The 119,056-nt window shown below is 63.3% G+C and overlaps 13 protein-coding genes across 19 annotated transcripts in view; 5 read left to right on the forward strand and 8 right to left on the reverse strand.

The window, feature by feature from the left end:
• Positions 1-6,621, reverse strand: part of LIF (LIF interleukin 6 family cytokine) — a 7,365-nt gene extending 744 nt beyond the window's left edge. The window contains exons 1-3 of the mRNA XM_054219797.1: positions 6,580-6,621; positions 5,638-5,774; positions 5,292-5,507 (exon numbers count right to left, since the gene is read on the reverse strand). Of these exons, the coding sequence (XP_054075772.1) occupies positions 5,292-5,507; positions 5,638-5,774; positions 6,580-6,616 (390 nt within the window). The 5' untranslated portion in view covers positions 6,617-6,621. The remainder of the gene's footprint in view (positions 1-5,291; positions 5,508-5,637; positions 5,775-6,579) is intronic.
• Positions 6,622-10,827: 4,206 nt separating this feature from the next.
• On the reverse strand, positions 10,828-16,844 carry CASTOR1 (cytosolic arginine sensor for mTORC1 subunit 1). Of its 2 annotated transcripts, XM_054220041.1 has the most exons (9): positions 16,653-16,844; positions 16,437-16,507; positions 13,686-13,879; positions 13,411-13,543; positions 12,296-12,419; positions 11,512-11,625; positions 11,323-11,405; positions 11,080-11,174; positions 10,828-10,993 (listed from the first exon to the last, which is right to left on the reverse strand). In XM_054220041.1, the coding sequence occupies exons 1-9, from the start codon at positions 16,763-16,765 to the stop codon at positions 10,928-10,930; spliced, it is 993 nt and encodes a 330-aa protein (XP_054076016.1). In that variant the 5' UTR covers positions 16,766-16,844; the 3' UTR covers positions 10,828-10,927. The 2 variants fall into 2 exon arrangements, with proteins under 2 accessions (XP_054076016.1, XP_054076015.1); XM_054220040.1 differs by lacking the exons at positions 16,437-16,507; positions 16,653-16,844 and having other exon boundaries at positions 13,686-16,412.
• Positions 16,845-19,927: 3,083 nt separating this feature from the next.
• TBC1D10A (TBC1 domain family member 10A) lies at positions 19,928-29,461 on the reverse strand. 2 transcript variants are annotated; one of them, XM_054219871.1, is made up of 9 exons: positions 29,206-29,461; positions 26,224-26,323; positions 23,123-23,230; positions 22,739-22,845; positions 21,948-22,062; positions 21,652-21,717; positions 21,144-21,333; positions 20,671-20,825; positions 19,929-20,448 (listed from the first exon to the last, which is right to left on the reverse strand). In XM_054219871.1, exons 1-9 carry the CDS (start codon positions 29,409-29,411, stop codon positions 20,056-20,058), a joined length of 1,440 nt encoding a protein of 479 aa, XP_054075846.1. In that variant the 5' UTR covers positions 29,412-29,461; the 3' UTR covers positions 19,929-20,055. The 2 variants fall into 2 exon arrangements, with proteins under 2 accessions (XP_054075847.1, XP_054075846.1); XM_054219872.1 differs by lacking the exons at positions 26,224-26,323; positions 29,206-29,461 and adding an exon at positions 23,486-26,178 and having other exon boundaries at positions 19,928-20,448.
• Positions 29,462-31,972: 2,511 nt separating this feature from the next.
• SF3A1 (splicing factor 3a subunit 1) lies at positions 31,973-45,787 on the reverse strand. Its single transcript, XM_054219718.1, has 16 exons — positions 45,581-45,787; positions 43,771-43,883; positions 41,768-41,972; positions 40,680-40,937; positions 40,172-40,246; positions 39,279-39,429; positions 38,605-38,798; positions 37,836-37,953; positions 37,535-37,720; positions 37,051-37,172; positions 36,606-36,848; positions 35,696-35,906; positions 34,761-34,915; positions 33,846-33,947; positions 33,551-33,622; positions 31,973-32,706 (listed from the first exon to the last, which is right to left on the reverse strand). The coding sequence occupies exons 1-16, from the start codon at positions 45,644-45,646 to the stop codon at positions 32,605-32,607; spliced, it is 2,373 nt and encodes a 790-aa protein (XP_054075693.1). The 5' UTR covers positions 45,647-45,787; the 3' UTR covers positions 31,973-32,604.
• A 176-nt stretch (positions 45,788-45,963) lies between these two features.
• On the forward strand, positions 45,964-53,682 carry CCDC157 (coiled-coil domain containing 157). Of its 4 annotated transcripts, none has more exons than XM_054219888.1 (10): positions 45,964-46,480; positions 47,315-47,486; positions 48,444-49,152; positions 49,475-49,552; positions 49,962-50,152; positions 50,293-50,460; positions 50,717-50,885; positions 51,329-51,468; positions 51,950-52,023; positions 52,100-53,682. In XM_054219888.1, the coding sequence occupies exons 1-10, from the start codon at positions 46,233-46,235 to the stop codon at positions 52,335-52,337; spliced, it is 2,187 nt and encodes a 728-aa protein (XP_054075863.1). In that variant the 5' UTR covers positions 45,964-46,232; the 3' UTR covers positions 52,338-53,682. The 4 variants fall into 4 exon arrangements, with proteins under 4 accessions (XP_054075863.1, XP_054075865.1, XP_054075864.1 ...); XM_054219890.1 differs by having other exon boundaries at positions 51,329-51,435; XM_054219889.1 differs by having other exon boundaries at positions 48,447-49,152.
• On the reverse strand, positions 53,248-57,898 carry RNF215 (ring finger protein 215). The gene is made up of 11 exons (XM_054219892.1): positions 57,647-57,898; positions 56,591-56,719; positions 56,222-56,293; positions 56,059-56,144; positions 55,325-55,379; positions 54,968-55,072; positions 54,706-54,822; positions 54,493-54,630; positions 54,135-54,237; positions 53,840-54,037; positions 53,248-53,429 (listed from the first exon to the last, which is right to left on the reverse strand). Exons 1-10 carry the CDS (start codon positions 57,896-57,898, stop codon positions 54,015-54,017), a joined length of 1,080 nt encoding a protein of 359 aa, XP_054075867.1. The 3' UTR covers positions 53,248-53,429; positions 53,840-54,014.
• Positions 57,899-64,085: 6,187 nt separating this feature from the next.
• SEC14L2 (SEC14 like lipid binding 2) lies at positions 64,086-69,005 on the forward strand. The gene is made up of 12 exons (XM_054220048.1): positions 64,086-64,220; positions 65,553-65,628; positions 65,729-65,772; positions 66,020-66,079; positions 66,198-66,386; positions 67,044-67,139; positions 67,386-67,446; positions 67,542-67,625; positions 67,821-67,927; positions 68,031-68,170; positions 68,259-68,428; positions 68,539-69,005. The coding sequence occupies exons 1-12, from the start codon at positions 64,167-64,169 to the stop codon at positions 68,688-68,690; spliced, it is 1,233 nt and encodes a 410-aa protein (XP_054076023.1). The 5' UTR covers positions 64,086-64,166; the 3' UTR covers positions 68,691-69,005.
• A 754-nt stretch (positions 69,006-69,759) lies between these two features.
• MTFP1 (mitochondrial fission process 1) lies at positions 69,760-72,171 on the forward strand. Its single transcript, XM_054219603.1, has 4 exons — positions 69,760-69,877; positions 70,807-70,934; positions 71,006-71,238; positions 71,961-72,171. Exons 1-4 carry the CDS (start codon positions 69,826-69,828, stop codon positions 72,034-72,036), a joined length of 489 nt encoding a protein of 162 aa, XP_054075578.1. The 5' UTR covers positions 69,760-69,825; the 3' UTR covers positions 72,037-72,171.
• Positions 72,172-77,703: 5,532 nt separating this feature from the next.
• On the reverse strand, positions 77,704-83,466 carry GAL3ST1 (galactose-3-O-sulfotransferase 1). Of its 2 annotated transcripts, none has more exons than XM_054219612.1 (3): positions 83,393-83,466; positions 81,477-81,610; positions 77,704-79,946 (listed from the first exon to the last, which is right to left on the reverse strand). In XM_054219612.1, exons 2-3 carry the CDS (start codon positions 81,599-81,601, stop codon positions 78,797-78,799), a joined length of 1,275 nt encoding a protein of 424 aa, XP_054075587.1. In that variant the 5' UTR covers positions 81,602-81,610; positions 83,393-83,466; the 3' UTR covers positions 77,704-78,796. The 2 variants fall into 2 exon arrangements, with proteins under 2 accessions (XP_054075587.1, XP_054075586.1); XM_054219611.1 differs by lacking the exon at positions 83,393-83,466 and adding an exon at positions 82,871-83,189.
• A 6,827-nt stretch (positions 83,467-90,293) lies between these two features.
• PES1 (pescadillo ribosomal biogenesis factor 1) lies at positions 90,294-98,759 on the reverse strand. The gene is made up of 15 exons (XM_054219735.1): positions 98,663-98,759; positions 98,083-98,162; positions 97,333-97,486; positions 97,125-97,234; positions 95,963-96,134; positions 95,636-95,725; positions 94,587-94,703; positions 93,644-93,721; positions 93,139-93,228; positions 92,802-92,932; positions 92,540-92,665; positions 92,183-92,367; positions 91,915-92,060; positions 91,450-91,617; positions 90,294-90,988 (listed from the first exon to the last, which is right to left on the reverse strand). The coding sequence occupies exons 1-15, from the start codon at positions 98,684-98,686 to the stop codon at positions 90,902-90,904; spliced, it is 1,758 nt and encodes a 585-aa protein (XP_054075710.1). The 5' UTR covers positions 98,687-98,759; the 3' UTR covers positions 90,294-90,901.
• Positions 98,760-100,238: 1,479 nt separating this feature from the next.
• Positions 100,239-103,796, forward strand: TCN2 (transcobalamin 2). The gene is made up of 10 exons (XM_054219736.1): positions 100,239-100,842; positions 101,475-101,664; positions 101,767-101,835; positions 101,948-102,090; positions 102,198-102,359; positions 102,441-102,616; positions 102,832-103,006; positions 103,116-103,308; positions 103,485-103,606; positions 103,689-103,796. Exons 1-10 carry the CDS (start codon positions 100,788-100,790, stop codon positions 103,748-103,750), a joined length of 1,347 nt encoding a protein of 448 aa, XP_054075711.1. The 5' UTR covers positions 100,239-100,787; the 3' UTR covers positions 103,751-103,796.
• A 136-nt stretch (positions 103,797-103,932) lies between these two features.
• SLC35E4 (solute carrier family 35 member E4) lies at positions 103,933-107,522 on the forward strand. The gene is made up of 2 exons (XM_054219737.1): positions 103,933-105,469; positions 107,082-107,522. Exons 1-2 carry the CDS (start codon positions 104,851-104,853, stop codon positions 107,507-107,509), a joined length of 1,047 nt encoding a protein of 348 aa, XP_054075712.1. The 5' UTR covers positions 103,933-104,850; the 3' UTR covers positions 107,510-107,522.
• Positions 107,523-117,057: 9,535 nt separating this feature from the next.
• DUSP18 (dual specificity phosphatase 18) lies at positions 117,058-118,296 on the reverse strand. Its single transcript, XM_054219798.1, has 3 exons — positions 118,276-118,296; positions 117,446-117,653; positions 117,058-117,326 (listed from the first exon to the last, which is right to left on the reverse strand). Exons 1-3 carry the CDS (start codon positions 118,294-118,296, stop codon positions 117,121-117,123), a joined length of 435 nt encoding a protein of 144 aa, XP_054075773.1. The 3' UTR covers positions 117,058-117,120.
• Between the last annotated feature and the right edge of the window lie 760 nt (positions 118,297-119,056).

Below are 119,056 nucleotides of genomic sequence, written 5' to 3' on the forward strand. Positions count from 1 at the left end.
GGCGCAGGGAGAGTGCAGGCAGGGCGCAGGCAGGGCACAGGGAGAGTGCAGGCAGGGTGCAGGCAGGGCGCAGGCAGGGTGCAGGCAGGGTGCAGGCAGGGCGCAGGGAGAGTGCAGGCAGGGTGCAGGCAGGGCGCAGGCAGGGCGCAGGCAGGGCGCGGGCAGGAGGGTGCCGGGCTGGTTGACAAGGTGCTCAAGGCCAGTGTGGGAGCGACCAGCCCAGCCAGGGATCAGCCCCTCCCGTGGGACTGGGATGCTGCGGGGCCGTTTGCCAGATTTGGGTGAAAAACAAGTTAAAGAGTGCTTTTGGGGTTTTTTTTTGTTGTTTTTCTTGTATATATATATATATTTTTTTTTTTTTTCTCACCGGGGGCACGGCCGGGCTGAAACTTTTAATCAGGTTTAACGAGTTTGTGCCCTGGCAGCGTGAACCCGCTGGGGTGACAGTCGAGGACCGGTGACGCAAGAGCCACCATGACCCCGGCTGTCCCCCCCGACACATCGACGAGGGGGACACGAGGACCCCCTGCGCTGGGGTGGAGGGCGTGGGGGGGGGGGGCGGTCATGTAGCCGCTGCCTGCCTCAGTTTCCCCATGTGGGAACCAACCTGGTTTGCCCGGTGGCATTGACGCCCCGGTGGCCAAAACCCATTTCAGCCCAGTCCGGCCTTACTGGGATGCCGGGGCAGTGAGTGGGGCTGGGGCTGGTGGCGGGGGGGGCGAAGGGGTGGGAAAAGCCGGGGGAGGACGAACCCCATTTCAGCCCTTGCTTTTAGTGGGGTGCAGTGACCCCAGGGGTATTAGATGGCACTTAATTATCTGAGGAATTGGTGTTTCTTAATTAACAGCACTAAGGAACCGCCCCGGGGGGATGGGGGGGGGGGGAATTGTGTGCAGGGATTCTGTGGGTTTGCCATTTTTTTTTCTCCCCTTTCCCTGAATTTTCCGGCAGTGACTCAGGGCCAGGCCGGTGTCCCGGAGCAGGGTTTGAGGGGGGGGGGGTTTGCGGGGGGGGAGGATGTTAATTTGTAATAGATTTTTCTAGGGGAGGATGGGAAGGGGGAATGGAAAGGTGTGTGTTGGGGAGGGGGGGGAATGTTTGTCCCCTCTGCAGGAGAGGATGCTCCAGCAAGGAAAACCTTAATCCCTGCTCCGGGCAGGCTGGATGGGGGGAGATTTTTCCAATGATGCCCAGGAAAAATGGCCTTTCCCAAGCGCTTGGGTAGCAGGAATGTCGTGTCCTCCCCCGTCCCCGTCCCCGTCCCCCCCCCCAGCCCCATGAATGCTGCGCGGATGCCCCGTGGGGACGGGCAGCAGGAAAGGTGTGACAGGAGCGTGGCGAGAGGGTGACACGGGGAGGGGGGGGGGGGGGGGGGGGTGTCCCGGTGGGTGCCAAGGAGGGACTGGGAGGTGATGGGGTGTCCCCGGTTTGGGGACCCCAGGAGCGGAGCTGGGGGCAGGTTGGGCAGGGGGCAGTGGCCCTGCCTGGACACACGCTGCTGCCTGCTGTCCCCGCTGTCCCCGCTGTCCCCGCTGCCAGCCTGGCCGGGGACATGGGGACAAGCCCAGGGCGCCCCAAAGCCACCACTGCCATGCTCCCCCCCACGGCTGCCCCCTGCCCCACATCCGTCCCCATCCTGGGAACTGCCCCCCCCCCCCCGCCCCATCCCCATCCCATCCCTGTCCCCCCCGCCCCATCCCTGTCCCCATGCTGCCCCCTGCTGCCCCAGCCCAGAACTAGCCACTCCCCAGCCCATAATTGCCCCCCCCCTCGCCCCGTCCCCACCGTAGAACTGCCCCCCCACCCCGTCCCAGAATTGCCCCCCCGCCCCATCCCCATCCCAGACCTGGCCCCTCCCCACCCCAGAACTGCCCCCTCCTGCCCCATCCCATCATTGTCGCCCCCCCACCCCCACCCCATCCCCCCCCCCCCCAGAACTGCCCCATCCCATAATTTCCCTCCCCCCGCCCCATCCCCATCCCAGAGTCCCCTCTGGATCCCCGTCCCCTGCTGTCCCCATGCGGGGGGGGGATGACACCGAGATTTCAGCTGTCACCGCAGCCCCCGGGGGGGGGAGGGGGTCCCGCAGGTTTGGGGTCGGGGGTGGCTGTGCCGGGGGGGGGTGAGGAAGGGGGGGGACAAGGTCGGTGCCCCCGTGCCCTCACCCCGGGGAAACCCGGGGCTGAATAAGTGACTGAATTCCCCTTTGACTCACCATATTTCCCTGCCCGGGGCTGGCCCCCGCCCCGTCCTCTGTGTCCCACCCCACCGGTGTCACCCCACTGGTATCACCCCACTGGTGCCACCCTGCTGCTTTCCATCCCAGCCAGGCAGGAGGACCCCCGTGGGGACCCTGGCCAAGGGACATCCCTGCCCCGGGGTGGCTTTTCCTGGGGGCGGGGGCATGGGGTGGGCAGTGGCGTCCCCCCGGGTGGCCCTGCAAGGAGGGACCCCAGCCCTGCAGGGACACGGGGGCTGCCAGCATCCCTCCGGTGACACTCAGCCCAGGTGCACCCCCTGTTTGGTGTCCCCACCACCACCCCTCCACACCGGTCCCAAGGGGGGGGTCACGTACCTGTGCCCTCCCCTCCGCAGCCCATGCACGCTGCCTCCTCTCCGCAGCCGGGCGGGTGGCGTGGCAGGGGACAACCAGCCGACAGCAGTGTCAGGGTCACGGTCACCCACGGCAAAGCAAGCCGGCCCGGGCTTCTTCATGGTGACATCGTCCCCACCCCGAGTGTCCCCAAATGGCAGCGGGTGCCAGCCTGTGGGGTGGCCGTGGCCGGCGGCGGTGGCCGTCCCGGCGGTGGTGCTCCCCGTGACTGACTCAGGCGACGGTGCCGGCGGCAGTGCCGGGCAGCGCGGCGGGCACCGGCACACGGCGAGGAACGAGTGACTCCGCGGTGCCACATGACCGGGTCTTAGGATTTTTGACTCAGCGAGAGCAGTGGCAGCGGGGTGGCCTGGTCCCCGCGGTGGCCCTGGCCAGACGGCAGGGACACGGTGTTCTGGCGTGGCTGCCGTGATGGCCCAGCCTGTGCCGGGCTGCTTGCCACGCAGGGGCTGTGCCACGTGGCGCCATGCGGTGTGTTGTGCCACTTCGTGGCATGGCACATGCCTGGCCGGCGCCAGGCCGTGCCGTAGGATGCCGTGTGCCACACTGCGCCATGTGCCACACTGTGCCATGTGCTACACCGTGCCCTGCCATGTGCCGCATCCCGTCATGTGCCGTGCGCCACATCCCACGCCGCGCCACACCATGTGCCGCACCAGGCCAGCTCCCGTCCCACCCCGTGCTGCCACCCCACGCCGTGCCACGTGCCCTGGCGAGGACAACGGGCACAGCCTGGCCACCGGGATACAGCCCCTCTCCACCCACAGACACTGGGACATGGGGACACGGGGACACGAGGACACAGGGATGACACCACCGCTCAGCGGCCCATGGGCCGAGGTCGACGCTTTATTTCCTTCCGCCGTTATACAAAAATACGGGGGTGCCACGAGCCCACGGCGGGCACCATGTTTCTCACAGTACCAAAAAAAATAGTGATATTCATAAATAAAACCTCGTTACATTCATAGTTTAACGCGATACAAAAAAAAAAAAAAAAAAAAGTTATCATAAAAATAGATATTTATATATTAAAAACGTGTCCTTAAATATTTCTTCCCACTGCAGGGGACGTATTAAATTAACCCCAAGATTCAATAAATACGATAAGCACACAAATAGTAACGTATAAATTAGTGGGGAGGGGGTGGGTGCCGCCACCCACCGTCACAGTGCGGTGGCCACAGCCGAGCCGGAGGGGCTTGGGGACACTGAGGGTACAGGGACGCTGAGGCGGGAGCATGGGGTCCCTGAGGACACAGGGGTGCTGGGAGCACGGGGACACCAAGCACGTGGGGTTCACCAACCACGCCAGGGTGGAGCACAGGGGGACACCGAGAACACAGGGACGCTGAGGGCTTGGGGACACCGAGCGTGCAGGGGCGAGGGCAGGGATGGGCACAGGGACACTGAGCTTGTAGGGACACCAAGGACACAGGGACACGGAGCTCGCGGGGACACGGAGCTCGCGGGGACACGGAGCTCAGAGGATTCCACCCAGACACTCCCTGGGGTCAGCAAACGCCGCGCAGGGGCGGGCGGGCGGGGGGTGACAGTCGGTGGCAGTCGTGGGTGCCAGCCGGGGCCGCAGCCTGCCGGCAGCGCGGCGGGTGCTGGGCGAGCGGCTCTTAGTCAGGCTGGGTCACCGGACCCATTGAATCACTGGAAAATCCGGCAGGGCTCGGTGACAAGGGACGGCTCCATCCCGCGGCGCTGGGCACCTGGGGGACACCCACGCACGCCTGAGGTGCCCGCGGCACCGGGGCTGCCGAAAAGTGGGGCAGGATGGGGCGGGGGGGGCGCTGCCGGGAGCGGAGCGGGGCTGTCCTGCAGCCGAGCAGTGGCACGGGGACGGCGTGGTCCCCACGGCAAGCCAAAGTGATGGGAGCTGCTTGGAGCACGCCTGTGTCCTCACCCGTGAGAGCTTGGAGGGTCTCCATGGTGCGTGCCAGCCAGTCAGAGAGTCTCCATCCCAGGGATGGGGATGGGGATGGGATGGAGATGGAGATGGGATGGAGATGATGGAGATGGAGATGATGGAGATGGAGATGGGGATGGAGATGGAGATAGAGATGATGGAGATAGAGATGATGGAGATAGAGATGATGGAGATAGAGATGGAGATGGAGATGATGGCGATGGAGATGATGGCGATGGAGATGGGGATGGAGATGGAGATGGAGATGATGGAGATGAAGATGATGGAGATGGAGATGGGGATGGGATGGAGAAGAGTTCGGAGATGGGGTTGGAGATGAGGATGGAGATGGAGATGAGGATGGAGATGGGGATGGAGATGGAGATGAGGATGGAGATAGGGATGTGATGGAGAAGAGGATGGAGATAGAGATGTGATGGGGAAGAGGAAGGAGATGAGGACGGAGCTGGAGCTGGAGACAAGGACAACTCCGTTGATGGCGGGGCTACACTAGGAGCATGCGGGCAGGCGTGAGCCCCTGCGCGACCTCTGCTTCTCCCGTCGTGCTCGGCGGCTCCTGGCCTCCAGCTGGGCGTTGAGCTTGGCCATGAAGCGAGCGTAGCTCCAGAGGATCCGGCACCCCTCCAGCTTCTGCCGGAAGACCTTGGTGGGTGCTGTGGGGCCGGGCGGGGGTCGGCGGCCAGGGCGGGGGCTGGGGGCCGGGTAGAGCCCCTCCAGGTTGTTGAGGAGCCCTCGCACCTTCAGGTGGGTGCTGGCCAAGCGGCGTAGGATTTCTGCGCCGGGGGGGTTGAGGTCACGCTGGTGCTGGATGATGTCCTGCAGCGCCTGGGACATGCGGGCCATGGTCCCCCGCAGCCCCCGCAGCCCTCCGGACCCCGCCACCGGTCCCCGCAGCCACTCGGGTGGGTGGTTGGTGTGACAGAGGTTGTTGATGGCCAAGCGCTGGTTCTCCTCCTGCCCGGGGATGGATGGGAAAGGTCAGGGACATGGGATGGGAGCAGCATGGGGGCAACCCCCCCGCCAGCCCCGTGTCCCCCCATGGAGGGGACAGGAACGGCCCTTCACCAGGGGGAAGGGGACTTACATAAAAGGTGAAAAGCTCCTGCGCGTCCTCGGCCATGTGCCTCACCAGCGCCTGGATCTGCTGCAGGGTGGGGGGCTGCAGGGGCCGTGCCCCCTGGCCCGGCACCGCCCAGAGGATGAAGAGTCCTTTGGTGACAGCTGGGGAGGAAGAGGAGGAAGATGAGGGACACTGGGGCACCGCTGGGTACAGGGAGGCAGCCCCCTCTCCACGACAGAAAGGCTCAAGCTCACTGGCCCCCATGTGGCCCCCCCCGTGCCAAAAGCCCTCCGGGGACCCGGCGAGGAGGAGGAGGAGGATGAAGATGCCATTGAGCAGCCAGGGAGCGCAGCCCGGCTGCAGCGGTTGCCCCAGCAGCTCCCTCTGTCAGCACAGGCCACAAAAGAGGGGACAGAGGTGACGTTCTTGGATCTGGCCCCTTGGCTCTGGCTGGATGTTGTCCCGGCCCTGCTGTCACCCATGGCCATGTGCCGGCAGTGACTTCGCATGCGGCGCTGGACCGACACGCAGCATGCAGCCCTGCCGCGCGGGGGGTTGAAGGGTTTGGGCAGGGTCTGTGCCAGCAAGCTGCCCCCTGACCCTCTGCCATCGGTCCCCAAATTGACCCCAAAGCGTGTCCCCTCCTGCCCTCCCCCTCCCAGCACCTCTTCTCCCCCGGGGGTGAAGGCAGCCGCCGCGCGCGTGTCCATCCCCCATGCTCCCCGTCCCATGTGCCACGAGCGTGACTGTCCCCGACCCCCACCGGCGCCCTTGGGAGGTGACACCGCCGCGGCGCAGGGAGGGACAGCCTCGGCGACACCATCTGCCGTGGCACGCCGACTCAACCCCCACGCGGCCCTGCCGCCGCCGCCGCCGTCACCGTGCTCCCTCCCGCGGCTCCTGGCCGGCCTGGCACCGCCGGCGCGCGGGTGAGAGGGCAGTTGCGGGACGCCGGCAGACACCTACCTGCCAGCACGCCCAGGGGCCGCCCGTCGCACCGCATGGCCGGGGCAGGGTGTTTCGGCGCGGGGCTGCCGGAGGCGCGAGCGACTTCCTTACTGCTCGGCGATGGGGAAGCTCGCCTTTTAAAGTGCACCCATTCGCCCCCACCTCCGAAGGAGGCACCCGGACCCAACGGAAAGCCAGCGAGAAGTGAAGCCGTGCCCCGGGGGCCAATGAGCGGGGTGAGCCGCCCCGGCGGGAGGAAATGATGCCGGCCGGCCGATGGGGTTGTTCTTCGATTCAGTTCCTCGAGGGAGTCCCGGCGGGTCCAGCCTGGGGTGTCCGCGGTCCCACTGCTCCTCCCGGATCCGGCCGTGCCAGTGCCGCTGAACCCCTGCCACCCGGCTTCTTGGGAAAGGGCCGCTTTGAGTCACCTTGGTTTCGTGCTCGGCACCCAATGGGCTGGTTGAACCGAAAACGGCCCCGGCTGCCCCGAAACTCAAATGCAAAAGAGGGCAGGGCAGTGGCAGCAGGGAGGCTGGCACCCGGGGACGGGGACATCAAGCCATGTGGGGTCACCAGCGGGCCGTCACGAGGGGGGGTTCGCGTCCCCAGGCCAGCCGCGGGAGCTGAAAATCCAGCCTGGGAAGGAGGGAGGGGGAAGCCTGGAAGCATGGAGCATCCTGTCACGGCTGGGGACGGTGCCTGGCCACCTCCCTCGGTGATGCTCCGGAGGATCCTCTGTCCGTCCGCCCACACTCACCCGCCCCTCCGGGTGACAAATTTAGGTGCTGACCACGTTGGGGGCGCAGCTCAGCCCCTCTGCCCAGCAGGACCCGGGGTGACCCAGGGAAGGGAACGCAACCGCCCGGTGCCAAAGGGCCGCGCCGGGACCCGCGCGGGGCCCTGGGAGTTGCCCAAGGGCTCGGGGGCCGAGGGCAGCGGAAGCCGGGGCGGGCAGCGGTGCCCTCTGCCACGTCAGCCTTATGCAATACACGGCGGGACGGCCCGGCTCGCACAGCGCCGGCTGGCATTGCCCTGGGACAGCCCAGCACGGCCTCGGCGCTGCCGGCAGCAGTCGGTGCAAACCCCCTTGCACCCCTCAGCTCCCCTTTCCCAGCGGATGGAGCCCGGCAAGAGCCCGGCATCCACGGCGACTTCTTCCAGCTCGTAAAAATGCATATATTTTATCGGCTTTTTGAGATTCGTTGCAATCTGCTTGATTTTGGTGACCTTCAAAAGTTGCCGGCAGGAGCAGAGGGAGCCACCCCACGCCGGATTTGCACATTCAGAGGGTTCGGTGGCAGTGTGGAGAAACAACCCAGAAATAACATCTCCTCCAGGGCAGAAGAACATGGCCACGACTTCCTTCCTTCCTTCCAGAAGAAGAAATACTTTCTTTTCCCAAAATTTCCCCTCCCCAGCCGCCCCGTGACCTCCAGGACTCCTTGCTGCGGGAGCAGGGCCAGTGCTGCTTCCTCCGCCAGCTGCCTCCTCCTCCTCGGTTGTCGCCTGACAGAGGTGGCGTTGGGCTGGGTTCGGTGGGACCGGGGTGGGCAGGGCTGTGCCCAGGGCAGCCCTGGAGGGGTGGAGGAGACTGGACAACGTCCTTCTCTCTCCACATCTGTTTGAAGTAGTTCATCCAATCCATATGTCTAGACAGTCTGATGGCCATCTGGCCATATGTCTACCTGTCTGTCCATCCGTCCATCCACCCTCTGCCCACCTACCCATACATCCCTCCACCTGCCCACCTATCCATCAACCTGTCTATCCACCTATCTATCATCCTTACAATGAACCAACCATCCATCCATCCGTACATCCATCCACTCATCTATCCACCAACCTGTCCGTACATAGGTCCATCCACCTGTCTGTCCGTCCATTCATCCATCCACCCGCCTCTCCGGCCATCCACTTGTCCATACAGCCACCTGTCCGTCCACCCACCCACCCAGAGGAACTTTCGTCCGTCCGTCCATCCATCCATTCATCCATCCATCCATCCATCCGTTCACCCACCCACCTCTCTGTCCACCCACTTGTCCATACAGCCACCTGTCCACCCACCCACCCACCCAGAGGAACTTCTGTCCATCCATCCATCCATCCGCCCATCTGTCCATCCGTCCATCCAGAGGAACATTCATCCATCCGTCCATCCATCTGTGCATCTGTCCATCCACGTGTACATCCATCCTTCCATCAATCCATCCACACATCCATCCACACCTCTGTCCCTCCATCTGTCCATCCACACATCCGTCCACCTGTCCGTCCGTCCGTCCATCCATCCACCTCTCCATCCACCCACTTGTCCATACAGCCACCTGTCCATCCACCCACCCACCCAGAGGAACGTCTGTCCATCCCTCCATCCGTCCATCCCTCCCTCCATCCATAGGAACATCCATCCATCCATCCGTGCATCCGTCCATCCACTTGTACATCCATTCTTCCATCAATCCATCCACACGTCCATCCGCCCATCCATCCCTCCCTCCCTCCCTCCCTCCCTCCATCCACCCTTCCATCCATCCATCCATCCATCCATCCATCCATCCATCCATCCATCCCTCCCTCCCTCCTTCCCTCCCTGACCCTGTGGGCCCTCAGGCATGTGTGATGCCATGGCAGGACCCCCGGGCACCCAGGCTGGACAAGCAGGACCACGTGGGCAGAGCGCACCCACCTTCAGATCCCCACATCCACAGGCAGCCCTGGCCCCTCCGCATGGCACCGTCACCTCCCAGGGCTCCCCACGGGGTCCCTGGCGGACCGGGCAGGGAGGAAGCCACCATGGTGGCCGCCCCGCCGGAAGAAAACGGGTGGCAGAGGACTGTGCAATACCCAAGGGGAACAAAAATAGCGGCGGTGACCGCATGGGCTGGCTGCAATTTCTTCATCACTTCGGCGCGCGTCACCAGCATCTCATGACTCTGGACAAGAGAGCGAGACAGGAAAGAAAGCGCCTGGAGAGGATGCAAGAACCTGACGGCTTGCAAACGTACGGGAGCTGACGCAGGGAAGACGCAGTGGGGACATGGGCACGGTCCCGCTTGGTTCATGGGAGAGCACGGCCCGGTTTTTGGGGACAGGAGGGGAGCAGAGCTGCATTCGCCCACCGGCCCGAGCCCCACTGAGCCACCCCTCCTGGGCAAAAAGACCCCGAAGAGGTTTCCACCGCACTCGCGCTCCCGCCGAGTCTCGCTCGTCGACCAGGCGCAGGCCCTGGGGGGCAACCAGGGACTTGGGGGCCCGTCCGCATGGCCACCACCGCACAGCCCTGGCCACCAAAGGGGTCACAGCACCCCCCAGGCGCCCCAGGAGGGGACAGTCCCCACCCTGTGCACCCCGCTTTGTCGGGGGGGGGGGGGGGGGGGGGGCATTCTGCTGGCAATGAGAGAAGACGAGGGGGGTGCTGTGACCCCCTTGGGTGCTCAGTTTCCCCAGGGCCGGTGACTTGCTGGGGGCTGCAGCCTTTGCCCCTTTTGCACCCGAAATGAAAAGTGGAGCTGCCCCCGTCCTGGTCACCTCACGGCGGGGACATGGGGAGTGCCACGTCCTCCTGTCACTTCCCAGCTGCTCCCATCCCACCCAGTGCCACCTCCCTCCCCACGAGGCCACGGGGAAATAAAAATAATAGGGCTTTTATTGACTTTTTATAAAAACTATGTGAAAATAGAGCTTGGGAGGAGTTGGGGGGGGGTCACTGTCGTCCCCCCCACGATACGCAACAGCCCAGGCAGGAGCACGGGGCCACCCCGGAGGGGACACAGGGCTGGGGCTGAACTGCAGCCCCCCCATCTCTGCCTTGGAGCTTTTTGGGGTGCGGGAGGGAATCCCGGCTCCGGGGATGCTTTCCCCCGCCGTGGGGCTGGTCCGGGGGTGCCCCACAGCATCACAGCTGCCCCCGCCATGGGGACGCACACAGGGCGTGGGGCCACGTCCTGCCAGCCCCAGGCTGTCACCCCCCAGCACCGCGGTGCCGCATCCCCCCTCGCTGGCATGTCCCCTCCCATGTCCCCTCCTCCAGCAGGTCCCTGGGGACACCTGCTCCCCTCCCGAGCCCCCCAACCCGGGGGCAGAGAATGGCACAGTGCTGCCCTTCGGCCTCACCCGCGGGGTGGCACGGTGGGGACCGCTCCCCCCACCACGGGACACTGTCCCACCGCCACGAGGCCACCAAATCCCTGAAGCCACCATGTCCCCACATCCCCAGCAGGCAGGGAGTGATGCTGCACCCGGCTCTGCCCCGCACTGGGCGGGGGGGGGGAGCCTTAAAAATAAAAAAATAACAAAGATGGGGGGGAAGGCGGAGGCCATCGTGCCACCGCGCTGGGCCACCCGGCGTGGGGACAGCCGGCCGCTATCTGCCGCTCTCCTGGCGCTGCTGCAGCAGCTGGATGACTTCGGCGATGCCCTCCTCGGGGACCTGCCGGGAGGGGGGGGACACAGAGAGGGTGTCAGCCCCGGGGACACCCCCAGCACGGCGGGTCCCCGGGGAGGGCAGGGGCTCACCAAGGCGTGATCGAAGTTGAAGGTGCTGATGTAATACGCCGATATGTCGGCGGCGGCCAGCGGCTCGGCGATCTGGGCCACGATGCCACACTCGTCTGGGGAGGGCAAGGGAAGCCGGGGTGAGCGGTGGCCCCGGTGGCACAGCCATAGGGACACGCCGGGAGAGCATCACCCCCAGGCACAAGGAGGACGGGTGGCGTTGGGCACGGGGAGGGGGGACATGGCCACCGCGGCCACGCTCACCGAAGCCGAGGGGCTGCCCGCCGATCCGCACCATCCGCCACAGCTCCCCCGTCGAGCTGGTCAGCAGCAGGTCACTGGGGAACCTGAAAGAAGGTGCGGGGGGGGGGGGGGGGGGGGAGGAATGAGTGTAACCCCCCTCTCCCTGAGCCCCCAGCCCCGGGGACAGACGGCCATGCAGATGTCACCTACCGCTTCTGGGTTTCGGCGTCCATCACGATGGAGATGTAGCCCTCGATGAGGGAGAAGGCGAAGAAGGTGATGGAGTCGAGGTCCTGGCCGTCAGCGCCAGCCTCCCTCGGTGGGCTGCGGAGCGGGGTGGCGGCGGGGGGGGGGGGAAGAGAGCCGCAGGGAAGGGTCACCACCCCCGAAATTGGGAGGAGAAAGGCTCGGTGGTGGCACGGGGTGTCCTTGAGCATCACGGTGGGATGCCACGGGTTGAGACGGCGGGTGGGGAGGAGGTAGGGGGGACAGGAGTGGGTGCTACCCGCGGCGGGGTGTGCGGCCCGTACAGCCGCTGGGCTGGGGGGCGGCGAGTGTCGGTCACACACAGGACAGGGGCGACACCAGTGACACGCATTCCCAAAGCGCCATGATGCCTCCGGAGCAGGAAGGTCCCACCAGAAGGGACCTCATCCCAGGGGACACGGGACGCCCCAGCCAGGAGCATCCCCGTGCCGTTCCCACTGGCCTTTTGCAACCCGCTCTCTCCTGTCTTGCAATCCCTTCCCCGGCTTTGCTGCAACGGGGGCTCGTCCCCTGCGTCACCTCGGGGCTCCCATGTCCACGGTGGCAGCGGGACCCGTGGCACCCACATGGCTGCAGCCCCCCGGCACGCTCGGGAGGGCAAAACCCGTTTGTTAAAGACACCCAGAGCTTGAAAAGCCACTGGGAGCAAGGGGGGGGTGACATGTCACCCTGGTTCAGGTGGCTCCGGGTGAGGGGCCACCACCACGTCCCCGAACCTGAGACCCACCTGTGGGAGTAGAAGAGGACGTCGATGAGCATGGTGGCGATGGCGGGCAGCGTGTCGGGGGCCACGGTCAGGACGCAGAAGCGGGTCTGGGGGCTCTGCACGGGGTGCAGCGTGGGGCTGGCGGCTGGCAGGGGGAGAGCCACCCATCAGGCGTGGGGACAGTTTAGGGACAGTGCCGCAGTGCCACCCCGTGGCCACCGCAGCCACAGCCCGGCATCCCTCAGGGTGCAGAGGGGTGGCCCTGGAGGTCCCCCTGGGACGTGGGTACCACCAGCGGGAGCTGGAGCATCTCAGTGGGGACCGGGTGGCCCTGGAGGTCTCCCCGGGACGTGGGTACCACCGGGAGGAGCTGGAGCATCTCAGAGGGGATTGGGTGGCCCTGGAGGTCCCCCTGGGACGTGGGTACCACCAGCGGGAGCTGGAGCATCTCAGTGGGGACCAGGTGGCCCTGGAGGTCTCCCTGCGACGTGGGTACCACCGGGAGGAGCTGGAGCATCTCAGTGGGGACCGGGTGGCCCTGGAGGTCTCCCCGGGACGTGGGTACCACCGGGAGGAGCTGGAGCATCTCAGCGGGGACCAGGTGACCTCGAAGGTCCCCCAAGGATGTGGGTACCACCAGCGGGAGCTGGAGCATCTCAGCAGGGACTGGGTGGTCGTGGAGGTCTCTCAAGGATGTGGGTACCACTGGGAGGAGCTGGAGCATCTCAGCAGGGACTGGGTGGCCCTGGAGGTCCCCCAGGGACGTGGATACCAGTGGCGGGAGCTGGAGCATCTCAGTGGGGACTGGGTGACCTCGAAGGTCCCCCAAGGATGTGGGTACCACTGGGAGGAGCTGGATCATCTCAGCGGTGACTGGGTGGCCCTGGAGGTCCCCCCAGGACATGGGTACCACCGGGAGGAGCTGGAGCATCTCAGTGGGGACCGGGTGACCTCGGAGGTCCCTCAAGCATGTGGGTACCACCAGGAGGAGCTGGAGCATCTCAGCAGGGATTGGCAGCCCTGGAGGTCACCCAATTTTGTGGGTACCATTGGCAAGAGCTGGAGCATCTTGGCAGGGACTGGGTGGTCCTGGGGACGGGGTGGCCCCAGGAGACGTGGGACTTGGCATCACTCACCCGGCTTGGGCTTGAGGAAGCCGTTGCTCACGTCATCGCAGGTGACGGGGACGCACTCGCCGCTCTCCTCCTTGTAGATGTCGAACTCCCCCGCCAGCGTGTGGATCACCACTGGCAGGTCCCGCTCCCGCACCTGCCCGGGGGTGCAGGATCAGGACCACCCCTCCCCGCAGCCGGCCAGGTACTGGGGGGACCCTGAGGTCCCCCACCCAGCTGGGAAGCCAGCACCCTGCTGGGACCAGGTGCCGCCATCCCCATCCTCGCCCAGCACTCACCAGGATGAAGTCGGTCTGGTAGGTGGAGAGCATCAGCACCGAGACGTGGTGCTCGGCCAGCGGCGCGATGACCGACCTGGCGATCTTGGTGACGCCGGTGGCCTGGCAGCCGGAGGGCGCCCGGCCGTTGGAGACGACGCTGAGCACCAGCCACGTCGAATCCGCCACCTGCATGAACTCGGAGGGCGGCAGCTCTGCGAGGGGCAAGGGGAAACTGAGGCACGGGGCTCCCTGGGGCTTGGCACAGCCGAATGGCACCCGATGCCACGTGCCCCAGGGCTCGCACCGGCTCAGGCACCGCGTGTCACACTGTCCCTCGGGAGACGAGCTGGCCCAGCGGAGCCAGGACAGGATCAGCCCCAGGCGTGGGCTGCAGATGCTGGTTTGGGGACACAGACCAGCCCCTTCCACAGGCGGAACGAGCCAGACAGGGCTCAGCTGCTCCAGGCGCTGAGACGGCGCCTGATTTTGGCTGCAGGGATGAGCGGGGCCAAGGCTACGACCCCCACCCCCCACAAGCCCAGGGTGCATCTCTCCTCCCTGCACCAGCACCCCGGGCTGGGTGCGAGGGGGTGTCGGGGTGCGCTGCACCCCAAAACCAGCACCACCAGGGCCTTGGGGCTGCCCGGCTCATCCCCTGCCCCCCGGGAGCCCCCAGCCCGGCATCCTGCACCAGGGATGCTCGGGGAGGGGGGGGGACACATGGCACTGGAGGGGACAAGGGAAGGGCCACCCCGCTGTCCCGGGGGTGGCAGCCGGACGGGTAGAGGCCGAGCCCAGGCTGGCCGGGGGCCAGGGCTGCCTCCCAAAAAGCTGCTTTTCTTGGCAGGGCGGGCGGGCGCGCGCTGGCTGGGCCCTTCCTGCCCCGGGATGGGATGGGGGGGGCTGCGCTCACTTGTCCCACGTCCCCCCCCATTGCTCCCACCCTCCTGCCCGGGAGAGGGCCTGGCGCTGCCGGGGTGTCCCAGGACTCACCCAGGGAACGCCCCCCCACTCCTGTCACCCCTTTCCCACCCCACAGCGCTCCCTGGGAGGAACAGGGAGGTGACAGGGTTGGGGGGGGGGGGGGGGGGGGGGTGTCCCAAGGGATCTCCAAACCGCTCCCCGCCTCCCGGCGAAGGTGGGAAGCAGCACCCATGGGAGACAGCCCCGCACCCGGCATCCCAGCCGGGCTGAGAAGGCAAACTCATCACACCAGTGGCGGAGGAGAGGTCGCCCCGGGGAGGGGTCCCGCATCCACGGTGCGGGGGGGGGTGGGGGGGCAGGCTCCGCACCCCGCTCCCAATCCACGGCTGGGGCAGGGCAGGAGCGGGGCCGGATCCGGGGGCCTCGGCGGGTGTTTCCAGCGCCTGTTCCTGCGCAGGAAGCGGCAGAACGGCCTCAGCTCCGGCCCAGGGCTGAGCCTCGGGACTTGAGGGGGGGACACTCGGGGACATGGGGACCCGTCCCAGCGCTCGCCGCTTAATTGCTTTTCAACACCACCCTGGGCGAGGCCGTGAGAGCGCGGGGGGGACCCCGCTGTCCCCGTGGTGCCCACCCCGGAGGTTAACCTGGGTCCCCAAGGGAAGAGAGGGGCTGCAGCTCTCCTCTGCCAGGGTCCCCGTCCCGTCCCCACAGTGGGGGGACGCTGGCAGCCCCCCAGCCCCGGGGGGGTACAGGCGGCGCAGCGGGGCTGCCGGCTCGCAGGACCATTGTTCGCCACTTCCCGCCCTCCCCTCGGGATTGAGGAATATTTGTCCGCAGGCCCCGAAATAAAACAATACGTGGGGAACGGCTCCAGCTCTGGGGAGGTGGGGGGGGAAGGGGAGCCCGGCCCCACGGCCCCTTCCCCGAGCTAAGGGCTGGGGAGAAAGGTGGGAGCTGGGTCCGGCGGCGAGCACCCCCCGGCCGGAGCGCTGACCCTTGCTCCTTGGGGCACGGCCAAGGTGACAAGCTGCGGCCGGCTCCCCGCGGCCTGGGCAGGAAGGTTTGGGCGTGGAAAGGCAGGACAGGATCCGGCCCCTCCGGCACAGCCCGTTGGGCCGGTAGCCCCGGCAGGACCGGCGGTGAGGCCGATGCACGGCACGCGCTGGGTCACCGGCGGTGGGGACGCCACTGGGTGACACCTCCTGGGGAGGGGGGACAGGCCTGGAAGGGTTCGATGCCTCCCAGGACACCCCAAAATCTGGTCCCTGCTGCCAGGCAGCACTCCCAGGCAGGGCTCACCCCCAGGCGTGGAATGGGTCCCGCTCTGCCGAAGTGCCGGGCAGGGGGACGGGATGAAAGCAGCCAAGGGAATGATGGCAGGGGGCCTGGCAGCAGCAGCCGCAGCAGGCAGGGAGCTGGGGTGCTGCCCGCTGGCAGCCCGGGGGGTGCCTGCCCCCCGCCCGGAGCAGCCAGGCTTTCGGCTGGCACCGGGCTCCCCGCAGACCGTCCCCACCAGTTTCCAAGCCCGGTCCCATAAGGTGGCGGAGACACGGCTCTGCCTGGGAGGGGGTTATTAGGGCGAAGGCAGCCGCGCCGGGAGAGCCTCGGCCGGGCAAGCTGGTACATCCCCAGCGCAGGCGCCAGGAGCTCCGTGGCCAGGAGCCCCGGGGATGGGCACGTACCGAAGGAACCACGCTACAAGCCGGGACTCGTTCCCTGCGGCCCAGGCCCGGAACGTCGCTACGCTCGGTTGGGCTGAGAACGTGCACAACTCGCGCCTGCGGTGCCAGCCCACCCCGCGTGGGACGGGGTGGCCGCAGAAGCCCCCCCCCACCCCCCCGGTACCTTTGAAGCCCTCCTCGTCCAGCATGATGGTGTAGTCCTCGGGGGTCTCCGTCAGGCTGAAGAACTTGCACCTGGAGGAGAAACCAGCGCTGCCGAACCGGGGAAGGAGGCGGGGGCGGGGGGGGGGGGGGGGGGAGAGGGGGTTGCTGGAGCGGTGCCGGGCACCGGAGGAGGAGGAGGAGGAGTTGGGGGGAGGGGGGGGATGAAGGCCGGTACCGGCAGCGCTGGGGCAGGAAGAGCAGCTTGAGCAGCGGGTGGGTGTAGAGCCAGAGCCCGCGGCGGGCCAGGCTCAGCACCCGCACCCGGTGCTCCAGGATGTGCAGGTCCATGAGTCGGCCGCACCGGCACCGGCCCCGGCTCCAACCCCCGTCCCGGTCCCGGTCCCCGCCGCCACCGCTACGAACGCTGCCCCGGGCCCGCCCCGCGCCGCGGGAGGGGCAACAGCCCGCCCCGCCCTCGCCCCGCCCCGCCCGGGGCCTGCGGCGACTGAGCCGGACCCGACCCGTAGCCCCCGGGGGGGGGGGGTTCGTTACCGGAGCCGATCCGCAGCCCCGGGATGCCTGTGCCGGACCCGACCCGGCCCGCAGCCAGTGCCGGGGTGCTTGGGCCAACCCCGTCCCGGAGCTCCGGGGCAACCAAACCAGCCCCGACCCACAGCCCCGGGATGCCCGGAGCGGCTCCAACCCACAGCCCCGGAATGCCCAACCCAGCCCCGGCCTGGAGCGTCCACACCAGACCCGACCCAGCCCGGAGCCCCGGGGTGCCTGGTCCAGCCCCGGTTTGGAGGCCCCGGGCACCCAAACCAGCCCCAGTTGAGAGCCCCGAGGTGCCCACACCGGACCCAAACTGACCCAGAGCCCCGGGGTGCCTGGCCAGGACCCGACCCGGAGCCCTGCGGCACCCAAACCATCCCCAATTGAGAGCCCCTGGATGCCCACACTGGACCCAAACTGACCCAGAGCCCCGGGGTGCCTGGCCAGGACCTGACCCGGAGCCCTGCGGCACCCAAACCAGCCCTGACCCACAGCCCCGGGGTGCCCGGAGCAGCTCCAACCCACAGTCCTGGGATGCCCAACCTGGCCCCGACCTGGAGCACCTACACCAGACCCGACCCAGCCCGGAGCCCCGGGGTGCCTGGTCCAGCCCCGGTTTGGAGGCCCCGGGCACCCAAACCAGCCCCAGTTGAGAGCCCCGAGGTGCCCACACCGGACCCAAACTGACCCAGAGCCCCAGGGTGCCTGGGCAAGACCCGACCCGGAGACCCAGGGCACCCAAACCAGCCCTGGCCCGGAGCCCCGGGGTTCCCAGGGTGCCTGAAGCTCCAACCCGTGGCCTCGGGGTGCCCACGCCAGACCCTGCCTGCCCTGGGGTGCCTGCGCAGGACCTGACCCAGAACCTCGGGGTGCCTGGAAAAGCTCCAGGGGGCCTAGACAGGACCTGACCCCGAGCCCTGGGGCACCCAAACCAACCCCGACCCGGAGCCCCAGGGTTGCTGCCCTGGACCCAACCCGAGAGTGTCAGGGTGCCTGGTCCAACCCCAACCTACAGCCCTGGGATTGGCCAACCCAGTCCTGACCTGAATCCTCGGGATGCCCAACCCGGACCCGACCCGGGGTACCCGAACCCAGCCCCAACTCAGAGCCCTGGCGTGCCCGACCTGGGGTCTCAACCCTCCAGCTCCCAGTCCTGCCCCCACCAGCACAAGTCAGGCCAGGACTGGACCCACTGGGAGCCCAAACACCAACCCCACCATACCCTTTCCACCCCGGCCAGGCTCACCCCGGCATCCAGCAGCTTCTCCAGCCTCGGCCCCAGCCCCAAATCCAAGGACAAGCCCCATAAGCCGGCCCGGCAGCAGGGATTTACCAAAACCAGGGCAGCAGCCCCAGAGCCGAGGTTCCCAGGGGCAGGGGGGAACCCAGCACCGCAAATAGGCACCATCCTTCAGATGATCCCTGGGAAAAGAGAGCTTTGGGGGGAAGGAATGGAAGTTTGGGCAGAATTCCCGCCTGCGGGAAGCAGAGGGAGGGAGGCAGAGAGGGCCTGGGCACCAGTTTGTGCGTGGAAAGCTGAGCTCTGGGGTGCCACGGGATAAATTAGGATCTCCCGGTTCTATTTGGCCGCAGGAGCTGTGACGCTGCGTGTGTGTGGGGGGGCAGGTCTGGGGGGCTGGAAGGGCTATCACCCCATGGCAGCCCCCCCCCAAGAGCCCCCCAGGGCCTGGCAGCAGCCACGGCTGTCACAAGCTGGGGCAGGTCTCAGCGTCCTGCCATTTACACTTCAAAGGGGGGGAGCCCCAGGGCTGGGCGAGACAGCAGGGGGGGGGGGGCCGGGCTCAGTCACCCCGGGGTGGCTGCGCTGGGGCAGTGACAGGGGGGTGACGGCAGCAGGACCCTCCCCAGCACCGGGGACACAGGTGCTGGGTGTCCCCCTTCACCCAGGGGACAGGGTGACTCCCCAAAGCTGACGTTGGTGCAGGAGGAGGTAGGAGGCGAGGGGGAACACCCACACCCCCCATCCTGCGCCCCCCCCTTTACCCCATCCCCAACGGGCGACGGGAAGAGACGGGGGGGGGAGCCACAGGCGCTGCGCCTTTACACAATCCTTGCTTTATTTACCCCTTTGTACAAAACCGTTTTTTCCCCGCTTTATTTTACAAAGCCACCCCCGGCCCTTGGGGAGGGCGGGGGGGGGGGCACAGGAGAGAGGGGACCCCGCAACGGGGGAGCACCCGGCCCTTCGCCCACCCCCTCTCACCTCCGCCGGGGACGGGGTGGTGGTAGGGGGTGGCAGCAGTGGGAACGGCCCCGGCAGGGTGAACGCTCCCCGCCTCGAGCCGTGGGGAGCCCGGGGAGGGGGGTAATGGGGGGGGGGGGGGGGGGGGGGGTGGGGGGCTTTAGCCCCCCGGGTCGTGGTCTGGCATCACATCCCGCTGCTTCCGGCGCGTCCTGCCTGCAGCTCCCAGCCTGGGTCCCTGTCCTGCGACGGTTACTGCCACGGAGGAATAATAAATAGGCTCAGTGAGTAGGTAAATTCGGTACTACATATAGGGCTACAGCTTGATATATCCTCGCTAGATAAAGAGGAGGTGGGGGGGGGGGGGGGGCCCGGCTCCTCACGTACCCCCAGTCCCCCCGCACCACTGGGTCTGCCCAGCCAGCGCAGGGTGGGAATGGGGAGGGGGGGGGAAGAAGGCGGGCATGGGAGGGAGCCTGGGGGCAGCAGGTCGAGGGGCCGTGGGACAGAGAGAGAAGGGCCTGTGGGGCAGCCCGGATGCCCCCCCGGGGTGCGGGGAGGGAGCTCGGGTGGCTCAGCCACCCCCTGCCAGGGCTCCCACCGCTCGCGGCGCCAGCACCCTGCCGGGGTGGGCACCCAGCGCAGACCCAATGCGTCCCCACTTCGGTCACCGCACCTCGCCAACCTCCCGGGGTTGTGCCCCCTCCCCCCCCCCAACCCCACCCCAGCTTCGAGCCACAAGGGCCATGGTGTCCCCCATCCCGTTCCCCCAACAGCGCCCCGGGTCCCCGCACAGCCCCCAGCAGCGTCCTTGAGCCCGGGTCCGTGCGCAGCCCAGCTGAGCCCGGCTGCCCCGGGGTGCGGACCCAGCACCGCACCGGCCCTACAAGTACGTGTCCTCGCTCTCCCGGGAGCTCAGGCTCTCCTTGGACTGGTGGTGGGGGGAGACCTGGGGGTGCAGCAGCTCCCGGGCGGAGCCGGGCGCCCCGTTGCCCTCAGCCCCGGGGCCGTTGGCAGGGCTGGCCGGGCCCTTTTCTCTGCTCTTCTCCTTGCTCTTGCGGGCCTTGGGCACGGGAGCTGGCCCGGGGGGGACGATGATGGAGGGGACGGGCTCCAGCGCCTTGCGGGTGGGGGGCTCGGCCTCGCTGATGGCCTTGGCGCCGTGCAGGCGCGGGGGGGACTTGCACTGCAGCTCCCCGTGCGTCTCCCGCCACTTCTTCAGCTGGATCAGGTGCTCCCGCTCGATCTGACGCTCCGTCACCGGCAGCTCGATGACCTGCGGGGACAGGCTCGTGCCATCAGCATCTCCCCTGACAGTGACGATGCCACCCGGGGCCAGCTCTGCACCCCAGCCACTGTGGCAGGGTCACCCCCAAACCCAAGCCTTTTGGGGACCGTCCCCGTGCTGCGCCAGCTCTGCCCACCCATGGGCAGCCCAGTCCAGCAGCGTGGCCAACTGGGGGGCACTGGGGCTCCCAGACTCTGCCCAGCACCTCACCTCCTGCACCAGGAAGGTCTCCTGCATGATCTTGGGGCTGAGGGCCCTCAGCCGCTCCATGGTCTCGTACTGGCCCTGGCAGGACTTGAGCTTGTCCGAGGAGCCCAGGGTGTGTTTGAGCAGCACGAGGCCCACCCGGAAGATGATCTTCACGCCTGCACGGAGAGAGGCGAGGCAGCGAGTGCCAGGCAGGACGGGGTGACGCTGCCACCACGTCCCTCAGATGGCGTGGGGCACCAGCTCTCAGTCCTGCTAGCGGGTCAGGGTGGATTTGGGATGCACGTGCCCCCTAACCCCCAGGAAAACAGCCCAGTCTCGGGGCTGCCCCAAACCTGCCCTACAAGGGCTCCCATGTGCCAGGCACAGGCAAGCAGCCACGGCAGCGCTCCTGCTGCAGCCCCGAGTGCCGTCCATACGCCACAGGGGCTGCAGCCGGTCACCCCAGGAGGAAGAGGATGGTGGGGAGCTTCTACCTTCACAGAAGAACATGTCCCAGACACGCAGGACGGAGCTCCAGGGCAGCGTGCGGGAGAAGGCGCACATGAACCACTCCGTCATGTAGAGGATGGGGTCAATCTTCTGCTTGCTCAGGTGCTTGTAGGCCACGGGCGAGACCTTGTGCAGCAGCGAGAAGAGGATCTGCCCGTCCAGCTGAATGGCCTCCTGCAGGGAGAGCGTCAAGAAGCCCCGGTGAGCCCTGGGATCAGCTTCCCAGTGCCCGGCCCCAGCGGAGGAGCAGCCTACCCTCCGTCCAGACCCGGCTATGGGAGCAGAGCTGTCCCCCACGGACGCCAGCAGCAAAGCTGAGCACCCCCATCCCTGACTGCAGGATGCTCCGGGGCACCCTGGTACAACAGGGAGACTGTGGGAGCACCCAGGATCTCTCTTCTTTCTCCAGGCTGAGGAGCTGGGGGAGCTTTAGGCCTGGGAGACATCGCAGGTCCCTGCCACTGCTGAAGGCACCGCGGACCCTTTACTCACCAGCTTCTCGCTGTAGTAGCCGGGGAGGTACTTCTCACAGATCTGCACCAGGCACCAGAACGCTTGCTGCAAGCCAAGGACAGGGGGTGAGCACCCAGGTGACCCCGGGGGACGTCCCTGCAGCCCCCACCCTGCTCCCAGGGACCGAGGGAGTGGGCTGGGGCGAAGGGCTCCTCCCTGCACCAGCCAAGATTGGGCATAAACAGGTGCTGGGAGCCCAGCACCACCCCGAAGCCACCCACACCCTCCCACTGGTCCCAGCTCTCGGGCCACCGGGTCTCCCTGCGTGCTCATACCTCGGCCGGCATGTGCATGAGCAGGACGGCGGCGATGGGGGCCTGGGCCTGGCAGTAGCCCTCCTCCGGGCGGTACAGCGTGTACGCCTTCAGTACCCGAAACAGGTCCTGCTGCCTGCGGAGACAGCCCGGGGAGGGAGAGGTGGAGAGAGAGCACGGGCGCAGCCCAGCAGCCTCCCCTGCGGATCAAACCGGCACTTGGCACTGTCCGGTGACCCAGCACCGCAGGCCGGCCACTGGCCACCACTCTGCCCCCATAAGCCTGAGTCAGTCCCTGGCTGGGATCCTTCTTCCACACAAACCCAGAGCTCCAGGACACGATAATCACGGCTCTGCTCGCTCTGGGAAGCTCTGCCCACCGAGGCCCCATCCTGCCTGGATCCGAGAGGCGAGACAGGGAACTGCGGGCACCGACCATCTCCCAGGGATGCTGGCTCAGGGTGAGCTGCGGCCAGGCAGGGACCCGGCTGCAAGCACAGGGGCACAGACACTCCCTGGCACACGGGGAATGGCATTTCCTTGCCGGGAACGGCATTTCCCTGGTGAAATGGAGGCCACGGCCGGCCACCTCATCCCTCCTGCCATGGCAATTCCCACCCCGCTGGGTGCTGGAGCACTGAGCTCCTGGGAAGCCGTCCTGTTTTCAGCCAGCGTGAGCTGGGGGGCATAAGGACAGCAGGGGACACTGCAGGGGGACGAGTGTGACTGAGCTGGGATAGTCTGTGCCTACCCCATGGTGCTGGTCCAGCCCGGTGGCTGCCGAGGACCAGACAGGCAGCAGCTCCGCTTACCCGTGACCTCCGCGTGAGACGAACATCTCATGGAAGGGGAACTGCCGATGGAGATCGCGCTCGATCACGTCCAGCCACTTCGGGTCCCCTGGGAGGAGATCCAGTTCCTGGGGAGCAGAGGGTTGGGGTGAGCAACCGCTCTGACACGTGGGACCTGCAGTGAGCTGCCGGAGCAGCCATGGGGCTGGACCTGGCTCTGCCCCGAACATGAGCCCCATCAGGTCATGGGTCAGCCCCCGCAGGCTGGGATGCTAGCCTCCTTCACCCCCGCACAGCGGGAACAAGCAGCGTCTGGGACCCCAACAGACACCCCAGCCCTGGAGGGAGCAGGAGCCATCCCAGCACCGCCCCCTCCACCAGCACCCTGGCCCCGGCAGCACTCACGTCAAACTTGCCGATGTTCTGCTCCAGCTTGACCTTGCTCCCGGAGAGGTATTGCCAGGCTCGGCCCCGCAGCGAGGGCGGGATCCCCTTCTGGCACCGCAGCCGGATCTGTGGGGAGAGACACAGCCGTCACGGGGGGAATACGGGAGAGCAGCGGCGAGCGGAGAGGCTCCTGGGGCAAGACGGGAGCCAAGCCCAGCACCACTGGTCCCTTGCTGCCTCCCCGTACAAGGGCATGTGTCTCTAGTCCCCTGGGGACAGGATGCCCAGCCACATGTCCCCTGATGGTGGCTGGCATCGCACGGACCTACAGGATAGCGTGGGGAGCTGCATCCCTGAGGATCTCAGGAGGGTTCTGCTCACCCCTTGCTCCCCAACATTGCTCTTAACATGCCAGGCAGAGCTACGCCAGCACGAGGGAGCTGCGGACGGCTGCCAGGAGCCCGGCCAAGGCTTTGTGGCTTCCAAACAGCTCCAAACAAGCCCGGCTCTGCTTGAAAGCAGGATCCTGCTGGGAGCTGGAAAGGCAAACACTGGAGCTAAGGCGGGGTGCGGGTGGCTCCCTCCCATCCCGCCACGGCCATAGGCAGCACTGGGGACGCAGGGGAGGGCTCTCTGGCCCCCAGGCCAGCCCTCCTGCTCACCCATGGGTCCATCGAGAGCATGGAGTTGCACCCTGCCGAGCGGCTCAGCCTTCCTGCCCGCTCACCCCAGGCAGAACAGCAGCTCCACGCAAGGCCGGCTCTGGAGGCTGGCTCCGTGCCCACAGTTGGCCCCCAGTTTCCTTGGCACGGGGTACCAGCCAAGACCAAAGTCCAGGCGAGGCAGTGACCGCAGGTACCCACCCCGCAGCAGGGAGCTGAGCCGGCTTAACCCTGCCGCTGCCAGCGCCCCACGGGGACCACAACCAGAGACCCCCCCCCGCACGTCCCTCCCCGGCTCCTGGGGAAGCAGCGGCACCATCTCCCCACGGTCCTCAGCCAGGGCATGCGAGACCGGGGTTTTCGGCACAGTTACCCCACATAAAGCCCTGCAAAAACCCAGCAAGGCCCCCACGCCTCATTGCCCCACTTGGGGGCCACATGCCAAGTGCCAGAGACGTGCCAGGGCTCTGCAAGCCGCAGCCGACAGCTCCCTGGGCCTCCCCAGAGCTCCTTTTCCGTGTTTGCCGGCATAACTCGGGAGCAGGGGGTTGTGCTTCCAAGCAGCCCAACCCAGCGTGGTGGCAACGCCGCGTCCCCGGGAGGGTTTGCTGCTCCCTCGCCGCAGCGCTGGTTGTTTACCCGGGCAGGTCCCGAGCCCTGCGAGGCTTTTGTGCTCGCAGGAAACGCGGCGGGCGATGCCCAGGGCGGCTGCGGGCAGCTCTGCCGCTGCTGACAGCTCCCTTTTCGAGCCGGCTCCCCTTCCTGCTGGCTAAGCTGCCAGGAAGGAAGCCGTCTTGCTGGGTTTCAGTTCGGCAGCCCCTCCAGCTGTCCAGGCTCAGCACGGCCGGGGCCAAGCGGCTGAGCATCTCATCCCCTTGGCTCTGCACGGGGTCCTGCCATCGCCCCCATGGCTGGGGGTACCCGTCTCCCAGGATCCCACCGTGCCCTTCCAGGGATAGGGAGCACATCTGGGTCGAGGGATGCTGAAAGCAAAGAGGAGCCGAAGTGCTGCCCATCCCTGGAGAGCAGCGGGAGCTGCCCACGCGTCTGCCCTCCTTCGGTCTGGCTGGAAAGGGCAAGGACCGGCACGCAGCGATGGCACGGCCCAGCGCCACGAAGGACGTGGGGCTGCGCTGGGATCCGAGCCAGGCGGGCGAGGGAGGGACTGTTTCAGGATCCTGGAGAGGTGCAGGTGTGAGTGAGCCTGGCAGGAGCCGGCCCAAGAGATCCCCGGGCCATCAGCCAACCCCGGCGAGGCAGCCAGAAAAGTACCGGGGTTTTTCAGCTGCACGGGAAGCTCCTCCGAAGCAGCAGGGCCTGAGCCACGCGGCGTGGCCCCGTACCAAAGCAGCCAGACTCCTGCCAGAGCCGGGATGGTCGACAGCATCCGAGGCCAGCCCTGGCACCCTTCCCCACACAGCCCCGGGGCTCTGGGCACGGAGCAGCTCTCTGAAGCAGACCTCAGAAGCTCCGGGCACGGAGCTTTTGCTGCAGGACAGACTATACAGCAGCACTATACCAAGCACGAGGGAGCTCCTCTGCCAGCCGTATGGCTGCCGGAGCATTCACCCGAGCCCGGATGCCACGCTGCAGCATGGCCGGAGAGCAGCGGAAACCACCCGCAGAACAAAGAGCCCGCCTGCCGCGTCCCAGAGAGCTCTCCCAAATCCTTTGCGAGCGGCCAAGAAACAGATGAGGGATTCCTGCGTCGTTCAGCAGGCAGCGAGCGGGGACGGCGCTCCGGGAGCACAGCACACGGAGCGGTGCCAGGAGGCTCTGCCAGCTGGGTGGAGGAGGAGGCGGCAGCCCTTCGGCCACTCTCAGGCACCGCTGACCCTTGCCAGCAGCCTCACCGCTTCCAGCGGACACACAGCAGCAAGCCGGGACTAGCTGCATCCCGTCCCTGCCTCGTTCGCAGGCTCAGGAGGTCAGGGAGCACCAACGGACCAAGCCACGGAGCCACCCAGCACACACCACCGCGAGTCTCCTGGGGACCCCAGCTTGCAGACCAGTGTCGCGCACATCAGGCTCAAACGTTTCCTACCCGGAGCTTTTTTTGGTCTACGAGATGCTCAGAACAGAAGTTTCCATGACCGAACAATTCCCATGGCTGCCTGCAGGCAGCCAAAGAAGCCCTAGGAAGGCTCCAGCCCGGCGGGGAGCAGACGGGGGGCAGGAGCGGGCTGGCTGGGGGACCGCAGGCTCAGCCCCCCCCATCCCTCCAAGCTCCAGCTTCCCTCCTGCAAGGAGAAGCGTCTCAGGGAGGGAACAGCCCATTCAAGCCACCAACGTCATCCAAAGGACACCATGTCTGTCTGCGGGGACCGGGTGACACGCAGGCTGCCTCAGAGCCTCAAGGGGACACGGCTGCACCCGGCTGTCCCTCCCTGCTGCCCCCCCCTCCTCGCCTGTACAGCTGTCCTGGGGGCAGCCCCAGGGGACAAGGCTGTCACTTACCTTCTTGTGTTTTTTGGCCATCCACTTGTCCCAGTTGTTGAGCATGTCCAGCCACTTGGACTCCCGCTGCCGTAGCACCTCCAAGGGCACCTCCTCCAGCCTGCGGGACGGAGGGTGTGGGGGGGAGAGCCCAGTCAGGGTGGTGCCGAGCCCTCCTTGTATCGCAGAGCCCCCCCCCCCGCTGTCCCGTCCAGCATCCCGGGTGCCCTCCACGGCTGGCTGGTGGCCCCTGCTGCCGGCTGGTGGCCCCCACTGCCAGCACAGAGCCCAGCTGGGACACGCTCGAGAGCACCAGCATTTTTGGCAGCTGCTCGGCGCTGCCGGAAGCGCTCACCACCAGCGAAATCGCCGCGACAGCACAGCCCCAACTCCCCCCAGCCGTTCAAAACCTCTGGGGAGCAGCCTGCACTGCACCCACCGTGTGACCCGAGCGTCCCCGGGGACCTGTGCCCCGAGAGGAGGGCACGCCAGCAAGGCGAGGAACCGGGGAGCCCAGCCAGAACCATGAGCTGAGCAAGGTCTGATCCCCCCACCCCCTGCCCCGCAGGGGCTGGCTGCAGACGGAGAAAGCCGAGGCCATAAGCATCATGTCATCTGCATGGCCCCAAAGCATGCTCGCACCCCAAAAGCCTGGCGCTGCTCCAGGCCCGGCGCCGAGCCCGGCCGAGGGTCCCTCAGGAGGGAGGGGAGTGTTTTCCAGCAGCGGCTCAGCCTAGCCGGGGAATCTGATTTAACCCTGCCTTGCCGCGACGCCATCGCCGGCAAGGGGGAAGCCGGCACCGTGGCCTCCAACCCCCTTGGGCAACCTCTGCCTTTCATCAGCGAGGAGACAAGGGTGACAGACAGCTTGGCCAGGCCCTGGGTGTGCGCGTCCCAGGGGGAGCAGAAGCTCCTTCAAGCCTTCAGCGAAGGAGGACCAACTCCAGCAGATCCGATGCCTTCCCAGGTTCAGCTCTGCACTGCCCCGTGGCCATGCCAATCCCAGGAGTGGCCACATCCTTTCCGAGGACAGTGGTCCAGGCGCCAAGCATCCCTCAGGGGGGTGCAGAGCGCCCAGCGCCGCCGCAGGACACACAGGCCCTGCCTCCTCCCAGATCTCTCCCCGTTAGGAGCCGGAAAACAAGCGGCACGGAGAGCCCATGGCCGCATCCAGCTGGCAGCGCCGCCCTGCTCCCTGCCCAGCCCTTCCCCGCCGCCTCCAACCCACCACAGCGGGTCAGACGGGGCCGAGCGCGATTGTTTCGGAGAGCAAACCCTCTCCAAAGGGATCCGCTTTGCTCGGTGCAGCCACCCCACCCTCCCAAGCGCGGGTTGGGCACGGCTGGCAGCTCCCTGGCCGGCATGGCATGGGGACGGAGGGAACGCAGCCCGGCACGGGGACGGAGGGAGCGCTGGCCCCGAGCCGGGGAGCCCGGGCTGCCGGAGGAGCTGGGGCTCTCGGAGGCGTGGGAAGCTCGGGAGCGCTGGACGTTGGATACAGGCGTTGGCCATGGGCCTGCTGGAGCCCGGCCAGCCCAGACTGGAAGCTGTTACCAGCTGATGGCTGCTTGGCAGCGGGCACAGACCGAGGACCGGAGGCATTTCAGATGGCTGAGGCGGGGAGGACCGGGTGGGGGCACCCCAGGCCAGGAGGCAGTGAGATGCTCCTCCGCACCCACGCTGCGGGTGACAGCCCCACAGCTCGGCCCTTCCTGGTGCCCCCAGACCCTCCGCAGATGCTGGGACACCCCACTGGCCCTCCCCAGGTTTCCCTAAAACCCAGAAGGACCCCAACTCTGCTAGCCATGGAGGGAGGCCATGCTATCCGCTCAGGCCGTTTATCCACTCCTGGACAGATGGAGAGCGGATAAAAGCCCCGGAGAAAAGCAGGATCGGGCCCCAGTGCATCTGCAGGGCACGGGAGGAAGGCTCAGTCCCTGGCGACTGCAGCCACCACGCTGTCAGCACCTGCCTCCGGTACCAGGAGCTCCGGCCAGGGGAGTCTCTGCCTGCTGAGCCCCGGGGACAGGGACATCCATAGGGACAACAGTGAAGTGTCCCCAAAACGCGGCGTGCGGCCGGGGCAGGGTGCAGCACCCCGGGCAGGAGAGGCCACCCCGCTCCTCTGATGCCGAGCTGCGAGCTCGGCGGTTTATCACCCAGAGCGATGCACCTTGCTCAGCAATCAAACCTCCGGAGGCTTCTGTTCCCCGCAGCGCAGCCGAGTGACGCCCGCGGGCTTACAAGGGGTGAACTCTGGGCTCCTCGTGGACGGGGAAACTGAGGCACGGAGCCCAACTGACAGCAGAGCACGCAGGGGAACCCACTCCAGGCAACGTCCCAGCCAGAGCGGAGCGGGCTGCCACCCACCGTCCCCCGCTGCCTTCTCCGGGCGTCACTGCCAAACCACGGCCAGGAAGGCAAACACCAAACACGCTGTCGAACCAGCTCGCCCGCAGCGCATTCCTGGGTGCCGGCACCACCCCGGGGCCCAGCACCTCGGGCAGGCCTGGCCGTGGGGTGGCCCCCGTGGCCGTGGGGTGGCCCTGCTTCCTCCCAGGCCTTCCTCCACCGAGGGCGGCGGGCCTGCGCCTCCTCGCCAACGGCTACCGGTTCCCTCAACCAAGCCACCGAGCAATGGCTTGGCCTCCCCCGTTCGACGGCGGCCAAAACCCCGCCGGAATGCCGCGCCGGGAGCAGAGGCCCGGAGGCAGCCAGACCCCAGCGGGGGCGAGGAGGCCTCGCTCCTGGGCGCCCCTCCCGCTGCCCACGGAGACGGGGAGGAGCTGGAACGCCTTTCGGGGCTCTCCCTCGCAGGGGGACCGGCGCTGAAGGCGGGGGCCCGGCCACCCGCACCCGCCCGGGGCCCCGGCGCCGGGCCCGCTGCAGGACTCCCCCCCCCCCCCACACTGGGGCGGGATGAGGCGCTCCCAGCCCCGGAGGCGCGGCGGGCGGCCTCCCCCGGGCGGCTCCCCAGCCCCCTCCCCCGGCGGCCCCACTCACGGCCCCTCGGCGCTGCGGCTGCCCACGATGAAGCCGAACTTGTCGACGCGCCGTTCCTCAGGGCCGCCGCCGTTCACCTCGGAGTCGGAGCCGAGGGAACTGAGCTCATCGCCGCCCGGCTCGGCCAGGCTTTCGCGGGTGCCGGCTAGGCTGTGGTGGCGGCCGCCGGGCGAGCCGGGCCCGCCGCCCCCGCGGCTCTTGGCCATGGCGGCGGCGCGGCTCAGCGGCGGCCCGGCCGCTCCTCCATGCCGCGGCCACGGCGGCGGCCACGCCCCCCCGGCCGGCCACGCCCACGCGCCGCCACGCTATTGGGCGGGAGAGGGCCTGTCGCCAATCAGACGCGCGGATGGCGGCGCGGAACCCGCCCAGCACGGGAGGGGATTGGTCAAACCGTCGGGAGGGAGCTGTCCGTCAGGGATTGTCCCCGCCCGCAGCTGTGCCAGCGAGGGGGCGGGGCGACGTGAGCAGAGGGGCGGGGCCAGGGCTGGGAGCAGGCTGAGCCCGCAGCGGGCTGCGCTGGGGCTGGACTGGGACGGCACGGGGACCATACTGGGATGGCACTGGGACAGCCTAAGACTGTACTGGGACAACCCTGAGACGGCACTGAGTCTGTACTGGGATGGCACTGGGACAGCCCTGAGACTGGACTGGGACAGCACTGGGACTGCACCGGGACAGCCTGAGACTGGACTGGGACAGCCCAGGGACCATACTGGGATGGCACTGGGACAGCCTAAGACTGTACTGGGACGCCCTGAAATGGCACTGAGTTTGTACTGGGATGGCATTGGGGCTGCACTGGGACAACCCTGAGACGGCACTGAGTCTGTACTGGGATGGCACTGGGACAGCCCTGAGATGGCACTGGGACAGCAGTGGGACTCCAGAGGGGCCGGATGCACGCATACTGGCACTATGAGAGGGCAGGGCTGGGGCTGAGCTGGGCACACACTGGGAGGGGGCAGCAGGAAGACCCGTTTGCCCCTGGGGGACACTCGGTAGCCAAGGGCACGCACCTTGTCCCTTGGCAAGCACAGTGCACCCCAAACTAGCCCCAGCCCCGGGATCCTGGGTCCCCGAACACTCCGTGTCACCAGGTCCCTGCCCAGCTGTCAGCCCAGACTGGTCCAACTTGTCCCGCTCTCATAAAAACCAAGTGCAGAAGGATGGACGAGGTGCTGGGTGACAGCGCCAGCTCCGGGACCTGCCGGGACCTGTCCGGGGTGAGTCCCGCTGGGCCCCATCCAACCTCTGCCCACTCCCCATCCCCTCCCGCCCGGGTCAGCTGCCGGGTACCCAAGGACCCAAAACTCACTCCAATTCAGCAAAAACTCAACCCATTTCCAGATTTTTACGGCCGCCCCAGCCCTGCGGGTCCCCCCCGCTGCAGGGGAAAGCCGGGATAGCGGCTGTTTTGTTCGGGATACACAAGGTACAAGAGTCATCCCCGATATTTAGATGGAAAGGGGCTGGCGAGGCTCCTCCCCACAGGCTGTTTCTAGAGGGGTTTCCTGGGGGAATGCCCGAACCTCAGCCCTGCCCGGCTGGAAACGGCACCCAGGGCTCGGCCAGGGATTGAAGGGACACTGGTGGGACCGGTGCAGGGGTTGCTCCCCCCACTGAGCACAGCTGGAGGAGAACAGCTGGCTGACCTTAAGCCCAGCCCAGCCCCGGATGCAAAAACAGGACTTCTCTATTTCAGAGTTTGTTTTTTTTTCTTTAAAAATCGGCTCTGGAAACCACCACTCGCTGCCCGGTTTTGTTTTCTCCAAGGCTGTAGAATCACAGACGGGTTTGGGTGGGAAGGGACCGTTAAAGGTCACCTAGTGCCACCCCCCTGCCAGCCAGGAGCAGGGACATCTCCAGCGAGATCCCGTTGTACCAATCCTCTAGTTTTTAAAAGCAAAAGGGAAGCGTCGTTATCGTACCTTCCTGCGGGTCCCAAACCCCCTGCCCACGCCACAGCAAGGACGGGAGCGGGCTGCCTTTGAGGGACACGTGTGCATCTGGCAGAGGCAGCAGCTGGTCACTGCTGGCCACCTGGGCTGGGCCAGCGCCAGCCACCTTCACTGCAGCAGCAAGGCTCCCTCCGCCACAAGGGAGGCAGGAGGAGGCCTGCTCTTCCCTCCCGCTCCATCCCTCTCTCCGTAAACAGGATGTTCCTGTAATGCCTGACCACCGCTAAAAAAAAAAAAAAATAAATAAATGGTATTAATAAACCCAGGGCTTTGGGTTGCCCCAAAAGAGCAGAGCAGAGACCCAAATCACGGACACCCGCCTCTTCCTCAGCGCCTAAATCGCTCTCTGGCGCCTGGCTCTGCTCTGTGTTACGTTTCCATCAAACCACAACGCAGGAATAATCTGATTTCCCGACCCATACGCTCTCCAGAACCAGGAGAAGCCAGCCGCGCGATATACAGTGCAAAACACGTTTTTCCCAATAAAACTCTCACCGAATTCAAAGTAGTCTTTCTCCCCCCCTGCCCCCGCCGTAAACATTCATACATAAATGCTTTATCTTCAGGAATAACTGCACAGCACTAGGGAAATTTTAACAAAACCCTTTTCTTGCAGCCTTTCCTAGAAAAGAAAAGGATTTCCTACAGTAAAGGGCTTAATCACAAAACCCCGCTGTATCTCCCTGCCACCCATCCGAGTGCTCTGAAACCACGTACATCTCCATCTAAAAAAAAAAAAACAAAACAAAACAAAAAAACCCAAAACAACAACACTAAAACGCAAGGAAGGGGAGCCGCGGCAGACAGAATCCCGCACGGAGCTGCGTGTTTATTTAACAAATCTCAGGCTGTACAGAAGCAGCACGAAGCTGTTCAGCGCAGAGACCCACATCTCCTTTATCGCAGGGAACAGCCGCGTAACGCTCATGCCGGGGGAGGACAAATTTCCACGTCAGGGTCAGCGCGAAGAGGCTCTTGCGGATAGACCAGGGACGGAGAAAGAGCAAAGGGCTTAATCAGCATGTTGAGAAGGGAGAAGTTTTCAATTAGAAAAAGGTTAAATGAAGCAGCAAGCGCTGTAGCCAGACGATGTTCTTGGTCAGTGTAAATCCCTCAAAGATGGCTCTAGACTAAACTGGGCACGACCTCGGTGTCGCTTCCCGAGGGAGCTGGAGAGAGAGCCAGCACTCGAGCAAAGCATCGATCGCTAACAGGCTGCTGCGGTTACGTACTAGCACACTACATTTACACACTGCAGGGCTCTACCAACTTCCCCCCGCCCCGCTCCCACCAGCCACCCAAACACGGGGTGCGGAGTCTCCCTCATCAAACCGGAGCTGGCAGGCAGTGGCAGTAGCCCCTAAAATGGTTGGAGGATTCGAAGGGTTGGGGTCACACAAGCGGCAACGCAGCCACGTCGTGCCTGGGGGCTCCCTGGCTCCTACTTCTTTCTGCCTCCTCTTTCTTTGAGCGCCAGGTGAATCAGGGAGCCGCTTGTCATGTTGTAATAAGCCAGGGAGTTCGAGTCCTTGATGAAGATGCCCTGAGGGGAGGGGAAAAATTAAAAAACCCGACAGTCAGAGCAGAAATCTGAATGCTCCCTTCCCACAGACCCCATCAGACGGAGCCCTTCTGGCCCTGCTCGCAGAACAGGGGAGCAACAGAATGCTGCTGGCATTGAAAAACCCCGGAGAGATCCCCGCGTCCCAGAAGGTGGGCACTGGAGGAGCTGGGTAATTTTTTTTCCCTTAAAAAAAAAAAAATAATAATCAGTTAAGCTTCCTTTCTCGCTAAGGGTTAACACATTATCTGCCCACAGAAGAACTCCGAGGAGGTAAGCGCGCAAAGTCCACTGCTTAGGCAGCAGGTTGTGCCTGTGCACATGCATGACTGGAAACAAGTTATTAAAAAGGAACGGTGCCTTTCTGACAGCTCCGGTCTCGCGAGGAAGAGAGAGAGAGAGAGAGAGAGTGTGAGAAATCTCTTCCGTTCTGTGTTTTGAAGCAAGTCTTTTCAGAGCTGCCAGGGATTCAAGGTACCCACCTTCCAGAGCACACATAAACACATCAGCAGGAGCACACTGCTGCGTTTAGATGTCAAAACCCGCTCGTAAAATAATAGTCTGATTTCAGAGAAAGGCGTCAAGCTTAGAGGACTCATCTGCAGCAGCAACAATGTGAAGATCCACTGATGCCGCCTATTAAAGGCCTGCCCTGCTGTAACGGCGTGCAGTTCTGTACCCAAGTGTGCCCTACAGACAGGAAAAACATTCCCCCTGCTCCTCCCAGTATCTCAGCAGGTACCTCACAACTTCTCCTTGGAAAACGGCAGTTTGGGTGTGAGAAAGCACTGAAGCAACAAAAAGGATCTGAAGGGCTTATACCCACCTCGTACTGCAGCTTCTGTTTCCCAGCTGGCATCCCCGTGGCCTCGTGGATCTTAACCTTTATAACAGACACCTAGGGAGAACCAAAGAGCTCGCTCAGGGTTTTTTTTCCCTCTGCTGTAGGGATGGGCAGCACTGCTCCCCCAGCCACCCAACCCCGCCGGGCAAGAGGCCGCAGCGTGGGGGACATGCAGAGTTTTACAGCTCCTGCCACGCAGGTAAACTGTTATTCGCAAAGCAAAGGAACTCGGCAGCAAAACAAGAAGGGGTAGCGGGCAGGTTAATAAGCTACGTGCCTGGTCTGAGAGTGGCAGGGTGAACACCAACACTTGGCCGTTCAGCTTCCATTCCGTCTTGTCCTGCATGTTGGGAACTTGGACTTTGACCGTGACCGGACCCTAGAGGAAACAAAGATAACGTCTCTTACAGGCAAGGAGACTCAGGACTACGATAAGAGAGTGGAGACAAATTATTTATAAACACACTGCGGCAGACAAATTATCTATTTCCAAAACAAGCCACGTATCTCAACTTCTCAGTGAACACACCGAGATGTATTTGCCTCAACGCTGAGAAAGTTACTTCACCGCTACCAAAACAAAACATTTAGCTGGCTTTCTCTCATTAGTCCCTCCTTCTGCGTGCCGTTCACCAAGCACCACACGCACTCACAGTACTACAGAATGAGCGTAGGAAGCATTAGACGGGAGACAGCTCTGCGCGGATGTCCAGGAAAACCGCATAGCCTTCTTAAAGGACTGAAAACTCAACCCACGACGACGGCACTCCTCCGGAAGGAATTCAGTCTAACACTTAGTACACAGGTTGTTACGGAACATACCACATCACCACACCACCACGCTGACACTGATACATTAAATCTCCTTGCCTCTGCAGCTTAGCGGTCCTCTGCTTAAAAGCTTATTAGCAGCATTAGTTCTTCTTTACATTACTACAAACCTACCTCACTACGAGTCTAGTGTGTAGCGCTGCATTGCTCTTCCCAGTAAAACACAAAGCAGTTCAGTTAGCTCAGGAATGAGAGTAGGAAGAGTCTGAGTCATCTGAGAGAGTGACCCCCTTGCAAAGTTCTCCTGCCCATCAGCTCCCCTTTGGGCAGCGAGCCGGCATTACCGGGCAGAGGAGGCCTGACAGCCCAACGGCGTCAGGACCCTGGCGCTTCTCAACAAGCGGCCAGCCCCCACGGGTACCTTGTTCCTGCGCAGAAACTCCTCCTCCGGAATCAGGCTGTCTTCGCTCTTCAGTTTCTTTGAGACCGGCTCATCCTCCATGGGTGGCGGGGGGTGAACAGGAGGCATGGGTGCTGGGGAAGGAACCGGAGCCACGGGAGGCGCAGGAACAAACGCTGAAACGGGATGGGGAGACACAACACAACCTGCAGTCACGCACCGAGTATACAGCAGACACTCCCTTACACAAAAACTCTTTCAGCAGACCAGTAAAGGCTGAAAATAAACGCCACAATGCATGGAGGAAGTTAACACAACCAACAGCAACATGCAAACTTCAAACGTTAGGACGGCTTTCATATTGGGAAACAGTCCAGGAAAAGACAACAAGCGGCACAAGAGCTTCCTGCAGATCTTGCAAAAAAAGAAAGCGCTCTCAGTTTGGCATGTGGCGGTGCCAGCCCCTCGATTTAAAAAGAGAAAAAGAAAAGGAAGAATTGTTTTTCACATCGTGCTTTTCAACTTAGAAGCACCAAATGCTATGAAGCCGCTATGAAAAAAGGGGCCAGACAACAGTTTTTCCTCCCACAACAGCAACTTCTGTAACAAGCTGTAACACCCAGTGAGGCGCTGGCAGTTCCTCTTTGCTCTGGTTCCTCTTGGAAAGCAGCGTGGATTCTTAATCTTCACCTGGGCAGGCTCCCGGGGTGATGTAACATGGGTGAGACAGAATTCTCTGTATTTCACACTGCAGGAGTCTCGAGCGCAAAAGCACTACTTACAGCACTACTCTAAGCCGTATCAAACACCCCAAAATTCTTAACGATGGGACTTAGGGTCTGCAATCCCAATCACACACCGTTATCAGAGGCACAGAAGGAAAAGAGAATCAAAGCTCAAGCGCACATTATATAGGAATTAGCTGACAATTAACAAGAAACAGTGAAGTTACTGACCTGTCGGTACTATCATGGGAGGCGGGCGGGGGCTCATGATGGGGGGAGCAGAGGGCGGCATGGGGACCACATTGATGCGCGGGGTATGGATAATTGGTGGCATGGGGGTGGCTATGACGGATCCCGGAGGCAAACGGACCACGGAAGTCATCGGGGGACGAGGCATGACTGGAACTGCAGAAACAACAGCGGCGCGAACGGGAGGGGGCATCTGGAGAGAGAAGATAGTTTTTCTCAGCAGGTACATGGGGCAATGCTCGGCGCTGCTCCCAATCCTCATTAAAATAACCAGGGAAAGACACCACGGACTTCTGCTGGCCAAAGACTCACCGGGAACCTTGGCGAGCCCACCGTATGGCCAGCCCAAGCTGCCTGTAGACAGGCACAGAAGCCTCATTAACAGATTAAAGGGCTCTTCCTTCCCTCCCCACTGGGCTATCAGAGCGCCAGGCATTTAGCAATCTTTAAAAAGGTTATTTCAGAGCCAGGCAGCAGAACCCCCGGGGCAGGAACACTGGGCGGTGGGTGAGTCACCTGTGAACGTTTCTTACCTGCAGCTACTTTTGCTCTGCATCACGCGTTTTTACACCTAATAAAAGGCCCCCACCCATTCCTTTGTCAGCCGTATCTTCCTCCAAGATCTCACTGCCCAGGTTCCTCCTCTGCCCAGCTGACCAAGTCTTTTTGATATCTCTAAGGATAAAAAACTCCACTTATCTTATTTTCCCTTTTTAACGGCAGGTTCAATAGAGTTCCTCTGATGTTTCCAAATGACTCTCAAAACCATGAACTTCATGCAAAATCTGCTTCTAGGCCAGCGCCCTGCTGCTATAACCCTTGACCTTCGTCAGGGCTCCCTTCTTATTAACTACAGCCACAGTAATTTGCTTTTGGAAGCCCAAACACTCACTGTGGGTGGACGAGGCACGGATGTGATAGGCTGAGCGCTTGCTGGGGGATTTGATGCCGAGGAAGGAGGGGGTGGTTGGGGCATTTCATTGGGTTTGCTGGGACCGATCTTCTCCTTGCTGTCATCTTCTGGCACCAGTCCCTTGGCCTTATGGATAGCTTCAATTTGCTCTTGGAGAGTAATATTGGCCTGAGCAGCCTGTTGTGTGCGGGCCATGCTGCCTGAGTGGCCATCCCAGGTCACCTGACAGGATAAAATAAATCAGAATAACGGCGGCCTGTCCAGAATGCAATGCGAGCTGCAACTAAATCAAGAGAGCAGCTTGACAGCTAGAAGAGAGTTCAAAAGACTCCCATCTCTCTGAGCATTCATAATACCACAGGAACCTGTTAATAAAAAACAAAACAAAACAAAAAAAAACAAACAACCACAGCTTCCACTCTACCTTTTCCTCTGGTTTCTGGATTTCTTCTTCACCAATCTTTTTACCAATGGCAGTTTCTTCTACACCAAAGATATCAGTACGGCGCTCTGCCAGCTGCTTCAAGCTGCTTTCGATATCCAAACCTGCAAGCAAAAAGAGAAATTCTCATCTCAAGTGATATAATCGAAAGTCAAACATGATGAAGCCCCTGTTAACGATCTTTTAAACTGTATTATACCTAATGGCCGAGTGCTGCTCTTTCTAAAAAGAGACTGCAACTGATGGCTGGTCAGCAGCAGATAAAGCTCTTTAACTTTCTAGAAAGGCTTCAATGTACTAATGACAAGAGTATCCACACAATCGGCACACTAAGGACATCGTACAGAAAACTACATTTAAGATGGTCCTTATCGGTGCGACCTGGGGGAGCGAGGGGGCATGCAGGAGTTCACAGAACTCATCTAGCAACTGGGTTTTCCAAGCTATGTCGGACACGCGAGCTGACCTGGGGCATAGACCTCATCATCACTCTGCTTTTCACGGATGGATCGATCACGCTGCTCCAGCCATCGAGGATCCAGGAGACCAATTCGCATGTGTTCTTGCATTTTACTGGCAGGAATTTTCTCTCCAGTGATGGGGGAAACAAGATACTCATCTGGAGCTGGGGCGGGTGGTAATGGTTTTGAGGCTAGAAAAACAAAACCACACTTGTTAAAAACACACCAGAGGATGCAGCCTAGAAACAAATGCTCTTAGTGATTATTCAGGAAGAAATAAAGATTTTCTTCACCAGCTTGATTTACCTTTGGGATCGTAATCTTTCCGCACAATGACCTGATCTGGTGTGGGAGGAAGAGGTGGTGGCATTGGGGTTTCTGGAGGAGGAGGAACCTTCTGACCTTCATCTTCATCATCTGAGCCCTTATTAAAAAAAGATATTAAATAATACAATAATCATAGCCAAATTCCTGTAGTCAAATACCCACACGTAAGATTTGAGAAAGGCATAAAAGTCCTATGCAGCGCTGGAAGAACTGATTACGCAGCTTCAAAGCAACAGAGCTACTTTGCCTCTGGACATGTGTAATACAGTGGTTCCTCTGGATGATTACGATTCAGAAATTCAGCGGACCCAGAAGAGGAAGCAAGTACTCCTCAGCTTCCACATTACCACAGCACCGCAAGCAGGGGCTTACGGTTAACCATGCTCTTGTTCCTCGTTATCAGAAAAATAGCTTACATACAGCGGGTAGAGGAAGAGTCTAAAATGAGTCATCTTTTACAGCGTTCATGACTCTGTGCAGAGGAAAGTCCAAAAGGCTTGATCAGAGGAATATAAAATCCACACCATTAGGTGACAAAATTCCTGGATTTCTCTCTTGGAAATTGTATCGTCATGGAGAACACTAAAAATACCATATTCCAGAAGAAAGAGGTTGTTTTGAAATTCCATCAGAAGGAAATCTCATTTCCTCAAGCAACTGACGAACTTCTTACAGTGAAAATGAAGAGCATCACAAACCACACAAACTTTATGGGACAAAAGCAACGCTGATTGTATTGGCTTATTACCTCATCCATATCCTGCACTTGTGTGTCTTGATCCAGCTGGGCTGGGGGCTCATCTGTCTTCTCTTGCTTTTCATCTTCCTCGTCTGACTCCACCTCCATCTCTACCTCCTCACTCTCCCCAAACTTCTCGTAACGCTCCTGGATCAGGATTCGAGCTCCCAACTCTTCTGGAGTGGTAGGAGGAGGGAAATTCCCTGCAACGCAGAAAAGAGAGCTTCTGTTTCTCTATCCCATTTTGTTGTTCAGTGCACAAACAGAAATATCAGTTTCTTGACTGAAAAGCAGTTTCTTTACAAAGCAGCGGCATCAAAATCTCTGGGAGCCAAGGTATATAAAAGGGAATGGATGGAATCTATACAGACCAACACCAGCATGACACCTGAAGATGAAGGTAGTTATGGATGAAAGCACCACTAGAAAGTGGGACAAGTTCTGCTGCTCTGGCAGAAGTGGAAATGTGGACGCTAGTGCAGTCACGGACTTTGTGCAAGGAGAACATTACTAACTCCAGAAAAAAAGCAGCCCTGCACACTGTCACTGGGAGGCTTTCTCCTTCATCTTTGAAGGATATGCAGCTGTAAAACCCAGGGTCTGTCAAAAATGGCATTTGAGGACACAGTCTCTACTCAAAGGGAACAGAGTTTCATAGAGGTTACAAGGCTTAACTTCAGTACCTTGCTCATTGGGCTGAAAGTCAACTGTTTCCACGACCACAAAGTCATGCCAATCAATCTGGGCGTAAGCAACACGCTCCTTTTCCTTCTCCTCCTCTTCCTTCTTTCTCTCTCGCTCCTGGAACTTTGCCCACTCCACTCTGTAATACACCTGCACAAGCAGACATGAAGCAAGCACCAAATGTCAGTCAAGAAACACACCAGAGCCATCTCTACAGCGTCTGGAAGTTCACCCTACCAGCCCTTTCAGGGCAGTTACACAAGATCTACTTCAGAGGCCTGGCATGACAAAGAAATATTTGTATTTCATTTACAAACTGATTGACTTTACTACTTCAAAACGAAGTAACGTTGAGTAATGTACTGCACCGGCTTTGTAAACTGGTGCTCTAAAGCTGGACCTGCAGACTTCTTGAGCCAAGACCAAGCCATCCGCGTATGTCACAACTCTGAAGATTCACAGCCAGCAAAGAATTCACGGACACTTTTTAGAGCCTTGTAATGCGTAACGTCACCTTTCCATAGCAAAGGCAGTCTTTGTGACAACCAGGAGTCAAAGTGATAAAGAACATCCCGGAAGGACTGTAAGTGACTGAGATGTCACAGAAAAGTTGTCTGAGAGGGAAACACTCTACTTTGCAAAGCGCTTGGAAAGCGTATTGTGCGGTATCTACGCCTCTCCGCTGCCACAAGCAAACTGTCCCAATATAAACACCAGCTGGTGGTTTAAAGGCAAGCGTGGGTACCCTGTATTCAAGTTACTCCAGGGGACACATCCATTTTATTCTCTGTATACTGGTATTTGCTGTCAGCAAGTCAGAAACACGTAAAGAGAAAAAATTCAAAACATAACTGAAATGCTTCGGCAATTTTGCAAGTTTTTCATGTAATACCTGATCTAGGACTTCCTTGGGATTTTCGGCCTCTTTCTTGAGTTTGAGGAGCAAGCCTTTCGGTGGGATCAAGATCTGAAACACATTTCGCATGAGAGTTGGTGACACTTTTTTTTGCCAAAGACCTCTTAAAAGCAATTGTTCTCTTTCCACACTGATAAAAATATCAGCAGACCCCAGGGGCTACGATCCATTTATTCTATTGCAACCCTTATCACTTATTGCTCATACTTGCGTTTTAAAAATATTCACTCTTCGCCTTCCAACTACCCTCCGTATTTAAAAAAAAACCCCACAACTTTTGCTTGTATTACAATACTGCCTGGTACATTTAAGTAACAGCCCACAGAGTTCAGTGCTGCACATTGCCAACAATGTATGAGATATCCGCTTTACTTAAAGAGGGAGATTTAAAGGACGGACTCCTGGACCTGCGCGTATTTCTAGTCTGGCAGTTTTGCAGGGTTTCAGTTGTCTTCAAAAAATCAATACTTGAGACGTAAAGTACCTTCGTGTACTGCTCAACCAGCTTAGTGAAGTAGTTGAAGAGACTGTGCTGGGGGCGAAGGAAGTCAAACTGGTAGTTCCTCTGCTCTTTCTGCATCAGCTGAGTCAAGAACTGCCGCCCGTTCCGAGCCACGAACTGCGCCGTGAGCTTCACCACATCCAAGTCAAAGGCCGAGATTGAGGGAGGATCCGCAATGAACTCAAACTCCGGAGGTGGCTCTTTTGGAACCACTGTCTCCTGGATCACCTGGGCCTGCACCTGTGGAGCAGAACGGAGATGGCTCAGTGACCAAAAAAAGAAATTGTTACCAAACACTTGGGAGAGTCCATTTTTCCTTCAGCTGCTGCGGGAAAACAGCATCAGTCTAGATATTTTGGCAGCTGCGAGGATGAGAAAAAAATAATACCACAGGGTATATCTGGACATCTGTATTTAGGCCTACTATAAAAAAAATTGTTGCTCCAACAGCTAACAAAACTGGAATCTATCAGGACTTTGGTATAATCCTCCAGGATAGTCAATACCGCACAGCACGACCGTTGGCCGTGCAAAGCATGTAAAAGACTCCAATTCAGTCAGTGCCCTTTTTCCATCCAGTATGTATATAAGGCACAACTAAACAAGATTAGCAACATTTTGTACTCCACATTTTAAGGGGAAGTTGATCCTTCCGGCAGAAAAAACGGAAGTGTTTCTACAAAACAGTGCATGCAACAAGCCCAAACTGAACTCCAAGGGATTCTAAAGGCTTGCAGCAATCTTTAGAGCCCTAAGCTGATACGGTCCGAGCCATCACTAGCATAAGCACCATATCAGTCAATGCACAATTAAATGTAATTGAACCAGATCAAATAGAACAATATATTGACTCTTCCACACACAACTTTTGAGTTACCAGCAACTGAGGGATGCACATCTGCATCAAAACAAAGTCCCAGATGCTAAACTCCAAGCCTCTCAGTGCTGCCTTTTTTGCAAACGTGTAACTCCTTCATTTGCCTTGTCTTTCAGACCTCCTGCTTAACATCAGGATGTGACACAACCAGTTAGAAGCCAAGTTTTCGAGCAGAGGGAAAAGGAACACTTACCTTCTGCGGAAGCTGCTGCTGAGCACTTTGCTGCTGTTGCATGACCTTGGGAATAGCAGCCGAGGGCTCCTGTGCTTTACCCTCTTTGAACTCGCTGACTTTGTGCCGGTAGTACGCATGGTAAGGATCGTTGGGATTCAAGAAATTGAACTTAGGGTTATTTATTTCATTCTGACGAATTCGAGCTTCAAATTCTGGACCATTTCTGGGGAAGGAAAAGATAAATTCTTTAGATGACGAGGCATCAAGTCAAGTGTAAATGTCTGTTTATTTCACAGTAATATGTGTTGATGCATCAGCTCCTCAGAAGAAAATTTTCTCTCCCACGTGGAAGGAGTTTACCTCTCTCTAAGTAACTCACACCCAAGGCAGCAGCCAGCTGTACCCAGACAAGTTAAAGGCATTTGTCCTAATTTAGTCTGTAACGCTTCCCAGTGAGTATTTAAGACAGTTAAAAACTCACGCTCACAAGCATTTCACAATTTCATTTGGCTACATGCAAACACAAGATGATTCGCTGGATTAGACAACTTATTGGATGAAGCTTACAAGTTACTTACTAGCCCAATTTTATTTGCTCTATTAACAAGCTTTTAAGCTTTTTTCCAGAAAGTTTATATAGGGAAAAAAACAGGCAACCATCAGCCTGCGCTGGGATTGACCACACCGAGCATTTAAGAGAGCCCTAAATTTTAGCTCAGGTAACATCCATTCCTCTCACGCAAAGTGCACAACCATTTATTTCAGGGTAGTTTGAGAAACTTAAAGCTGCCGTAGGATGTTTCTCATCGTATTCTCTGGATGCCTCCAAGTCTTGTTTGGACACTCCACCTCTTCCAAAAGGAGGTCTTTACAATGCCAAAGGATAAACACAGCCCCTTCCTTATCCTCAAAGGAAGCCAATGCTCCTTGGCAGCGTTTTAGAGATCAGTTACACAATAAGTGTCTTTGACTAGACCAGCATTTAGCAATTGTCTTAAACTCACAGCAACAACCATCCCTGTTTCAGTGAGGTGAAAGCACATAGCGTTCAGCCTATCTGGATGCCATGAAGGTGAAGAATTTGCACGGCCAGCAGAGGGGTATTTACCTTCTGTGCTACTTGTACGCTGCAGGAAGACGAGGATTTGGTCCCCTGAGACCTCACGTAGAGATAAGACAGCCAGAAATACTTAAGCATTAAAAAAACGACAGAGAAAGATGGCCTATGCAGCACTAGCAGCTTACACTTGCAGAATGATGACATTAGGAAAATGGAGGAAGTCCAAATGAGTAAAATTTATTCAACTTTTAGACTCCTGCCCTAAATTTGACATTTGTACTCACGCTAATCAATCTGCTACAGTCAAGAGGGGAAAAAAATCCCATACACATCACGGGCAGCTCATCTATGCTAAGAGAGGCTCAGACTGCTCTCTGGAGGAACGCACTTCTCTCCATCTGGCTGGCAAGGGGGAGAGAGAGAGGTCGGAGGCTTGGAGGAACACACATCCCAGCCGCTGGTGTGGCTCACCAAGCTGTGCACAAACAGGGATGGGATTTACCCTCAGGGCCTAACAAGCAAGCCAGCACCCTTGCACTGGGAAGTTCATCACCTACCACGTGCCTACAGACTAAAACACAGACATGACTCCTCTTAGCTTCATCACTCGATGGAGCACCTCTAACAAGGCTCCCTTTCTACCTGGAATTTTGTTACCCCTTCAGATCATTCACAACAGGAACTGTCACCTGGTTATTGCAGTACACGCTTTACGTTTTGCCAAGGACTTTATTTTACTTACTACCACAGTTTTTCTAGCAAAGTGTGTCTTACACCTCTGAAGTAGAATACCATGATTTCTTTTGCACAGTCTCACTGGTATAGACTCAATCCTGAAAATCCTGCATGTAAAGTCACGCGCTGTGACCTGCTTCAGTTTCTGGAGCTGCATAGATATCAGCACTGCAGACAAGAAGTGTGAAAATGCCCAGAAACATGAGACGACACCAGTGTCATTTACCTGGCTACGAAGCTGGCAGTCTTGTCCACAATATTCCTGACCTCCGGAGGAGGATAAATAATTCCTACCACTGGCTTGGCTGGTGCCGCTTCCTCTTTTGGTTCCTCTTCTGGCTGTAATAAAAATAAATATATACACATATATACAGTCCTCTGTACTGCTGCCTCACAACTATAGCAACTATTCGAAAGGTGAAGAGGTGGTGGCGCAGGAAGACATCTTTCATTGTGGTGTTTGCAATCAGTCAAGATACTAAATTCAAACAGCCCAAATCAAAGCTGAAAAAAAGAGAAGGAACTTCAAATAATATTGAGTAACATACTGTACACCAGCATCAGGGGGTGAAAAACAGCCTGGCAGGATGCAAACCCAGACGAGGTTTATTTTCAGGTGGTTGAATAGGAAAATTCATCTCGCTTCTCTCTCAACTTCCTCATCTACGTTGGGAGTAACAGTCCTAACACACCTTAACAAATTGTTGTGCAATTCTGTGCTTAATGAATGCCATGTAAGAACTAAGTATTCCGAACAGCAATCCAAATGGCACACAGGACCGTCTACCCTCCTCCTCAGCTCGCAATTCACTGAATTTTTCCTGACACAAAGATCTGGTTTAACAATCTGAATCACCCGTCCCACAAACGAATTCCATGGCTTCTCAGGGTGGGAGACAATGTTTGTCGCCTTGTCAAGGGCACTCGCTGCAGGGGTGGGCACAGCAAGGCAACGAGGAAGGTCCCTCCATGGGAACCAAAACAAGTCCTCCCGGCATTTTTACTATCTCGGCCTTGAGTCCGAGTAGGTTTATAAACACCGAGCCAAGAGGCAGCATAGGGGAATGGCTGTAACAACACATCTAGAAATAACTCTACATTGCGCAACAGGCTGGGAAGTTATGAACGTTCCTCGAGGCCTGTGGGACTGCAAGAAGGGAGAATCTGAATGGAATTCCACATTGAATAAAACATAGCGTTTAATCCCACTGCGGTTGCATCAAAAGCTGTTTTGTAGAGAAAAGCTCTGCAGGGCATTTTTCTCACTGATATTATAAGAGGATCCAAACTAAAGTCCCGGAACCCTCCCTGCAGATGGCTCTGTCTTCCAGTCAGCCCAGAAGCTGCTCTTTGCATGACACTAAAGATGTCGCTCCTCTTTCCTCACCACGTAACTTTGAAAAGAAAAGCTATTCAAAAGAGAACCGGTCTACAGGAAACGTTTATAATCTTAACAGGGACAGTCAGGAAAATTTGAAAATACCAGCACCGCTACTAGCTCTGCAAAATCCATGGGGGCTCCAAGGCAGAAAACATTCTCGAGTCAAATCCAATCTTAATAAAGTGTGTTGAGGAGCATCATAAATATTTTTAGTTCTCATTCCCACTCCCTCTGAACAACATCATCTCGATGAACTGAAGGATAAGGCAACACCATGCTTGAGAGATGTTTTTATTTAACCGTGGTCCTGAGTTGCCTTCTGAACTTCTGTGCATAAGAGTCATTGGGATTTTTTGGAGAGAACCACGGTTTTCCTCCTAATTGTGCCAGCTACACAAAATCACCCAAGACTGTCAATCAGACCAGCTTCCTACACCCGTAAGTGTGTGAAGCTGAAGGTGCGGTCAGAGCAGCAGCTCCAGCTATGCTGGAGCGATATTCCCACTTCGGGAAGAGGCTCCTACAGAGGGGAATACGTCCGAGAGCAAAGAGAACCAGGGAGGGAAGCGTAAGAAGGCAGAGACCGAAATAGCCCCAGTGAGCCCTGCTTCCCCGCCCCCCCAGCGCGGCCTCCCCCCCTCAGCGCGGCCCGCACCGGTTTGCTCTCCGCGGGGGGCGCTGGCTGCGCCGGAGGCATGGCTTGCACGGGTCCGGCCGGCATGGTGCTCCCTGGGTACGGGCGGGGAGCGCTTCCCCGCCGCTGCCGCCGCTGCTGCCGCCGCCGAGCCGAGCCGAGCGAGGGCCGGAGAAGGCCGTCACCGCCACCGACGAAATGGCGGCCGCACGCCAGGCGCTGCGCACGCGCGCCGGAAGTGACGTCAGCACGCCACCAGCAGGCGCAGGTCCGGCGGAGGTGGTTGGGGCAGGGCGCATGCGCAGTGGGAAGTGCCATTAGCGCAGCGCACGGGGGGGGGGATCCCTAAAGGAGGGGGCGGAGCAGGAGGAGCGTACCATTGTACCATTGTGGCGGGGGGCGTGGCCTGCGCCGTTGCCATAGCAGCGGGCGGCGGCGCGGGTAGGCGCGTCCCTGTCGGCGCGACCCCGAACAGGCCTCGGCCCGGCCCCTCCTCGCCCCGGGACTCCCTGGAGCACCCCCCGGGGGTCCCCAGCGCCGGCAGCCACTGTGCTGGCCCAGCCACCTGTCCCCTGTAGGGCTATCCCTCCGGCCCTGGCCCTGTCGCAGCCCGCGGGCCTTGTTGCAGCCTGCAGGCCCTTGCCCACAGGCCCGGTGCCGCCACCTCAGCAACATGGCGCACCTCCTGGGCCACCCCGGCTGCATGGAGAGCCTGCGGGCCGACCTGAGGGACCTGCAGGCAGCCATCGCCGACGTCTCCTCCCGGGCCGGGGCCGTGCGTTTCCCCTCCTGGAAATTCCCCGATAAAGTGTCCTGCGAGCTGGACCTGGCGGCGCTGCTGGAGCGGTACAGCTACGCCGAGAACGATCCCGAATTCACCCAGCACTCCCACGTGGTGCTGCTGGAGCTGGTGATCGACAGGTGAGAAGGCAAAGCCAGCCCCAGCCACCCCTCTTAAAAGAAGCTTGGCTGGCAGAGTGGTGCCTTACCCCCACAGGGAAGGGGACAGTTGTGTGTCCAGCCTGTCGAATGCAGCTGAGTGTTTTGGATGCTTTTTTCCCCTGCATGTTTCCATGATGAGCAGTGGGCCAGCACCTCGGCCTCGTGTTCTGCGGCTCTACACTGAGTTTTAAACCTCCACTTCTTTCCCTGCTGAGAGCTCAGAGCTACCAGCACAAATGCTGGCCACAAAGGAGCAGAGCAAGCCACCGCTCTGCATGGGAGCCGGGGGCACGTGGGCAGATGGGGGCAGGCTCATTAAATTGCCCCCTGAAATCTTGGGAACACTCAGACACAGCTGCACTTACAGGCCTGGGAGGCAAAGGTGCCTTCTGCAATCTGGGTGAAATAGATACGACTCCGTTTTAAAAGATGAGCCATTCCCACGCAGCTGTTGGCCCTGACAATTAGGGTTTGAGATCGGCAGCGTGGGTGCCCCAAATCTTTTGGTAGAGGCTAACTGGAAGTGACTGGCTGCAAGCAGCGCATGCAGCCTGTGTCCCGGCAGCCACAGGAGGATTTTCATCCCACTAAACCCTGCTCCGTGGAGTGATTCAGGCCAGGGAGGGGTCACAGGCACGCTGATATCCACCCTCCTTTGCCAAAATCACTCTCTCCCAGGGATGGGGAGGGGTGACAACCTCACTTGCCTTGGCACTGGCCCTTCAGGCTCATTGCACTCTTAAACGCTAAGGGCCCATTCTCCATTACGAATACTCTGTTGCTCTAAGCTGCGTTTTGTTTCTGTTGAAAAAGGTTGCTGCTGCTGCTTCAGAGCTTCACGGGCTACGCAGAAAACCTGCTCAGCGAGCAAGCCGTCCCCCCGGCGCAGGCAGTGGGACCCTGCATGTCCGCGGGGCTGACGGCGAGGAGGTACTGGTGCAGCATGCTGAAACTGGGGGCCTTCTACCAGCAGCTCCTGGCCGAGGTGGGACATCTGGGGGCCCTGAGTGTTGTGGGGCCCCATGTGCTGAGTGCAGGGCTCATGGAAATGTCCCAAATGATTTGGACTGTGCTGAGATCACGATCCTTCTTGGGGATGCCCTGTGACACACGCGGTGGCCATGCCAGATGTGCTTCTGGCTCATTACCCTCCGAGTGCTGACCTGTGTGTCAGACAGGACGCATCTGTCCTGCACTGTCCCCTCCCGGCCTGAGTCCCTTCCCTCCTCTCACCACTGCTCCCAGCCATGCCGCTGGATCCATTCTCCTCCACCAGGATCTCAGGATGGGCGAGCCTGGCTGTCCTTATTGCTTGGAAAAATATTCTCCTGCCAATTTACTGCCCCTGCAGCTCTGCCCACCCCACTGTTTGTAGGCTGAGCTGGCTCAAATCACTGAAATAATGTGTGGTGAAAACACTACACCACTCCCTTGCATTTTTTGCCCCCCAAAATGATCCCTTTTGTGGCAAAGTCTCACAATAATTCATCTGGCGTAACCAGGAGACAGCACAGGAGGTAGGAAAGAAGGGACAGTCACAAGAAGGGGAGGCGGGGAGCAGGTTTCACTGCTGAGGCTTCCCATCGTGAAACCACAGCTCCGGTGGTGGTGGCTGGAAAGCTGCCTGGCAGCTTGTAAAAATTCAGTTCCCCTGTACCCGGCATCAGGGAGTGGGAAGCTAATTAATTTTGCTTGTTGGCCACAAGCTTTGGTTGTAATGGAGCATAGTGAACGTGGAATCTGAGCGCTTGGTAGCTGCCCTCCTCCAAGCTCTAGGAACTCCTCTCCTCCCAAGAGAAGGGCTCGCTGCCCTCGTCGTTCCTTGGCTGCACTGGTGTCCTGTCCCCATGCTTCACGCCTCTGTATTTGGGCTCTTATGGATCATTTGCAGCTGACTCTGTTTAATCTGAGCCCGGGTTTTGTTCTGTGCTCTCTCCACCAGAAGAAGGCTTGCAGGAAGGAGAACCCCACACTGCAATCCACCCCCAAGGCTGAGAAACCGAAGAAGGAGAGCCTGAAACGCTGCTCGCCTGCTGCTTTGGAGTTAAGAACTTCCACAGAAGTTGCCCGGTCTGCCTCTCCGTGCCTGTCATCGGGTGTCTGTGTACCAGATGGCAATGCCTTGCGCAGCTCCCTGCCCAGGGCTGCCTGCAGCACGGCCGAGAGCAGCCACAGCATCCCCTCACAGATGACTGGGTCATCTCTGGGCCCCTGCGCCACCTGCGCCAGCGCCCAGGCCAGCCTCCGCGAGGTCGGCAAAACCATCACCAGCATCTGCCGGAGCCAGAACATCCCCTCGGCTTTGAGCAGGTTCCAGGAGATGGTGGAGGAGCCCACAGGGAGAAGGACCCTCTCTGCAACGGATGTGAGCTACTGGGCCTCGGAGCAGAGCAAGGACCTCTCCCGGATCAGCAAACACCTCCAGCTGCTGCTGCAGCAGGTCAACCCTCTGAAGTCTGAGCTGGAAGAGTCGCAGAAACAGAAGGACAAGCTGCAGAAACAGGTTGAGGACTTTTCCCGGTTGCTTCAGGCGGAGAAGGAGACCCAAGCGCAGCAGAGGAAAGAGGCTGAGCAGAGCCTGGAAGTAAAGCACAAAGAGTATTTACAGGCTGTAGCCAGGCTGGAGCGGGACAAGGATGACTTACGGAGAGGTACAGTGCTGTTCCCAGCATCCCCTCCCAGATCCGTGGGTATTTGCAGGAGAAGCATGGAGTCTGTGGTCAAATCTTGATCCCGCCACCGTGAGCAGGGCTTTTGCCACTGATTTTGGTAGGTGCCGGGGCTGTTCCCTGCTGTGAGTAACCGCAGACAGCGGGAGCTGGTTGTCCACATCCTCTTGCTGCCTCCTCCCTGCTGAAGCACAGCACAATACAGTCACGGGATGAAAAATGCTTTGGCGTAGCCGTTTGCTGCCTCCTTTTAGTTCCTTTGAGGAGCTGTTTAATGTTTAGTAGTGGTTTTGTGCTGATTTAGGAGCTGCTTTGCTGGAAGAGCGACTCTCTGCCTTAAAGGAGGAGCTGGCTGCGAAGCAGGCTGCTGTGCAGGAGCTGGGTAAGGACCCCTGGGGCTCACCCGGCTGGTGCATCACTCCCCCTGCCTTGCTCTCATCTCACGAGCGTTTTACACCCATGTAACGCCTGGCTCCCCCAGAATTGGTCGGGTATAGCACTGGTGGGAACCAGGGGGAGGATGAGCCTCCTTCGTTGCAGTGCCCAGACGTCACCCAGCCGGTGGGAATGGCGGGGAGGACAAGCCTCCTTCATTACAATGCCCAAACATTACCCAGCACCAGAGTGGGCTTGCGTTGGTGGAAATTCAGGGGGATGCAGCCCTCCCGTCAGACCTGCCTCCCCCTCGCCAGGGCCTGTGGAGGGTTTAGGGCCCCCTCGGGAACACCTTATCTGGGAGCTTCTTCCCCTCCTGCCCAGCCTGGCCAAAGGTGCTCTGTGTCTCTCCCCAGAGGTGACCAAGACGACCTTGCTGGAGGAGATGAGGACGACAATGGTGGCCAAGAGCCGGCTGCTGGAGCTGGAGGAGAAGGTGCAGCTGCTCACCGAGCAGCGGGAGAGCCTGGGCCAGGAGCTGAGCACCACCACCACCCAGCTGGAGAAGGAGAAGGCCAAAGTGGAGAGCATGCTGAAGCACGAGGAGGTATGGCCGGGCTCGCTCTCCCCTGCTCTGGAGCTGCTCTGCAGCCCCACAGCGTGCCGTGGGAGTGGGCTGAGCTTGTGTGAGGGTGGTGGTGAGCGGGTGCAGCAGCAGCCCCATGCGGGCTCCCCTGCCCTGTACAGTCCCTGCAGGCCAAGCAGAGGGCCCTGCTGCAGCAGCTCGACAGCCTGGACCAGGAGCGTGAGGAACTGCAAGCCAGCCTGGGAGAGGCCGAGGAGGACAAGGCCAGGCTGGCAGAGCAGCTGGAGGAGCACCGGGAGCAGAGCGGGCAACAGCTACGGGCGCAGCAGGTCAGTGCTGGCAGCCAGCATGCGTCTGGGGGGGCTGTGGGAGCGGGGCTCCCTGGGGAGCTGCTGGTGTGGGACATAGGGGTGTCAGGAGCCACCCGCTGCCCCGTCCCCCACCCATCGACAAGAGTTTTCCCAGGAGGGGGACTCTGATGTGACATTGCCACGTGGCCATCTCCTCCCGGGACCCCCTGGGGGAAGACCCCTCTCCCCCCTGGGCACACTGCAAACCTCAGCGCCTCTCTGCTGTGTCCCGCAGGAGCTGCTGGATGCCCTGCGGCGGGAGAAGCTGAACCTGGAGCAGACTGTCTCCGAGCTGCAGGCGAACATGTCCAGGCTGGAGGAGCAGGCGCGGGAGCTGAAGGAGCGGGAGAGGCTCCTGGTGTTCTTCCCCGAGCTCCACGTCCCCGTCGAGACGCAGTTTGAGAGTAAGGGAGAGGGCCGCAGCGCCCGCTTTCCCCGCAGTGCCCTTGTGGTCTCCCAGGGGATCCCGCCAGCCCCAGATGCACCAGCATTATTTGTACAACACCATTTCTCCCACTAACAGCCAGGAAGGACTCAGGCCCTGGGCTGTGCTAAGCTGCTGCCGTCTTTACACGCCTCCCTACATGGCTGCTGTTCATCCCACCTCTGGGCCAGGAAGCAAAGCAGGGCCAGGACACGGGCAGAGCTTGCTTTGCCCTCATGGCTTCAGCTGGCATGGTTTTGGGATCCAGTTGCCGCCTCCCAGGCTGTGCTGATGCTCCCCAGTTGGGACAAGCTCCTTTCCAGCGGGCAGCCACCCAGGGCTGCTGCCAACACCTCTGAGCAGGCAGGGAGCAGCGGGCTGAGCTCCAGCTCCTGTTGCGAGAACCTCGTATTTTGTTTGCAGGCACCGGGAGCTTGACCGAGGACATGGAGAAGCAGCTGCAGGCCAACAGCATCCGGATCAGCGTGCTGGAGCAGGAGAACGCGCGGCTGAGGTCGGCGCTAGCCAAGGTGAAGTCAGCTGCTGAGCACGGCGTGCTAAAGGTGAGGCCACGCTCAAGCAAGGGCGGGCTGGGTGCCGCCAGGGAGAGGGGCGCACACGCCAGCGGGGTGGTGTGTACCCCGACACCACCCCGTGGCCCCTGCCGCTGTCCCACATCCTCCAGGGACCTGTTCCCTGTTTAGGTACCCTTGTGAGAAGGCTGCGAGGAGCAAAAGGCTGCGGGGCTCCTCACACAACGTCCCCTGCGACTCAGCAGCTGCTTTCCCCAGCCTGCACGGGGCTGAGCTCCAGGGCCTGGGCACAGGAGCTACTGGGACATCGGTCTGGGTTAACTGGTGTTGGCAGGGAAAGCTGCCTGGCTGAGGTGCCCGGGACTGGTTTCCAGCTCCTTTACATCAGCCCCATTGTGGCTGTTGTGCCACCGCCACCGGCTCAGGGGTGACGGCTGCCCAGGCCAGAGGGGCTGTGACTGGAGCTGAGCACGGGCTGGCAATTTCACCCCCCCCCTCTTCTCGTCCCCAGCTCGTCCCGCAGACCCAGCTGTGGTCTCAGCTCAGCAGCCAGCGCGGCGGGGAGGGCGGCGGGCAGGACGCAGGGTGAGTCGGAACCCAGAGGAAGGGGCTGGGACCGTCCCTCTTCTTCCTCCCCTCTGACCGCTCCCATCGCCCGCAGGCGGCCCGGCAGCCGAGGCAGCAGGGACAGCACCGGGACGAACGGACGCGCCGGTGAAGCCCGGCAGCGAGCTCCCAGCAGCCAGCGGTCAAAGCCGCTCTCAGCAGAGCCCACCTGCAAGGCCGGACCCTGCCTCTCGCTGCCAGCTGAGGGCCTGGTGCTCAGCCCCCCCGAGCCAAGGAGGAGAGGCAGAATGCTGCCCCTCGCCTCTCGCCGCACCGGCGGCCACCGCAAATAAACGCTCGTGAGACTGAAGCAGAAATGAAGAGCTTGACAAGCAGCCACCTGCCCTGCCCCGTGGGACCTCGTTACCCGTTCTTTGTGCACCATGAAGGCGCCTTCCCTTGGGAAACCCGGGCTCTCTGCCGGTCCCATCAAGCCCACACGCAGCAGGCGTAGGAAGCCCAGGGAGATGGTCGACACAGCGGCTTTGCCCCGGCTCAGCCACCAGCCGGCCTCCGGCTGTTGCTTCACTTTGTTTTTTGCAGGACTGCGGCTCCGAACGGGTCCGTGCAGTTTCCCCTGTTGTCCCTCTCCGTTGGGCAAGGCTGTGGCTTGTGGTAAAAGCGAGGGTGAGGGCGCAGGGGGCTGGGCTGGTGCGTCCCCTTCTCTTCTCTCTCAGCACGGCAGTCCCGGGAGTAGCCCCTGCTGCAGGGACCAGGCTGGGGCTGCCTTTCCCTGGCCGGCAGCCATGGGACGGACCCACACCAGGCGAGGAGCCCCCGGGGAGGGGGAAACGCTCCCTGGGCGTGCGGAGCTGCCCCTGCACACTCAGCCAAGCGGGGCCAGGGACATTCCAGGGCGCTGGAGCTCTGTCACCCACGGCTAAGCTGCTGCTGGAGTCCCCAGCACAGCTCCGACCGTGCCGTCAGCCGGACAATGCCTGGGCACAGCACGTCTTTGCGCATGCCAAGAAACATTCCCAGGAGGTGACGGGGATGTGGCCACGTTGCTTTGAAGAGGAAGGCAGAGCTGGGCTGGGGCTGAGGAGTCCGAGCTGCCCTTGGCTCACCGGCACAGCCGCAGCCTGGGAAAGCGGCTCTCCCTGTTCTGCCGGCAGCCACCAACACCCAGAGGGGCCAGGGACCACGGAGCCACCCGTGCAGGCTGGCCCTGAACCCCCAAACAACGTCGCAACAGGACACGGCAGCCTGTCCTTGCTCTGTATTTAATAGAGACGGACACGCGCGATGCTGCAGCCCAGCAGACTCTGTCCGCCGCGTGAAACAGGAGCCGCTCAGGGCTCACGGCGAGTCCCCGGCCACCGCGGCACACGTTTGGTCAAACAAGCCCCGTGTTCGGTCTCTGCAGCTGACTCGTGCCATCCTTTCTAATAAGTTAGTATAAATAAAGCGTTCAACTCCCCCTGCCCTCCCGCGGCGATGCGACAGGTCGCCCGGCAGCCCTGCCACCCCCGTCCCCGGCAGATCTGCCACCCAAGGCACCCGTGGGGCAGAGGGGCTCACGCCGGGTGCAAGATGGCCCCAAGCCGGGCTCAGCCCACCCTGTCACAGCCATCAGAAAATAGATTTAAAAAAAAAAAAAACCCACCCAACAAACCCACAAAAAAAGACTTAGAAAAATTACTACAAGCAGGGAAGGAGTGCAGCCAGGCCAGGGCTCTGCGTGCCCCAACCCATTACACCCATGGGTGCCCCCCCCCGTAGTGTCCTTTCCCAGCACCCGCTCCCACAGCCCCCTGGCACTGGCCGTCTGGACCCCCCCCACCCCTCTACTCACGCCCAGCAGGGAGAGCCCCGAGATCCTTCACTCTCCAAATGGCCGGGCGCTGCGACGGGCACAGCCGTGCCGAAGCCGCTCCGGCAGCGAGCGCCGCTTACTGAGCACCCCTTGCCCCCCTCCCTCTCCCCGGAGCGGCGATGGGTTTGTCCCCGGAGCGCGTCCATCGGGCCAGCTAGCTCTCGGTGCAGCAGTTCCCTGGAAGGGAGAAGGATGGAAGGCCATCACACGGAGAGCCTGGGGGGGGGGGGTCCGGTTGCTCGCCAGCCCTCAGCCCGGTCCCTGCGGCTCTCACCCAGGATGTTGCGCTTGCAGAGAGGGCAGGTCTGCTGCAGGAGGAGCCAGGGATCCACGCAGTCCCGGTGGAACTCGTGGGAGCAGGGCAGCACCCGCAGCCACTGCGGGGAGGGAAGCGGATGGCAGACGTGAGCCCGACCGGGTGGGGGTACGGGGATGGCAGCGGCTGGGTCGCAACCCTGCCACCATCCCGCTGCCCGGGGAGGGGGATGATCCTCTGCCATGTGGCTTCCTGGCAGGGACACCCCGGCCCCAGTCCGGGCAGCAAAGGGACGGCTCGAGCACAGGTGGTCCCAAGCGGTGACCAGGACAGGCTCCAGGCCTCCCAGCGCAGCACCAGCCCCCCCAGTACGTACCTGACTCTTGTGGAACTGGTCCAAGCAGACGGCGCAGCTATCGATCTCGCAGCCCCGGCTCTGGAGCGGTTTGCCAGGATGGTACCGCCGCGTTTTCAGTGCCGACAGCCGCCGCCGAATGTGCTGCTTCAGGTCCAGCTGCGAAGGCAGAGCAGAGGCTCAGACCCTGGCTGCCAGCGTCCCCGGCGAGGAGCAGAGCAGAGATGTTCCCACCTCGGCATCCTGCTCCGATGGCTCTTGCCGCGACTGCCGCTGGGCCTGCACGATGACCCCGGTGCAGAGGAGCAGGGCGATCAGCAGGATGGTGTTCCACAGCTGCTGGAGGTACTTCTGCAGGAACAGCGCCGGCGGGCGGTCAGGGACTGGGGTGGGGGGCGAACCAGAGACCCCCCCACTCCACTCCCAGCCCTGCCATTGCCGCTGCCCCCACGCCAGGAACCCCGGCTGCATGAGGAGCCCTCGCCGGCGCACATACCTGGACCTGCGAGCTGTTCTCCCCCGTGCAGATGACCCCCTGCCACTCGCCGTAGAGACCCCCTCGGGAGAGGCCGCAGGTCGACCACAGGGTGAGGGTCACTCCCTGCGAGGCAGGAGACGGCATTGCCGATGGCCGCGAGGGCTCGCGGCGCTGCCCAAGGCTGGGGGACCCGCCGCGCTGGCTGGGTCACACGTGTCGAGGGGAGGAGGAACCGCCGGTGGCTGCCAGCTGCCCCGCTCCCACGGAGCGAGCCTCTGGGGAAACCGAGGCACCGGCAGCTTCAACAGCCTTCGTGGATCTGGCTCCTACGGCCATGCCCCTGCCCTCCCACCAGGAGGAGGAGGACCTACGTACCAGGTTCTCCAGCAGCACCGCCTGGTACGTGATCTTCGCCGTTGCCCGAAGCCCCCTGGTGAGCACAAGGCAAGAGCGTCAATGCCGTGGGCACAGCAGGACCCGTCCCGCAGCGCCCCAGTGCCAGGGAGCTCCCCGTTCCCCGCAGGGACTGCCAGCCCACACTGAGCCGCCCCTGAGGGGGACCACCGGGGACAGAGGAACACGCAGGGGAGGTGACAACGAGAATCCCCCTTCCCAGCCATGCCCAGTCCTCTGGGCGACTTTGAACAGGTCTCTCCCTCCCATCACTGTGCCTCAGTTTCCCCATCCGCGACACCAATTTACCACGTGTAAGAAGGACCGAGGGGGGGCCTAAAACTGTAGGCGGTGGGAATAAACGCCACCAAAGGAGGTGGAGATGCCGGTGCCGTGCTGATAACCAGACAGCTTGGCTAAATTTGTATTGAGACTCCTAAAAATCTTGGCCGAGGCGGCTGCCGGCCCCTGCCACCGCATGGGGACCCATGGAAGGGCTCAAGCCCTGCGGAAGGGCTGGATCTGACTCAAACCCTCCCTGGAAACACGTCTCGGCCCCACCTGGCACAGGGACAGCTCGTCACCAGCCCTGCAAACGCGATGCGTTGTGAGAGAGACACCCCTCCCAGGGCAGCCCCTGGCTGTCACAGCCAGGCAGGGGACCAGGCGCAGAGCCACGGCTCTCGCCCAGCCTCTCCCGCTGCCCCAGCCCGTACCGCAGCAGCGCTCCCAGCAGCTTGGTAACGTTGTCCGAGGACTGGATCACGATCACAGGCTTGGCAAGAAGCTGGGAAACATCCAGCTGCATCGGAAAGGAAAGCAAGAGCCGTCAGCGGGGCACGAGACCGGCTCGGGGACCCGCCGCCGGGACTCTCCTACCTCCCGGATGGCGTTCTGGTTCAGCGCCAGGATGAGCAGGGCTGAAGCCCCCAGCACCAGGGCTCGCTTCATCTGCGGAGGCAGAGGGCACAGGCTCAGAGGGCAGGACAGGCAGGGGGACGGGCAGCTGGGCTGTGCCCTCCCTCGGCTCCCGTCCCGCTGCCTCTTTGCCCTGGCTGAAGGGCCCAAGGGACCCAAGAGGGGCTGGCACTGCCCGGGAGCCCCGTCGAGGACCCACCTGTCACCAAGCACAGGGCAGGACCCCCCCCCCCCCCCCGCCCCCAATCTGGTGAGGAGCCCCCACAGGAGGTGCCCTGCGGGATTGTGACCAGCAAACGCCACGGCGGTCCCTGGGCCAGCAGGAGTCACCTTGCTGACAACGGCGGCGGTGAAGGACTCCTCCTTGGCGCCCCGGGGGACCTCGGCCGGCTCCTCGCCCACGGGCACCACGCCAATCCAGCTGTCGGCAGCGCCCAGCTCGGGCTCCGCGTCTCCCACCTGGGGGGGACATGGCAGCGTCAGCCGGGGTGAGAGCCAGGGGGGACGCCCGAGGCTCAGGGCACCCCCAAAGCACCTCCGCATCCCCAGGGTGCCCTGGGGAGCCGGGCATTGCACGGGGACGGGGACAGCAGCTGGGGTGACAGAGAGGATGAGATCTGGTCCCCATTGCCCCCCACCCCTGCCTGCACCTCCCCTCTGCCGCCGGGCACCCCCGGCCAGCAGCACCCCCCGGCTGCCTGCCCCACTGCCTCCCCATACCCATGGCCTCCCCACCAACCCCCAGTGCCCACTGCACCCCCAATGCCCACAGCCCCCCCCCAGTGCTACCCAGTTCCCACTGCTCCCCCTCCCCAGTGCCCAAAGCCTCCTCCCAGTGTCCCCTGTGCCCCACACTTCCCACTGCTCCTCCCCATTCCCCCCCAGTGCCCGCAGCCCCCCCCCCCCAGTGCCTCCCAGTTCCCACTGCTCCCCCCACCACTCCCCCCGGTGCCCACTGGCTCCCCCTCCAGTGTCTCCCAATGCCCCCCCAGTTCCCACTGCTCCCCCCATCCTTCCCCCCCACTGTCCGGTGCCCATTGCCCCCCTCCAGCGTCTCCCAGTGCCCCCAGTTCCCACTGCTCCCCCCTCCCCCATTCCCTCCCCTGTGCCCAAAACCCCCTCAGCTCCCGGTGCCCGGCCTCTCCGGTACCCGCTTCCCTCCGATGCCTGGTTCCCCCCGGTGCCGGCTCTCCCCGATGCCCGTTCCCCCCGGTCCCACCCCCGGTGTCGGCTCCCCTCGGTGCCTGGTTCCCCACGGCGCCCCCCTCCCTCCGGTGCCTGGTTCCCCCCGGTGCCCGGTTCCCCGCGGTCCCATCCCCGGTGCCGGCTCCCCCCGGTGCCCCTCCCGGTGTCCCCCCCGGTGCCGGTGCCGGTGCCGGTGCTCACCAGCAGCAGGCGGCCGCGGATCTCCTCCTCCTCCTCCCGCGGAGCCCCTCGGCCGGGCCCGCCGCGGCCGCCCAGCACGGCCCCACGCAGCGTGTAGGAGCCGCCGGCCGCCGCCCCGCTCCCGGCCCCATCCCCGTCCCCCGGCCCGGGCCCGGTCACCGCCACCTCGACGCGAGCGGCGGGCGCAGGCCCCGGCCCGGCCCGGCAGAGCGCCAGCAGCGGCGCCAGCAGCGCGGCCCGCACCGCCGCCATCGCCCGCCCGCCCCGTCCCGCAGCGCCCCACAGCGCCCCCTGCCGCCGCGGAGGAACCGCCCCGCGCCCGCCGCCGCCAGGGGGCGCCAGAGAGTCCGCAGTGGGACGGGACGGGGACGGGGAGACAGGGACAGGGAGAGGGAGCGGGACAGGGACAGGGACGGGGACCGGGATGGGGACAGGGAGCGGGACAGTGACGGGGACAGGGAGCGGAACAGTGACAGTGACAGGGACGGGGACGGGGACAGGGACAGGAACAGTGACAGGGACGGGGACCGGGATGGGGACAGGGACAGGGACGGGGATGGGGACCGGGATGGGGACAGTGACAGTGACAGGGACGGGGATGGGGACAGGCACCGGGATGGGGACGGGGAGAGGGACAGGGATGGGGATAGGGACAGGCACCAGGACAGAGACAGGGACGGGGATGGGGACAGGGAGCAGGACAGGGATGGGGACAGGGACGGGGACTGGAATGGGGACAGGCGCCGGGACAGGGACAGGGAACAGGACAGGGACAGGGATGGGAACGGGGTCAGGGAGAGGGAGAGGGACAGGGAGTGGGACAGGGACAGGGAGTGGGACCGTGACAGTGACAGGGATGGGGACAGGGACAGGGAACGAGACAGGGACAAGAGCCAGGACCAGGACAGAGACAGGGATGAGGACAGGGAGCGGGACAGCAACAGGGACAGGGATGGGGTCAGGGACAGGGACAGGGACAGGGAGGGGAACGGGGACGGGGACAGGGAGTGGGACAGGGACAGGGATGGTGATGGGGACAGGCACTGGAACAGGGACAGGGAGTGGGACACGGACAGGGCCGGGACTGGGACAGGAACCAGCACCAGGACAGGGAGAGTGATGGGGACAGGCACCAGGACCGGGTTGGGGATGGGGACAGGGACGGGGACTGGGATGAGGATGGGGACTGGAAGAGGCACCGAGGAAAGGGACAGGGAGCAGGAACTGGGATGGGGACAGGGACCGGGACAGGGAGTGAGAGCAGGACAGGGACAGTGGCCAGGACCAAGACAGGGATGGGGACAGGGTTAGGGGCAGAGATAGGGACAGGGATAGGGATAGGGGCAGGGACCAGGACAAGGACCAGGATCAGGATGGGAACAGGGACCATGAGAGGCACCGGGAGAGGGACAGGGAGCAGGTACCAGGACAGGGACAAGGGTTGGGACAGGGACCAGGGCTAAGACAGGGACTGGGACCAGGACAGGAACCAGCACTGGGACTGACAGCAGGACAGGGACAGGGACAGGGACCAGGACACAGACCAGCCTCGGGATAGGGACAGGCAGCAGGACAAGGACCAGCACCAGCACTGAGACAGAGATTGGGACTGGGACAGGGACCGGGACAGGAAGAGGGACTGGGAGAGGGCCTGGGAAATGGCTGGGCACTGGGACAGGGACTGCACACCCGGACCCATAAAGGGACTGGTGCCAGGGCGGGGACAGTGCCAGCGCCAGGCATGGGGACATGGCCCGCCACGGCACCCCACGGCACCCCACGGCACCCCACGGCACCCCACAGCCCCGCTTCCCCGTGGATGCAGGGCCATGCAGGGGTACCACGGGGACACGTGCGCACATGGGGACACGGCCATGGGGACACGCGCGGCCCTGCACACACGGCCACCCCCATCCGCACACCCCACGGCCACGGCAAACGCCTGGGTGACACGGGCACACGCCAACACTCGGGTACCCCCAAATCCAACTGCCCCCCCACCCTGCCCCCCCCCACTGACACTCCTCCACCGTCCCCGTCCCAGTGGGTGCCAGGCAGCCCCGCTGGTGCCACCGTCCCAGCCCCGCTCCGGCCACGTGTGCCCGGCACGTGTGCCCGGGGGGGTGGATTTGCCGGGAGGATTAGCCGCCGCACGGGCCCCGGCGCTGACCTGCTTTTGGCAGGGGCCACGGTGGGGACGGGGACTCGGTGGCAGCGCAGGACGGGTCTGGGTGTGTCTCCAGTGTCTCCCGTGTCCCAGGCGTGTTGTAACCGTGGGGTTACATCGCAGGGCGGGCAGGGCCCCTCCGCCCACGGCCGGCGACCGGAGCCGGTTTAACCGCATGGCAAAGCATCCTTGTTCCCATAAGCAATAACCTGGAAAACCATCCGGCTCCGGGGCCGGGCCGGGAATGGCGGTCACCGATATGGGTCCTGTGTGGCTTCGGTGGAGAACACCAAAATGGGAGCCTGGGGGGGCTGTCGCCGTAAGCGCTGCCCCACAGAGGGGACAGGAAGGTGGGACCTGCATCATGGGACACGCACGGGATGTCAGTGGCTCTGTGGGACAGGGGATACGGATGGCTCCATGAGACACGGATGGCTCCGTGGGACAGCCGTAGGGCCATGGGGACACAGATGGCTGTGTGGGACGTGTATGACTTCATGGGACATCCATGGCTTCAAGGGACACGTATGGCTCCATGGCACGCTGATGGTTCCATGGGACATCCATAGGTCCATGGGACATGGGTGGCTCCGTGGGATGTGGACAACTCCATGGGACATCCACTGGGCCATGGGACACGTATGGCTTCATGGGACATCCATGTTCCGTGGGATATACACATCTCCATGGGACATGCGTGGCTTCAGGGGACATCCACTGGGCCATGGGCCACAAATGGCTCCATGGGACATCCATGGCTCCATGGGACACAGGTGGCTTCCTGGAACATCCATGGATTCGGGGGGGACACATGGCTCCCTGGGACACGCAGAGCTCCATGGGACGTCCATGGCTCCATGGGACATGCACAGCCCCACAGGCCACACACGGCACTCCTGGGAGGGGACAATGGGGACAGGGGACCGCGGCTGGAGCAGGTCTGTGGGTGGCAGGGCCGGGGCTGTGGGACCCCTGCAGGGACCCCTCCTCCTGGCCAGGACCCCCTCCCCGGCTGGCGTCCCCCTCTCAGGGAGGTCCCCTCTCCTCGGGGAGCGAGGGCCACCATACGTGAAGTGGCAGTGGGAGGGTGAGCCCGGTGTCCCCGCTGCCTCTGCCCTGTCCCCTGCCCCTGTCCCCTGCCCCTGTCCCTTACCTCCGTCCTCCAGCCCCCCCCCCCTCCCCGTGCCTGAGCCGTCCCTGTCCCCATCTCTGTCCCCACCCCCCCCGCCCATCCCCGCTCCCACGTCTGTCCCCTGCCCCCATCTCCCATCCCTGTCGCTGTCCCCATCACCGTCCCCTCCCCCTGCTGCCTGCCCCCCTGTCGTCGTTTCCCACCCCTGCCCCATGGCCCCACACACCCCATACCCCCCGCGTCCCCCCATATCCCCATACCCTCCTGTACCCTCTGCGCCCCCCATAGCCCCACGCCCCTCAATACCCCCCATGCCCTCCTGTACCCCCCCACCTCCCATACCCCTCCATACCCCCCACACCCCCTCACGCCCCCCATTACCCTCCTGTGCCCCCCATACCCGCCCACAATCCCCACGCCCCTCCATGTCCCCCATACTCCCCCCATACTGCCCCCATACCCGCCAATCCCCCCATACCCCCTGTAGCCCTCATACTCCCTCATGGCCCCTGTACTCCCCCATAGCCCCCCATGCCCCCTATAGCCCCCGTAGCCCCCCTGCCCTCCGTACTCCCCCATAGCCCCCATGTCCTCCCATGCCCCCTACAGCCCCATAGCCGACTGTACCCACCCCATAGCCCCCAAGTCCCCCCATGACCCCCCTAGCCCCCCTGTCCCCCATACTCCTCCATAGCCCCCATGGCCTCCCATGTCCCCTATAGCCCCATAGCCCACCGTACCCCCCCCATAGCCCCTAGTCCCCCCATGACCCCCCATAACCCCCATATCCCCTATAGCCCCCCTAGCCCCTATGTCCCCCATACTCCTCTGTAGTCCCCATGTCCTCCCATGCCCCCTACAGCCCCATAGCCCACCGTACCCCCCCATAGCCCCCCGGTCTCCCCATGACCCCCATAGCCTCCATACTCCCTATAGACCCCATAGCCCCCATGTGCCCCCATGTCCCCCATACTACCCCATAGCTCCCATGTGCCCCCATGCCCCCTATAGATCCCATATCCTCTATAGCCCCCATAGTCCCCGTGCCCACCATACTCCCCCATAGCCCCCATGTCCTCCCATGCCCCCTACAGCCCCATAGCCCACCGTACCCCCCCATAGCCCCCCGGTCTCCCCATGGCCCCCATAGCCTCCATACCACCTATAGACCCCATAGCCCCCATGTCCCCCATACTCCCCTATAGCTCCCATGTGTCCCCTATAGGCCCCACACCCCGCCATGTCCCCCGTACTCCTCCATAGCCCCCATGTGCCCCCATGCCCCCTATAGCCCCCATAGTCCCCTTGCCCTCCATACTCCCCCATAGCCCCCATGTCCTCCCATGCCCCCTACAGCCCCATAGCCGACTGTACCCCCCCCAATAGCCCCCAAGTCCCCCCATGCCCCCCCTAGCCCCCCTGTCCCCCATACTCCTCCATAGCCCCCATGGCCTCCCATGTCCCCTATAGCCCCATAGCCCACCGTACCCCCCCCCATAGCCCCTAGTCCCCCCATGACCCCCCATAACCCCCATATCCCCTATAGCCCCCCTAGCCCCTATGTCCCCCATACTCCTCTGTAGTCCCCATGTCCTCCCATGCCCCCTACAGCCCCATAGCCCACCGTACCCCCCCATAGCCCCCCGGTCTCCCCATGACCCCCATAGCCTCCATACTCCCTATAGACCCCATAGCCCCCATGTGCCCCCATGCCCCCTATAGCTCCCATATCCCCTATAGCCCCCATAGTCCCCGTGCCCACCATACTCCCCCATAGCCCCCATGTCCTCCCATGCCCCCTACAGCCCCATAGCCCACCGTACCCCCCCATAGCCCCCCGGTCTCCCCATGGCCCCCATAGCCTCCATACCACCTATAGACCCCATAGCCCCCATGTCCCCCATACTCCCCTATAGCTCCCATGTGTCCCCTATAGGCCCCACACCCCGCCATGTCCCCCGTACTCCTCCATAGCCCCCATGTGCCCCCATGCCCCCTATAGCCCCCATAGTCCCCTTGCCCTCCATACTCCCCCATAGCCCCCATGTCCTCCCATGCCCCCTACAGCCCCATAGCCGACTGTACCCCCCCCAATAGCCCCCAAGTCCCCCCATGCCCCCCCTAGCCCCCCTGTCCCCCATACTCCTCCATAGCCCCCATGGCCTCCCATGTCCCCTATAGCCCCATAGCCCACCGTACCCCCCCCCATAGCCCCTAGTCCCCCCATGACCCCCCATAACCCCCATATCCCCTATAGCCCCCCTAGCCCCTATGTCCCCCATACTCCTCTGTAGTCCCCATGTCCTCCCATGCCCCCTACAGCCCCATAGCCCACCGTACCCCCCCATAGCCCCCCGGTCTCCCCATGACCCCCATAGCCTCCATACTCCCTATAGACCCCATAGCCCCCATGTGCCCCCATGCCCCCTATAGCTCCCATATCCCCTATAGCCCCCATAGTCCCCGTGCCCACCATACTCCCCCATAGCCCCCATGTCCTCCCATGCCCCCTACAGCCCCATAGCCCACCGTACCCCCCCATAGCCCCCCGGTCTCCCCATGGCCCCCATAGCCTCCATACCACCTATAGACCCCATAGCCCCCATGTCCCCCATACTCCCCTATAGCTCCCATGTGTCCCCTATAGGCCCCACACCCCGCCATGTCCCCCGTACTCCTCCATAGCCCCCATGTGCCCCCATGCCCCCTATAGCCCCCATAGTCCCCTTGCCCTCCATACTCCCCCATAGCCCCCATGTCCTCCCATGCCCCCTACAGCCCCATAGCCGACTGTACCCACCCCATAGCCCCCCGGTCTCCCCATGACCCCCATAGCCTCTATACCCCCTACAGACCCCATAGCCCCCACGTGCCCCCATACCCCCTATAGCTCCCACACCCCGCCATGTCCCCCGCACTCCCCCATAGCCCCCATGTCCTCCCGTGCCCCCTGCAGCCCCACAGCCTCCCAGTCCCCCGTGACCCCCACAGCCCCCGTACCCCGGTGCCCCCGCCTCGCCGGAGCGGGGGGCGGGCCGGGCGCTGACCGTGCGGGCAGGGGGCGCGGGCAGGGTCCAAGGCCGGGGTGGGGCGGGCCGGGCGGGCGGGGCGGACCCGGGGAAGCGGGGCGGAGGGGGGGGCGGTGCTCCGGGGCTCCGCAACCTGCCGCCGCCCCGGCGGCCCGGCAGAGGCGGCGCATCCCCCGCCGGGCCCGGGGCGCCATGAGCGGCCGCGTCGGGGACCTGAGCCCGCGGCAGGCGGAGGCGCTGGCCCAGGTGAGGCCGTACCGGGGAGCCGGGGGGGGTGGGTGGAACGGGGCCGGGCCCACGGGGCCGCCCCGCTGTGCTCCGGCATCCGCGGCCATGGGCATCCCTCCCCCTCCCCCCCGCTGCCGGCCCCGCCGCCTCCAGCCCCACACCGGGGCCGAGCCCCCCCAACCCCCCCCCCCTCCAGCCCTTACCCCCCGGGAAGGATCCTCCCGGCTGGGTCCCGGGGGGGTCTCGCCAGCTGGGACATCCCGCCGGTGACACCCCGGGAGCGGGCACCGGTGACCCCCCCCGGTCCCCCCCGCACTGCTCCCACCGGTGGTTGGGAAACCTCCCGCCCCACCGAGGGTCTGCCGGGACCGGGGATGCCCATCCCGGCCGGCAGTAGCCACCAGCACCGCCACGGTGGCCACGCCACCCATTCCCGACGCCTTGGCCGGCACCTGCCCCGGGGTGCCAGGCTTTATCCCCGGTGCGTTCCACCTCCAGCAGCAAAGGGGTGGAATCCCACCCCATCGCCTTTATCTTATCGTTGCCCTTCCGACCTGGCCGAGCCCCGTGGGGCGGGCGATGCCCCACAGGCCGGGGGACAGGAGCACCCAAACCCTCCCGCGGCGGCGGTGGTGGCAGGTGGGCGAGGAAGGCGAGTTGCCAAACCCGTCCGCCAGCACCTTGTTTTTCTCAGGATGAAGAAGCTAATCCCGGGTTTAATTACACCTAAATTCAGCGGGAGAGAATCTAATCAGCTTCATTAAGGGGAGGTCCCGGGCTGGTACGGAGATTTGGGCCGTAGCCTGGCCAGGGTGAGCGGGGACACGTGGCCAGGGGTGCCCCGTGCCTCCAAACACCCCCCCCCAGTTCTGCACCCTGCCACCCTCCTGCCCACGCCGGGTGTCACTGGAGCAGGGGGACGTGCGGTGACCGGCCAGTGACCAGCTCCATCCCAAATGATGCCACCAGTGATGGCGGAGAAGGGGACTGATCCGCCTGCTCCCTGTGGGGCGAGGGTGGCCGGCGGGACCCTCCCTGGGGGCAGCCGGGCGGGTGACAGCCCCCACTTGCGCAAGGGGACCAGCCTGGGGACAGCCAGTGCTTGGTGGCCGTCCTGGGGACAGTCCCCTGCCAGGGAGGAGAGCCGAGACCGGCCGCTCATCACGGCTGCACGCGGTGGCAGGGACAGGGCGCAGGGTGACACTCCTCTTCTGGGATGGTCCCAGTCCTGGCTGGAAGGGTTTTTTTTTTGGGGGGGGGGGACAACAGGGAGGGGACAAACCTCCAGCCCTGGGGCTTTTGTGGTGGGAGCGGGGACACCTCCGCCAACAGCCCCTCTTCTCCCCGCAGTTTCGGGAGAACCTGCAGGACGTGCTGCCCTCCCTGCCCTCCCAGGACGACTATTTCCTCCTGAAATGGCTCCGAGGTAACCCCGGCGTGGGGGGGGGGGGGGGGGGGCGGTTGGAAGACCCCACGGTGGGGCCGGGGGCGCTGGCGTCGGGGCTGAGCTCTCTGCTCTCTTGCAGCACGCTGCTTCGACCTGCCCAAGTCGGAGGCGATGCTCCGCAAGGTGAGAGGGCACCCTGCTTTTTTTTTTGGGGGGGGGGACGGGGACGGACACACCTCCCAGATACCGCCACCAAGCTCCCGGTTGCCACCTGGGATGGGACAGCGTGCCGTGGGCCACCAGCCCAACCCTTCTCTCCCAGCAATGGGGACTTGCCCACGGGGTGCACCCCATCCCATGGCGGGGGGGGGGGTGTCTGTCTGTCCCCAAATCCCCTCACCTCGGCTCGCTCTGCCCCCCCCCCCCGCAGCACATTGAGGTCCGCAAGCACATGGACGCTGACAACATCATCTCCTGGGAGGCCCCCGAGGTGGGTGTCCCCAGCCCCAGGATGGGTGTCCCTGGAGGGGACTGTCCCCATCCCACCTCCCTACAGGGCCGGGGCGGGGGGGTGCACGGTCCCCCTGACCCCCCCCCCTTCCCCGCAGGTGATCAGGAAGTACATGTCGGGGGGGATGTGCGGCTACGACCGGGAGGGCAGCCCCATCTGGTACGAGATCATCGGGCCGCTGGACGCCAAGGGGCTGCTCTTCTCCGCCTCCAAGCAGGACCTGCTCAAGAACAAGTTCCGCGACTGCGAGGTGCTGCAGCGCGAGTGCGAGAAGCAGAGCCAGAAGGTGGGCGCCCGCCCGGCCCTGCCAGCCCCACCGGCCCGTCCCCCCGCTGTCCCCACCAGCCCACTTCTCCCCCAACCCCACAAGACCACGTCCTGGCCGTCCCCACCAGCCCCTCTCCCTGCCAGCCCCATAAGTCCACGTCTGGCCCATCTCCGCAACCCAATGTTCTCCCCAGCCCTGTCTGTAAGTCCACATCCAGTCTGTCCCCACCAGCCCGTGTCACTGCTGGTCCCTCAGGTCCCTGTCCATTCCGTCACCCGCAGGCCCACGTCCCTGCTGTCCCCACCAGCCCATGTCCCTGCCAGCCCCGTATGTCTACGTCCTGTCCATCCCACCACAGACCATGTCCCCGCCAGCCCCATAAGTCCATATCTGGTCCATCCCCACCACCCAATGTCCTCCCCAGCCCCATAAGTCCACATCCAGCCCACCCCCTAGCCCATGTCCCTGCTGTCCCCAGCCCGTGTCCCTGTCCCAGCAGCCACACTGGCCCGCGACACCCCTTCTCCCCACACCAACACTCGGGAGGAGGCTCTGGCTGGGGGGGACCACCCACTCGTGGACCACCCCATCGCTGGGGCTGGCCAGGAACCCCCTCCTATGGGTCCCCGTGGGGGCCAGGCACGACCTGAGCCCCCTCCCATCCTCGCATCCCAGCTGGGCAAGAAGATCGAGATGGTGCTGATGGTGTATGACTGCGAGGGCCTGGGCTTGAAGCACCTCTGGAAGCCGGCCGTGGAGACGTACGGGGAGGTGAGGGGCTCCCTGTCTGACCCCCCCGTCCCCACAGGGACTGTGGCTGGGCTGCGGCGGCGACGCGGTGACGGGGCTGACTCATGGCCCCGAGGGATGACGCAAGAGCAGGTCCCCGCCGGTGCCCCACACCCCCCCCGCAGCATTTTGGGGTGGGGGTCCCGGCCCGTGCCCTGCCACGCTCCCCCCATGCCCTGGTGGGTACGTGGGACAGGAGGATGACCTGAGGCTCCCCCCGTCCCGCAGCTCCTGTCCATGTTCGAGGAGAATTACCCCGAGTCCCTCAAGCGTCTGTTTATCGTGAAGGGTGAGTTCAGCCCCGGGGTCCCGCTCACGTTCCCCCCCCGCCCCCGGCCGGGTGCTGACCCCCACCCTAACGCCTCCCCCCCATCCACCCTCCAGCCCCCAAGATCTTCCCCGTGGCCTACAACCTCGTCAAGCACTTCCTGAGCGAGGACACCCGCAAGAAGGTCGTGGTCCTGGGATGTGAGTCCTGACCCCCCCCATCCCCAGGGCGTCCCCAGCTGAGAACGGGATGCCACAGTCCCCTCGGGCTTTGTCCCACCCAGGGATGAGACCCCAGCCCTGGGAGGGGGGTCCCTGGCTGGGCTGGGGCTCCCCGCATGGGTCACGGCCAGCGTCCCCCCCCCAGCCAAAACCCGCTGTCCTCCACCCCCCCAGCCAACTGGAAGGAGGTCCTGCAGAAGTACATTGACCCCGAGCAGATCCCGGTGGAGTACGGGGGCACCCTGACGGACCCCGACGGGAACCCCAAGTGCCTGAGCAAGGTAGGAGAAGCGCCCCCCCTCCCCCCTCCCCGGGGTTCCTCATGGGTGCAGGGGTGGTCTCCCTCCCCCCCCCATCCCCACGGCCATCTCCATCCCCTTCCAGATCAACTACGGGGGGGACGTGCCCCAGCACTACTACGTGCGGGACCAGCTGGCGCAGCAGTACGAGCACACGGTGGTGGTCAACCGCGGCTCGTCCCACCAGGTCGAGTACGAGATCCTCTTCCCCGGCTGCGTCCTCAGGTGAGGTGGGACCTCCAGGCCCCGGGGAAGAGGGGGGGGACGCGCAGCGGCGGGCGCGTGTCCCACGCATCTCCTCTCTCCCACCCAGGTGGCAGTTCAGGTCGGAGGGAGCCGACGTGGGTTTCGGGGTGTACCTGAAGACCAAGATCGGGGAGCGGCAGCGGGCGGGCGAGATGACCGAGGTCTACCCCAACCAACGCTACAACTCCCACCTGGTGCCCGAGGACGGCTCCCTCACCTGCTCCACGCCCGGCATCTGTGAGTGCCTCCCTCCATCCCTGGAGGGGGGGGGGGGGGGGTCCCCCACATCCCGGAGGACCCCCGTGTCCCTGACACCCACCCACCCGCCCCGGTTTCCCCTCCCGCAGACGTCCTGCGCTTCGACAACACCTACAGCTACCTCCACGCCAAGAAGGTGAGCTACAGCGTGGAGGTGCTGCGGCCCGACGCCGCCTCCGCCCAGCAGATCCAGAAGCTGGGGGACAAGCTCAGCGAGGTGGCCCTCAACCACAGCCCCTAGCCAGTGTCCCCCGCACCGCGGGGGGGGACCTCCAGGCCCCACGGACGGGCAGGTGGCTGCTCTGCGCCACCCCCCCAACACACCCCGGCGACGGCCGGGTGCCCCCCTCCAGAACGGCAGCCGGAAGGATGGATGGAGGAAGGGGGCTGAGCCCCTGGAGCTGACGGAGCCGGGCCGGGGACTGAGTGGGGCCCGAGGGGGCCGGAGCGCCCGGGGTCATCCCCCCCCCCCTCCCTCTGTGCCTTATGTGGGTCCCGCGCCCAGCCGCTGCTGCGTGGGGTGGGGGGAGTAAAGGGATGGACCGAGCTGGGTCTCCTCTGGTCTTTGTCCCTCAGTCCCAGAACTGGCCCTGCTGCCCCCCTTCAGACCCATAACTGGGCCCTGCTGCCCCTCTCTAGCCCCATAAGCAGCCCCTGCTGCCCCTCTCCGGACCCATGACCAGCCCTGCTGCCCCCTTCAGCCCCATGACCAGCCCCTGCTGCCCTTTCCAGCCCCATAAGTGACCCCTGCTGTCCCTCTCCAGCTGCGTAACTAGCCCTGCTGCCCCTCTCCAGCCCCATAACCAGCCCTGATGCCCTTCCTCAGACCCACAACCGGGCCCTGCTGCCCCTCTCCAGCCCCATAACTGCAGCTTGCTGCCCCCTTGGCCCCATAATGAGCCCTGATGTCCCCCTCTGACCCATAACCAGGCCCTGCTGCCCCTCTCCAGCCCCATAACTGCACCTTGCTGCCCCCTTGGCCCCATAATCAGCCCTGAAGTCCCCCTCTGACCCATAACCAAGCCTGCTGCCCCCCTGAGCCCCACAACCCGGCCCTGCCGCCCCTCTCCAGCCCCATAACCAGCCCTGTTACCCCCTGAGCCCCACAACCCGGCCCTGCCGCCCCTCTCCAGCCCCACAACCGCCCCTCCCAGCCCCGCCGCCCCGTCCCGCCCACGTGACCCGGGGTGACGCGGGCGAGGTGACGCTCGCGGCCAGGCCCCGCCCCCCCCGCCCCCCCCCCCCCCCCGCCATCTCGCGGCCGCGCCGAGCCGTTCCCGCCCTGCGCCGGCGCGTGCGGCGGGGCGGGGCCTGGTGACGCGCGCTCGGGGGCGGGGCGGGCTCGTGCGGCGGCGGCGGCGGCGGGAGCGCGCGCCATGGGGACGGCGGAGCCCGACCTCTACCGGGACACGTGGGTCCGGTACCTGGGTGAGCGCCGCACCGGGCACTGACACCGGGTACAGGGCATCGGGCACTGACACGGGGCACCGGACACTGCGTTGGGCACTGACACCGGGTACCGGGCACCGACACGGGCACTGACACTGGGCACCGGGTACCAGGCACCGACACCGGGCACTGACACCATGTACCGGGCACCGGGTACCAGGCACTGTGTCGGGCACTGACACCGGGCACTGCACCGGTTACCAGGCACTGACACCGGGTACTGGGCACCGCATCAGGCATTGCACTGGGCACCAACACCGGGCACTGACACTGGGTACCAGGCGCTGACACGTGTCACCGGGCACCAGTACCAGGCACTGCATTGGGTACCGGGCACTGCACCGGTTACCGGGCACTGACACTGGCCACTGCACCGGTTACCGGGCACTGACACCGGTTACCGGACACTGATACCGGGTACCGGGCACTGCATCAGGCATTGCACCAGGCACTGCCACCAACGCTGGGCACCGGCACTGGGTACCAGGCACCGACACATTGGACACCGACACCGGGTACCAGGCACCGACACGCGTCACCGGGCACCGACACCGGGCACTGCATCACGTACCGGGCACGAGCACCGGGCAGGGCACCGGGTACTGGTACCAGCTACCAGCACCGCACACCGGGCAGGGGTGCTGCACAGCAGGCACCGGTACCGCCCCCGGCACCTCGCAGCGGGCGCTGACACGGGGCTGTGTCACCGGGCGCTGACACCGGCACCGGTTATGGGGCACAGACACTGGGTGCCAGCACTGGGCACTGGCACCGGTAGCCCAGCCGTACCGGTGTCAGCGGGGTCCAAGGTGACCCCCCACCTCCGTGCAGGATCCTCCCCTGCTCCTGGTGGCACAGGGACACCCGGGGGGACACAGCTGGCCCTGCTGACCCCCCCTGCCCCCCAGGTTACGCCAACGAGGTGGGCGAGTCCTTCCGCCCGCTGGTGCCGGTGCCGGTGGTGTGGGCCAGCTACGGCGTGGCCACCGCCTATGTGACCGCCGACGCCATCGACAAGGGCCGGAGAGCCGCCACCGTGAGTGTCACCCCCTCCCCGCCCCCCCCAGCCGCCGCCGCCACCCGCTGACCCCCCCGCTGTCCCCACAGGCCCACGCGCAGGACCCCGCGAAGGCCACGCGGGTGGGGGTGGCCGTGGTGGACACCTTCGTCTGGCAGAGCCTGGCCTCGGTGGCCATCCCCGGCTTCACCATCAACCGCCTCTGTGCCGCCTCGCTGGCCCTGCTGGGAGCCCTCACCCGCTGGCCACCGCCCCTGCGCCGCTGGGCCACCACCGCCCTGGGGCTGGCCGCCATCCCCCTCATCATCACCCCCATCGACAGGTACAGGGGGGACAAGGGGACGAGCGGGTGCCACCACCCCATCCCCATATGGGGGGGGGGGGGAGACATGGGGACAGCCCCTTGGGCACACATAGGTGTCATCACCATATGGGGGGGGGACACATAGGGCCACCCCCTTGGGGACAAGTGGGTGCCACCAACCCACTCCCATTTGGGGGGGACATGGGGACACCCCCTTGGGCACACATGGGTGCCACCACCCCATCCCCATATGGAGGGGGACATGGGGACACCCCCTTGGGGACACACAGGTGCCATCACCATTGGGGGGGGACACAGGGACAGCCCCTTGGGGACACACAGGTGTCATCACCATCTGGGGGGCACACGGGGACGCCACCCTGGGGACAAGCAGGTGCCACCACCCCCTCCCCACGGCAAAGGGACAGAGCTCTCCTCCTCCTCCCAGGGGAACTGGTCCCGGGTATGGGCTCGGGAGGGGACGTGGGGTGACAGCAGGGGAGGTCCCCACCCCAAAGGGGCTTTGCCAGGGTCTGGCCAGGCCACGGCCCCACGGGGACAGGGATTAGCAGGAGCTGAGCCGGGGATTAGCAGGGTGAGGCCCGTTTTGGCGGGGCTGGGGCCCTGGTGACACGAGGGACAGGGTGCCTGGGGCCGAGGGGGGGGAGGGGGACAGCCCCAGCCACCCCCCCGCCTTGTCACATCCCCCGGCTTCCCACTGACCCCCTGTTCCACCACAGGAGCGTGGATTTCCTGATGGACTCCAGCCTCCGCAAGCTCTACGGGGCGCCGGGAGAGCCCCCGGCCCCACACTGACCCCCCCGCGCTGGGGACACCAAGATGCGCTGCTGCTGTTGGGGTGCTGTGACCCATCGACTGTGAACCCTCGCCCCGGGGACAGCCCCGGCGCGGCCACCCTGCCCCATGGCTGGTCCTAATAAAACATTTCAAGCCTGACCCCGCGTCGGGTGGTGCTTGGGTACCGTGACAGAGCCGGTGGGGACCCATTGCCACGTCCCCTCCATGGGTCAAGCTGGGTCCCAGCGCCTGGGGGATCTCCATCCTGGGATGGGGGCAGGGGGGGGTGTCTTTGCACACTCAGAGCCACCCTGGTCACCCCCCCAGCTCCGAGCTGGGACCCCTCCATCCCTCCACAGCCGCTACCAGCCTCGGGGACCACCCCCAAGGGGCTGCCACCACGCCCAAGATCTTCAGTGGTGCCTTCTGACCCGCGTTCCCCACCCCAGGTGCCACCACCTCCAGCACCACGGGCTGCAGACACACCTCCACACCTGGTACTGCTGGCAGGTACCACCACCGGGAGATGTGGCTTCCGGGTGCGGTGGCAGGTCCCCAGCCTGTGGTGGCATCTACGTGGTACCACCGGGAAAAGCTTTAGAGAAAAAGCAAAGCGTCTTTTATTGGGGAAGCGGGGGGTCACCGCCTCACACCGAGCTCTGCGCCAGGCTGCGGCGGGGGGGACCCACCTCGCCCCTTTTCTTCGTCTCCCTGGGGCCCAAAGCCCCCACCACGGTCTGCAGCTCGGCCTGGAAGGGACACTGCCGCCTCCTCCGCCGTTGTCCCCGCCGGCGCCTGCCCAGGCGCCACACAGCCAAGGCCAGCCCCAGCAGACCCCCCACCAGGGTGGCTGCCACCAGGGCGCTGCCCAGTAGGGCCAGCCCGGCCAGCAGGAACCTCTTCACCGCGCGGCACGGCTCTGGGGCCAGCAAAAAAAAAAAGAGAGAGAGACAAACCAGGGGGTTCAGAGGTGGCTTTGGCACCTGGGATGGTGGGTTTGGGGCCATGGGTGACGTTTAGGGGTTGTTCCGCTCACCTTCGTACCATGGCACCTTCTCCTTCTGCACCAGCAAGGGTCCAACTGTCTCCCAGTGAAGTGTCCCCTCTCCCAGGAGCCCTGCGGGAGGACATGGCCCATACAGCCGGTCCCAGCCCCAGGATCCACCCCCCCCAGCCCCGAGACCCCAAAACCACGTGGTGGGGCCATCACATCCCAGTGCCGGTACCTGGCAGCTCTCTGGGGAGGGTGTCATCAGGGGGACAGCCGGTGTCACAGCAGTGGCACATGGCGTTCCGGGAAGGGTCCTCTGCATTCTGCCAGCTGGGAGGAGAGGACAGAGCTTGGGGGTCTAGGGCTCCCCAGCTTCCACCCCAAGACCCACATGGTGCCATGCCAGCAGGTCCCTCCAGCCCTTGGCCACCCTGCTCTTGTCTCCCACCAGCACGTCCCCAATTCATCGGCACCCGGAGGGACCCCCCCCCCCAGACCTGGGACATGCAGCAACGCTACCCAGCTACCAGGGGGAAGGGGTGGCACCTAGACCACGGTGGGGTGGCTTTGTCACCCAGGTGGGTCCCCTTGCCCAGTGGCTTCTGCTCCCAAAGCAGCCACAGGTGGTCAGGTCCTGGGGCACCACCAGGGAGCTGAGCTTACCTGTCCGTGGCTTGGCTGTAGAAGCAGGACCTGGCACCGCGTCCCCGTGTGCCCCACGCCGTCAGCAGGCAGTGCACGTAGACCTGCCGAGACATCATGCCACCACCATGCCCTTCCTCAAGGGCCCTACTCTCCTCCCACCCAACCCCCGTGGGGCTGAGACCACCCCAGCAAGGAGCAGGATGGCCCAGTAGGACTCCATCCCACCGCCAAGGACATCACCCCGAGCTCACCTCCTCCTCCTCGGTCTCATCCTCCAGGAGCGGGGCCGGGATGGTGAGCTGGAGGGCAGACACCCCTCTCCGGTGCTGGATGGACACGGTCCCCAGCTTCTGCCCGTGCAGGCACCTGAGCCAGGAAAGCAACACAGGGACAGTCCCAAGCCGTCTCCAGGCCCTGGACTTCCCTCCCCATAAGGACATCTCACAGGACCTCGGGGTGCCTGCAGCAGCAGTCCCCGCCTCCCGCCCCATGGGCACTGACCCCTGGCTGTTCACCACCATGAAGATCCTCCTGGAGCGTCCCAGCTGCTCCGAGCTGGTCCCGTGGCACTGGTCCACAGAGATCTTCAGGGAGACGCCAGGACTGAAGTCAACCCTGGCCTCCAGGCGGATGGCGGAGCCTGGGCTGAGCACCAGCGGCTTCTTCACGGCACTGGGGTCCCCTGAAGGAGAAGGGAGGGTGGGCTCAGTGCGACATCCCCAAGCCTGTCCCACCGCAGATAGGGACATCAGACACATGCTGGACCACCACCCCGTGTCTTTGCCTGCACCCCCGTGAGACAGGTGCCTCCCTGCGGCTCCCCAACCTCAGAGCCCACCCCACTTCCCTGGAAGCCAAGAGCTACCCTGGCTCTGTCACCCCAGCCTGGCTTCCCTGCCTGCTCTCCAGAGCTACAGCACCTTCCTGGTCCCTGCCATGGAGCTGAGAAGGACCACGTCACCCATCAGAATGGCAAGGGGCATCTGACCCCCAAAAAGCTGATCATGGACTCAAGTGCAGGATGGGGAGCATCTCAAAGCACCACCAAAGCCCTACACCCCCTGCAAGACTGGGAGGGAGGGTTCTGCAGGGATGGCCACCTTCTCCTGGTGGGCCCTAGAGCTGAGGCCACTCATGAGAAAGCACTGGGCTCTGATGGTCAAGCCCCGGGGTTTTGGCTGGACCCATCCTGTGGTGTCATCCCCCAAAGCTGGCACCCAACACAAGACCCAGAGCACTCACCATCCAGGAGCCTCAAGGTGAAGTTCATGCTGGGCTCCTCGGAGCGTGGGTGAGCATGAGCCCCACCAGGCACGGTGGCAGCAGCAAGCACTGGGGCTGCAGTCCTTGTCCCCATGCCTGAGGACACCACTGAGGCCACCACCGTGTGATCGGAGGATGCTGGAGTGGCTGGAGCCATGGTGGTCCCTGCAGCAAGGGGAAGGTTTAGCCAGTGGGGCTGAGCGTGCAGCAGCTGGAGGAGCATGTTCCAGGCATAGCGTGGACATGCAGGTCCTCAGATGTCCCTGGGACTCGTGGAGGGCAGGTGGCAGCAGCACAAAGTTGGGGAGAGCACCCAGGATCTCGCAGGGTTTAGGCACAGCAGGGTGCTCCTCTACCCCCAGATCCACCAGCCAGGGCATCCCTCGTCTTGGTGGCCAGGCCCTGGCACGGGAGCGCTGTCGTTGCTGTGGTGGTGGGTGCTGGAGGAGGTGGTGCTCCACCAAGGGTCTCCACAACCTTCCCAAAATGCCAGGTTAAGCATTCCCCGGCCACCTCAGCACCAGGCACGCCTGGGAGCGGATGGGCTGCACCATGAGCGTTCCCCGGTACCATGACCCTGGCCAAGGCTGGGGACAGACCAGGAGCTGCTCATGGGATGGGAGACCATCGCCAGCAGCCACGTACCCCACCAGTGGCTCTAGTCCCCCCTGCTTCCCGCCCCAAACCAGGTCCTTACAGATCTGCTGGGCACAGGGAGCTCCTAGCAAGCCCCCTTGCACCAACCCCACATCTCCAGAGCTCAGGGCCATTTTAGGACGGGTCCTCACCACCAAGAGAGTCTGCATCAGCAGGTCCAAGGAGGGCACCAGGAACCAGCACCAAGGTGCACCCACCACCCTCCTGCACCCAGACATCATGGCCCCCCACCCACCTCCCCCAGTAGAGCCAGTGGGGGGACTGAGGGGAGCAGCCAGGGGGTCCCAGCCCCACTCACCTGCCACCCCCAGCACAGCCCCACACACCAGCACCCACCAGCACAGCTCCATCCCCAGCAAGCAGCAGCCCCAGCCCCACCACCTGGGGGCCTTTAAAGACCAGGGCTGGTGGCCAATGAGCCCCAGCTGGTGCTGCCGGGTTTGGGGGATTTGGTTGATCAGCAATCAGCAGTCCCGGCGTGGGGCTGGCCCCACTCACCATCCCAGCCCCATCCCAGGGGTCCGCACCCGCTGCTCAGTCCCCGTTCCATCACACAGTCTCAGTCCCACCACTCAGTCTGGTCCTGCATGCCGTCCTGGTCCCCAGCAACGTCCAAGTCCCACTGCATGGTCCCATATCCACCAGTTAGTCCTGGTCCCATGCAGGGTGCTGGTCCCACCATGTAGTTTTGGTCCTGATCCCACCAGTTTGCCCTGGTCCCAGTTGCACCACATGGTCTCGTCCCACCACTCAGTCTTGGTCCCATGGATGTTTCTGGCCTCACCTCATGGTATGGTCCCACCTCATGATCCTAGGCCCACCACAGTTTTGATCCCACCATTCAGTCATGATCCTGGTCCGCAGCGCACCGTCCTTGTCCCATTATGGTCCTGCTTGCAGCCCCAACCCCAGTCCCGGTCCCACCACACAGCCCTGGACCCATAGTCCCAGCGTGGTCCCGTTTATTGAGAAAAAAAGCCCGTAGGAGGAGGCTGCTGGGTGCTGGGACAGGGGACGTCAGCAGGAGGACTTTCCTTCCACCCTTCAGCCCCAGGCAAGTGCAGAGCTGCTGCTCCCCACCCCGGGGCTCGCTGCTGGCTGCTCTCCAGGGCAGGTGGCCCTGGGGACACAGGTAGCCTGGTTGGGGACAGCAGTTTGGTCACAGCCAGGACAGAGACCTGGTGAAGCGCACGTGTCTGTGGTTCCTGCCCATCTCGGATGGCCCCGAACCCCATCACAACCCTCTCTGAGTGGGTTGACCTGGTGACCTGGGCACAGAGGGACATGGGGCATGTCCCCACAGGGGTGTCATCCCAGGTGGGTTGTGCAGCCAACCACCTGCCTTGGAAGGGACATTTCCACCCTTCCATCTGCAGAGGGAGCCGGTGGCCGAGGTGAGATTTGGCACCTGCTCCCAGCAGGAGACCTCAGCATGTCACGGGAGACACCTGTGGACCTCAGGGAGGTGCTGCAGGCTCCGTGTCCCCAGCGCCCATCCCAGTGTCCATGGGCAGCCTCATGCGCAGTTGAGTTGGTGGCCCCAGCGGTGGCTCCAGACTGGCCACCAGGGCTTGCGTCCATCCCAGCTTTGGCTGGAGAAGCACTGGTGCAAATCCCAGGGCCACCCTTGAAAACGGGGGGCACCCGCCAGCAGCAGAGCTGGGATCTGGTGACATAAGTGAGTTGTGTCCCCTGTCGTGGCTGTCCCATGGGTCTGGCCTCCCTGAGAAACCAGCAGACTTTCCCGCTGGCGTCTGCACACCGTGGAAGTCCCAGGCCAGCACCCGGCAGCGCAGGCGGCTCTGCGGGGACAGCGGGGACGGATCCAGGCGCCCCACTTGCGCTGGGGGGGGTCTCGTTCCTCAGCGCTGCCCAGGGGACACGGGGGTCCCCACACCCAGGACTGACGGGCAGAGCAGAGCCAGGACCCCCAGGGGCTGCCGCGCCATCCCCGCGGGCAGGGCAGGATCCGACCCCCAGGAGGAGCGGGGAGCGGGGTCCTTGTACCCCCCACCCCCTGGAGAAGGAGACAGGCGGAGACCAGCCCGACCGTCCTTATACTAAAAACTGCCAAATGTACGGTTGTTTTACAAAAGTAGAATTGCTTTTTTTTTATTTCTGGTCTTTACAAAGGGAGCAGAACACGGGCTGGGGGGGCCGGTGGGGGGTCCCTCTGCCGCGGGGGAGGCTCGGCCGTGGGTGCCACCTCTGTGCCCGGCCAGGGCCGCTCTCAGCAGGACGGGTGTCATCCAGCCCGGCCGGGACGCCTGAGGGCTGTCCCCGCCACGGCAGGGGGGACACAGACCTCGTCCTTAGCATCCCCCCCATGCCTGGGGGATGGCGTCACCGGGATGGCGGCCACCGGACCCCGCTCCCCACTTTCTCCCCACGCCAGTTCTCACCAGACCCCGTGGGCCTCCTGGGATGTCCCCTGTAGGGACTGGGGCCCTGGGGCCCTCTAACCGGGACGATGGGGGGCCGGGAGGGGACCTGCTGCATGGAGACCCTTTGCCCATGGGGACCATGAGCCTGTTGATGAACGTCGGGGTTTTTGGGGTGGGTTTTCCACTCTTCACATGGCTCCGAGTGGCTCCGGGTGGCAGCCTGCCACGGACCGACGGCTGTGGGTGGGCTGAGAATGTGCTGCACTCATCACACCCACGGGCTGGAATCCGCTGGAGTGGTGCAGCAGGCTCCGACCTGCAGCCCCAGAACCAGGGCTGGAGGGAAAAGGGGTCATTCGAGGAGCTCCTCGGGGTTCGGGTCCCCCCTGTTCACCCCGGGCAAGGAGAACTCCCTGCCGCCACCAGCCGGGCATGTCCCCACCTGCACTGTCCTTGCCTCCAGCCACGTGGCGATGGATGTCCCGCTCCCACTGTGACAAGGCCACGTCCTTCACGAACATGTCCTCTGGCCTTTCCGTGGGGAAGGAAGAAGTGGATCCTGCTGGAAAAAACCCACCCCCAAACCACCAATCCTTGACTGTTCGGAGGCAGGGGGGGAGGCAGAGGCTCCGCTCTCCCTGCCGGTGGGTGACAGCGGCGTCCCCGCAGGCTCCTGCCCACGTGGAGGCTCGGCATGATGGTGACGGAGAGTCCTCCAGCGTTCCTGGGTGCCGGAGCCTCTGGCCGGTTCTGCTCACGTCCAACAAAAGACACCATGAAGTAAGAAAAAGGAAAGCACCTGGTTCTTCCCCGGTGGAAACGGGGCACCCGCTGTCCCCTACCACTTCAGGAAGTCCCGCACGCGGCTCCACAGCTTGGTGATCCAGAGGTTGACCCCCAGGTCGGTCAGGTACTGGATTTCGGGCGTCAGCATCTTGCGGCACAGCTTCTGGTGCTTCTTGTTGATCTTCTTCTTCAAGTTGTAGCCCAGGATGGACTTCTCCCCCAGTGGCTGCCAGGGTTGCATGGAAGACTCTTGGATGGCGCTGGCGTCCACGGGGTGTCCCCCGTCGATGCAGATACTCTTCATCTTCTCATTCTCCCGCTGCAGCTCCGCCACGTCCTTGGCCATCCGCTCCCTCCCGTAGGCCTCCACTTTACGCCAGAAGGTGGCATTAAAATAGCGGTAGAGCTTGGCGTCGATGAGGTTCCAGGAGGTGGCCTTCTCATACAGCTCAGGTGTCAGCCGGGAGACGGTGGAGCCCTTCCGGGCGTTGAGCTTGAAGTAGAGGACATCCTCCAGCTGCCAGCACAGCAGGTCCTTCAGCAGCACCAGGGACTCGTCAAAGTACTCGAGCAACATGACGAGGTGGAAACGGCGATCTATCTCCTGGATGTGCTCCTCCACCAGCGGGCTGTTGGCGTTCATGTTGTTGTCGTAGCCCAAGTCAAAGAAGAGGAGGTTTTGGAGGTAGTGAGCGTTGAACCCGTTGGGGTCATAGTAGTGCCAGGGGTCCCGGAGGAACTCTGCCAGCTTGTCCTCCCCCGTCAGCTTCCAGGTGAGGGGGATGACACGCCCAAAGTAGTGGAAAGAGGACTCGAAGAGGTAGGCAGGGTCCCGCAGCACCGTCACGAAGGTGGCGTCTGCCGGCAGGAGCTTGCGCACCTCCTCGTAGTGGAAGCGCATGTGGTTGCAGATGATGTTGAAGCAGGTGCCCGGCCGGTAGCTCTGCACCTGGCTGCGCTCGAAGTAGGAGGGGTAGTAGAAGTCATTGCGGCCATTGGGGAACGCAAATTTCAAGCGGTGCTTCTCCCCGAAGCGGAAGAGGATGTTGAGGATGGTGCTGCTGGCCGTCTTGTGCGTCTTCATGAACATGATGTTCAGCTTGGGCAGGCAGCTCCGTCCCGAAGGGCTGTCCGTGCCGTTGGCTGCTGCCAGCGCCTTGCCAGGGGTTGGGTAGGAGGAGCAGGAGGAGGGGACGGGGATCCTGGTGGGGGGAAGAGACAGGACGCCACGGTGAGGGCAGCTCAGCCAACAGGGCCCAGCCACCAGGAAGGCTCAGCCATTTTCTTTTCTGGAGGAGCTGGACCTGGGCATGGATGTTGGACCTGGGGACGGGTGCTGGACTTGGGGATGGGTTCTGGACCTGGGAATGGGTGCTGGACCTGGGGATGGGTGCTCACCCTAGGGATGGGTGCTCACCCTGGGGATGGGCGCTCACCCTGGGGACAGGCGCTGGACCTGGGGATGGGTTCTGGACCTGGGGATGGGGGCTCGCACCCCGCAGGCTCCCTGGCAGAGAGAAGCCCAGCTTCGAGCAGAGCCCCCTGTGCCCTCTGCCAATGTTCCCGGCAGAACCAGGGCACACAGCTGGCAGGGCAGAGCCCACCACCCCCATAAGTCCCCCGACGTCAGGTGCACCTCTGAGCCACCAAATCAAGCTCATTCGCCCCTTGGACAATCCCTGCCACCAAGGATGCACTGCTACAGGGGTCTTCGCGGTGGCCAGCCCCCATCAGCACCGGCACAGCCTGGGCGGGGGGTCCCCATCCCTCCCCACAGGCACGGCCGCGGTGGCCCTGGTGCAGGTGACGTTGGGACATGCGTTGAGATGAGCTCTCCATGGCCGTAACTCCACATACAGGAGCTGACAACATTCTCGCAAGGTCTGGAAGCTCTCAACCCCTTGTAGGAGTCGTGAAAGATCCGGCACCCAAGCGAAGAGGGACGTAATTCTAGAGCACGGCCCCACAGATGAGCTCGCGGGCCCTCGGTGAGCACCGAGAATAACCTGGGTGTTATCTGAGCTGCCCGGAGCAAGGAACAGAGGCCACAGTGTCAAGTGACTTTGGACACCATTAATGAAGTTGCAAAGATGATCCTTGATAATGTTCCCATCCGGCAGCTCGGGGGAGCATGGGTTGGCACGTGGCTTACGAAACACCCGCAGGTGGATCTCTTTCATAAGCCGAGAGATAAATTTAATGCCAGGAGGGACGGCCTTACTGAGCACCCGCTTTTGCCCTGATGGGTGGCACAGAGCTTTGAACCTACCCGTGCCCACCTCTGTGGGTGAGCATTTACACGTGGCAGCGCCCTGGTTACTCGGGAAGGACAAGCCCTTGATAAAGAGCGCCCAAATAACTGCCTCGGCTCTGCCCGCGGCTGCCAGGGAACCTCTCCCGCGGTGCTTTTCCTTCTCCCAGGAGACATGGAGCTGCAGTGGGCTCCTGCTCCTCCTCTTCCCCTCCATCACCCAGGAGCTGAGCGCTGGCTGCCATTGTGCAGCAGCCCCCCACAGGGTGAACATCCCCAGCCCCCTGGGGAGTTGGGGTTCCCCCTTCCCTCTCACCCATGGGATGGGCACAGTCTCCAGCAGGAGGCTGTAGGAAGGGGACATCTCGGTGTGAAACCACCAGAGCCTGGAAAGCCCCAGGACCACCTCCGGCTGGGGGTGCCCGGTGTGAAACGGGGTGCTCGAGCTGCCAGGGGACACACGTGGGGACCCCACACTCACTCTGTCATGCTGACTTGCAGCGGGGGGACGGCGTAGGAGTAGAGCAGCAGCATGAAGCTGGTCAGGAGGGTCCCCAGGACGAGCCCCTTGCACATAGACCTCCAGTGCTTCCCATTGTGCAGCATCCTGGTCACCTGTGGCCGGCAGAGAGGAGAGCCGTTAGTGACAGGGGACAGGGAAGCGGGGACCAGGGAACACGGTGTGACTCACATGAGAAATAAGTAAGCCATGGGGACATCCCCCATCTTTCCATGGGCATGGAAAGTCCCAGAAAAACATCTCACTGGGCTTTTTGGCACTGGCACAGCCAGGAGAGAGGCGAGCTGGTGCCAGGTGTGTCCGCAACCATGGGCACAACGGACGCGTGGCCAAAGAGCAGTGTCCCTGCCCGCCCCGCGCAGCCTTTGCCCGCCTCAAGAAAACCCGAAGTGACTCCCTGCCCCAGCGCGAGAGCAGTCGAGGAGGCCGTGGGGCTGGAAATGGTGGGGAGAAAGGAGTTGTGCCACGGGACAGCCTGGCTGCAGAGCGGGCAACCTCTGCCAGGCAGCACCGAAAAAATCACCGGCACAGGCAAGCACTTCCCAAGGGCGCTGGAATCCTGTTTCCCAAGAAAAATCTCCATGCTCCTGGATGAGGAGCTGGGGAAGCTCGGGATGTATCGGGTATGGTGACGCGTGCCCAGTGCAGCTTTGCCCATGTCTCCTGGCCCCAGCAGCATGGGGGGCTCGGCTCCCCTCCGGCCACCCTTGGGTGGCTCAGGGTGGGGGCAGAGGGGATGCAGACCTGCGGGGGAAGGGGGTCTGGCGCAGGATGACACCCCCCCACATACACACACACACGTACAAATGCACATACCCACGTATATATGTGCGTGCACAACTGCACACATGCATGCACACGCACGTGCGTGCACGCAGCCAGAGGGCACACGCACGCACACGCACACAAACATCCACGCACATGCGTACACACACGTGCACGGCCACATCGGTATACGCACGTCAGGCACACCCCGGCACGCACGCACACATGCGGGGCCGCGGGGCCGCATCTCTGCGTGTTCCCGGGCGCACGCTTCTGTGCGTGTCACGCATCCACACGCGTGCATGGCGACACACACACACACACACACGTATGCACTCACGCGTTCCCCCCGCCCCAAGGACACAGACACAAACGCCCGCCCGCCCCTGCGCACAGACACACACGTGCACGCACCTGTGCGTCTTCATGCATGCACACGCGTGCACGAGGACACAGACACACGCGCACGCCTCACGCTCATGCATCCACACGCGTGCACACACGCATGCACACAGCCACGCAGACCCTGCAGCAGCCTCCCCCTCCCCGGTGCCGCTCTCCCCCCGCAGCCCCCGGCCCCCCAACAGCACCTGCCCAGCCGCCGCTGCTCGCTGGGGCCACCGGCAGCTCCGGCACGCCGGCCACCGCATTGCAGCAGGGCTGTCCTCTACGGCAGGTCACGGGGACGCCGCCACCCGTGACCGCGCCACCCACTCTCGGGGGGCTGAGAGCAGAGCCCTGTGGCCAGGAGCGCCCCCCGAGCCAGAGGGCGAAGCCCTGGGTGCACCCCCCAGCCTTGAATCCCGGTTTAGCGGCTGCCGGCGGAGCATCGTCTCCTGCTCGCTCCGGCTGCTCCGGCACCGCTCTGGCAGCCAGGCATCCTTCGGCCAAGGCTGGTTGTGCTCCCGGCTGCCCGCTGAATAACCACCCTGATAAATGACCCCCCAGCTCCCCACGCCATCACCCCCTTAAAGCCTCATAGCTCCAGAAAATAATTCAGAGAGCGCAAATCCCAGCTGGGAGAGCCGTGGTTTACACCCAGCCGTATTTTAGACCCCACGTAGTGAAGACCCCCTGGGATTTCTACACCAAACCCCAAGCAGAAAGGTTACCCGGCCGCTGCGAAGGCTGCCCGGGCACGGCGAGCTCAGCCCGCTGCTCCCGCCTGCCTCCCGCTTCTCTCCAGTGCCCCCCCTCCTCCGGCTCGCCTCCTGCCGCTGAGATTTCCAGCTCGATGAATAATGAATGGAAAATGCAACCGGAGCCCAAGGCTGCGGCCGGGCGCTGGGCACAGCTCGTCCTGGCACCCAGCGCAGCAGCCGGGGGATGCTGATGGGGTGGGTGCACCCCACAAATGCGCCCAAGCTGGCCCCAAGTGCTCCCCCCACTACCCTGCAGCGGGGACCACCCGGTCAGGCAGGGCTGGCCGCATCCAGCCTGTTCCAGGACAGTTTTCCGAGCTGCTGGCAAGTGTGGCAGGAACAGCAGGGATACGGGGGTGTCCGGCATAACCGCGGGGGGAGCGGGTGCCTCTGACCCTAAATCCCAGCACGGGCGTGAAGCCCAGTGGGTTTTGCAAGCCCGGGAACAGCCAGGGTTTGGCCTTACACCGCGGCCGTGATGGCACCACCATCACCATCCGCGGTGCCGGCGTCGGCATCACCTGGAAAAGCCTCTTGGGCAGTGCTGGAGGGGTCACCCGCCTGCGCGGGTGCTGCGTCCCCCCAGTCCGCAGGCTGTCCTTGCCACCGCCCCACGGCACTGCCGGCACTGGCACCCACGCCGCCAAAGCCAGCGAGTCGGTGCCGGTAACCCCCCTCTCGGCTGTTGGCCTGGCGGGGGTCCCTGCCATCCCCCGGGGGCGGCACAGCACCCTGGCCCCACGGATGCCAAGGGGATGTCTCGTTCCACCCAGGCTGGCTCCCCTGGGGTGGATCTGGCAAACAGCTCCCAACCCAGTCACTCTATTGACTTTGCCTTAAATGAGTGGCTTAATTATTAATAGCTCACCAGGAGAAATGAGGCGATCGAGGTGTTTTTTCCTGGGGCTCCCATCGGTGCGGGGCAGCCGCGGCGCCAGCTCTCAGCGGCCGCTTGAAATTCCCAGCCGGAGGACGCGGCTACACCGGCCATTTCCCCATGGGCCAACCCCCGGGATGGTCTCCGCAGCACCATCCTCATGTCCCAGCAGCTCCCCTGGTCCCTGGGGACATCCCCGAGTCTTCTTTTGGGTTTTTCCCTATAGGAGCCATTCCCTTCACGGCCAAACCCCTACAGCCACTGTACACGAGGTGCATCTACCTGCTGCGTGCTGCTCTTACCCCTACAAGCCCACGGCCACGCTCTTTTTACCCCGTGTGCCCAATTTCACATCGGCACGGTGCTTCCTACCCCCCTGTCCCCCTCGCATAGCCCCCATGGGTGCAAGCACCCATCCCCACGTGCCACCCTGCCCCATAGAGCTGCCCCCCTAAGCATCCCGCTGACCCCAAGCATCACCTTTTCCTTTGCTTAAGCTGCTCTCGGCGAGCCGTCCCTCTCCTCTCCTGGGCTGGCCGGGGCGCAGGGGGAGCGGGTGGTAAGGGGCGGGGGTGCCGATGCTGCTCCGACATGGAATAAGCTCGTCCTGCGCAGCTCCCCGCAAATGCCGTCTTTTCCGAATCCTCCCTACCAGCTGCGGTCCTTATGGCATCACCGGGGTCCCAGCCCCGTACCGCTGGCCTGGGGAGAGGGGAAAAAGAGAGAGAGAATTGAGAGGTGCTGCCGAGCGGGGTGCGGGGCTGCGGCCGGGCTCTGCCCGGCTCCCCCGGGACAGCCGGGCCAGGTCCTGGGTGCCCGCTGCCACCCGGAGCCTCCCGTCTCCCCACCCACTCCCGGCGGCACAGAGGAGGCATTCAGCCCTCTGCCTGCTCGCTGCCTGCTCGCTGCCTGCCAGCACCGAAAACAAGGGGGCCGTTTGTCTCCATCTGCGGCGCCAGCCTCAACGGGGACATTGTCACCGTGGGCCCCGTGCCCGGCCCCTGCACCGCCATGCCACTGCCAGCCCCCAGCCCGGCATGGTGGGGTGCCGCCGGCTGAGCGGGTGACAATGGCTGTCCCTCGGTGGTGGCACCCAGCTCCTCTCCTCCCCGCGGGGCCAGCTCTCACCAGCCATCCTTGTCCTCCTCCCATGGCGACAGCTGGTGTCACCTCCCGTAGCCGGAGCTCACCTTGGATTGGGGAGCGCTGCAGCCCTGCACCCCCAACCTGGCAGTGTGCTCCTCGGGGTGACCTGGCGTCGCTCTGCTGGCTCCTCTCCATCCTTCCCGCAGCCTCCCCCAGCTCTCCTGCTCTGCCCGTTGGATCTAAACAGCTTTTATGGCCTTAATGGCAGCAATATTTGTGCTCCCCCACCCTCCACCTGATAACCATAAAGCCGCCACAATACTACTGGCCTTTCACCCTTTTCACGGTCTCACTGGCTTCGCCGGGACTTTGGGTGCCCCCGGGCACCCTACCCGCGGGATGCTGCCGCCCTTGGGGTCCCATCCTGCCACCACGGGGCTGTTCCCAGGGGGGCGAGCGAATGCTGCGGCCGCACCGGGGAGAGCTTGTCACCATCCGTCACCTTGCTCGCGCATCACCCCGCAGCAGGGCAGAAAAGGGGCCATTGTGTGCCCGGATCCGGTGCTGGCACTTCCCACCGCCCTCAAAGCCGGCTCGCTGCTGCTAAAGGCGGTGACAGCCCGGCGCGCTTGCTCGGGCAGCCAAGCGAGCGGCGGCCACGCCGGCATCCAGCGCCCCGGGGCTCGGCTGGTGGCGTAACCGCAGGGCACCCTGGCCATGCCTGGTACCCACTGGAGTCTCCGTCCATGCTGGAGAGGTTTGGGGTTCGGGGCTCATCCCCATGGGGCTTGGGGTCACCCTGGCGAGCCCTGGGCGGGCTGGCAGCTATTGCCCCATCGTGGGTGGCTGCCACATCCTGCTCTGCCTCGGCAGGACCGGTTCTCATGCCGGGGTTAACCTGCCAACCCCCGGGCAGCCCCCGCCGGCACCGGGGGACAAGAAAAGCCAGAATATCCTCTGTAATCGCAAGGAGAGGGACGAGGAGCTGCCACCTCCCTGCAGGTGCTGGCCCTGCTGGCATGTCCCCGCTCGCCTGGCACGGGCACGTTCCCAGTCCCGGACGAGGGATCTCATCCAGCTCCTCGAAACTAAATCCCGAGCGCGTGCGAGCCACGCACGGGAGCAGCGGAGAGGAACGGGCACCTCTGGGAAGCGGAGAGGAGCAAGCAAGCATGCAAGCGAGCACAAGCGTGCCCTCCCCAAAAATCAACGCCAGGATGTGCCCAGCAGAGGCTGCTGCCGGGATGGGGACGGGAGACTCATCCCTACTCAGAGGCAACGTTATCACCCGAGCCCCGGCTGGGGTCACCCCTGGGATTTTTCGCCCGTCTCTTCCCCCTGCCCCCCCACCCCGGCTTGTTTGTCACGGGTAATGGCTGCTACGTGAAATAACCACGACACCGAGTTGTATAACACCCCTGGCGCTGCCGCCTGCTCCTGGCGCTCGCCTTTCCATCCCCTTACCTGGCTTCACCCTAGAAACAGCGGCACGGGGGCGAGGAGCCGTCCCACCCCCTCTCCACAGGCTGCCTCTCCGAATGCCAGTTTTTCCCCTTGTTTTTTGGGCTGGCGTTGCAAAGGGTCTCCAGCGGGAAGAGGACTGTGGCGGCTGGGTTGCAGCAGCTCAAGGAAGGGATGTCGGCAGCCTCGGGATGCGACATGAATGAGCTGGGGAGCCGTGACGCCCCGTCTCCTGCATCCCACGGGGTGCAAACCACCCCCAGGAAGGCTCCACCACGATGTCCCCCACCCGATGTTCACCATCCGCCCACTTGGGAGTGGGCAGAGCGAATCCTCCGGTATTTGGAGGTAAAAACGAAGGACTTACGCTGAAAACTGTGACCGCCGAGGAAGCACACGCTGAATCTGGGGATCAAGAGGAGTTTGGTGAGGAGCACGAGCGGCTGGTCGGAGGGGCAGGCAGCAGCAGCACCGCGGTGGCACACCCCATCCCGGACTTGGCCCCGTCGGACACTCATCTGCCAAACGCGGTGTCAGGCGCCTTTATCGTGTGGAAAAGCTGTCATTAGCGCTGGCGAAAGAGGGGGAACCGGTGGCCATCAGGGTGGCGCAACTGGTTTGTGGTCGCCCTGCTGGGCAGTGGGGCTGCTGCCTGCGGCCGGCTCGGACTGCCGGTCACACCGCCTGCTCCTTATCTGCCACCTGGCACGGGGACATCACCACCCTGCAGCCTCGCTGGGCTGCGGTGCCACCGGTGCCTGGGAGCGTGTGTCCAGCAGCCCCGGGGGAGTGGGAAGATGCATTTGGGGTCTCCTACCCCGTGGTGGAAGCCCGGCTCTGGGTGCAGCCCCAGGAGCTCCCCAGTCGTCCAGTGCCTTTCTTGGCCAAGAGCTGAATTCAAGGAAGGGAAAAAAAAAAAAGGCAAAAAAAAAAAAAAAAGGCAAAAATCCTCCCAACTGCCCAAAGGAAAAGAAAAAAAAAAAAGGGAGAAAAAAGTAGGGGAAAAAGAAGAGGGGAAAAAAAAGAGGGGAAAAAGAAGAGGGGGGAGAAAAAGGAAAAAAAAAAAAAGAGGGAGAAAAAGAAAAAAATAAAAAGAGAAAAGGAGAAAAAGAGGAAAAAAGAGTAAAAAAGAGTAAAATATAAAACAGAAAATAAAAAGAAAAAAGAAAAGGGGAAAGAAAAAAAAAGGAAATAGAGAAAGCACGACAGGCCGTTAACCAGTTCCTTGTCCGTGCCGTTGCCCGCTCACTGCTGGGGGCTGCCGACCCCCTCGGGCTGGCGGCGCTCACACGAGTTCACGGGCCACAGCTGTGTCCCCACAGGGTGCACAGCCTTCACCTTGGCTGGGCTGGGAAAGAGGGTGTCCTCCAAAAATCCCACAGGATGACGCAGCCTTCACCACAGCCACGGAGAAGGTGTCCCCATAAAAGGCCCCATGAGATACCGCAGCCTTCACCACAGCCAGGGACAAGGTGTCCCCATAAAAGCCCCATGAGATACCACAGCCCTCACCACAGCTGGAGAAAAGGTGTCCCCACAAAAGCCTCATGAGATACCACAGTCTTCACCACAGCCAGGGACAAGGTGCCCCCATAAAAGGCCCCATAAGATGGCTCAACCGTCACCACGGCCACAGACAAGTCATCCCCCTAGAAATCCCACAAGATGACGCAGCCTTCCCTACAGCTGAGGAGAAGTGTGTTCCCAGAAAAGCCCCCTGAAACAACACGGCCTTCACCATGGTGACAAGATGTCCCCATAAAAGGCCCCGTGAGGTGACACAGCCTTCACCAGAGCTGGGAACAAGGTGTCCCCATAAAAGCCCCATGAGATACCACAGCCTTCACCACAGCTGGGAACAAGGTGTCCCCAGCCAAGCGCCACGAGATATCACAGCCTTCACCACGGTCAGGGACAATGGCGTCCCCATCAGCCTCATGAGATGATACAACCTTCACGCCCCCAACGAGGCCACGTTCACCAAAACCCCGCAAAACCCCCCCAGCGAGCCATCTCACCCTGCAACACCCCTTCCCAACCCCCAAAATGAACCAGAAAAAGGAAAAAAAAGCCCCGTAAATACTGCACAAAACCAAGCATTACCCTCCTCCTCTTCCTAGGAGGATGGCCATAAACCGGCCTGAAGGCCGCACGTAGGCCCTGGTGAGGAAACGTGTGTGGGGGTGGCTGTTTTAGGGGAAAAAGATGGGATTTAGGGAAAAGGTGGGGGGGATAATGCTGCCGATGCCAGGGCCACTGATCCTCCAGACGCACAGAGCGCATCTGAGGTGTCGGTGGCACCGGCATCAGCCAGGGCAGCCCTAGTTTCTCCATGCATTGCTTTATCTCAGCCAAGAGTCCCACAATAACCGCTCCTTCACCCCCCAAAAAATTGCCCCCCCAGTCTCTTGCTGGAGGATGGTGGGAGACGGACAGCAAGGACCAAAAATCTTTGCCTCACGCCTTTGCAGGCAACCCAACAGCGTCCCAGTGGGGCCCGAGGTATCTCTGAAAGTCCCCTGGTTCAACCTCCCTGGTCATGATATCCGCATGGACGGAGACCCCACTGCCTCTCTGGGCAACCTTGCGCCAGCGCTTGGTCACCTTGATGGTGAAGAAGTGTTTCTCGATGTTCAGAACCTCCTGGGTCTCAGTTTGTGGCCATTGCTTTGTGCCCTGGTGCTGGGCACCACTGAGAAGAACATGGCTCCACCCTCCCTTCAGGTATTTATACCCCTTGATAAGATCCCCCCTGAACCTTGTCTTCTTCAGTCCCACCTCTCACCGCCTTTCCTCCTAGGTGACACGCTCCAGTCCCTGCATCATCTTGGTGGCCCTTCACTGGGCTTGCACCAATATATCCACATCCCTCTTGCACTGGGGAGCCCATTGCTGGACACAGCACTCTACGAGCGGCCTCACCAGCGCCCAGGGGCAGGACCACCTCCTCCAACACTCTTCATGCAGCACCATTAGCCCTCCTTGCCCCAAGGGCACATTGGTGGCTTATGGTCATGTTGGTGGCCAACAGGACCTCCAGGTCCTTTCCTACAGAGCTGCTTTCCAGGCCAGTAGCCCCCAGCACGTCCTGGTGCCTGGGGCTGCTCCTCTCCAGGTTGAACAAAATGGACTCAAGAGTTGGCTCTCAGCACCCAGGCGGGATGGAGCACACCCCACCCAAACCTGCCACTGGGAACGAGGACAGGCAAAGGGTGACGAGGAGCAAGGTGACAGCCACAGCGCTCATGGGTCGTGGCACCTGCAGCAGGGCCCAGGCTCTGTCCCTTCTGTTCCACCTCCCAGCAGATGCACCTACAACCCCGTGCAGGATGAGGAGCCAGCTCCAGCCCCACACGTGTCTCGGATGAACCGATCCACACCTCCTCCACTGTGCCCGAGCACTGAGTCCCACCACAGCCAGAAGGGACAGACAACACACGCCACACAGGAAGCATCACCTTTTTAATTAAAAAAAAACAACAAACAAATAAGAGAAGTAGGGCCTGCCATGCAGATGCTGGAAGGCAGCTCCAGGCTGGGCAGAGGATGGGCTCTCCTCTACCATGGGCTCCTCTCCACCAAGGTGGGAGCAAAGCCCCATTTTGTGCCAAGCCTCCAAAACATGCTGCAATGTCCCACCGAGGCAGGCAGCCCCCAGAAGAGCTCCTGCTCCACCACAAGGGTTTGGTTCCTCCACCCAGGGCTGTGCAAATTCAAAAGGAACAATCGCGGAGGGACCCACAAGAACCCAGAGCTCTCCCTGGCCTCCTCTTCCTCGCTTGCTACCCCTGCAGCTCAGGAAGCAGGGGTGGCACCAGCATGAAGAGGACAGTCCTCCTGACACCGATCCTGTGGCCCAGACCAGGACAGGCAGCAGCACTGGGGCAGGAGAGCCAAGGGATCCCCGGGAAAGGCACAGCGGGAAATATATCTACAGACGGGAAAGGTTTTAATTCAGCATTTCTGTCCCAAGAGCAAAGCTGAGGGTTTTTCACCCAAATGTGATGGTATCCACAGGGCACAGCCGGCCCCCCGCGGGGAGTCCCCAGGCCCCGTCACGCTCGTCGCGCCTTCTTGTTTTTCTTTTTCTCCTCCTTCACGGCAGTGTCGTGGGCTTTCCTCTTCGCAGCGAGTTTGTTTGCCTGCGGGGAAACCCCCGAGATACGGAGTCAGCCTGTCTGCAGCCACCAGGGTCCCACCAAACCCTCCAGCTGCAGGCGGGGGAATGGACCCATCTGCTGCTGCCTGCACCCGGGCCACAGAGAGGGGGGGTAACTTCGTTTGCTGAGCACAAGCCACAGCCCCCAGGGAGCAGGAGGAGCTCTGCCCTGCCAGGGTGGAGACTGCAGCCAGGTGATGCTGGGGAAGAAGCTCGTAAAGCTTCACCCTTGCCCACCTTCGCTCGGTGCCCGCACTAGGTACAGAGAGGAGCAGAAGGAGCAGCCCAGAGCTGGCACAGCATCGGAAGCAGAGGCTGCTCCCTCTCCCCTGAGCTGGGGACAGACCTGGCTTTAGCGATCCATAGCTGCAAGCCAATTTGGGAAGAGCTAGCACCGGGATCCAGGCAAGGGTCTGTAGCCCACAGTAAGCCCTACGCTCGTACCTCTCGGACTTTGCGCTTCTTGCCAAACATGATCTTCTTGTAGAGATATTTCTCCCTTTTCTTCATCATCATGATGGCCAGACGCTTCTCCTCGCTTTGCTGCTCCTGCTCCAGGCGCTGCTTGTCCTCCAGCCGCAGCTTGCCAGCGGTCACCTTCACAGGAAGCGCCTGCCGGGAGCCGGAGAGCTCAGGACCCCGGATGCCCACTACCCTTCCCCAGGGATAGATGTCTCCACACCATTCACTGGGGGCCACGGAAGAGCCGCAGCACCCTCTGGACCAGGAGACAGGTCCTGAGCGTGAATGGGAGCTGCAGCTCGTGAATATGGGTCCAGGACCCAGAAGTGTGGTGGCCACAGCAGGGACTGAGCCGGGCCGCCCCACAGCGAGCAGAGCCCCAGCAGGGACAGAGCTCACCGGAGCTGCCTCCTCCTGGGGCTCCCACTCCACTGCCGGGAACCGTACCTTGTTGCTCTGAGTCTTCTGCTCTTCCATCTTCTTTAACTTCATCTCCTCTTCCTTCTCAGACTCATCTTCCTCCTCCTCCTCCTCTTTGTCATTGTCATCCTCCTCTTCCTCCTCCTCTTCCTCCTCCTCCTCACTCTCTTCATCTGCAGAGAGACCACCGTTACCAACAGGAGAGCAGTCGCTGGCCCTGGAGTGGGTACGGCCCTGCCGAGGCAGCAGCGCGGCCCGGCTCCTCAACCACTCCGACCTCGGAGCCTCGCATCACCTGGGTTCTCGCCCCTCTGCATGGCCAGCAGCTTCAGCTTCTCCGGAGGGATGTAGTCTCCTTCCTGCTCCGTCACGAAGGGCGAGAGATGCGGGGGCAGCAGCACGCCAGGGAAATAGTCAGCCACAGGGAGGCACAGCTTGGCATTCACGGAGTCGAAGACCCACTGAGGTTGCAGGTAATACCTGTGGGGCAGAGGGACACGGGCTCAGGCTCTTTCCTCCCACCCCAGGCTCTGGAGCCCATGGGGGTTCAAGGCAGCAGCAGAGCAGGACGTGACAGGCTGCCCCACTGCTTGCCAGGGACATCCACTAGCCCAGGTGGCCATTCTGGGGACAGGCCACCTGCCTCACCCACCTGCCAACAATCTGCTTCCCCACCCGGGGCCGGTCAACAATCTGGTGGGTGATGGAGGGGTCACTCACGTCATAGGTGGCGCCGATGCACAGGGACTTGTCCCAGGAGACCTGGCCACCAAAGCACCTGCCAGCAAAGCCCACTGAGGAGTCAGGCAGGCAAGAGGGGCCCTCGGGGCCATCTCGCCCACGGGAAATCAGGCAGATCGGCCTCGACAGTCCCAGGAGAGAGGCTGGGAGAGGGCAGCCTGCCCATCACGTACCGGATGATGAAGGCCAGTGGCTCTCGAGGCACCTCCCTGTTGAGGAAGAAGCGCAACCCTTCAAAGAGCTTTTTGTGCTTCTCCAGGGCCTCCTGCTCCTTCTTCCTCGCATCCATCTGCTCCGCGGTCTCCTGCTCAGAGCAAAGCATTCAGCCTCCTCCCCATGAACAGCCCCTGCCAAGACCCTTTCTGCAGGGAGGGCTCTCGGAGGGTCCTCATCCTCCTGCCAGTCCCTCCCAGCACCACACCAGGCCCTGCCAGCCTGTGACCGGCCATAAGGCATACGGCAGACAGCATCACCCAAAGCCAGGGCTAAGCGTCCCCACCAGGCTCTTACCCCCTCCACGGGGAACTCATCCATCTCCACCTCGTCCTCGTGGGTCGGTGCCACCACACGGGCCAGGCTGGCGCTCAGAGCCGACAGTCTCTGCAGTGGGAGGAGACGGAGAAGGCGTCACCGGGGGATGGGAGAAGGGGCAGCCTCACAGAGGAAGGAGGAGGCCATTTCTCAGAGCAAGAGGTCAAAAGACTTTCTCCCAGGACCAGACACACATTCAGCCTCCTCCATGCACTGTCCCACCCTGCAGTGCCCAGCACGGGGCTTTGGAGGGTCCCCGCCATGCAGGAGGGAGGCCAGTGGCCCCTGAGGCCAAGCACAAGCTCCTCCCTTGGCCAGCAGGAAGGGGCAAGGAGTTTGGGACCAGCCCTCTCCAGCAGGCAGGGATCAGGCCCTGCTCCTCAGCCCCCACACGAGTGCCCCACGCCAGGAGGGGGTCTGTGGTCAGGCCACCACAGCCACACAGGGTCCTCCCACGGGCCACGGTGGTGGCAGCGTCCCTCACCTCCAGGTAGCTCTCGGAATCCATGGCGTAGTCCTTGCCCTCTGCAGGCTTCAGCTCAACGTCAGCCTGGCCATCGATCTGCAGAGAAACAGAAAGGTGGGGAGGCAGCTCCCAAACCCAGAGCTCCCAAACATCCCAAACATGCAGCTCTGAGGAGAAGGACCTGGGGGTCCTGGTAGACAGCAAATTATCCATGAGCCAGCAGTGTGCCCTTGTCGCCAAGAAGGCCAATGGCATCCTGGGCTGCATAGGGAAGACTGTGGCCAGTAGGTCGAGGGAGGTCATTCTCCCCCTCTACTCTGCACTGGTGAGGCCACAACTGGAGTACTGTGTCCAGTTCTGGGCTCCCCAGTTCAAGAGGGACAGGGAACTACTGGAGCGAGTCCAGCGAAGGGCAACCAAGATGATTATGGGACTGGAGCACCTCCCTTACGAGGAAAGGCTGAAAGAGCTGGGACTCTTTAGCCTGGAGAAGAGAAGGTTGAGGGGGGACCTGATTAATGTTTACAAGTATCTAAAGGGTGGGTTTAAGGAGGACGGAGCCAGGCTCTTTTCAATGGTTCCCAGCGACAGGACAAGGGGCAATGGGCACAAGCTAGAACATAGGAAGTTCCGTTCAAATACACGGAAAAACTTCTTTACAGTGAGGGTGACAGAGCACTGGAACAGGCTGCCCAGGCAGGTGGTGGAGTCCCCTTCTCTGGAGATTTTCAAGACCCGCCTGGATGCAGCCCTGAGGGATGTGCTTTAGGCAACCCTGCTCTAGCAGGGGAGTTGGACTAGATGATCTCTAGAGGTCCCTTCCAACTCTGAAGATTCCGTGATTCCGTGATCCCCTGCTCCCCCAACTCCAACACGTCCTCGCTTTCCACCACCCACACCGGGTGGTGCCAGCAGGCTGGGGCCAGCACGGCACGTCCCCGCAGGCAGGCAGTGGCCTCACCTTGGGGGGGTAGTGCAGGTTGAGGGACTGGTAGAGGCGAAAGTTGACGAAGCCCAGGAGAGTGGTGTAAAACTCTGTGAAGGTGGCCATCACACGGTAATCCACGTCTGTGGGGTGCTGCAGGCACACGGGAAGGGTGAGGACACAAGGACAAAAAGACCAGAGTTCCCTCTGCAGGGACAGGGTCCCATCCCACCCGCACAGGGAGGAGGATCCTGCCCCCTTCACAGCAAGGGCTGGAGATCCATGGCCACCGCCAGACCCTGGGCAGGGAGAGCTCTCCAGGCTGCTACCTGGGGCCTTGCTGCCACCCCTCTGTGAAGGCACCTGCTCGGACAGATGGAGCAGCCCATCCCATCATGGAAAGAGACCTTGGTGGCCTTGTCCAGGGACTGCTCCTCCAGGTGAGCTGCACAGGCCATGGCAAAGCCAGACAAGAGCAGGGCGAGGAGCCAAAACCTGGCAGGGACCCAGCCAGCCCCACAACAGCCAGAACTGAAGGGAGTGAGAAGGAATGCTGGCTGGGAAGAACATGGAATGTTCTGGCTGGGAATGCTGGCCAAGGAGATGCTGCAGGGGGGACGTGGGGACGTACCAAAGGCCACGAAAGCTGGAAAGCCTCAACCCAACTATGCCAGGCGCTAGAAAGCCCGGGAGTGAAATGAGGACACTGCTGTGATGGCGAACTCCTGTGTGCCAAGGATTTTGGCAAGGTGTGGTGCAGCACAGCCGTGGGGCTGTCCAGGCATGGTGGCACCCACAGCTGTCCCCTCGCCCTGTCACCTGCCCAGACCGTGCAGGGGACATGGCAGAACCACCCTGGCAGAGCATGCAGGGTCTGACTTGGCTCTTCCTTAAGTGCCAGAAGCCCCATTCCTGCAGGTTAATCTTTAATTGCTGATTAAGGCCCATTTTAATAATTGACAAGAGGAAATAAGGAACCGGGGAGACTGGTACAGCCAGGCACAGGGGACACAGGGTACGGCCATCCCGGGGGTTAGAAGAGGGTCGTGTCCCCGCACGCCTTCCCAGCCAGGCCAGGTACTCACATCGTGGGCGAAGGTGTAAGGGGTGATCCAGGTGACGGGCTGCCCCAGCACCTCGGCCTGGTAGTAGATGCCCTTGATGGAGAGGAAAACCTGGCAGGGAACAGCAAAAGGACTCAGGGGGAGGAAGGCCAGGGGTGCTTCCTTGTGCTTGTCCTCATTAACCCTTCCCCTGTCATCAGTTTCATCATGGGAGCGTCACAGACAGCCCGGCAGGACTCGTTCCCCACCTGAAGCTGCCCTGTGCCTTCCTGGGACACAAGTCCCCCACCTCCACCTCCCGCCCCGGGGCAGGGAAGGTCTCAGCTCCGTCCCTCCCTCAGCACCCACCTTGCGCAGGGAGCGGGAGGCGATGACATAGTTGAGGAACTCCACGGCCAGGCGCCGGCAGAGCTGGATGGTCTGGACGTGGCATTTGCCCGTCCTCGGGAAGGTAGAGAAGAGGAAGCACATGGAGAGGGCATCGTCCAGGTCCCGCAGCGCGTCTATGAAGGTTGGGTACCTGTGCCCGGGCGGGAGGAGAAGGGGGAATCACACCCAGCACCAGCGCCCACCGAAAGCTGCTGGGGCTGGTGGAGAACTCGTGTGAGGGCACTGTGGGCTGCATGTCCCCCAAAGGTGGTGACCCACACGGACGGCGTGTCCCCCCTGGGCACTCGGGAGCCTGCGGGCACACAGGGACCTCCAAGCAGTTGCCCAGGCCTCTCCGGGGAGCCAGGAAGGTCCCTGTGCGAGGGGATGGCAGCACCCCTGATTGCAGGCTGGGTGTAAACGGATTTTAGGGCACCCGCAAGGACCGAGTGCTGGGGAATCCCAGCCTGGATCCGCCGAGGACAAGCGTGGCCTGTGGCCTGCGGTGCAGCACATGGCACTCCTCGGACGGACGGACGAGGCCCAGCCAAAAGCTGTAGGACTCGAACGCTGCGGTCGGAGGGAGACCACACGGCCTCACGGCTCGACCAGCGGTGGAGCCGCCGTCTCCCCTCCCGAGCACCGAGCTCGTCGGGGCAGCGCCCGTCCCTCAGTCCCGTTGCTCTCTCCCCTCCCTGCACCAGCACAGCGAGGTCCCAGGCACCGCCGGCACAACAAAGGGACCTGCCAGAGCACGGTCCCTCCCTCCTGGGTCCTCTCCTCTGCCATTGCCACCAAATTCCCCAACTCCGTTGGCACGATCCACCCCCCACCAGCCCTCCCTCCAAGGAAAACACTGTTCGAGGAGAGGAGGAGAGCTCTCAGCATCTCCCTCGAGATCCTGGAGCCATCTAGGAGGGCCAGGCACTCCCTGCTCACTCCTGCTTTGCTACAGCCGGCGTGCAGCATGCTACGGCCTCCCCCTCCAGCCCAGAAACACCGATTTCCATCAACCCCCCCCCCCCCCCCCCCCGAATATACGCATGAATTCGTAAAGAGGGATGGACACGGCCAAGGATCCACAGGTCCAGGCAGCTCCTGGGAAAGTTCCTCCCAGAAAAGGCCGGCTCCAGGGGCTCACCTCTCCTTCACGATGTGGTCGAGCTTGTAGGTGGGCTTGTTGTCCTTCAGTCGGTCTACGGTGCTCCATTCGCTCTTCCCGTACGCCTTCCGGAGCTTCCGGACAAACACCTGTGGAGGGAAAGCGAGGCCGGGGGCTCTGCGGGGGAGGACGAGCCCGGAGCAGCCCCTCGGGCACGACCCGGGGGGGTCTTGTGCAGGGTAATTACTTTATACTCCCGGAACTTGTTGACAATGGGCTCGTGAAGGAGGAATTTGATATCCTTGAGGAGGTAGAAGGTCCTGGGTGCGGTGGAGCCTTTGTTCACCTTCTTCTTGTGCTTGGGCTCGTGGGGGTAAATCCCCTTCAGGATGCAGAGGCGCCTGGTAACAGCGAGGAGGGTGAGACGGGGGTGGGGGTGGAGGCCGCAGCACCCGTGTACCCCAAAGCGGGACGCCCTGGGGCCCCGTTCCCTCCGGTGCTGCCACCCCTTGGCGGAGGGAAGCCCCATAACTTGGCAGCCTGGAACAGGCAGGTCACACTGCTGCGGTCCCTAGGGAAAAGGAGTCCCCACGCCCACCCCAGGCTCGATCCCCTGCTGCTCCCCTGGGGGGTTCAGGGGATGCGGGGGCCGGGGGAGGTCCAAGAGGGGGTCCTGGGGGGCAGGGGGGAGGGTTCAGTGGGGTCCAGGGGCATCCTGGGGTGGGGGGGGTCAGGGTCGCCAGGGGAGAGAGTCAGGGGATCCGGGGGGGTCTCAGGACGGGTTTAAGGGGGTCCAGGGGCATCCCTGGGGGGTCAGAGTCCCCAGAGGAATGTCAGGGGGTGCAGGGGGGTCCCAGGGAGGGCTCCAGGGAGTGGATTCAGAGAGGGCTCAGGGGGTGTCCCAGGGAGGTTCATGTGGTCCACGGGGATCCCAGGGCGGGCTCAGGGGGGGTCCCGGGGCGGTTCAGGGGGTCCCGGGGGGGGGGTTCCGGCGCACCTGAAGTCGGGCAGGCTCAGCTGCAGCTTCTTCCGCGCCCGGTTGCGGGTGATGTAGTTGGTGGCGGATCCCCGCTCGTACTGCGGAGAGACGGGGGCGTCGGGGGGGGGGCTCGGCACGGGGAGGGGAGCCTCGGGGAGCCCCCCCACCGGGAGAGACAGCCCCGGAACCACCGGCGCTCCTAGGGCTGGACAGGGAGCAGAAACGGGAACCGGGCGGGGAGGCGGGTTGGGGGGAGCGGAGAGAGAGACCGGCCACCGGGTGTCACGACGTGAACGGTCACGGGCACCGAGGGGTGTCACCAGAGGCGGGGGGGAGCAAACACAGGCGGGCACCGGTACCGGAGGTGGAGGGGTGAGAGAGCACGGCACGGGTGGGCAGCGGTACCGGCTGGGGAACGGGCACCGGAGGGAGGGGGGGGGTGGCACCGGAGAAGGGGGGTGGCACCACACGGGAGGGCACCGGGGGACGGGCAGGGGCACACCGGGGAGTGTGAACGCGACTACCGGGAGCGTGCCGGGGGAAGGGGAGGGGGTGGCTCCGGTGCCGGGGGGGGTGGGAACGGGGGACCCCGCGGTACCTTCTTCTTCTCCAACCCGCCCATGGCCCCGCCGCCGCCGCCGCCCGCGTGCTCCCGGCCCGCCGCAGGACCCCGGCCTGCCCGCGGCCTGCCTGCGCCCGGGGCCCGCGGGCCCGCCGGGGACGGGGCCGCCCCGCAACGGTCATGGGGGAAGAGCGAGCAGGATGGTCAGGGTGCTCAGGGCGGGCAGGGTGCGCAGGGCGGACAGGGTGCGCAGGCGGCAGGGCCGGGCTCGGTCAGGCGCGCCGCGGGCAGCCCGCGGGGGCCTGGAGGGAGAGGTCCTTAGGCGCGGGGCACGCTGGGATATTACGGGGCTGCGCGGGGCACGGCGGGAGGGGGTGTCGGCCCGGTGAGGCCCGGGCGGGGACGTTGCGGAGGCCTTGCGGGACGGTGGGTCCTCGGCCGGCGCTGCTCAGCCCCGGGGGGGGTTTCCGTCGTCTCCCAGCTGGAGGCAGCGCCTGAGGCTCCGAGCCCTTTCCCCGGGGGTGTCCGCCCTGCGGGGTTTGTTGTCTCCTCCCCGCCCAGCGTCGCTGGGGGGGGGACCCCCACGGGCGCGCTCCGGCCGAGCTGAGGGTCCCCGCCGTGCCCAGAGGGGTGGAGGAGGCCGGGTCCTCCCCAACTTCCCCCGGCTGCAGGGGTCGGAGGAGGCGGGAGAATCGGGGACTGTCCCGGGGTGGAAGGGACCCGTGGGGGCCATGGGGTCCCGCTCCCTGCCCCTCGCAGGGCTCCCTACGCCTGAGCCACAGGACTGAGAGATTGGTCCAGGCGCTCCCTGAGCTCCGCCAGCCGTTTCCTCAGGTGGGTGTGAGAGAGGAGGTTCATCCTGCCCTCTCTTTGAGCCTCCTCCCTAGAACTCAGCGCAGCTCCATTTTCTCCTGTTAAAGAAGAAAGGGTTGCAACGGTTCGGCTCCCCTCAACACGAGGGTCTTAACTCAGGGACAGCCTTACTGATGAGCGCAGCTCCTGTGAGATGTAAACAAAGATTAAGACGTGACTGTGTCGTACATGTCGTAAAACCAGAAATAAACAAACCCGGTGTCATTCCCTATTAGAAAAGGCTGAAGATCTCCATACAGAACCGGAAGCAAACACTCAAACAACAGCTGGGAAATGCGGACGCTTTTCAGGGTTTCACAGTCGAACGTGGAGCAAAAACTATGGGTTTTTGTTGTACAAACAGAGCATTGGTTTTTTGCCAAGTTTCATATACCCTGTACAACTCTGTAAGACGATAAAAAGAAAGCGATACGCCACAAAACTGTGAAAGAAATAGTGCGACCCCTCGCCTCCTGTTATAAACGCTTTACTGGGCTGGAAGTGGAATTTTTAGCAAAGGAGAAATGAAAAATGGAATCGTAGAATGCTTGGGGGGGGAAGGAACCGTTAAATGCCACCCAGTAGCCCCCCCCCTGCCATGGGCAGGGACACCTTCAGCGACACCCGGCTGTGCAGAGTCCCCTCCAGCCTGACCTGCGGTGGAGGGACCCCCCACGGCCTGTCACCCCCTTCCCGGTATCCCCTGGCAGACGGTGACCTGGGACCCCCCCCTCCCCTCAGCTGCGGGATTTTCCTTCTGGGGCTCAGCACCCCCGTTCCCACCCTCCTCTGCCTACCTGGGCTTGATTAATCCCTTATTTTTTTATTATTTTTTTTTTCAAAAAAACCACCCAGTTCCAGGTGACCAGTGGAGTTACCACTTTCAAAGGCAGCAGGGGTGGAGGGCGCAGGATTTTGGGGGGGGGTTTCATCCCCTTTTTCTTTTTTTGGGCAGACTTTGCCAGGTGATGGTGACCTGATCGCTGGCAGTTTGGGTCTGGCTGCCCCGGCCACGGTGCGGAGGGCAGCGAGACCTCGGGGTTGTGCCAGGTCGGGGAGCCGGGAGGGAAGAGCGGCCGGGAGCACTTTATCTCTGCCCCGGCGTGGGGTGGCCCCACTCCCTTCTGCTTCCCCTTCAGCCAAAGTCCTTTCCCGTTTCTGCTGACTTGGCCCCGGTGCGCGGAAACGGCCTCTTGCGACGCCTTCCCGTCCCCGGTAGAGTTTGCCTGCCTCTGCCGGGCCGCCTGCCGTGCCGTGCTGTGCCGTGCCGTGCTGTGCCGTGCCGCGGCACCCACCGCCCCGCTCCGGCATGTGGCTGCTCCTCGTCCTGCTGCAGGCTGCGGTCCTGCCTGCCCAGCTCTGCGGTGAGTACGGTCCCGCCGGGGGTCTCCCCCGTGTAGGACGGTGCCTGCAGCGGGTCCTCGAGCCGGCTGCGGCGGTGGAGAGGTCCCTGGGGAGCAGGGCTGGGGGGGACACGCACCATCCCGTACTCCAGGCCCGGCGGGGGGGACACTGGCATCGTGAAACCCCTCCAGTGATGAGTTTTCCAGGGCTGAGCTCTCCCCAGCGTGCTGGGGTTGAGCCTTATTCCTGCACCCCCCAGCCCAAAGCCCAGAGCCAGCCCCAATCCTGTGCCCACAGTCCCCCCCGGCCCCGACACCGGTCCCCTGGGGACAGGGGTGTCACCCCAGCACCCCGCCAGCTCCACAGGCGCGGTGGGAGGGCAGCCATGCCCATGTTTCGGGCTCTCCATGCTCCTGATTCGTGTCACATCTCTTATTTTGTTTCTTCCCCAATTTTTTTTTGGGGGGGCGGAGACTTGAGGTTTTGGGACTTGAGGGAGGGCACAGGGTGCGCGGCACGGTTGGGGTGCTGGGTCTCCATCGCCACCGGCGCTGGGGGCTGCAGGTACCGCGGGGACCGGTGCTTGGGGTAGGCTCGGCCCTCTCCTGCCCCCCCTCACCCTCCGCTCCCTCCCCGGGGCCGTGGCGGGCAGAAGCCCCGGGGGGGGAGGCGGCGGCGGTGCGGGAGCTCAGCGCCCGGCTGCTGGGGCTGGCGGGGAACCCGGCGCGGGACCCCGACCCCAGCGTCTACCTGGCCCTTCGCCTGGCCGGCGACCACGACCTGCGTGAAGAGGAGCGGTACCTGGCGCGGCTGCGGGACGCCTTCCAGCGCCGCTACGGCCGGTAGGTCCCCAGGGGGGACACCAGGTCCACCTCAGGTGCCTCCGGGGTTGTCCCCTGTCGCCCAAGCCACCCCGGCCACCCACTGACACCGTGTCTCCGCAGGAGCCTGCAGGCAGCCGGCCAGCTCCATGGTCACCCCCAGTGGGACACTACAAGCACCGAGCACAACACGTACGTGTGTGTGTGTCCCACGAGGACGGTCCCCTCCACCTGCGGGGTGACAGCCCCCTGGTGTGGTGGGGGGGCTCTGGCTGCTGGTGAGAGCTGACACGGTGGCTTGCAGGAACGCCGAGGCGGAGTGGCCGGAGACGGGGCGGCTGGCGCTGTACCTGCTGGGTCTGCGGGCCACGTGTCCCCTGCCCGAGCCCGGTCCCCAGCGCTTACTGGTGACATGGCTGAAGTACTATCTGGAGGAGGACTGGGCGGGTGAGAGCAGCCCCACGGGGCCACCACGGCGAGCACCCAGCCGTGCACCGGCACGTCCAGCTGCGAGGCCACTGGCTTGCCCCAGTGACACAACACCTTGTCCCCAGGCTCCCGACGGCACGGCCAGCCCCTCACCAGTTACTACCAGTACAGCCTGGGCGTGCTGGCGCTGTGCGTCCACCGCAAGCGGGTGCGGGAGGAGGTGATCCACCGGCTGCTGGCGGCGGAGCACCACGGCAGGTTCAGGCACACCGGTGGCAGCACCGTGGGTAAGGGGCCGTGGGGACAGACGGGGCGGTGGCACCCCAGGGCGGGCGTGCGGCAGCCGGGGTGACACCGTGTCCCCACAGACACGGAGGCGGTGGCGGCGCTGGCCTTCACCTGCCTGGTGCAGGAGCGGCTGGTTGGGTCCAGGCTGGCGGCGGAGCTGCAGGCAGCCTGGCGCAGGGTGAGGAGGAGGATGGTGGAGGCGCAGGACCCGGATGGCTTCTTCGGCAACGTCTACAGCACCCCATGGGCCATGCAGGTGGGGGTCACGGGCCAGGGGCCTGCATGGTGGGGCATGGGTGCAGGTGTGGGTGCAGATATGGGTGCCTGGGCAGAGGCAGCCGCCCGCGGGGCAGGGGCTGGGCAGGCAGGTGATGGTCACCACCACCACCAGCGTGGTGGCCACGGCCCAGGGTCCCAACCCGCCCCCCGCCTCTGCCACTGCCCCGCCGCCTTCCTCCTTCCCGCTCCCAGGTTTTCATCGCCACCAACACGTGCCGGACGCAGCCGGCGTACGGCCGGGCCATGGCCGCGCTGCTAGAGAACCTGGACGCCTTCACCACCGCCGCCACCATGGCCCAGGTGCTGCCGGTGCTGTATGGCCACTCTTACCTGGACACCGCCTCCATGCGCTGCCAGGAGGAGCTGGGTAGGAGCCGGGGCAGCGTGGGGAGCCGGGGGGGCTCCGGGATGGTGTTGGCATGCACCACGGTGGTGGCTTGGTCCCCGTCAGTGCCATGGTGGCTTCCTTCTCACAGACACACTGATGCCCATCAGCGCCAAGCCACCGACTGAGATGCTGGGGAACATGACGGTGCGGCTGGTGGTGGAGTGCCCCGAGCCGCGGTGTCCCCAGCACCGGCTCTACGACCGGACGGTGTCCGCGCCCGCCGGCGCCTCCCTCCTGGACGTGCTCAGGGCGGCCACCGTGCAGGGACCCCCCAACTTCACGTAGGTGGTCCCGCGTGCCGGTGTGGGGTCCCTGCGTGTCGCACCCAGGGTGGCCACGTGCCCGGCACACGTGTCACGGGTTCAGCCCGGTCCCCACCGCCTGGCTCCCTTGGCAGCAGACGTGCCCCATCGCCGGCTGAGGGGCCGGACCCTCACCCCCCTCTCCCACCTGCCAGGTTTGTCACCCAGGACACATCCCAGGGCCCCTTCCTGAGCAGGGTGCTGGGGATGGAGGCCCGGCAGCAGCAGCGGAGCTACTGGCAGCTCCTCACCGCCCCCGGCACCAGCCTGCAGATGGGTGAGTGATGGGTGGGGGTGCCGGGGGAGGCGGCGGGGTGCCGGGCAGCCCCCACGATCGCTCTCCCACCTTCTTTCCGCAGGTGTCGCCGACTACAGACCTCATGACGGGGAGACCCTCATCCTGCGCCTCAGCGAGTGGTAGAGGGTGGGGGGGACGACGGCAATGAACCTCCTGCCGTGGCACAGGACCTGCCGGCTCCCTGCCTCCTCCTTTCCCTGCGCCCCGTGTACCAGCACCCCAAATCCGCCCGGGGAGGAGGCAGAGGGGACACACACGATGCCCTGTGTCCTACGGGCACGGTGGGACGGGAGCGCCCGGACTGGCAGCTCCTCCGGTCCCGGCCCTGCTCGGGGATGGGGCAGCCGGTTTTGGGGAGCCTGAGCCAGCGCCGCTCGTCCCCAGCAAGTCACCAGCCGGGGCCGTCCTCCTCCATAAACCCTCGGGGGGACACCCCCGGCCCCCTTCTTTGAGCCCCACCCCGAGGGCTCGGGGACCGCGGTGGTCCCGGTGCCCCGCAAACACTTGCTGTGTCCCAAACCTGTGGGATTCCCTCCCCGCCTCAGCCCCGGATTTAATCCAAGCCCCAAAAACCACCCAGGGGCAGCGGCAGTGAAGGCAGCCGGGGCAGGCGGTGTCCGGGGCGGGGGGTGCCGCTGCGGTTTGGGGCGTGGGTGCGGGTGCCATGGCGGGTGATGCTCCCGGGCCGGCGGTGGGGAGCGATGGCGCCCGCCCGGCGTGAGTCAGACGGGGGCTCTGACGCAGTCCCTTCGCCGCCGTCACCATGGAGGCCGCCTGTGCTCCGGCTACCGCCAGCTGAGTCGCCCGGGCGGCCATGCACGGCCTCCGCTTCCCAGCAGGCCCCGCAGCACCGGGCGGCATCCCCGGCCGTGCCCCCCGCGTCCGCCCACCCGCACCCCGCAGTCCCCCGTCCCCGCACGGCGGCCGTGACGCGGCGGCGGCCCCCGCGGGGAGGAGCCTCCCTCCCTCCGCTCCCCACCATCGCCAAACTTTCCGCTCGCTCCCGGCCGCCACCGGCGCTGCCTTCCTCACACATGGCACCAGCACCCCGGGGCTGAGCCCTGCCACCCCCCCCGGGGCGGGTGACGCCACCGCCGCCACCGCCGGCAGGAGCCGGGGACCCACCGCCACCGCCGTCGCCACCGCCATCATCACCGCCGCCGGCTCCCGGGAGGACGGGGCAGAGCGGAGGGTGGCAGCGGGGGGGAGCGGAACCGGTGCCCATGTGCCTGCGGTCCCGGCGGGGCGATGAAGCAGCGATGACGATGGCAGCCGGTGAGGGGACCCTCCGGCCCTGGAAACCGGACCCGGGGCAGGCAGAAGGAGGTCGGCCACCCCCGGGGCCATCGCTGCCCTTGACCCTCACCGTCCTGGCCTGGCTGGGCACCGGCACCACCATGGCCGGCCTCAACAAATGGATCTTCGCCGCCCACGGCTTCCGCTACCCGCTGCTGCTGTCGTCCCTCCACATGCTGTCGGGGGTGGCCGTGGGCTACCCGCTGGGCTGGGCGCGGGGACCGTCACCCCCTGCCCCCCGGCCCCGCGCCAGGATCTACCTGCTCAGCCTCACCTTCTGCACCAGCGTGGCCTTGGGCAACCTGGGCTTGAGCTACGTGCAGCTGGACGTGGCGCAGGCGGTGGCCACCACCACCCCGCTGGTCACCCTGCTGCTGTCGGGGCTGCTGGGGGGCCGGCGGCACCACCCGCTGCAGTACGCCGCCATGGGGCCCGTCTGCGCCGGGGCCGCCTGCAGCATCGCCGGCGGGCTCCGCTTCTACCAGCCCGGCTGCGGCTTCCTCCTGGCCGCCACCGTCCTCCGCGCCCTCAAGTCCATCCAGCAGAGTAAGTGCCACCCGCCTGTCCCCGTCCTGCGCGCCCGCCCTCCCTCCCCTGGCACGGCCCCCGGGCCGCAGGGGTGCTGCTGTCATCCCGGTGCCACCCCGGGGGCTGGTGACACTCCCTGCTCACCCTGGCACCAGTGCCACCCGCTGCCCACCCCAGGCCCAGTGCCACTGCATTGCCACCCCAGCCCTGGTGGCACTCTGGTCCCCAGTGCCAACCCCACGCCATCCCCGTCCCAGCGCCACCCGCTGTCACCCTTGGCCCTGGTGCCCCCCCAGCGCCCCGTTAGCCCCAGTGCCACCCCAGTTCTAAGGCCACTCCATTGCCACCCCAACCCTGGTGGCACTCACTCCCCACCCCTGGCTCTGATGTCACCCCAGTGCCACCCCAGTGCCACCCCCTCCCCACCCTGTCCCTGGTGCCACCCCAGTGCCACCCCTTGCCCACCCTGTCCCTGGTGCCACCCTAATGTCACCCCAGCCCCAGTGCCACCCCTTGCCTACCCTGTCCCCTGGTGCCACCCCAGTGCCACCTTGCCCACCCGGCTGCCCCCCCTCGGGGCTGTGCCACGGTCCTGGCCTCGAGGTCACCCTGGTTTTTCGGTGACGAGCAAACACCTTGGTGGCCCTGTGGTGGCCCACGGGCACCGCTGGCTCCCAGTGACAGTGTCCCATGTCCTGGGGCCGTGAGGGGGTAGCAGTGCCTTAGCCTGTCACAGGGACACCCAGGCCATGGGCTGCTGGGTCCCCTGCGAGTCCCCGTGCCAAGCGGCATCGTCCCTATGCCTGGGGACCCCGGCAGCCGCGGTGCTGCCTGGGCTGTGGTGTCCTTGGCCGGTGGCGGAGAGGAACTGGCCGGGGTGTTTTTTGGCCGGGAAGGGAGCGTTTCCTCTGGGGCCGGTGACTCAAGCGGGCACCACGGGGGACAGGCTGTGGTGTGGGGCCGAGTGTCGGGCACACGTCCCATGCTGTCCCCAAGGTCCCCAGGGCACCGCTGGCGGCTGTACCAGGGGTGCTGTGGCCACCTGAGGGATGCCACCGCCCCTCGTCACCTGTGGGACATGAAGAGTGGCCCCGAGGAGGCTGGGGGCTGCTCCGTCCCCCTGGGACATGGCACGTGTCCCCCCGTGCACGCCTGTGCATGGCAGCCGGCGCGGCTGTGCCTGCTGTCCCCAGATGACCTGGGGATGGGATGGGACATGGGGACACATAGGGGACAGGCCACACGCCCAGAAATGTTGCTGCCGGCTGCACAATCTGCCGAAAAAAGAGGAGGCAGGGAGGTGGTGGTGGGGGGGTGGAAGCCACGTTTGCTCCAAAACAGGGTGGGGAAACTGCTCCGTCCAACCCGGCGGGACCCTGGACCCCGAACCGGGGCACCCTCGAACCGGGACACCCCCAAACTAGAGCACCCCCGAATCGGGGCACCCCCAGCCCCACGGAAGGGGCTGCCCCCCTACCCCATTCCCCCCTTCCCGGTGACATTTGGGATTTCTTACCCGCCTGGGCAGCGAACGGGGGCTCACGGCGGTGGGGGCAGCGGCGGGTGTCCCTGTTGGGATGGTCCGGGGGTCCCGCTCACTGTCCCCACCCGTCCCCCCCCCCCCCCCCAGGTCTGCTGCTGCAGGAGGACCGGCTGGACGCCCTCTCCCTGCTCTGCCTGACCTCCCTGCCCAGCTTCTGCCTGCTCTTCGGGGCGGCCGTGGCGCTGGAGCTGGGTCCCTCCTGGGAGGGCGTCCTGCGCTACGACGGCACCCTCTGGGCCTGCGTCCTGCTCAGCTGCCTGGGCTCCGTCCTCTACAACCTGGCCACCTTCTGCGTCCTCTCCCTCACCTCCGCCCTCACCGTCCACGTCCTGGGCAACGTCACCGTGGTGGGCAACCTGCTGCTCTCCCGCCTGCTCTTCGGCAGCCACCTGAGCGGGCTCAGCTACCTGGGCATCGGGCTGACGCTGGCCGGGATGTTCATGTACCACCAGCCGGACCTCATCGCCGCGCGCTGGGCGGCACGGCCGCGGCGGGGACCCCCCAGGAGGGAGTAGGGGCCACGGGGGGGGCCGGGGGGCGGACGGGAAGCCGGGGCGAGCGCGGCTCGGCACGGGCACACGTGTGCTGGTGTGCGTGGCATTGTGCAGACGCGTGTGCTGGGGTGTGCACGGCTCTGGGTGCACACGGGGGGGTTGATGTGCACAGGTGCGTGCGTGCGCACCCGTGTGCATGGCGTGCATGGCTGTGTGTGTGCGCGTGGGACGGTGTACACGGCAATGTGTGCACCCGTGCGCATGGTGTGCACGACTGTGTGTGCGCGTGGGCTGGTGTACGTGGCTGTGTGCGCACCCGTGTGCATGGCATGCATGGCTGTGTGTGTGTGCGTGGGACGGTGTACATGGCTGTGTGCGCACCCGTGTGCATGGCGTGCACGGCTGTGTGTACACATGGGCTGGTGTACGTGGATGTGTGCACACCTGTGTGTGTGGGATGTGTGTACATGGCTGTGTGTGCACCCGTGTGCATGGCGTGCACAGCTGTGTGTGTGCGTAGGCTGGGTGTACATGGCTGTGTGCGCACCCGCGTGCATGGCGTGCACGGCACGGCGCACACGAGTGTGCTGGGGTTCACGGTCCTGCGCGCACACGTGTGCTGGTGTGCACGGCTGTGTGTGTGCGTGGGCTGGTGTACGTGGCTCTGTGCACACACATGCCGGTGTACGCAGCCGCGCGTGCACCCGTGTGCCTGGCGTGCACGGCACTGTGCACAAGGATGGGCTGGTGTGCACGGCTCTGCGTGCACACGTGTGTTGGTGTGCACAGCTGCCTGTGCACGCGTGTGCTGGTGTGCATGGCTGGGTGTGTACGTGGGCTGGTGCGCACAGGTGTGCGTGTACCCACGCGTGCGTGGCATGCACGGCGCTGTGCACACGGGTGTGCTGGTGTTCATGGTCCTGTGTGCACGCGTGCGCCGGCGTGCACGGCTGTGTGTGTGCGTGTGCACACGTGTGCCGGTGTGCATGGTATTGCGCACACGTGTGTGCCGGTGCGCACAGCCCCGTGTGGACACGGGTGTGCTGCTGTGCAAAGCTCTGTGCGCGCCCCGGCACGCCGAGGTGCTGTGCGCACGTGTGTTGGCCGGTTCACACGGCTGTGCGTGCGCACGTGTGCTGGCGCGTACAGATCTGTGTGTATGTGTGCTATCTGCACAGCCGTGCGTGCACACGTGTGCTGGTGCGCAGTCGCCGTACAGGCGGGCGCGCTGGTGCGCCCAGGCTCTCTGCGCACACGTGTGTTGGGTGTGCAGCTCCGTGCACACGTGTGTCGGCGTGCGGAGCTCTGCGTGCAGGCGTCTGCTGACGAGCACGTCAGCGGGTATGTGCGTGCCGGCGGGCACAGCTCTCCGCACGCGTGTGTTGACGGGCGCGGGCTCTGCGTGTGCCAGCGTGTCCGCGCACAGCTCTGTGGGCACGTCTGGGTGTGCTCAGGCTCTGCCAGCGGGAGGGGGTCTCTGCGTGTGTGCTTGTGCGCGCGCGTGCGAAGGCTCCGCGTGTGCACGCAGGTCTCACGCGCGGGGCACGCGTGCATTGGTGTAGACCCCGCATATACGAGCGTGCCGGTGGGCACGGCTCCGCGGGCGGGTGGGCACGCGTGTGCTGGCGCGCACGGGCTCTGTGCGTGCGAGCGTGTCGCTGTGCGTGCGCAGCGCCTTACGTGCAGGAGCGCACACGCGTGTTGGGGCGCACAGCCCCGGTGCGCGCGGATGCCGCGTGTGCAAACGTGCGTCTGAGCGTGCGCAGCTCTGTGTGCGTGTGTGTGTGTGTGTGTGTGTGCAGGCTGACGGGTGTGCTGCAGGTACCTCCGTGTGTGCGTGCAGCTGCGTGCACCGGCTCGGAACGCGTGTCCCGTGCGCACACGCAGGAGGTGCCTACGGGCACACGACTGCGCGTCCGACCGCTGTCCCGCCTGGGGAACACCGAGCAGCGTGTGTGTGCGTGTGTGCGCACACGCGTACGTCTGTGTAGCGTGCACGTGTGTGTGTGTGTACGTGCGTGTGCGTCACTACTGAGCTCTGCTGGCTGGAGTAAAGCCGGGGCTGTGCTTACGCACGGGTCTCATGGCTGGACAAGACGCCCGGGGTCGGGGCAGGTGAGTGTCCCCTCTCCTGTCCCCAAGCCCTCTGTGTCCTGCCGATCCCCCGGTGCTGCCAGCCCTGTCATCGCCGTGCCATCCCGGCCACCATGGCGCCGGGCCCATCCTTCTCACCCTGCCGTGGCCGGAGCAGGCAGGCGCGGGCAGGGCTGCCCGCCCGTCCCCGGGGGCTCCCTCGCAGAGACGGCGAGAGCCCGGCAAAGGGGACAGGGATGGCTCAGACCCGCCATGGCTCCGGGACGGTGCTGGGCTGCGTCACGACACACGCTCACCTTGGCACAGGGACGTTCCGGCGTGCGTGTGCCTGGCACCGACGTCGGCACACACGTGTGCGCATGCCCCGACGGACGCACCGGCACCACCGTACGCAGCGGCCGTGGTGGCTGCCACCGCGCTCGCCGTCCCTGCGCCGGGGCCGAAGGACCCAGCTCTGATTGCACTTGTCCCAAAATAAAGCTCTATTTTTGTCGTACTCCACCCTCGGCTCCTGGGACCATTTCCCTCCCCCCCACAAAGCGCACACCGGCGTCATGGCCCGAAGGGAGGAACCACCCGCTGTGGGGATGGGAAACTGAGGCACAGAAACGCCTCGGGAAGCCCCAAGGGGAAGCCGGGATTGCCGTCCCCGCCGTGGCCGGCATCTCCATGCAGGGACAGCCACGCTTCAGCAGCCCCAGGGCTGGCACCGGGACCCTCGCACAGGACACTGGAGGGACGCGGTGACTGGGAGAGGAGTCACCGGCCGCACGTGTCCAGGGAAGGGCCAGTCCTGCTGGGAGCTGGCTCCGGCCACCCGCAGCGTGGCTTCGCCCTGCCCCCGGGGCAGCGTGACACCAGGCGGCATCCTGTCCCCCCGGCGTCACCCGTCCGGTCCCTCTCCGGCCCCGTGACTCATGTCACCCCGCAACCACAACCCGCTTCCCCCCTGGAAACGCCCCGCTCGCTCCCGCCCTCTCCCAAACAGCGATTTTCTTCCACTCATCAGGGCGGTGAGTTTTGAGGCCGCTTCCAGAAGCGTCCCGGCAACGGTTCCTTCCCCAGCACACGCCAAGGCAGGGTGGCTGCCAGGCCGCCGCGGTGTCCCGGTGTGCCCACCATCGCTGTCACCTCCACCAGTGCCCCAGGGCTGGAGCGCTGCCCGTCCCGCAAAGGACTCGAAGGGCCCCGAATATTCGGGGAAGGGCCCCTGCGCTGGCCGCGAGCGTGGCAGCCACGCGCCTGTTTGCTCTCGGGGCTCACATTTCAGAGGCTTTTCCATAACGGGGAGGGTTGAAAGTCATTTTGGTTTTCTGGTTCCTCGCAAAACTGAGCCCTGCTGCGGTTCCAGGGACCGGGCTGGGGGAAAATCCCCTCCTGGGTGTTCCCTGGACCCCCCCCCCCCCCCGCCAGGGGACGGGTGGAGCGGGACCTGCGAACCAGCCCATCCATGGCAACGCTGGGATAAGGAGCCCTTCCCTGGGAAGTGCCCACCCGTCCCAGCCCCCCCGACTCATTTGCTGGCACTGGGATCTCCCCGGATCCCGCCTGCATCCATGGCTTAGCCCGGTTTCAGCGCTTCGTGCTGCTGGCCCCGTGCCCTGCTGCTCTGGGGAGGGCGGCCCCCGCCACCGGTGTCCCTGTGCAGGCCGGTGGCTGGAGCCGGGCTGGCACCGGGGTCCCGCGGGCAGCCGTCGTGCTGGGGCTGGGGGTTTCGATGCCCATGAAGGGCCTGGCTGTGGCGGGTGGGCTGGCCTGGCGTGGTGGCCCTCTCTCCCGGTATTTCAGGCCGTGATCTCAGCCCGATGACATCCCTCTGCTCCGGCCATCCCTCCGAAGGATCGGGTTTCCCATGGGTGAGGGCCAGGCATCCCAGTCCCAGCTGCATGGCGGGAGGGGAGCAGGCTGGGACACCTCTGCTCCGAGGCAGAGACCTTCCTGGAGAGCAGACCCCACAGCACGGGACAGGACAAGCCCCAGCAGGAGCACTGAGGATGGGGACAGCCCTCGCGTGGGGACGTGTGTCCCCATGCCACGGCCTCCTGGCAGGCGATGGCTTCCCGGTGCCTGATGGGGTCTGGATCCCCCCACCAGTCCCGGCTCCCTGGACCTGGTTTCGGCATGGAGATGGTACTGAGGTGGACTATCACCCTGGACTAAGGGCCACAAATCCCGGAATCCCAGAATAGCTGGGGTCGGAAGGGACCTCTGGAGAGCACCCAGTCCAACCCCCGGCCAGAGCAGGGTCACCCACAGCAGGTGGCACAGGAACGCCTCCAGGCGGGGTTGGAATGTCTCCAGAGACGGAGACTCCCCCACCTCTCTGGGCAGCCTGCGCCAGGGCTCTGCCACCCTCACAGCAAAGAAGTTCCTCCTCATGTTGAGATGGAACTTCCCATGGTCAAGTTTGTGCCCATTACCCCTTGTCCTGTCCCCGGGCACCACTGAAAAGAGCCTGGCCCCGTCCTCCTGACACCCACCCTGGAAGTATTTATAAGCGTTGATAAGGTCCCCCCTCAGTCGCCTTTTTTCCAGACTAAACAGACCCAAATCCCTCAGCCTTTCTTCACAAGAGAGGTGTTCCAGTCCCCTCAGCATCTTGGTGGCCCTTTGCTGTCCCCTCTCCAGCAGTTCCCTGTCCTTCTGGAACCGGGGAGCCCAGAACTGGACCCAGCACTCCAGGTGTGGCCTCCCCAGGGCAGAGCAGAGGGGGAGGATGACCTCCCTCCACCTGCTGGCCACGCTCTTCTTGATTGATGCCCCCCAGGATGCCATTGGCTTCTTGGCCACCAGGGCCCATTGCTGGCTCATGGGCATCCTGTTGTCTCCCAGGACTCCCAGGTCTCTTTCCACAGAGCTGCTCTCCAGCAGGTCACCCCCACCCTGTCCTGGTGCGGGGGGTTATTCCTCCCCAGGTGCAGCACCCTGTGCTTGCCCCTGAAGCCCCTGCAGCTGTTGTGCCCCCAAACGTGGGGACTTTTCCTCGCCCAGCCTCTCTGCACAGCCCCTGCCAAGCATCCGCTGCGTTTTCATCTCTTTTTAAGTAACATCCAAGCGCAGGCCGGCTGGGAGGGTCTCATAACCCCCCGTTACGGTTTGTGGAGCCCACAACAATTTATTGTCGTTGAGACAATTATTCTCTCACCCGATGACCCCTCCCCACCCAGGAAGGCGACTCGGGATAAAAACAAGGAAACACGAGGGTTGAAATATAAACAGATTTAACAGAATAAGACGAGATAATTAACATTAATAACACTAAAGAACCACTGTTGATCCCAATACCAATATAAAATAGCCAAGGACTCTGCCCAGCCCGTTCCATCAGCAGAAGCCGTGCGCTCCCCGCAGGGACAGCCAATGTGGGACCCTGCGAGCGCTGCGGCTTCGGGAGGAAGGGAAGGGCTCAGGGCTCCGGCACCGGGGCAAGGAGTTCTCGGGATGGCAGCCAGCAAGGGAGAGAGAGAGAAAGAGAGAGAGAACTCCTCAGCAAACTTCCTAAATGATATTGAATGTGCCGTTCATGGTATGGAATAACCCCGTTGGCAGCTTGGGTCGAGTGCCCGGGTCTCGCTTCTCCTCGTCCCTGCACCTGGCGAGCTGGAAAACACCGAGACGTTGAAACTGCACCCCAGGGCTGGCTGTAAAGTAAATATTTTCACCAATTCAGACACGAGAGTCTTCTAAAAGTGCATTTTTCCCAAGCATTAGAAGAGAAATTAGTCCCGTGTCACCCAAACCAGGACAGCCGCGCACGCCCGTGCCGGGGCCCATTAACCCCTGAGACGCCGCTGCCTGGCGTTACCCGCGCAGCCGGCACCGGCACACGCTCCTGGTGTGCCCACGCGGGCTCTGCCGTGGGGTTTCTGCGCTCCCCAATGCACGGAGGGGACAGGAGATGCAAGAAGGGGTGACAGCCCTGAAGCCGGTGAGCAGCATTGTCAAGGACGGGTGGCACCTCCACGTGCTTGGTGCCACCACGCTGGGGGTGCTGGCTGGCAAGGAGCTCCAGCTGAAGTGTGAAAGTCCGTTTCTTCTGGATCCGCTGTTAAACCGCTGCTCAAATCTTCCTCTGCGGTGGTGACGGAGCGTGCTGGGGACCGAGCCGCGAGCCGCTGCCCTTGGCGGAGGAGCAGCGTGTTTCCGTGCGGGGGAGAGGAGATCCTGGGTGGCTTTGCTGCGTGCCAGCCGGGTGCCTGGGAGCTCAGGGTGGAAATTTTCTGTGTTTCAGGCAGGGGATTAGCTGCCGCCCTCGGGGATGTCGGAGGCTTACTGCATCAGCACAGAGGGACGCGGGATCTGCAGCTGGGAGGCAGCAAGGACAAACGCCGGCTAAGCCGGGAGCCAAAGCCAGCAGATGACATCCTTCCCTCCTAGGCCAGGCTCTGCTCTTAAACCTACCACGTCACAGTCCTCAAACGGTGTCAGGGACCGTCCTGGCTTTGGAGCTGAAACCATGGCAAAGCCTTTTTTAGGGTAGAAGTTAAGAAAAATGCATTCTCCCTGGCAGGACAGCCCAGCCTGAGGACAGATGCCAAGACGACAGACTTCCAGGGTGGGTGTCAGGAGGATGGGGCCAGGCTCTTCTCAGTGGTGCCCGGGGACAGGACAAGGGGTAACGGGCACAAACTTGACCATGGGAAGTTCCATCCCAACATGAGGAGGAACTTCTTTGCTGTGAGGGTGGCAGAGCCCTGGCACAGGCTGCCCAGAGAGGTGGGGGAGTCTCCGTCTCTGGAGACATTCCAACCCCGCCTGGAGGCGTTCCTGTGCCACCTGCTGTGGGTGACCCTGCTCTGGCCGGGGGTTGGACTGGGTGATCTCCAGAGGTCCCTGCCAACCCTGTGATTCTGTGATTCTATGACACGAGGAGTGCAATGTCCAGCAGAGGAGAGGAACATCTGAGGATGCTCGGAGCAGTCCAAGCCCAGTTGGAGGCCAGGAGATGGACAGCGTGACCCTTCAGACTCCCTTCCAGCCCCATGTCTTCTGCTTTGGGTCTTCAGCACCCAAAAAAACCCCTCCAGAATTTGCTCTTAACCGTTTTGGGGCACGCTGGCTTAACGGGGGACTGTATTGCTCTCTCTCTCTATGGCGCAGGCTCACTGCCCTGCTCCGAGAAGGCTGTTGGACTTCCTGTAGCTGAGTTTCTAAAAAATGAAATCACAAGAGCTTAAAGATATTTTTTAAAGTCATATACTTTGTTTTTATCAAATACCTTGACTTTACATCATAAAGTAGGGATCTAAGATACAAATGTTTAAGGCGGTTTTAATAGCGTGCTAATTACTGTATGCATAACTAAGACCACTATATCAGAACTTAAGTGCTCCACAGGCTGCTGTGACACACCGGTGGTGCCTCAGTGGCACCCTAAGCCAGACGGGAGCTTGGTTCAGCGGGTTTGGGGGTCTCACCTGGGTTCTGATGGCTGTGAAGAAAGAGCTCTTCAAGAAAGAGCTGGCAGCAGCATCCCCCCCTCCCCCCCCCTTCCTCCCATGTCTCTCGACAGTCGCGTTCAAACTGAGATGCTCACCCTTGATGGTGAGCTGCAGCCGTGCCCGTGCTGGATCTGGACTCCCACCCAACTTCCCAGCTTGGCGTTGGGCCTGCCTTGTCGCCAGGCACTTGCCAGGCAAGTCAGGACTTCAACGAACCTCCACCCCCCTCCAGATACGCAAAGCTCTGGTCTCCCCTCCCTTGGACAGCAGGTGCCTGTGCCAGGGACCCAGCCAGTGGTGCCCTCCATGGCCGGCGCACAAGAGCCTGCGGGACCTGCTAGGGCTTGTGGCACCATTCTTCTCCGTAGGGAAAGCCTGGTGTTCAACTGCAAAGCTGGAGTGGAGAGGGGTGGGGATGACTACAGTCACCAACTGCACCCTTGGCTGTCCAGAGACCCAGTCTGAGAAGCACCAAGGCTCCAGGTGGTCACGCAGCACACGGGGCTCTTCCGCGAGGTCTGCCATGTCTCCAATGCTCTCTGTGATATTCATGCACCCAACGACCCTGTTCTTGCCCTTTCCTTTAACGTCTCTGTTTTCTGAGAACAACTTCTGACATGTCCATGAGGAGTTGGGTCTTCGTTCTGCTTCAAGAAGGTGCCTTGGGAGAAAAGCAACGCACTCGATGGAAGGGAAGGCTCTTTGTCACCCACCACAGCTATCACCTGAGCTGCTTTGAGACCTGCAGGGACCTAGTTTGCTCTTTGCGGGTGTGGAGGAGCACTCCCAAATGCCATTGGGAGCACGTGAAATCGTAGAATCATTGAGGTTGGAAAAGACCCTTAAGGTCATCGAGTCCAACCGTTAACGCAGCACTGCCAAACCCACCACTAACCCATGTCCCTCAGCGCCACGTCTGCCCAGCTTTTAAATACCTCCAGGGATGGCGACTCCACCCCTGCCCTGGGCAGCCTGTTCCAATGCTTGATCGCCCTTTTGGTGAAGAGATTATTCCTAACATCCATCCTAAACCTGCCCTGGCACAACTTGAGGCCGTTTCCTCTTGTCCTATGGCTTGTTCCTTGGGAGAAGAGACTGACCCCCACCCCTCACATCTACCGGGGCCGTGGGACCCCCTCATGTTGACCCAGGGGCTGTGGGATCCCTCACACACACGCGCCAGCCCCGGGTCCCCCCCGGCTCCCAACCTGGAATGGGTCTGTTATTGCCACTCGAGACAGAGCTGCCAGAGCTGAAAACTTCATGCTGTGCTAAAGCAGAATTCATACGTTGTTTGCTGCTGAGCCACGCCAAAGGGTGCCCAGATCAGGCTTCTAGTCTATAACACCACGACGACCTCGCCGCAACGGTTCAAACCGCCAGCGGGCCTCCTTTTACTGCTCCTTCTTGACTTCCCGGCCCACCAGGAGTGAATGGGGTTCTTTCTGAGCAGCTCACGGCTCACCCAAATAACCACGGATTTCCCAAGGGAGACCAAGGCACCTTCTGAAAAAGGGTTGGGGGAATCAGCTGTGGGAAGGGAAAGGGTCAGATAGTGGAAAGCAGGATATTCTTGGGTCTCTCCCAACCGGGGATGCTGGAGTCCGCGCTGTTCCTGCCCTCTCCGGAATGCAGCAGATGACTGGACTTCGGGTTGTTGTCTCAAAACCCAAAGTCATATCCCAGTTAGGAAAAACAAATGTTGGTAACACTCCAAATATCCTGACTCACAGCTAGTTTCTGTCCCGTATTAGAAGCACAGTTTGTGCTGGAATAAAACAACACCCTGTAAACACGTGATGGTTTCTGAGTTACTGTCAGGACCCCAATACAAATGATGTGTGAAAACGAACTGCGTGGCTTAAACTGGGCTGATTTTATTTATAGTAAACGCCACGACTTGCTGGTTGTGTCACAAATCCCCTGTACTTTCTTTCGGCAGCAGAAACTTCATGCTCCAGCCTCCTTAGACGAGTCTATTTTCAACGCTCTGGCGTGGATGCGGAAGAACTGCCGTTGGCTTTCCCTGGGTTTCTTGCCAAGAGATCACGACAGCTCATTTGTACTCAGAGCAGCAGCATCGCTCTTACTTCATTTTCATAAACATCGGGGCTCATCCCTGACGGAGCGCCGATCGTCCGGAGCCTGTTGACGCCGCAGAGCTTGTGTTTGTAGTGGATGGGCTGCTGCCAGAAGCCATTGTTGGGTTGTACGATGGGACGGCAGGACTCGACCCAGGTGTGGGCGCCCGCTAGGGACACGGAGCGGTGGTTCAGGAGAGGGGACAAGTAGAGGGTGGGGACCTGCTCACCCTGGCAGCGCAGTGGAGCAGTGTTTGGCCCCTTTTTGTCCCCGCGCTGTGGGTCTTAGCTGCTATGGAGTCAAAGCAGCTGGAGATGCGGGTGGCAGTGGCATCCATCACAGGGATGTGCAGGTACTCGATGTCGGGACAGAGGGTTCACCACCTCCAGGAAGACGTTGATGATGGTGCTGATGTGGTGGGTGAGGAGCAGGAGGTGGCTGTTGGTGGCCCCTACGTCACTGAGGTAGAGGTTGGAGGTGATCCAAGGTGCTGTGGCAGGGCACGCTGGGCTTCCAGAGCCGCCGCCATTGGGGTGTGCTGGTTGTGCCTAGAAACACGTGTACAAATACACCCGGCTCTGTCTCCCCCTGGGCCCCACCACCTGGCAGACCCGGGCGGTCAGGGTTTGTTGGGCAGGGCCCCCCATGGCAACCACCACCACACACACAACGGCGGGTGGCGGGGGCCATGGAGGAGCGGGGCGGCACACGGCCTCGCCTCAGCTTCTTCCCGCCGCCCCAGAGCCGGCAGCTCGGCGGGCCTCGGTGTGGGACTGGGGGACCCTCACACCATCTTGGAGCTGGGGGACCTTCTTACCATCCTGGGGCTGGGGGACCTGCGCACCGTCCTGGGGCTGGGGGACCTGCTCACCATCCTGGGGCTCGGCGGCCCTCACAACGGCTTGCGCTGGGGGACCCTCACACCGTCCTGGGGCTGGGGGACCTTCTCACGATCCTGGGGCTGGGGGACCCTCACACCGTCCTGGGACTGGGGGACCTTCTCAACATCCTGGGGCTGTGGGACCCTCACAATGGCTTGGGCTGGGGAACCCTCACACCAGCTGGGGCTGGGGGACCTCTTACATGGGCTGGGGCTGTGGGAACAGGTCCATGGGGTATGGCTCAGCACCCCCCTGCACCCCGCTTTGTGTGACACGAAGCCCCTCTCACCCGGAGCAGCTCTGCAGACATGGACCTCGACGTGAACAGCCATTTGTTCAACAGCCGCTCGGCCAAGTCCGCCAGCCGCACCAGCCGCCATGCCCTGCTGCTCCTGGAGAAGAAGGTGACGGCTTCCACTCCCCCTCACCCCTCCAGGCCCTCCAGGCACTGCCCCCCGGGACAGGGTTCACGGCCCCCTCCGGCACAAGGGGAGGGTTTGTTCTGCGTTTGGCTGCCAGTGGACGTGTCTTGAAGAAGCGGAGGGAGATCCCCCTCCTCTGAAGTGGTTGGCAGCGAAAGCCGCAGGTGACATGAGGCTGGAGGAACCTCTTGTGCTTGGAGTCCTTACATCGCCACTTCAGTACTCGGCCCTTGGGTCTTCATCGTGCTGGGTCAGGGGGTGGGCGCCAAAGCTCTCCCCAGGGGAGTGGGAAGAAAATGGCTGGGGGGAGGCAGCTCTCGGTTCCTGGGCCACCTTCGATGTGAACGGTTGCACCTCCATCCTCACCTCAGGACACAGTTGCCATATCGTATCTGCAAGGCAGCTTTGTTTTGGACCGATAGGCTACAGGCACCGTCAGCCACAGACTTAACCTCAATTTAGACGTCATTCCTACGATAGGTAGGGAGACCAAGGGTAAACCATTAGAAATGGGTGAAGTGCTGACGCGCGACCTCCCAGCAGCGGGGACTAGGCAAAGGTTTTGCAACATTTAGCAGCCCGAACCCCCTTTGGTGCTTCTCACTTTGAGTGCAGCGCTAACGGCTTCATTAGTCCGTCTCCCGCAGG

The sequence above is a fragment of the Rissa tridactyla genome, chromosome 13 (assembly GCF_028500815.1).
Source record: "Rissa tridactyla isolate bRisTri1 chromosome 13, bRisTri1.patW.cur.20221130, whole genome shotgun sequence".
Taxonomy (NCBI): Eukaryota; Metazoa; Chordata; class Aves; order Charadriiformes; family Laridae; genus Rissa; species Rissa tridactyla.

What these genes read in the sequence shown, in the direction of transcription:
- CASTOR1 (XM_054220040.1), bottom strand. Translation starts at nt 14,216, where the DNA reads ATGCACCCTGGGCTTGTGGGGGGTGGGGGTCGTAGCCTTGGCCCCGCT. An exon ending in GACGCCGAAACCCAGAAGCG is followed by an intron (nt 11,406 to 11,511) that starts GTAGGTGACATC and finishes ACCTTCTTTCAG; the next exon opens with GTTCCCCAGTGACCTGCTGC. An exon ending in TCAACTTCGATCACGCCTTG is followed by an intron (nt 10,994 to 11,079) that starts GTGAGCCCCTGC and finishes CCCTCCCGGCAG; the next exon opens with GTCCCCGAGGAGGGCATCGC.
- TBC1D10A (XM_054219871.1), bottom strand. Translation starts at nt 29,411, where the DNA reads ATGGCCAAGAGCCGCGGGGGCGGCGGGCCCGGCTCGCCCGGCGGCCGC. An exon ending in TGGCCAAAAAACACAAGAAG is followed by an intron (nt 23,231 to 26,223) that starts GTAAGTGACAGC and finishes CTCTCCCCACAG; the next exon opens with ATCCGGCTGCGGTGCCAGAA. An exon ending in GGACATGTTCTTCTGTGAAG is followed by an intron (nt 20,826 to 21,143) that starts GTAGAAGCTCCC and finishes CTCTCCGTGCAG; the next exon opens with GCGTGAAGATCATCTTCCGG.
- SF3A1 (XM_054219718.1), bottom strand. Translation starts at nt 45,646, where the DNA reads ATGCCGGCCGGACCCGTGCAAGCCATGCCTCCGGCGCAGCCAGCGCCC. An exon ending in ACTGCCAGCTTCGTAGCCAG is followed by an intron (nt 41,973 to 43,770) that starts GTAAATGACACT and finishes TTCCTTCCCCAG; the next exon opens with AAATGGTCCAGAATTTGAAG. An exon ending in CTTTCAGCCCAATGAGCAAG is followed by an intron (nt 38,799 to 39,278) that starts GTACTGAAGTTA and finishes TCTGCGTTGCAG; the next exon opens with GGAATTTCCCTCCTCCTACC.
- CCDC157 (XM_054219888.1), top strand. Translation starts at nt 46,233, where the DNA reads ATGGCGCACCTCCTGGGCCACCCCGGCTGCATGGAGAGCCTGCGGGCC. An exon ending in GGCTGCTGTGCAGGAGCTGG is followed by an intron (nt 49,553 to 49,961) that starts GTAAGGACCCCT and finishes GTCTCTCCCCAG; the next exon opens with AGGTGACCAAGACGACCTTG. An exon ending in AACAGCTACGGGCGCAGCAG is followed by an intron (nt 50,461 to 50,716) that starts GTCAGTGCTGGC and finishes TGTGTCCCGCAG; the next exon opens with GAGCTGCTGGATGCCCTGCG.
- RNF215 (XM_054219892.1), bottom strand. Translation starts at nt 57,898, where the DNA reads ATGGCGGCGGTGCGGGCCGCGCTGCTGGCGCCGCTGCTGGCGCTCTGC. An exon ending in AGAACAGCTCGCAGGTCCAG is followed by an intron (nt 54,823 to 54,967) that starts GTATGTGCGCCG and finishes CTGTTCCTGCAG; the next exon opens with AAGTACCTCCAGCAGCTGTG. An exon ending in CTGCAAGCGCAACATCCTGG is followed by an intron (nt 54,038 to 54,134) that starts GTGAGAGCCGCA and finishes TCTCCCTTCCAG; the next exon opens with GGAACTGCTGCACCGAGAGC.
- SEC14L2 (XM_054220048.1), top strand. Translation starts at nt 64,167, where the DNA reads ATGAGCGGCCGCGTCGGGGACCTGAGCCCGCGGCAGGCGGAGGCGCTG. An exon ending in CCTCCTGAAATGGCTCCGAG is followed by an intron (nt 65,629 to 65,728) that starts GTAACCCCGGCG and finishes GCTCTCTTGCAG; the next exon opens with CACGCTGCTTCGACCTGCCC. An exon ending in ACCCCAAGTGCCTGAGCAAG is followed by an intron (nt 67,928 to 68,030) that starts GTAGGAGAAGCG and finishes ATCCCCTTCCAG; the next exon opens with ATCAACTACGGGGGGGACGT.
- MTFP1 (XM_054219603.1), top strand. Translation starts at nt 69,826, where the DNA reads ATGGGGACGGCGGAGCCCGACCTCTACCGGGACACGTGGGTCCGGTAC. An exon ending in AGGGCCGGAGAGCCGCCACC is followed by an intron (nt 70,935 to 71,005) that starts GTGAGTGTCACC and finishes CTGTCCCCACAG; the next exon opens with GCCCACGCGCAGGACCCCGC. An exon ending in ATCATCACCCCCATCGACAG is followed by an intron (nt 71,239 to 71,960) that starts GTACAGGGGGGA and finishes GTTCCACCACAG; the next exon opens with GAGCGTGGATTTCCTGATGG.
- GAL3ST1 (XM_054219611.1), bottom strand. Translation starts at nt 82,930, where the DNA reads ATGCGGTGGCCGGCGTGCCGGAGCTGCCGGTGGCCCCAGCGAGCAGCG. An exon ending in GAGCAGCGGCGGCTGGGCAG is followed by an intron (nt 81,611 to 82,870) that starts GTGCTGTTGGGG and finishes TGCCGGCCACAG; the next exon opens with GTGACCAGGATGCTGCACAA. An exon ending in CTGCAAGTCAGCATGACAGA is followed by an intron (nt 79,947 to 81,476) that starts GTGAGTGTGGGG and finishes TCCCCCCACCAG; the next exon opens with GATCCCCGTCCCCTCCTCCT.
- PES1 (XM_054219735.1), bottom strand. Translation starts at nt 98,686, where the DNA reads ATGGGCGGGTTGGAGAAGAAGAAG. An exon ending in ATTCCGAGAGCTACCTGGAG is followed by an intron (nt 93,229 to 93,643) that starts GTGAGGGACGCT and finishes CTCCCACTGCAG; the next exon opens with AGACTGTCGGCTCTGAGCGC. An exon ending in AGAAGCGCAAAGTCCGAGAG is followed by an intron (nt 90,989 to 91,449) that starts GTACGAGCGTAG and finishes GTTTCCCCGCAG; the next exon opens with GCAAACAAACTCGCTGCGAA.
- TCN2 (XM_054219736.1), top strand. Translation starts at nt 100,788, where the DNA reads ATGTGGCTGCTCCTCGTCCTGCTGCAGGCTGCGGTCCTGCCTGCCCAG. An exon ending in ACAAGCACCGAGCACAACAC is followed by an intron (nt 101,836 to 101,947) that starts GTACGTGTGTGT and finishes GGTGGCTTGCAG; the next exon opens with GAACGCCGAGGCGGAGTGGC. An exon ending in GCACCCCATGGGCCATGCAG is followed by an intron (nt 102,617 to 102,831) that starts GTGGGGGTCACG and finishes TCCCGCTCCCAG; the next exon opens with GTTTTCATCGCCACCAACAC.
- SLC35E4 (XM_054219737.1), top strand. Translation starts at nt 104,851, where the DNA reads ATGTGCCTGCGGTCCCGGCGGGGCGATGAAGCAGCGATGACGATGGCA. An exon ending in CCTCAAGTCCATCCAGCAGA is followed by an intron (nt 105,470 to 107,081) that starts GTAAGTGCCACC and finishes CCCCCCCCCCAG; the next exon opens with GTCTGCTGCTGCAGGAGGAC.
- DUSP18 (XM_054219798.1), bottom strand. Translation starts at nt 118,296, where the DNA reads ATGTCTGCAGAGCTGCTCCGG. An exon ending in TGTCTGCAGAGCTGCTCCGG is followed by an intron (nt 117,654 to 118,275) that starts GTGAGAGGGGCT and finishes ACGTGTTTCTAG; the next exon opens with GCACAACCAGCACACCCCAA. An exon ending in TCGAGTACCTGCACATCCCT is followed by an intron (nt 117,327 to 117,445) that starts GTGATGGATGCC and finishes CAGGGTGAGCAG; the next exon opens with GTCCCCACCCTCTACTTGTC.